Raw genomic sequence first — 133,272 nt, forward strand, 5'->3', positions numbered from 1 at the left:
CGAGAAGTCAGGCAAACGAAGAACAGGAGCTTGCTGCAAAGCGAGCTTCAGCGATCGAAAAGCGTATGCCTGTGTCGGACCCCATTCTCAAGTAGCTTGCTTCTTAGTCAGCTTACTCAAAGGTAGGGCGTGTCGCGCAAAGTCAGAGATAAAGCGACGATAGTAGCCAGCAAGACCGAGAAAACTCTGCAGCTCCTTCTTGTTCGTTGGATCCGGATATTGCTCGATAGCCCTGGTCTTCTTCGCATCTACGGATAACCCTTCTGCTGACACGGTGTGGCCGAGAAAGTTAACACTCGCTTGACCAATCGAACACTTCGATCGGTGGGCATAAAGCTTCTCATGGCGGAGCACTTCAAAGACCACTTCCAGATGCTCGAGATGCTCTTCTTTGGTCTTGTAAAAGATGCAGATAACGTCCAAATAGACCACGACGAAGTCGCACTTGTCAAACAGGACGCGCACCAGTCGTGACCAAACCCCAGGCATACCCGAAAGACCCATCGGAGCGACACACCACTGGTAAGTCTCCTTGTGAGTACGAAAAGCGGTGTACTGACGACTACGCGGCTTGACCCGCATCTGGTGGTAACCTTGGGCCAGGTCCAGAACCGTAAACACTGTGCAGCCGACCATCTTGTCAAAGATTGCCTCGATTAGCGGTAATGGAATCTTCGGGATCTTCGTCTGACTGTTGACATAGCGGAAGTCGATGACCCAACGAATCGGAATGGAACTATTCCCGGATCGCAGCCATTCTACCCGCTTCGGGATTTGACCAGTCGCAGGATCTTTCTTAGGAACACCGAAGATATTGGAGACCCAGGGTGAATTGGAGACTTCTATCCACCCTTTCTTCATGTTTTCCGCGACGAACTTTTCCAATGCTTCTTGCTCCGTTTTAGACAGTCGAAACGGTGCTCGGGTGCTAGAAGCGGCGTTAGGCTTCATCTCCATGTCGAACTCGACGATGCGCTCGGGAGGTAGGCCATCTGGCAACGTTTCTGGGAAGACATCACCAAACTTGTCCAGCAAATGTTCAATGTAGTCTGGTACATTGTCTAATTCCACTGCTACACAGACCTTGACGAAGAACAGCTCCGCAAACTTCCTGTCCTGCATACAACGACGAAACTTCTTCGTGGACCCAAAGACACCATTACGCCATGCCTCAGCCAAGGCGAGGTGTGACCGATGACGTGCGCGAACTGCTTCCTTTTCCGCTTTCTTTCGTTACTCTTCTGCCGACTCCGACTCTTCAATTTCGCTCGGGTCCATTGTGACGGCGCCTTTCTCACATTCTTTCTGATCTTCCATCTTGTTTGCGTTCTTGTCCGTCTTGGGCCGTGGTCTCTTTTCCATGCTCGGAAATGCTACTTCATGCGTTCGCCAGTTGATTGTTGGCTGATATTTGGCAAACCACGGCTTACCCAAGGTATCGTCATGTTCAATCGCCAGTGAACTCTCTGTTAGACGCATCCTCTCGAACGCATTGTCTTCCATGCTGATGTCCGCTTCCACTACCTTCACATCGCGATACTCCTTGATCTCACCTTTGAAGCCCTTCACCTGTACATCCTTTGTTCCTGTCACCTTCGACACCATTCCTGGCCGTACCAGATTTGCCGTAGCACCACAGTCAAGCAGTATCGTTACTGGGCGCCCTTCGATTCTCCCGGGTTTGCGAATGAGCTCATAATCCGGTCTAGCAACCATGTCATGCATGCTGACTTCCTCAAACGCATCCACAGTGTACTGATCGTACACGATTCTTTCTTCACCCTCGCTGACGTGTTGCTCCACAGCATTGACGTGCTGCGAGTCTCGTTGACGCTGATTCGGACCTATGTAGGGGCGCTGGTTCCGACGAGGAGCCTTGCAGTGGGCTGCAATGTGACCACCACGGAAGGAGTTGTAACATTTCCTCTGCCGACGGCACTCTTCTGTACTGAGCTCTTGCGCACTGTCGATCTCCATTGGCTCAGGACCATTTGATCTTGAAGTCGACTCGTTTCTGCGGAATCGTGGGTGATCACGGTCGCGACGTCCCGTGCGCGCCGGAGCACCGAAGTGCGAGCGCTCATAGTCCATCGCTACCGTAATGGAATCCGTAAGGGTTTCACAACGCTTGTACAGTTCTTCTTGACGTGTATTTGGCATCAACCCTTGCGAGAATTACACTCCGTCATGTCTTCCACTTGTAGTACAATGTTGCGAAACCGTGAAACGTAATCACCCAACGACTTGCAAGATTTCTGGCTCAGGTGTCGCAACTGCTCACGCAGCCGCAACTGAAGATCCGCCGGAACAAACGCGCGTGCCAACTCTCGGAGTAACTGCTCCGCAGAGTAGATCTCATGCTTCCGCGCCAGATACCACTGACCAGCCTGCCCCTTCAACGTGCTCCCGATAATGGCCAGTACCCTCGTCGCCCAACGCTCGTTCTTCCAGTCAATGTTGCGGGCCTCAAAGTACTGCGACAACTCTTCTTGATACAGGCGGAACGACTCAGACTCATGCCCCGTGTACTTGGGTAGTCTAATCCCATCCAACTTGAAGTCATTCGTTCCTCGTTGCTCGTTCATTACTCTCATCATCTCTTGTTGCTGCTGCATCAGCTGCAGTACTCCTTGCATGAGCTCCGAGACGTCCGCCATCTTGTTCGCCCTCCTTTCGCACGCGGAAGCCTTAACCCGAAAGTCTAACTAGTAACAAAGCTGATTCCCTCTAAAACGTTATACCCGCGAAGGTATTCGTTTTCACACACTACGATAAATTGCCGTAAAAAAGCGACTAAAACGTGTTTACTGCTCACTAGATGAGTTAATCAGCACCCTTACAGTAGCTGGTTACGCTGGCGGCGGGCTTCCTCTCGATCACGGAGACGGTTGTCGTGCTCGAGTTGCTGACGGGTGGTACGAGGGTCCAAAATCCTGGCTACACCGAGGTTGATGAGGCCGGTCACCTTGCCGAGTTTACGCTGGACGCGACAGAGCTGGTGGATGACCGCATTTTTCTGGTCTCTTTCCTCCGAAGTCAGTGGCTTAACCTCAGCAAGATCCGTTTGGTCGTTCGCACCGCGTGCCGGATTTGACGGTAGCAATCGGTGCGCAACTTGTCGATGCCGGTGGCGTCGATTACACCCAGCCTCTCAAAAGACCCGTCGGGAACAGCGTTGTGAACGCGACGACCCCTACGTCCAGCCATCCAATCAAAGAAGCGGCCCGGGCAACTCAGAGTGGACGGCACTACCCCTAACCGCCGAACTCGAAAGCCGGACTGGATCGGGTGCGCCGCTACAACTGGTGCCTCGTACTTATGCCGACGTTCCCTTGACAGATGTCAGGTGGGTCCGAATTACAGCCAATCACCGGTGCCCGTAGCCCTCTCCGAGGTTGGCGAAGCGCGGTCAAAAGCGAATCACCAGCCGGTGCCCGAAGACCTCCCTGAGGTTGAGCGAAGCGCGGTTGCGAGGGGACCAACAAGTGCTACCAAATGACAGGCTCCGATGCGGTGGGGCCTGCCGTAGCGAAAGTGCGTGGAGTTGTTGTGGTTGCTTGCTTGCTTTTGGGTAAAATACAAAGTGAGATTGATGCCTTTAAGTTTTGGGCTAGCTACGGGCTCTAGGTCTTCCTCTTGCTGTCGTTCTAGAAGCTGAGCTAACCTATACTAAATGCAAGTGTTTTTCCGTTTTCGTAATCCTATATATGCATGTTTGTATACTTGTGCAGGTAGAGTTCTGGATTCCGGGCGCCAGGCAGTCTTGCGCAAGCCTGGCGCCAGCCTTCAAGCGACGCTGCGCGCAAGCTACTTGTGGCGGAGGAGGAGGCGGAGGAGGAGGCGACGCCTGACTTCCTAGCCACCAGGTACGTCTTCCTTGAGCATGTCTGTTGCTGGCGTACCCGCTTGCGTGGGTGCCAGCAGCAGACATGCTGCATCATGACAACCCGTATCCGAACCGACAAATAGATAACCAAGAGACGGGAGGGCCTTCTCCAGGTTCGCTTCAAAGTTCGCGTCGATAAACTGCACCTTTGTCTTCTCGCCGAAGTTCGCCTCGCGCAGGCCGGTCCGTGCCTCTTCGGTCAACTGCTCCCACATGATGAGATCTTGAAGTGCGAGTATCTCCTCCGAGACCATCAGGTAGAGCAGGCGCTCGTCTCATACTTGCATCGCTTCGTAGGAGAGCTTGGCACTCGTGCCATCCAGAAAATCAGAAAAAGCAGCGGTGCACATCTCGCGGTGCCAAAGGTTATTCTGTAAGCACGTGGGCTCCACGTTTGCTCTCACACCATATCCGCTATCCGTTGAGCTTGCGTACGACCCGGCGAGAATCTTTGGCTCCTCCCCAGCAGGGTTGTCTTGGGAAAATACCACGCGTACATGATGGCCTAGAGATCATTGTGCCAAACGGCTCGGCCGTGCACTTGGGAGCCCAGACCTGAGCCCTTGCATCCAGAGTCGAGCCCCCCCCCCCGTGCCCCTTAAGGCCCCCACTCGTCTCACCCGCCACATTGACAGCGGGGTTCGGGTGGCAGCCGCTGACGATGTGGAGACTTGGCTTGTATTAATACTTGACAGCAGCCTTCTCTGAGACGGTGGTCGCCTCGGGCTGCGCGAACGGCTGCACCTTGTTATGATCGATGCTGACAGCTCCCGAGGAGGCAAGTGCAGTGGCTGCGATAGCAGCTGAAAGCAGTGAGCGCAGGTTCATGATCCGGTCGTGCCTAGGGGAGAAATTCGGAAGTGAGCTGGGGCTCGAAACATAAGTACCATTCTTGCTCCAGTACCGTATTGCGTCCGATCTAACGGAATCAGAACCCGCACCCAATGTGGTGGTGGATAGTTGGGTGAGCTGGAGACCCCGTGCATAAAAAATCCCATAGTGTAATGAGGGGTACGGAACTCGGTCCCCCCCGGGGGTCGGATAGCTACCAGCATCCTGCGCCATAGACGGCCCCAGTCATGGCGTACGGGTTCCGGTGGCTTAAATCTCTCTAACTGGATCAGTGGTACTTCCTGCTCTGTAGTCAACAGATCTAACGCAATCAAACCAGTTCTCCAGTTCTTCTGAGCACTGTCGTGAATAATAGCGGCGGAGTTGGGCCGGTACTATTGCGCTTACCGTTCCCTTTTCAACGTAGTACCCGCTGTTCATGCAATTGCGTGACCGCCATCCAGTTGATGCACGTCCTAAGCATTCGTCTTGCTAATTTAATTTAATGGAATGGAATCCAGTTTTCCAATTAAACGTAAGACGAGCTGCCTGCGCACTTGACAGAAAACGCGCTTTTAGAAATTGGCTGTCATAGAGTAAGCCTGGATACATGGCTTGCACCGAATCCTTAGTTCATTTAGAAGCCACAACCAGGGCTCGTAAATAAAAAAAATGTACTGAGAATGTAAGAAAAGCATATTAGTAAGGCACATTTAGTAAAACATGTCCGGCCAAAAGGGTCGCCTGTAGCCCCAGTGAATTCCATTTCCCCTAGATCGCACATGCATTATTTAATGTAGTATTCTGCATTGTATTTGCCCGTGTAGTCCTCCCGAGTTCATACGAGTAGTGGCCAGCGTATCATCACTCCTCGTGTCATATAGATGTAGATACTATCTTGTCCAGGGCATCCACAACTTGAAGGAACGTGTTGCTGCTACAGAAAGTGGCTGTAAATGATTGCGCACTCGGAGGACGGACGGCACGGCCCTCAAATCTCCAAAGAGAGACGTGAGGAAGGAAATGCGTCTCAAACTCTGAATAGCTCAGATCGAGGCAATGAAGAAATCGAAATGCTGGGGTTCCCTTGATTTGGCGGGTTGGATTTCACCCCTTCCCTGTAAACTTATCAAACCTGTCAAAAGGTCATCATGTGACAATACATCAAAACTGCACTAAAACACCAATAATGACGCGAAAACCCAGATTTAATTGGATACATGTATTAGTTGTTGTAGCAGTAGCACGGTCGCAACCTGAATCTAACACGTAGACTAAGGGTGACCGAGTAGCTGTAGGTAATTAGTTAGGAGTAACCTTGCTTAGACGGTAATGTGCCTGTTTCTAACAGGCTGCGAAACTAGGGCTCCGCGAAGGGTGGGGATAGGAGGCTTTTGGTATAAAACCCTTCTTTTTATTTTTATTAATACTTTTCTTATTAGCTACGGCCATCTCCTGCGCCTGCTTCGCAGCCGCAGCATCTGTCCGGAATTTTGCCGTAAAACTGTAGATATCAACTGGCAATGCTTTAGAAAATTAAAATTGCGAGATCTGTTTGCTAAATGCTTATCTCTAGTGCTATTTTACAGTCCTTACCTCACTTTGTCCATCAGCTCACGATATGTACTGATTCATACCAGTGTCGTCGGTAGCGCACTGGTTCGATCTGCCCACTGTTGGAGGGCCCAGTGCGGCACCGGTTTCATACAAGTGTGATGAGTATCCTACCGGTTCATTTTGCCACGCATATAAACCGCCCAGTGCGGCACCGGAATCGTACCGGTTTCAAGAAAATGCGCCAGTTAGATGTCCAGAGGTCATCGTTTGACTACGGATTTAATCCGATTTGGTCTGCGATAGCAGCACTAACGTTGCTTCCTATCCCAGTATAAGTACCTAATAAAAGGGGCTCTTGCCCCCCTGAATCTAACGCGTACATAGTTATCGCAAACGACCAAATCATCGATACCCACCCCACGACTACTGTACCTAAACGGTGGCTATCATTACTGTACACTAAACCATATTGTGCCGTCAACAGCTATGCGAGAGAGTCTAAGGCAATTTCAATAGAGGGTCATTTTTAAAAAAAAATGGGCATGTTTTCATGTTGAAGGGGGGGGGGTCTTTCGCTTCGCTCGGGGGCGCCGCTACCCCCCTTTCTCGAAGTCCTCGATTCGGCCAGGCGCGGTGTCTAGAAAAAAAATCGGGTTGTAGCGCTCGCTTGCGCAGACCAGCCCCGCCTAATGGGCGGGCGTTGGAACCAGTGAATGCACTGAGTGAGGCTCGCCCTCGCGCCCGTTCGCCCTCGCCTATTCCTCAACAGATCGTGATCAAATGCTTTTATGAAAATGGCCTTCCTTGGAAATGGCCCTCGTTAGCCAGTCTCCAGCTACTTAAGACACAGTCCGGGAAGGATTATCTATTTCCACTACGAAACAGCTAGCGGAAACGATTGCGTTAGATCGGACGCAATATTGGAGCAAGAATGGTACTTATGTTTCGAGCCCCAGCTCACTTCCGAATTTCTCCCCTAGGCACGACCGGATCATAAACCTGCGCTCACTGATTTCAGCTGCTATCGCAGCCACTGCACTTGCCTCCTCGGGAGCTGTCAGCATCGATCACGACAAGGTGCAGCCGTTCGCACAGCCCGAGGCGACCACCGTCTCCGAGAAGGCTGCTGTCAAGTGCAAGCCAAATCTCCGCGTCGTCAGCGGCTGCCATGTGGCGGGTGAGACGAGTGGGGGCCTCAAGGGGCACGGGGGGGCTCGACTCTGGATGCAAGGGCTCAGGTCTGGGCTCCCAAGTGTACGGCCGAGCCGTTTGGCACAATGATCTCTAGGCCATCATGTACGTGTGGAATTTCCCCAAGGAGAGGTATGACACGGCCTTCAGCGTGTCGGGCTATCGACACAAAAAGGGCTGAGCGCAGTGGTGTGGCTCGACAACCCTGCTGTGGCGGAGCCAAAGGTTCTCGCCGTATCGTATGCAAGTGCAGCCGATCAATTCACCGTGTGAGCGAACGCAGAGCCCAAGTAGTGCTTGTGGAATAACCTTCTCCGCCACCAGCGCCTTGAGGGAGTATCTGAATGGGACGAGTCCCAATTTGTATTAGCTTGCTATCCTAACAAGTGATGAGCACATGCTCTACCTTTGGGCTTCGAAGGAAACTGGTGAACTTCAGGACCTCATCATGTGGGAGCAATTGACCGAAGAGGCACCGGCCGGTCTGAGCAAGGCAGACTTCGGCGCGAAGACTGAGGTGCCATTCATCGACGCGAACTTTGAAGCGAACCTAGAGAAGGCCTTCTCGTCCCTTTAGCTTTACACGATGTTAATTCATTCTTAGCCCGGGTTTCCTTGTGGGCTGATACTCTTCCTTCATGCTGAGCTGCAGCCATCTCCCGACATGGCTACAGTTTTACGTGCCATACATATGAGTCGGTGAAGACTTTCGTGGTGATCATGGAGGGACGCGATCCGCTCAGCATAACGGATCTTGTCGACTTGAAGTGTGTACCATGCGAATCCCAAGACTGGCGCTTCTCGCTCTCGGCTTGCTCTGCGCAGTGAACGCCGCTAACTCCAACACCAAGAAGGAACTCGTGTCCGAGTACGTCCACGTGCCGACCTCCTGCGATACCGAGAACTGCGTGGCGGGCGGCTGCCTCTTCGAGAACTGCGCCTCTCCGCTGTCGTGCAAGGGCGGACTCTGCTACTTCCGGTACGTACTGTATACACTTGATGCGCGGTCCCTTGCTGTGCCTTTGTCAGTGCGGCGCAGAGCCACTTAATGCTCAAATCTGAAAGTGGCGCGACGTATTCCGTGTCTCGAGGCAGCAAGTGCAAGACGGCCGTGTGCGAAGGAGGCGCCTGCATCTTTGACGACACAGCAGATGCCTCGTGTCCAGGCGGTGGCTGCAGCTTCGTGAATGTACCGAATACGCTGGCAGACGGATACTGCGACGGCGGCGGCTGCACGCTGGAAGGAGACAGTCACCCATCCAGCTTATCCGGGTCGCTTGCCCAATGAGGCTTACGCGGTGGCTACTGCCCTTTGTTTTTGACAAAGTTGCCTCGACAGCTGCTGATAACTCCATCGTAGCTAAATGAAATTCATAACAAACCTTTCCAAAGCACGAATGCACTCGAAGTCGAGTTCTTCTATCTCGCCGCATCATTTGGCGTACAAAATGCTTGAAAACCCCTTCTTCAAGCGTTTTAATTCTGCTGGGCTTGGTTTTGATTTTGTTGCACTAGGGAAGAACCTTGTGTCCATGGGGCAATTAACCTGAGCATATCGCTCTGTTCGTTTAGTAGCAGACAGTTCCAAGAAAAACTAGATCGCTGGTGCTTCAAGGCTGTTCAGCTGTAGCAAAATTCTACTTGAAAATGCAAATGCCTATCTCTAAGTGCTATTGCCGCCCGCCTCAATTGTTCTCTTTACTTAAATTACCCTGCTCAATATATGTACTGATTCATACCAGTGACGTCGGTAGCACACCAGTTGTCTGAAAAATCAAAAGTGGGGTTCATCTTCATCTTTCGATCGAATGGTCGATTGAACTATACATCAAACTTTGGCAACGTTTTACGGTAGGGAATGCATTGCACGCGTATACACTACGAAGCAATCTATAAGTTAAGGTCAACGCTTTTTCGAAGCTCATGCCAAGTTTGTGAAACGCGCGACAAGACATTCATGACTCTCTGCTTGTATCACGGTTTTGATAAGCATATTAAGTACCTGTGTCACACACATTTCTAGGCTACACACAGGCTGTGTGTAGCCTAGAAATGGCAGTTAAGCTGGTAGATTTAAAAGTCTCCTACTATGCGGGCCCCAAGGCTACGATGATGGTTGGGAACTTGTTATACAAAAGCTCAAACACGTTGAAGTGTATCTCGTAAGGAAGCGTTTCGTAGCATGGTTGAAGACTGTGATGACCAATACTGCGCACACGCTCGTAAGGGTGCTGTAGAGTCCTTCTTCATCCTCACCACGGCCGTCAATATTGCCACCAATTTGGTGGCACCAAAAGATGAATTCCACAAACCGGGATTCATGTTGATTAAGCAACTGCAGATTTTTTATCGTGGTGGGCCAATCGCCACCGTATCCTCGACAGCGTCGTGGTCGTCGAGTGTCCGGCTGACTGCTCAGGCTCTACCCTCTTGCACCACGAGCTCCGCGTTGTCCAAGCCGCTGGTTAAGACCCGCAGCATGAAGTGCAACTGCACGAAGCGTCCTGCTTCCGTGTAGAAGGCTGGCATCTGTAGCTTCTCGACCTAACGCACGTAGTGGGTTGGGCGAAGGCTGTCTAAGGTGTGATCGAATAGTACAGCATATGAACCTGTAACTCAGTCGACATTTTTTGACATGTGAACGAAATAAAGCTGGTGGAGCCCTTCAGGCTACTACGTAGCCCCCCCCCCTCGTAAAGATCTGCATTAATTTGTCAAAATTAATGCTGGAGTCTTTGAAGCGGCAGGATGTTACTACATGTAGCTCATGTAGGTAGGTATTTAATTGCTCTTGCTCAGAGCGCATCGCTGGAACTTAGTTTGTAGCAGCTTCAGCCTCTGTAGATATGCCACGTTCGCTCTATCCATAGTCCTTTCACATAACGAATCCTCGCTTGTTTGTATCCGTATTGAAGACCATCCGTCGTATTCTTAGCAGAAGCCAGGACAGCACTACGCTGCAGAAGATGGTGCCCAGTGATTCAGTGCAGGCAGATAAGATGACGCCCTCTCTGAGAAGGGATTTCTCAGCCAACGTGATCTGCCACGGGCAGGGAGGAGTCCTCATTGAGGACACATACACGTATGTACCCGCAGGAGATCCCAACTCGTGCTTGCGGTCCTGGATTCAGCGGGCGCAATCGCTCACTACGATAAGGCGAGTTTACTCAACGATGAGAAAGCGTAAGATTTGAAGCGGCCAGGTGCTCACTTGTTGGTGATGCAATCCATCGTGCTCCCCATTCTGGAATTCACCGCCATCCCAGTACACCTCCGCCAAGAACTACCTCCGCTGCCATGGCTTCTGCTTCGACCGACAAACCTGCCTGCATGGCCTACCGCTTCCTGGGCAACTCCGGCCTCTTGGTGTCCAAGCTCGCTCTCGGCAGTTGGGTGGAAAGTACACGCCGGAAGCTTGGTACCAGGTGATGAAGCTCGCCTTCGAGCACGGCGTCAACCTCTTTGACAACGCCGAGACGTACGGCGACGGGCTGGCCGAGAAGAACATAGGCTTTGCCATTACGAAGGGCATCGCTGAAGGAGTCTGGACGCGCGAGAGCCTCGTGGTCACCACCAAGATCCAAGCGTTTTGACGCAGTCGGCCCGAACGATCGTGGCCTCAGTCGCAAGCACATCGTGGAGGGCACCAAGGCCTCACTCAAGAGACTGGAGCTGGACTACGTCGACGTCATCTTTTGCCACCAGCCCCACCCGTACACGCCCATGGAGGAGATCGTGCGAGCGATGAACTTCGTCATCGAGCAAGGTTGGGCCATCTACTGGGGCACGAGCTCCTGGGCTGTCGCTGACATCCGCGACGTCGCCGACCGCCTGGGCTTGATCCGCCCGATTGTGGGGCAACCCGAGTACAGTCTGCTGGAGCGCTCCAAGGTCGAGGTTGAGTACGCGGACCTGTACAAGAAGTACAAGCTGGGTCTGACGACGTGGTCTCCTCTGGCATTCGGGATTCTGACTGGCAAGTACAGCGCTGGTGCCCCGGAAGGTCTAGGCTGGAAAATCCGATGTACAAGTCGTTCGTGCCGGACTTCGCAGGCCGACTCGCGAAGGCCGACAAGCTGAAGCCTGTTGCCAAGGAGCTCGGCGTGACTATGGCGGAGCTTGCCCTCGCTTGGTGTGTCAGCAACGAGAACGTGTCCAGTGTGCTGGTCGGCGCCAAGACGATCGAACAGCTCAAGCAGAATCTGAAAAGGTGCTTGAGGTGCTGAACAAGGTCACGCCCGAGGTGAAGGCCAAGATCGACGCCCTGGCGCCGTTCGTGCCCGAGCTACCGAAGCCGGCGCGATCGGCAAAGCTGCGGGCTCAGTACCTCTAGCTTCTTAACCACCTGTAGTCGACTGACTGCTAACAATTCGAGCTGCCCAAGAACAATACACGTGCTTGTTCATCGTTCATTGACCTCATTGCCTGTGTCGCTAGTAGTGGATCAGCGGGTGCACGGGCCACACGCGCTCCGATTCGAGCTCGACTGCAACAGGGCTGTCGAAAACGTCTAGATACTCGTCCAGGGTCATGAGCTCGTCTCGACTCAGCAGCCATAGCACGAGGTCGTTAGACGGCAGAAACGTCTGGTCCGTATTCGACAGATTCGTCAGGCACTTGCGGATCTCGGCCGGCGGCATGGGGCCGATCTTCTTGAGGAACTTGATGAGGCTGAGGAAGGTCTCGACCACGCACTGCGGCGCTGAGTCGTCCGTCCACTCGCCGGCATCGCTGCGATTGAGCGTGATCTTCTTAAAGTAGAGCCCCTGGAGGATCCGCACGCCGTGGTCGTCGCAGCTGGCCAGCACCTTCATGGAGCTGGCCTCGATGATGCGTTGATGCTGCAGCTGCTTGAGGAGGATCAAGAAGTGCTCGGCCGTCGTCTCCAGGAAGATGACGACCGTCGCGTCGTGCAGCAGCACGAGCCCCGTGGCCTCGCACTGGATCCGGCTCAGCAGCTTGGCGAAGTACTCCTGCGTCTTGCACGCGTTGTCCGCGGACGGGTCGGCCAGCTTGCCGAGCACGGCCGATCTCGATAGCCGCAGGTCAAACTTGGCCGACGCGTCGGTCGTAGCGGCCAGCGAGCTGCTGCTGCTGCCGTGGTGCGACTGGTTGTCCTCGGCCGTGGACTCGCCGCCGTTGGTGGCGTCCTGCTGCGCCTCCTGCAGGCGGCGAGGCTGCGGCGGGTTCACGAACGTCAGCACCTCCGAGAGCGACGGACCCAGCAGCTCCAGCGCGTCGAACGACGGCTCCGACACTGCGGCGGCTACGACCTTCTCTGGGGTGTCTGGCCCGGGCGAGCTCGGCCGGTCGGCACCGTCCCTGGGCATCACCGACAGCCGCATCCTTGACCCGCTGGTGCCCAGCGACCGCGTCGACGGCGAGTGCCCCGGAAGCGCATTGCGCGTAGATCCCTGCCGAGCAGCTCTCGCAGCCTTCTCCATGACGGCTGGACGGTCTCAATCTGGCCGCGTCGGTTCACAGAAGTCTCTCGATATCTTTGTATCGGGGCCATCCGGCCGGAATCGTGACAGGAGCATGGAGCGCAGTAGTAGTAGGATGTAAGAAGTTATAAAGACGCAAGCTTCGTTGAAACACGCTGGCCGCAGCCATAGTAGCGCCGCGCTTCAACTCGTTAAACACAAGTCACATATTACGTCAACGTTGTTTCGACCAATCAGAGGACGTGCTGGACCACTCCTCGGATCCCAGCTCCGATGTCACAACGGAAAGAGGCGCCTTCAAGCTCAAGCCCAAGCTCCCGACTACCGCAGCGGAGCATCAATGGCGGCGCTGTCCAAGTCGCAGGCGGCGTCGGGCGCGGCCTCCATCGCGTCGCTCGTGGCGCTGGCCGTGGCCATCCGCGCGCACGGCCAGCAGAAGGCCAACGCGGCCGGGCGCCTGGACTCGGAGTTCATGACCAAGAAGCACGGCGGCCGCCACAAGGTGGCGGTGAACCGCGAGTTCGCGCGCCGCTTCCTGCGGCTGTTCAAGGTGATCGTTCCCGGGCCGTGCACGGCCGAGGTGGGCTTCGCCGCGCTCGTGGCCGCCATGCTCGTGGCCCGCACGTCCTTCGACATCGTGGTGCTGCACACGTTCACGGCCATCGAGCGCGCCATCATCTCGCGCTCGCAGGCGGACTTCGCGCGCCACCTGCGGCGCTTCGTGGCCATCATGCTGCCCATGTCGTGCGTCAACTCGCTGCTCAAGTACGGCCACACGGAGCTGAGCCTGCGCTTCCGCACGCGGCTCACCAAGCACCTCTACGCGCAGTACGTCAAGGGCTTCGTCTACTACAAGGTGTCCAACCTGGACAACCGCATCTCGAACGCCGACCAGCTGCTCACGGTGGACGTGGAGCGCTTCAGCAACTCGGTGGCCGACCTCTACTCCAACATGTCCAAGCCCCTGCTGGACATCGCCATCTACGCCGTCAAGCTGTCCAGCACGATTGGGGTCGAGGGCCCCGTGATCATGCTCAGCTACCTTGTGGCCTCGGGCTTCTTCCTCACGTGGCTCCGACAGCCCACGAGCCGCTTCACCATCGCCGAGCAGCAGATGGAGGGCAACTTCCGCTTCATGAACTCGAGGCTCATCACGCACAGCGAGGAGATCGCCTTCTACAACGGCAACGTGCGCGAGAAGCGCATCCTGGACCAGTCCTTCAGCCGCCTCATCGACCTCGTGCGCAGCTCGCAGCAGTTCCGCTTCTCCATGAGCGTCATCGACAACATCGTGGCCAAGTACTTGGCTACGGTCGTGGGCTACGCCGTGCTGTCCAAGCCCTTCCTGGACATGAACAACAAGCGGCTCGAGCACACCACGTACGCTGAACGCATGGAGGACTACTTCCGCTCGGGCAAGATGCTGCTCAAGATGTCGGAGGCCATGGGCCGCCTCGTGCTGTCCGGCCGCGAGCTCACGCGTCTCGCAGGCTTCACGGCCCGCGTGACGGAGATGATCGACGTGCTGACCGACCTGGACCAGGGCAAGTACCAGCGCACGATGCTCAAGGCCGAGGACGACGACCTGTCGGACGAACCCGAGGCGCAGTCCACGTCGGCGGAGTCGCTGGGCCTGTACCCGAACAAGGGCGAGCTCCAGTACCGCGACCACGTGATCCACTTCGAGGATGTCCCGCTCGTGACCCCCAATGGCGACGTGCTGGTGCCGTCGCTCAACATCAAGGTCAAGTCGGGCATGAACGTCGTTGTGGCAGGCCCCAACGGATGCGGCAAGAGCTCGCTGTTCCGAATCCTGGGCGAGCTCTGGCCCATGTTCGGCGGCAAGCTGACCAAGCCGGAGCGCAACGGCCTGTTCTACATTCCGCAGCGACCGTACCTGACGCTGGGCTCGCTTCGTGACCAGATTATCTACCCTCACTCGCTCAAGGAGATGCGGGCGTCGGGCCGGACGGATGAAGACTTGATGCACTTCCTGGAGAAGGTTCAGCTCGGCTACCTCGTGGACCGCGAAGGCGGGTGGGACGTCATTCACGACTGGGCCGATGTGCTGTCGGGCGGTGAGAAGCAGCGCGTGGCCATGGCCCGGTTGTTCTACCACAAGCCGCAGTTCGCCATCCTGGACGAGTGCACGTCTGCTGTCAGCGTCGACGTGGAGGGCGCCATGTACAGCTACTGCCGCGAGCAGAACATCACGCTCTTCACCGTGTCGCACCGCAAGTCGCTGTGGACGTACCACGAATACGTGCTTCGGGTGCGTGCTGTGTGCCAATATCTTGTGTATGGTGTCCCTGCTAACGTGTTGTTACTTGGTGATGTGGTTCTAGTTCGACGGCCGTGGCCACTACGAGTTCAAGAAAATAGACGAGGCCGACGAAGCTTTCGGCTCTTAAAGCGCAACAGTCAACTGAACTATACGGCTGCAGATCGCCCAGCCTGTGTATTTGTCCCCACTTTCCCGGTTAAAACCCGCAAACATGCTAATGCAACTTCCGCTCGTGTGTGTTGCAGTGTTGTCGGTGTCTATTTGGTGGTTATGGATTCAAAAGCGCGAGCTTCCAGTCGCAAATTCTATCTCTTATCTATCTAGCTAATGACATGCTCTTGTCGTATCCCAGCAGAAACAATGCGCGGGCCAGTTCGTGTTCACGGAGTCTCTGTCTTTCCTCTCCAAGCTCCTCACGCCAGGTCTCCATCTCGGCCAGCGTGGCGTCCATCCCAGCCGCGTCTTGCGACTTGAACAGCCGCGCGAAGAAGACTTTGGCCTGCTTCCTCACTGCATCGTCACGCACGGTGTCCAGCAAGTCGCAGAGCCAGCTCCAGTTGGCGTCGTTGAGCACTGTATCCGCTACACCCAAGTACTCCTGCTCCCCCTGCTGGTCGTCGTTGGACCCGCACGAGCTCGGAGGCGACGGAATTCGCACGGATTCTAGGTTGCTGATGGCGGAGTTTAGTGCTTCGGCAGTGAGGGACGGCGCCATGCTTCTGGTACTTGCTGGGGGGGGGGGGGCTGCTGCAGTGAGCTCTGCAGGCAGGAAGCAAGTTGGGGAGTGCCGTTGGCTGGGCTAAGCTTAGCTTGCAGGCGAAGGTCCGTCCGTTACTCGTTGTGCCTCTTCGCACTGGCTCTGACGCGATTATCAGGAGGAGTAACGCTTATGTAAGTGAAGTAGCACTAGTTCCGGATACTTGAAGTTTGTGTAGCCATCCTCTCACCCTGATCCTGAATGGAGCCTGAAGATGATACTGTTGCCGTAGTGTTCCAGCGTGAGGAACTTGGACTGGAGCAGAACTCGCTGCGACCACAGCACGAAGGCGAGTTGGTGGATGCCCGACACTCCGAGCCGTCGCGAGACGAGGCCCAGGAAGGTCAATTCCATGCTGCCGAGCAGGACCAAGTACCGTATCATACTCCCCACGGCGGTGGACGTGTTCATGGTGTTTATAGTGGCGAAGTATTTGCGGTTGGGCAGCCTGGAGACGATAAGAAGATAGATCCCTATGCCAGCAATATACACATTCCGTCACCAGCATCAAAACCAAACGTCCTGAGCGAACCTCAACGTACGAACCGTAGAGGATAATCCTGTAGATGATAATGCACGATCGCAATAAAATGACTTCGCTCTGATGCAAGCTTGACACTACATTGTGGAGAAAGGTTTCCCTCTGCTGGGCCCAAGCTGCGCCTAGCGGTATACACTCATCCTCGTGCTCACAAGCTGTAGAGCTGGGCAATACGCTCTGCCTTAGCACTAAGCGGACTCTCAGGAAACGGAAGCACTTGCGTTTAAGCCGTAGGCTTTGAAAGAGATTGCGCTCGGATCCTGCGGTCTATATGTTGCGATTTGGGGCACGAGTCGCACTCTTGGGGTGACGTGTTATCAAACGGAGCAGTGCTGCTTGAGGTGGAAAATGTCCGAGGCGGCAAACTCCGATGGAGAATCCCGAGTAGCGGGTCTTGCTGGGCTAAATTCAGCACCGCAGATACATTGTCGTCCGATACCACAGTCTTGAACGCTCGAAGCTCGGACTTGGCCCTGTGCATCCTTGAGAATGTCTCGGTAGTTGAGCAGCATTTGACACACGTTCACGACAATTCCCGCTGCCAGTGTTTCGAGCGACTTGGCGATCTGAAGGCACATGGCCGTGAAGAGCACGTGGTAAAGGTGTCCGACACGCCAGTGAAGACAGGATACACCACTACCGGGATCATGTTCGTTCTGATCCACAGGTTAAGCGGTTTAGTAAGAACCCAAAGGCGCCCATCGAGCCGACAGGGACGATCTGAGTGAATGGCACTGGAAAAACAGGCGCCCCACAAGCGATGGCGGCAATGTTTGCAATCCCCATCCTGACGTAACCTTGCTGTGTCCGAGGACAAACTTCCACGATATTGTCCGGATTTCTGGAATAAACGTGAGTTGCACGAACACTGGCATGGCGGTCGTAATCACGTACGTTCGTAGCTGGAAGTGGAGAGAATCTCGGTATCCTTTGGCGGGGTCAGCCAGCGGAATACTCTCGATGGTCAGGTTGACGAGGAAACACGGGATCGGAGTCAGAAGCAGGATGGACAGGACCCACGACGGTGTTGCTTCGGCCCGAAAGCGATCGAACGCGTCCAACTAAGCAATGGTGTCCACCCCAGGAAGTATACCAACAACACCTTGAAGTCTCCGTCCGACACCTTTTAAGACGCTAACCTTTATCCAGGCAGGGCGCAGAGCGAGGTGACCGTCGGGCGGCAAGGGCGATACAGCCGTCATTGGTAATTCTCTAATTAAGAGAGCTCAGCATCGGTGAATGTGAAGGCATCGTGCTTAGGAACTGGCAAAGCTATTTGGAGGTGCCTTTACTAAGTCGCGAATAACTAGATAGCGTGAGAAAACAATGGATGGAAACTACTTTCTAGCAAAATTCCGTCACCACGCAATAATTTTGAACCGCAAAGCATGGTCAATCGTATAAAGGCACCGAGGCAGCAGATGCGTATTTCATGTTTTTCTTTTATTGAAATCTGAAATTAATCTTTCGAATACCAAAAGAGCGTTTTTGTTTACAGGACGAGCTAGCAGGACACCCGAAAGCATGAGGTAATATCACTTTATTGAGCGATATTGGAGTAAACTCCCTGAACCTGAGTCCTTGAGAAGACTTTAATTAACCATTATGAAGATTGTAAATGGCCCCGTTCCCGTAGTGAGCGAGTGGGAAGCCGAGGATCATGAGTGACAGCGTCAGGAACTTGGCCTGGACCAGAATCCACTGGGAGCGGAGGACGAACGCGAGCTGGAACAGTCCCGAGACTCCCAGTCGACGCCGGATCAGAACGAGATAAACGCCTGCGTAGACGGTCTCAAGTACGCACAGAGACAGAAGCTGCCTTAAAGTCGTACCTATTTCAGCGATGGCTGTCAATGACACGAGCGTGGCGAAGTACGCGCGATTGGGCATCGCAAACGTGAACAACAGGTAGAATACTACGCAACGTCCAAAACAACGATTAGAACCAAATGTTTGGGAGAATATTAAGTACTCACGGCCTACTTACCGTAGAACGACGTCGTGACAATTGTGATATACGACCGCAGCAGGATGATCTCCGTCTGATGAAGAGCCGAGGTCACGTGGTTGATGTAAAGTTCCCGCAAATCCGGCGAAGTTTTGGCTTCCGCGACAACTTTCATCGAGGAAGCCTGCAGTTTGAACGCCTGCAGTTCTAACAGAGTTTGTTGGCGCAGGACGGACGTAGCTCTACCTCTACCTTTAACATTTCCGGGAATAATCTTAACGAATCCATTTGGCCCTTTCGTTGATGCTCGAGGTTGTACGATACAGTTCGATAAAGCCACACGCGACTCGAAGGCTTGGAACACGCCGCTGTAGCTTGCAATAGAGGCCTCATCGCTGTACCTGGGGTAGGTAGATAGCAGTCCCGAGGGGGAGTTCGAGTGCAAACTCATAGCGACAGAGTCAATCCGGGAAAACTTTAACGTGGCTGCGATTACGTCGTCGGTCATAAAGTCGAACCCTTCGCGACGGAGCTGCTGTTTCGTATCGTTGAGAGCTGCAGAGGTGGCCAGAATGTAGCGCCAGTTGAAGAGCTTTTGCAGCATGTTGAACGCTCCAATGAACATCAGAGTCTCTGTGGACTTTGCATTTTGGAGGATGACGCTGGTGAAGAGGATGTGGTGAAAGTGGCCGGCACAGCAGGTGATGACCCCCACGAGGTCTTGGTCGTCTCTTGAGACCAGCCAGAGCCATCGACGCAGCGCCAGTTTAATCACCGGGAGGAGCATGGAGAGCGCCAATTGCTGGTTGGGCGGGAGTGACATGAAGACGGCAGTGAATACAGGATAAACGACAATGGGGAGGAACTCCATGCCTTGGCGGTTGTCTACTTTGGTGCATTTCGCTCGGAAAGCGCCGTGTTCTGGCCCCCATCTCTGACGGTGGTAGCAGATCATCGACCCTACGATCGCCATGGGAATCACAGGTGTGAATAGCGAGAAAGGGACAGGATAAAGACTTGAAGATGCCGAGATCACGATGTTCGTGCTTATGCTGACGATGCCTTGGATTAAGCCAAAACCCATCAACGACGCCGAGGATCCAGGGAGAAACTCCGGTACGCAGTCCTTCTTTACCAGTCCAGAGATCGAATTCTGGATGCTGGTAGTGAGGAACTGGCGCACTTGAAAGGCGAACGAGCGTCGAAGCCCCTCCTTTGGGTCTGCGAGTGGAATCGCTTCGATCACCAGGTTCGTCATTAAACACGGGATTGGTGACAGGATAAGGATTGAAGCCACTTTCCAACGAGAAGTTTGGAGCTGGAAGCGCTGCAATGCGTCCAACTTCCCGATTGTGTAGTGGCCAGGGAGACGACCGACGAAAGCTTGTCTCCAACGCCAGATCTTCCGAAGAGAGCGACAGAAGCGAGAGCAGGGATACGATACCGATACGGGAGGCTTTGCACTTGTTGGGACCACTGCAACCATAATGTTAGGCGGTCCCAGTGACGAAAGCGCAACTGACGATCTGCGCGCTCTTTAGCGACAGAAATGTTGACAAGGGATCAGGAATTAAGGACGACTGCAACGAAGTTCTATTTGGAGAATTGGACTGAGACCTTATCCTGTATGCCATCAAAGAATTAGGAATTCAAGTTCGTGTCGTAGCATTCAACGACAATTTGGTTAAGAATAATGAAGCAGATTTTAATATTTTTTAAGTGGCAGGCTTACTGAGGCCGTAAATGAGCGTGTTTCCATAGTGAGCGAGGGGAAATCCGAAAATCATGACCGAGAACATGACAAACCTTGCCTGGACAAGGACCCACTGCGATCGTAGTACGAACGCAAGTTGATACAAACCGTGGACTCCTTGTAATGCCGGATTAAAACCAAATAGACACACAAGAAGCCAATCTCGAGAACGCAGACGAACACCAGGCGCATCAACGGTCGCTCGATCTCACTGAAAGTCGAAACAGACGCCAGAGTGATGAAGTACGAGTGAATAGGCAGGGCGAAAATGTACATGAAGTAGATTACTGTGGACGGAGGTAGACGCAGCCATTAGTAAAATATTAGTTATAAAAAACAATTTCCATGTAATTCTGAAGCTTACTTACCGTGTACTTAAGTAAAGTGGTCGCAAAAATGGTAATGTACGAGCGCAGCAAGATACTTTCAGTCTGGTGCAGAGCCACCGTGAGGCTTCGAACGTACTCTTCCCGAGACGCAGTCGACCGTGGCTTGACCATGGAATTTCTGGACGAAATCAAGTGGTTGCGAGATGGCAGCGCCTTCAGCGAGCGAGGTCTCGACATGACGTGAACGACTTGCCCTGGATGAGGATTCGCTGGGACCAGAGCACGAACGCGAGTTGCTGCAGCCCTGAGGAGCCCAATCGGTGGGAGATGAGGATCATGCACATGGCCAAGACCAAAAGCTCCAGAGTGCACAGCACCAGCATGTGGAAGATCATGCTGGCCACTGCGTCGAACGTGGCGGTGGTCGCCATAGTGACGAAGAATCGGCGGTTGGGCAGCGAGAAGATGAGTGCCTGGTACAGTCCTGCAGTAGAATCAGACACGTCAGGTAGTGTAGCCAACCAACCGCACAACAGAGCAAACCTCGCACTAACCGTAGAACGGCAACACGAAGATGGTGATGTAGGACCGAAGCAGGACGATTTCAGTCTGATGCAACGCCGACGTGACTTGCCGAACGTATAGCTCCTGCTGACGCGTGAGGTCGCTCTGGGACTCGTACACTTGTCGGCTGTGTATCCGCGAGATTTCACTGTGTTTCGCAAAGGAAGCTGTCAAATGCTCCGTCATAAATGATTCGTCGGATGGCTTCCGGCTCGACCGCTTCGAAGGGACAATATTCGTGAACGCTCGGGTGATAAAGGCTACGGATCCAGAAACTCTTGAATTTGTCGGGACATTCGGCACGCTGCTGTGTCGGAGGCTTCTGGAGGAGAAGCGTCGACCCCCACTTTGTAAAAGTTTCTGGTGTTTCGAGACGTAATCTTCGTGCTGGTAGCCTGGAAATAAGGAGAAGAACCGTGATAGTCGCTTGCGATGCAGCAGCTTGGACACGTTCTCCTGCTGCGCGATGGTTAATGCAGACGTGACCGCCTCATGACCAGGCAATTCCGGGAGTGCTTCAAAGGTTCTGCGGATTTCGTCCGCATTTTGGAGGATGCCTCGACAGTTGAGCAGCATCTGGAGCGTGTTGACCGCGATGACGATGGCGTACGCCTTCAAGGACTTTGCGCTCTGCAGACACATGACCGTGAATAAAATATGGTACAGGTGGCCGACGCTGCACGTGGCGGCGCCCACCAGGTCTGTGGCGGAGTTAGTGTGGTGTAGTGCCCAGGGAGGAAGCGGGCACGTCGGTGTCGGTGAACAAAGGCGCCGAAACGAATGCTGATGGATGCGGATGATGAACTCGACGCAGTTGATGAAACGCGACGCGATTGATGGGGGCGACGCGCGGCAGAGGTCGACGGAAAGTCGACGCGGGTGATGCGCCGCGAGACACAGCGACAGAGTCCAACTCGACGCGTAACCATCCGACGAGTCGACTAGCGCCCCGTCTCTGCAAAACGCGTCGACCCTAATCCCCGCCGACCAAAACCCGCCGAGCAAGACGCGCCAAGCAAAACGCGCCGACCAAAACGCGTCGAGGTAAGATCTTGATTACGCCACGCAAATCAGGTTGAATGACGGCAGTGCAAGCACGACAGAAGTAGGGATAGGCACAGGACGATAGGCTTAGCAAGCAGTAGTACGGAGTAGCCAGTAGCTAGGGCATAGGATAGGGTAAGGACTCAGTCCCGAAATTTCTCTGAACCACAAAGACCTCCCGTCTTCTCCGAGGTTCCAGGGGAACCACCAAGCGCCGGCAAGTAGAGCCGCCTCGATATCGCGGCCCCCCGTCGTTTGCTGGTTCGGGTGCTCACCCCCCACAGACCCATGCTGGATCAAAGGCACGTTAAACGTATACCGTTTAGGTGGGCGCCCGATAACGCGCTGCCTAGGCGAAGGACCGCACTGGCCTGATAACCACCGTGCACAAGACCCCCCTGTAGGCCCTATAACGCCACACAAGCCCCAGGAAACGCCGGTCCGATAACGCCGCACGCCCGACGGAAACGCTGAGGAAACGCCGGCCCGATAACGCCGCACGCCAAAGGCTCGACGCCCCACGACAAGGAACAAGCGTTAACACAAGAACCCCCAACTCCGAAGCCGGCGAAGACTTGGGCCTGTATGTCGAAGATACGCCACTCCAACAACCGGGAATAATTTGCTCGGCGCGACCGCTATCCAGACGGGCCGAGTTTGTGCGAGATCGCATTCGCGAGATTTCTGCGAGGGCGCTACTCCTCATTAGTCCGTTTCGCAACGGCAAGATCCATAGCGAAGGGTCTCCTGCCGCCAGCAGGCAGGAGACCTCACTTCGAGAAAATGCCGCTAAGCAACAAACAAGTTAAAATCTGCTGTCATCGACCCGGCTTGTCGCTCCGTCGAAGTCCGGCAAGCCGTCCAACTCCCGCTTCCTCAAGCTGCATCGTGCCACCGCACTATTTGGGGCTTTCTCTACTAGGTTGCGCATTCAGGGGAGAGGGCCACCATATTTGCAACATTGTAGCCTTCCACGAAGGTTATTATGATGGAAGCAGGCGACGTTGAAGACTACAACAGCGTGGGTGAGGAAGAAGAGCTCCGAGCCGATGAGATCGCGCAAGTGCGAGCTGTTTTGGGTAGTCTGGGAAGTCTGGAGAAGACAATCAACGATCTATAGCGAGACCAAGGTCTCATGCTCGACTCCGTCACGAAGTTGGCAAATCGCACCGAGCACCGGCAACAGGACAACTACAAGGAGATCAGGGCAAACCAGGAGCTGCTGCAGCAAGTGATCGAGCAGCTTCAAGAATATGCGCACCAAAATGAAACCCGACAAAGTACACAGGAAGCTGTTATCACGCATCTCCAGTCGGAGGTGGCTACCTTGCGGCAACAAGTGCACCTGCTATCGGCCAACACGACCAGCACGGGGCAGCAAGCAGCAAGTCCTGCAGTCACGATGCCAGCCGCAAGTTCTGCAACTCCTGTAGTCACGGGCATGGACGAGAATTCAGGTGCGGAGTGGGACGTCTTTGGGCGTATGCCTCCCAACACGCCGGTCTACGATAGAAAAGAGCTGGAGACACGACTAGCGACTTGCATCCGACTACATGAAGCTCCAATTTACAGCGGTGAAACAAGTGAGGATATTGAAGTCTATGTCCTCAATATGATCAAGTGGTACGCAGCGTTCGGCCTATATTTTCAACAGGAGCAGGTCGATTATCGCGTCGGAGAACTTATGATGAACCACACCCAAGGGAAAGCAAAGGACTGGTTTCTCCGGGAATATCACGGCGAACAGCGCTGGAGCCACATCATCCGCAAGATGAAGCAACGGTTCGTGACACGCTCCCACCAAGAAGATTTGGTGGCTCAATTATTTAGCTGCGCGCAAGGCAATCGTTCGTTGGACACGTACAACGATGAATTTCGCCGGCTAGCACGCACGGCAGGCGTCCCTGAGTACATCAAGATACTTCGATACAAACAGGGACTATCGTCTGTGCAACTGCTGCATCTTCTCAAGACGAAGTCGTTCGACACGCTAGACGAGCTAATTGAAGCCCCGCGCACGCTGAACCCACGCGAAGCCGCTCGATCGAATGATAAAAGCAGCAAAAGCAGCAAGTCCTTCCCTCCAAAGCAGGATAAGAACATGGACGCAGCAAAGTGCACGTCGTCGTGGTGCACGGAGAAGGGGCATACTAAAGAGCGCTGCTGGATGCTACACCCCGAGCTGAAGCCGAAATGGCTCAAAGACAACAACAAGAACAAGGGCAAAGGTGCTGCGGCTGTATCCAAAACAAGCGCTGCATGCGAGGAAAAGAAGCTGTGGTCTGTTCTCAGCATGATCCAGAGCGACATTGCGAAGCTCAAGGGGGATTTAAACTAGCTGGCCTTAGGGATGGCGTCCTAAGGCCAAACACAGCCACTATTAGCCGCGAGAATTGGGTCTTCGACCCTGGTACGGAGGCTAATTCGTTCTACTTCCAGCGGCGTACCGAGGAGAAGCCGCTACCAGCAACGTATTTGATAAAAAACGTTAGCTGCGTTCGTGAAGACGAGATTCAGATTGCGAAGACATTCTTTGACGAAGGTGCTGACTTTTGTGGAGTTTCAATGTAGTACAGTCAAACCTGTTTATATGAGGCCCTGTTGGTGACCATCTACTACAATCACTCATATAAAATGGACTCAGTTAAAACAATTATGTGGTGCACGTAAAGAAATCGTGCATAGTTTGCTGCCGCTTGCCTTCACCGTAGTCTCTCGAACCAAAGCGGTCACGGTCTGTAAAGATCTTCGTTCTCTATCAGTCTGCTCTCCGCATTGCAGCAGAAATGCAGCCAGCTCCATGCAGTGTCTCAGAGCAATGGCAGGTTGAACTGCGGGTTCCTGTTCCTCCTCTTCCTCCTGCTCGTCCTGCGAAACTGCATCACTTCCTGCCGCTTCGTCCACTAGCACATCTGGCTCGTGCACAGGAACGTCTTCGTCCACTGCCAGATACTCACTAGCGCTAACAGCGCCCTCCCACCTCGATAGCATCTCCGTTAACTCCTCCATCTCGTTGCCGGATACCTCCTCAATGTAATCCGTGTCAGCACGGGTCCTTCCTAGCATCTTTCCTCCCAAAATGCGAGTCTTGACCCAGCAATTTGTAATTGTCGTTGGCGTCACACCCGCCCAAGCATCAATGGAGAATTGGACAGCTTCCAGTACGTTGAGCTTGCGTGTAATGTTAGCTTCAAGTGCATCCAAACACCACCGCACAAAATACTTTCGGTACCGAGCCTTGAACGACCGGATAATACCTGAATAAAAAAACACCGTAATAGAGTTGGTTAGTTTAGGCTACACCACAATATAGATAAAATATTTACCTGCATCCAGCGGCTGTACGGCGGATGTCATGTTAGGAGGGAGGAAGTGAGCAGTCACATGAGTCAGGTTTCGTAGAATCTTGTGGCATGAAGCATTGTCGACTAGAAGTAGGACCTTGCGATTGGCGGCCGCCATTCTCATGTTGAAGAGGTGCAGCCATTCGTCAAAAATGACGGATGTCATCCAGGCGTTCTTGGAGGACTTGTACAATATACGTTTACCTTTAATCGCCGCTCCCTTTTTAAAGCACCTCGGGTTCTTGGCCGTACCGATGATTATTGGGTCGAGCTTGTCGGAGCCAGTCGCGTTGCAGCAGAAGGCCAAAGTCAAACGTTGCTTTTCCTTTTTCTTGCCCTTGCGAATAGTCGTAGCTAGCGTTCGATTAGGCGCTAAGCGATAGAAAAGCGCCGTTTCGTCGAAGTTGAACACATTTTCGGGTGTAAACTGCGCCACCAACTCTTGTAGCTCTAGCCTCGCATCTCGCACTTCATCAGCTTCTACAGCGCCACCTTCGCCGTGTAGCGTATGGGAGCGGATCTCATTGCGCTTCTTAAAGCTTTGAAGCCAGCCGTTGCTTAGCCGGAGCTGCGTGGCATTGATGCCTAAGCGCTCCGCCAGCTCATGCGCTTTCAGCAGGAGCACGTCGTCCGCCATCGCCGTTTTAGCTTCGTTCTGAAAGAAAAATTCCCTCAGTTCCCGCTCGAACTGAGGGAATTTTACTCGGCGCCGCTTGGTCGCACTCAGATCGACGTGGCTGAAGTAGGAAGAAGGCAGGTTGCGCAGTCGGGTGAGTGTGGCACGGCTGACCCGGGCCTTGAAAGTTGCGTAGATCCACTCGGCGAGCATGGGGTTGTTCATGCCAGGATTCTGCTTGAGCTTTAGGTGCACTTGGAGCTTTTGTTCTAGCGTCAGACAGGTGCGAGGAGACATGGCGAGCGAAGAAGGCTTGCGGTAGGCGTTGAGTGTTGAGCAGTGGTGCTTTGAAGAGTGTGTGGCCGTGAGCAGTGTGAATCAAATAAACAGGTGAGACCTAATTTGGTCCTCAAAAATGTGATTCATATACCTTGTATGCATATAAACAGAGATCATACAAAAACTAAGTGAAATATTTGGTAGCGACAAAGCCTGCATCAAATAAACGGCATGGCTCCAATAGAGAGGATCATATAAACAGGTTTGACTGTATGCGGAGAAAATGGACTGGGGTCAGTACGAAAAAAATGGGGTCGATGGAGCTGACCTACGCAAACGGCAAGACGGAATCGATTAGAAATCAAACGATCAAGCTGACAGTCTTGGTCGACAATATCCCAGGTTATACAGCGGACTTCCAGCTCTGTCACATTCCTAACCAGTGCGAATTGATGCTGGGCGTACCCTGGAAGCGCGCGCGGAATCCTGTTATCGACTGGGAGACAGATCGCGTGTATACAAAGGAGGAGTTCGTCAAAGAAGTCCTCAAGCAGTCATCACCGAAGAGCGAGCACGTGGGTAGAAGCTATCACTACTGCAGACGATTCGGGATGACGAAGGTAATTAATTTCAAGAAAGCTGACAAGCTCGTGCGGCAGAAAGACGTGGAGTTCATCGCACTCATCCCACCCGAGACAATTAACGCACTCTACCAGGAAGTCCTAAATGAGCAAGCTGGGAGTAGCGGGGCAGCTCACGGAGTCAGCAAGAAACAAACCGACAAAGCTCAGCGGCAGCAGACGACGGATATGGACAGCTTCAAAGATAATCCAGGCTATGGACTTCTAAAAGAGTTTGTTCCAACCATTTTCCGTGATGAACTTCCTGTCGGCCCGCCTCAGCATGGTGAGCACGAGATGGAGGTAATCGACCCGCAACGAGCGATTTATACTGCGCAATGGCGGCTGAGTCCTGATCAAGAACGTGGGCTGCGCGAGTGGACGAAAGTAATGCTGAGAGCAGAGCTGATTCGACCGAGCAAGTCTCCTCACGCGGCCCCAACGTTTTGCATCAAGAAACCGGTTGGGTGGCGCATAGTTCATGATTACAGGGCTATGAACGCGAGAACAGTCCGACAATCGACATCGATGCCGCGCAAGGACGTCATTCTCGACCGCATGAGTGGGGCGTACTGGTACAGTTGTTTCGATTTGCTCTCGGGGTATTATCAAATTCGGATGCGTCCGAAGGATATTCCGTTCACAGCATTTCAAACGCCTGACGGCCTGTTCGAGTATCTCGCAGTGCCCATGGGACTCAGTAATGCGCCTGCAACCTTTAACCGCATTGTCCAAGGGATCTTTGAGGACATGCGAGACTTCGTGGCCACGTATTTTGACGATTTGTACGTGTTTACCAAGGAGCCAGACCTGGCGTCACATCTCGCTGCAGTTCGAAAGGTGTTCGAGCGCTGTCGAGACAAGAAACTCTACCTCAAACTCGCGAAGTCGACGCTGTGCTCCGACGAAATACCGTGCCTCGGCGATTTTGTCGGTCGACGTGGAGTTAGGATTGACCCCGACAAAGTTCGCGTGATTCGGAGCTGGCCACGCCCAAAGACAGCCAAAGAATTGCAGTCTTTCCTGGGCACGACCGTGTATGTCCAGAGATTCTGCAAGGACTACTCGGAAATTAATGTTCCATTGTTTAACATGATCAAAAGCAAGGAGAAAAGACACCTTGTATGGTCGGCGGAGAGCGTGCGTCCGGGCATTTGAACAGCTCAAGGTTGCTCTCAGCGAAACACCAGTGCTCGCGTTGCCAGATTTTAGCAAGTCTTTCTACTTGAGGACGGATGCGTCGCGGTTCGCAGTGGGCGGAGTTCTATATCAAATGCAGAGAAGGGCTCCTGAAGAGAAGGAGGTCGAGCAGCCGATCGCGTTCTGCGGAAGAAAAATGAAGGCTGCAGAACTCAATTATCCCACTCACGAACAGGAAATGCTGGCCATTATCCACTGCCTAAACATTTGGAGAGTGTATCTCGTGGATGGAGGCTGCACCGTCGAAACGGATCACCACTCGCTTGAGCGGGTGCTGACCCAGAAAAAGATTAATCGACGGATATGCCGCTGGTACGATCTGCTAGCCGAGTTCAACTTACGTTTTAAGTATATCCCTGGATCGACCAATATCGTAGCGGACGCACTCAGTCGTCGTCCGGATTTCGAGGTCGACTTTGAGCAGCAGAAGCAGAAGCAGATGCATGCTGTATCACGTCTCAAGCCCCTCACGCTCTTAACGTTGATTCGGCGGTCGCAACGCCGAGCGGGGTGGACAGACGCAGCTCTCAACGAAATAAGCTCGGAGAAGTTGAGGTACGACCAGGAACAAATGCTGGTATATCACTACAAACCTGACGGATCTCGGCGAATTGCGATTCCAGCTGATGACATTGAAATGCGCAATACTATTCTCTGGGAGTACCACGATGTTGCTACGGCGGGACATCCTGGGGTAGAGAAAACGATCGCAGAGATCCACGCTAGATATTACTGGAAGCGGATGCACAAGACTGTACGTGCGTACATTGCAACCTGTGAGTCGTGCCAGCGCAACAAGCGGCGCCCCGGAAAATCTCCTGGGCTCTTGCATCCTCTAGAAATTCCAACGCGGAGATGGGCATCAATCGGCATGGACTTTATTACGGGGCTTCCAGCTACAATAACACAGCAAGACACTATTCTCGTTGTCGTCGATCGACTCACGAAAAGAGCGCATTTTATCCCGACAACATCAACAATTACGACTGAAGAGCTAGCTGCGTTGTTTGTGGAGCAGTACGTGCGATTACATGGGCTTCCTGTGGATATCGTATCTGACAGGGATCCAAAATTTACGTCTAAGTTCTGGAGTGCATGTGCCAAGATCCTGAGAAAAAAGCTGAAGATGGCGTCAGCTCACCATCAGCGGACGGATGGACAAGTTGAACGACTCAATGCTGTGCTAGCTACTTACCTGCGTCACTATGTGAGCGGCTTCCAGAACGACTGGGACAAGCACCTAGCTCTGGGAGAGTTCGCTTACAACAGTCAATATCATGCTACAATCCAGATGAGTCCATTCCGTGCTGACTTGGGCTATGAACCTCGCCTACCTGCTGATTTGCACCTGCCAGACAAGCTTCCAGCGACAGCGACCAAATTTGTGGCAGCCCAGCAAGAGATTCTGCGAGATTTACAAGCTAAAGCGCGGCGAGGGGCAGAAAAAATGAAATTGCTGTACGACAGAGGTCGACGGGAGCAGAAGTTTGAAGTCGGTGAAATGGTGCTGATCTCAACTCAAAATCTGACTCCTGCGAATATTGGGGCAGTCCGAAGAAAATGTGCGGCTCGGTGGATTGGACCATACGAGGTCATCGAAGTTCACCATGACGGATCGGCGTACAAGCTCAATTTGCCCAACGAATTGAGCTTGCACCCCGTGTTTCACACCATGGTCCTGAAAAAATTCCTGAAGGACAAATCCGGTGTCAGTCGCGACACGACCCTTCCACCTGTACGACTTAAGGATGGTTCCGAAGGCCATTTGATCGAGGCCATCATGGGCCATCGCATCTCGAAGAAAGGTGTCGAAGAGTATCAGTGCAAGTGGGTAGTCCGAGACGATGACATCACGTGGGAGCCGACAGAAAATCTGCTCTCGGTGCCAGGATTGATCAGAGAATTCCATCGAAGAGCCAACAATCTGCCAAGCCGAGCATCAGCAAGACTCAAGAACAAGAAACAACAACAAGTACAACATCAAGTGACATGCATTCAGAGTTACTTCAATTCAGCAGAACGTCCTCTCTGAGGGAGGTCGTGTGGCGGAGTTAGTCCGTTTCGCAACGGCAAGATCCATGGCGAAGGGTCTCCTGCCGCCAGCGGGAAGGAGACCTCACTTCGAGAAAATACCGCTAAGCAACAAACAAGTTAAAATCTGCTGTCATCGACCCGGCTTGTCGCTCCGTCGAAGTCCGGCAAGCCGTCCAACTCCCGCTTCCTCAAGCTGCATCGTGCCACCGCACTATTTGGGGCTTTCTCTACTAGGTCGCTCATTCAGGGGAGAGGGCCACCATATTTGCAACAAGGTCCATCTCCTCTCTCACCACCAGCCACAGCAGGTACCGCAGGAAGAGCTTCAATACTGGGAGAAGCAGTGACAACCGCAGTTGCTGAGTCGACTGAACGGCCATGAAGACGGCCGTGAAGATCGGGTAGATGAGGATCGGCGCCAGGTCCATCGCCAGCCACCGGTCCAGTCGCTGGAGACGCACGCGGTTCTCGGGTGTCTGCAAGAACCGATAGTTGATCAAGCGGCTGATGGCTGCCATGGGTCCGGTTGGAGCGAACTGCGTGAAGGGGACAGGGAAAATGTCTGCAATGACCGCGATAGCTGCGTTGGTCGCCAGGGCCACGCCTGCGAGAGCCAAGCTCGTACCCGAAATGAATCGCCACGATCGAGCTGTGAGATGGGACAAGCACGAGACTTTGGTCGTGATCAAGGTCAGCGTGACAGTCGTCGCATCAGGAAGTTGCGGATCTGGAAGTGCAGCGAGCCGAAGAAGCCCGTGGCGGGGTCTGCGAGCGGGATGCTCTCGATCACCACGTTGGCCACTAAGCAGCCGGTCGGCGTCAAGAGCAGAATTGCAGCCACGTGCCAGCACGACGTTTGCTGTCGGAAGCGGTGGAACGCGTCCAACTTGGCCACGGTGTACTCTCCAGGCAGGCGGCCGGCGAACACTCGGAGCCATTGAGCCACAGGCTTGAAGACTCGGAACACGGGGTGGATTGGTCGTAGAGAGGGCTGAATATCTGAGGGCGCTGGTGAGACAGCAACCATGACAGTGTGACTTGAGGTGAGGTCAATTGATGGTGCTGCAGGGTGTAGACACAAAATAAAAAGCTAGGTTTAACTAAGGCATGAGAACCCAAAGACGTTCTAAACATTAGTGTGTAGGATCAATTTCTTGTATTATACTGATCCTAAGCGATAGATGAGGCCGTTCCCGTAGTGAGCGAGTGGGAATCCGAGGATCACGAGACTGAGGATCACGAACTTTGCCTGGACGAGGACGCGCTGCGAGTGTAGCACGAACGCGAGTTGGTGCAGAGCAGAAATCCCCAGTCGACGTTGGATCAACGCCACGTAGAAGCTAAGAAACACGATCTCAATGCCGCACAGCAACAGTAGACGTTGCGAGGTCTTGCCAATGTCAGCGATACTCGAAATGGAGACGAGCGCGGCGAAGTACGGATGGTTTGGGAGCTCGAGGATGTACAGGAGATAGATAACTATATCGAGAATATACAACTTTGTCAATGAAATCCCACGAAAAACTACAAGAATTCGTGAAACTCACCATAGAACGAGGTCGCGAATATTGTGATGTAGGAGCGAAGGAGGATCATTTCGGTCTGGTGGAGCGTGGAAGCCACGCGCTGGACGTACACTTCTCGAGCGATAGTTGACTGCGGTTCACTCGAGGGGACATTCGTAGACTCCAATGTGTCGATGAATTGCACCAAAAGCTGGTTTTGGGGGCTAGAAGCATCCAACGAAATTGTATGCCGTTGACTTGATGTATTGTTGTCACTCGCTGGGAGAACCTGCACCAGTCCGCTGCCCTGTATGGACCACGAACCAGATAGTGTCTTTGAATCAGATCGGCTGCGGCCTCCGTCCTGCTGAATTCGCTTGAGAGACGTGATACTCAGCCTCTTGACGTGGGCCAGCGACGGCAAGCTGAGGGACGAGCTGCCGCGGACGCGTTTACTGTGTCTGTGTACGAACGCCTTGCCGTGGTATCCTGGATACGTCGACAGCAATGCGGACGGCTGGTGCGCGTGCAGTTTAGCGGCCACGTCGCTCTCATTAGCAAAGCGCATAGCGTTGTACGCGGTATTCTCCGTGAGACTATCAAGATATTCCCCTGTAAGTTGCTGCTTGACGTGCTCGATGGCTGCCGCGCCCTTCATAATATAGTAACATTTGGCCGACGTTGAAGAGTGCCACCACCGCTAAGGTTTGTATCGACTTGGCGTTCTGGAGGATGACGTCCGTGAAGAGGATGTGGTACAGGTGACCGGCACAGCAAGTGATGACGTGCACGAGGTCTCCGTCGCTCCTCGAGACCAGCCAGAACCAGCGTCTCAAGGCCAGATTAATCACCGGAAGCAGTAGCGATAACCAGAGCTGTTCTTCCGGGGGCAGACTCATAAACAAGGCCGTGAAAATCGGGTACACAAAGATTGGCAGCATTTCCATCCCGAGTCGATAGTCCACTTGGCTGCTTTTCGCTCGAAATTCGGGCAATTCGGGACCCCCATGGGGATGGAAGGCGTGAAGTGCGCGAATGGAACGGGGTGAACCCCCGTAGAGAGCGAAATGATGGCGTTCGTACTGATAGCGATAAGTCCTTGGATCACCCCAAAGGCGGCCACCAACTTCCACGAACCCGTGGAGAAGTCTGGGACGCAATCTTTCTTGACCAACGCGGGGAACATGGTCTGGATGACGCTCGCCAAGAAGTGGCGGATCTGGAACGCGATCGAGTGTCGGAAGCCCGTGGCTGGGTCAGCTAATGGGATGGATTCGAGCAGCAAATTGGCCAAAAGACACGGCGCCGGTGTGAGGATCAGGATAACAATCACCTTCCAGCGCGGAGTTTCGAGCCGAAATCGCTCGAACACGTCCAGTTTACTCGCCGTGTATTGGCCGGGAAGACGCGTCCAGAGGAAGCACAAACATCGAGCTGCTGAGCCGAGCCGCGTACCAAGCTGATTTAGTGGAGATTCATCGAGGGGTTTAGAGTCGGGGGAAGTTGTCGCGACGACAACCATGGCGAGATGCCAACCATACGCACAGAGTGGACTGGCCAATTCGTAGTAGCCCCTCGATTTAGAGCGAGCTATCCTCAAATGCGACTAAGTTGACAAGGGTTTTCGTTGTTCAAGACACGGACTTGACTATTATTTTAAAAATACTCTTATTTAGTGGTAATGCTGTTTACTCGAATGAACGAAAGCGGAGGATGATGTCGTTGCCGTTGTGCGTAAGTGGGAAGCCGAGGATCACGATGGTCACATATAATTTGGCTTGGACTGGAACTCTTTGTGACCACAGCACAAACGCGAGTTGGTAGATCCCCGATACTCCTAGTCGACGTCGAATCAGCGCAAGGTAGATGGCAAAAAAGACGCTCTCCATGGCGCAAGTAACAGAAGGCGGTGGATCGTTGTGTCCAAGGCTTCGGGGGTCGTCAAGTAGGCGAAAGTGGCGAAAAAGTGCCGATTCTTGAGGTGAAAGACCGCCTGCAAGTAGACCACTACATATAGATGGTACGTCAGAGTAAACGCAACAAAGGAAGGCATTGATACGTTCTTACCGTAGAATAGCGTCATGGAAATGCTGCCGTAGGAGCGGAGCAGAACCATCTCGGACTGGTGAAAAGTGGAGGCAACCGCATGAATTACAGCTTCTTTCCTCGCGGATTGCCCTTCTTCACGCCTCCAGGCGCTAGGATCGCTCTTGGATCGCGGGGGCTTCACGACAGAGGAGCGAGGCTTTAGGTGAATCACCCGGTCGGACTTTGGTCTGGTTGGCTTAATTCCATCGCCATTCCACGGCATAATTCGTGCCATTGACGCTCGTTGCACTGCGATAACTGTGGGAGCTCCAACGTTACTGCGAGGGCCTCGCTTTGTAGCATTCTTAGGCGCGTTGTAGACGTAGACCGCGTTATACATGGAGGCAGCTCGTAGCAGTTCTCTGTGTAACTCCATGAACTCAGCACCTCGATACCCGAGATACGTCGACAACAACTGCGAAGGAGTTCGCCAGTGCAAGTTCTGGGCGATACGCAGCTCCTGAGCGAAAGTTAACGCTGTCTGTAAGTTGTCCGTGTCAGCTTCCTCCTCCTCCTTCGCTATAATCCTCTCACTAGTTTCGTTAATTTTCTTGGCGTCAGCCAGGATGTATCTGCAGTTGAAGAGCATCTGCGCCGTGTTGAATAGTGCGACGACGGCCATCGTTTCGTACGACTTTGAGTTCTGCAGGATCATGGCCGTGAAGAGCACGTGGTACAAATGGCCCACACAGCACGTGATGACCCCAACGAGGTCGTCGTCGTTCTTGGCAACGGACCAACTGCGAGTTTGAGTACGGGGAGCAACAGAGAGACCCAGATCTGCTGCGAAGGCGTGAGTACCAGAGGTCGGAAAAAAATAGTGCAATACAATAAATAATCAGTTTTTCAATATTAATTTTTATTATTGGGCTAGAGTAGTCCCCGTACAATATTAAATTGGCCCAATTACTGACAATAAATTCCATAGAAGTGCCTTGGCTGGACTCCTATAGTTTTTGTACAAAGCTTCCTATTGATGGCGTCATCTCCAGCCTCCGATGACATCAAAAACAGCGTTAACCACACCGCATTTCGCCCAAGGCAAATGACTGGCTTGGAGACGTGCTCCAACCAACTCCGCAGCCTGCAAATACGGCTCCACTGGCAGTTCGTATCTCCATTTCCACAGGATAGCAATGGTCGCCAACAAGCAACTCGCCGCCTTCTTCTACACCTCGCGTGGCCAAGGCCTCTTCAGCTGCAACTTATGTAACAGCGTGCGCAAACAGTTGGCTGGGTCAGGTTACTCCAATCTGGTGGCACACCTGGCATCGAAGCACGCTGGCTACGAGGCAACGTACGCATCGCTCCAGGCCAGCTCGGACCGACCTCTTCAAGCGTTCGGCTTCGTCGCAGAGGAAGCCAGCCATCTCTTCCAATGGGTCCGTTGGATCATCGAACGCAACATGCGCGTCCACGAAGTCGAAGATGCACTAACTCGGGCCATTAGCAAGCTCCGACCTGTGACCGCCAAGGCCGTCAAGAAGTGCATGGAGGAGGTCGCAATTGAAGTCGGCGAGAAGCTGGGGAAAGAGATGGGAACGCTCTTCGCCCTGATGTTTGACGGCTGGACCCACGCTGGCATTCACTATGTTGCTCTCTACGCCGTCTACGAGACAGCTTGTAAGCTGCGCATACCGCTACTTGGTATGTCTCTCCTTGAAGATGGCGATCAGACGTCAGACGCCCACATCAAGCTGTTCAAGAACATCCTGGATGTGTACGACATGACCAGCGACATGGTGGGGTTTCTGGTGGGGGACGACTGCGCAACTAAGCAGTCCATTGTAACCAAGATGGGTATCCCCCTCGTCGGCTGCGCCAGTCATCGTTTCAACCTGGCTGTGAACAAGTTCACGGAGCCGTATGGCGACTTACTGGACGAAGTCAACAGCCTTATGGTGGAACTTCGTCATGAAAACAACCGTGCCGAGCTGAAGAAGTACACCGATCTCGTCCCTATCAAGCGGAACGTCACGCGTTGGTCCTCGACGTTTACAATGGTGGAGAGGTACATTCGTATTCGCGCAGAGATCAAGACGGTCAACGCCGTGGAGGAAATGGTCCCAACCGGCGGGAAGCACCGGAAGTTGGTCGCGCTATTTGAGCACCTCAAGAAGTTCGAGAGCGTCTGTAAGCGGCTTCAGCGCGAGGACACCGATATGGGAGAGGTACGCCTGATGTTCGACTCCCTCATCGCGGAGTACCCTGTCCTGTCAGATCATCTGAAGTCGACCGCCAAGATCGTCCATACGCCTGCATTCGAATCGGGTGTTGTCAAGGTCATCTCTAGCACGGCTCTATCGTCCGCGGAGACAGCGGCTTTGGGGCGGTTCGAGCAGGCACAACCCACAGGAAAGAAGCGCAAGGAGCGGGAAGAAGACTACGCGACTATGTTGCTCCTAGGCAAGGGAAAGAAGAGGAAACAAGCGCCAAGTACCACACGCTACATGCCGCTCGTGAAAATGGTTCCTCCGAGGTCAAACACAGTCGAGCGGCTTTTCTCTCAGTGCAAGCTGGTATTGACACCGCACCGTCGATCTATGCTTCCGGCCAACTTCGAGCAGCTGGCGTTTCTCCGGGTCAACCGCGGCATGTGGGACGTTTCCACAGTAGCCCGAGTTAGCAAGCAGCAGGGTAGCTAAACTAGCAGAGGCATTGATAGTGGGGAGCGTTCTAGCTACATAACTCAATAAGACCATCCCTAACATTGAAGTTTACACTCCTCATATATTTAGAATTTTTTGAAATTATGGCACGACACTAATGCTGTATTTTCAATCCAAGTCAAATCGTAGTTATGTAACCAATTATGTCCGCTTTTCAACGCAGGTATTCCCAGCCTCGACAGAGGCATATTGATGAAGAAGATGCATTTCATATCGAGCGTATGCCTATCTTGACCTGTATCCCCCTATAAAAAGATATGGTCGGCCCGAAATAAATAATTATAGATCAATTCTCGTTTATCTTCAACTTACCTTTGATGAGGGTAAAAATATACTGCTTGAAATACTTCTACAACAGCTAGCCAATTAGTACGCACTTCAACACACGTCTACCTTAGATTCTTGGCTTACTAGTAGCTAGCTATGCACTTGGGAAAAACAAAGATGCCGAAGAAGGGCAAGAGGCTCAAGCAAATTGCCGCTGTCGCGGCAGCTAAGCGGGCACGCGACCGGCAGGCACGCCACCAAGCTCTTCCAGCCCCTCTTGAAGTTCTCCGACAAGAATCGCTGTCGACGCCATGGTGCTGTCCACGTCCAGCCGTGGACGAGAGTGATACGACTTCGTTAGAAGACAACTCATCCGACTTCGGCGAAGGTCCCAATCTCTGCACAGTAGACGCGACCTACGCGAAAAAAACTAATCCAGCAGGTGCCGCTTATTATTTTGTTGGCTGGGTGGGCTATGCGGAGCTAACATGGCAGCCCGCAGTTGACCTGCCTCAAGCTCTCATCAGTGAGTTTGAACGTGCTGAGCTTGGTGTAAGCTGGCCGGTCGATTACCGAGCGGTGATTCCAATTGGGGTTCCTACCGGCATCAGTGGCAGGGGTAGACTTGCCAGGCGCACCATATAAATTGCAATATAAATTGCGGGAATTTTTATTATTGTTTGCTAAGAAATTGCAGTGTTTATTAGTGCTTCGTGTCAGGTGCAATCCAATATGATACTGTATTGGCGGACCTCTGGTGAGTACCGTGAAGACGGCAGTAAATACTGGATAAACAAGGATCGGGAGAGTCTCCATTCCGAGCCATTGGTTCACTTTATCGCTTAGAGCGTGGAATTCGGGGTTGTCAGGTACGAGGTGGAAGAAGATGAAGCGGCCGCTGATGGCCATGGGGAGAATGACTGTGAACTGGCTGAAAGGGACGGGAAATGCTCCAAAGGCGAGCGAAATGACGACATTGGTGCCCAAACAGATCACAGTCTGGAAGAGCGTGTACACTGCAATCGCTCGCATTGAAATCATGGGGAAATCGGGGACGCAGTTCAACTTGAGCAGCACTGGGGCGATACTACTGCAGACCGAGACCAATCCCATGCGCAACTGGAAGAAGCCCGACCTCCAAAACCCAGTGGACGGGTCATTTAAAGGGATGCACTCCAGTAGCAGATTTATGCTTAGCCATAGCACCGGAGCCAGGATAAGGATGGATAGTACGCGTACGAATGAGGTTTCTAGACGGAATCGCTCGAACGCGTCCAGCTTGCTGACGGAGGACTGGCCTGGTAATCGACCAGCAAAGTGGCCGATTTGCCGTAAAACGCTTGCACAACCGGCAGCAACACGCAGTCTTGTTAGCGGAGGATTCACGAGCGAAGGCGCTATTGCAGTCATGCGCTTCCGTGTCGACTGGTACAGTATAATTTGATGAGGCTACGATACGAGAGAGTGAAAAAATAGCCTGGATCAGTCTTGAGGTTGATCGTTAAGTACATTGTCTCGCTATTTGTAGTTGTTGTTGTAGGTTCACTTAGCAGGATGCGAGGGGAGAATGATGCCGTTGCCTGTGTGAACCAGTGGGTAGGTCAAAATGTCGACCGTCAGCTGGAGAGTTTTAGCTGGATCGAGTTCTCTTTGCGGTCTGAGAACGAAGGCGAGCTGATAAATAGCTGACACCCCTAGATGGCGGGTGGCAATAACAAGCTGGATGCCCAAGAAGACGATCTCCATCCCACATAGCAGTAAAAACCTCGTAACGGAGATCCGAACGACCTCAACGGAGGCAATAGCAGCTTGAGTGGCGTTCTCGAAATGTGTTATGTGAATTCTTAGCGAATTGTAAAATGATTCATGCTTGGGTAAAGTTAGGGTTGATACTTTCTTGAAGGAGCTTCATGCCGTTAGCGCACAATGTTTAGTGACAACAATGTACCTCACTGAAAACTTGCGCGCTTGATGCGTGTCCTGTTCTTCATTACCCACTTACTTCAAAAGTTATCCGTTAATCCGTCTTTTGACTCCAAAACATGAAGGTGAAAATGAACGGGTTTTGCCGCATCTAATAACTGTTCATCGAAGACTATGTAAGCGTCTGCCGACGGGGCCGCCGATTATTTTTTCGGTGCTCTTTAGAATTTGCTGTAGAATGGGTTATTTACTCTTCAAGCGGGACCTAGTGTCCAGGTCCATCATATCGTAGCTGTTTGCCGCACCTCGCATCTCCACTCTCATTTCAATCGGTGCCGGGCCGCCAGTGACGCCTCCTTGTCGCTTTTCTTCAGGTATGGTATCTCGTCGCCCCACCATCGTTACGAAGGAGTAGTTGCTTAAGTGACCATAATGCCCCTCAATAAAAAAAATCGTTACGAAGGATGCAACGAAGTCAGTGATCAAAGCATTATTTCACCGTATTTCCAGATTTGTTGCGGCATGGGTCTCTTGTCCAGTAATCGTCACATTCTTACACGCGAACACAAATCGTCGTAGTAAATACTGAGAGCATCTCCACCGGTGCTGAGTAAAACTAAAAGCAAATTGCCCTCAGATCCGTGCCTACGGCACAACCGTGCTAAAGACAGTGCGCAGCCCCACCGGCCATTGAGACTCGCAGCGAGCGCGTTAAAGCTCTTTCGGCGCCAGCAATGGGGACGGCGAGTCCTAGCTGTATAGCCCTATAAAGATGAAAACGGTCCCGGCAGCCCATTGAGGAAGACCCAGGGATGACGTAGCAAGGGCGACACTGCGGTCTGTGACCCTTGCGCTGCTTAGAACCCTTGACTTGGACCTACTACTGGCTGGTCGACATTTACTCAACCTTTTACTCAAAGCCTCCTCCGTTGGCAAACTTGTGCAAAAATTTGATCTGCGTAAAAATGGAGCAATTTGCTCAGCACTTACTCAAACCGGTGGAGCTGCACAAAACTAAAACTATTATCAAATATTGACAGAAAAGGGGTAAAATTTAGTTTTACTCACGACCGGTGGAGATGCTCTGAATACTACGTTCACTAACAGTATTGCCAATAAAGTTGTCGGCGGAGGTGAGAAAGATAGCTCTATAGCCTACTACGAGTATGTAGTTTGCACGGATAACAGAAGCCCGCATCGAGGGTAGCCCCTGCACGTAACCTTCAATAAGTCTGTGTAATACCACCAACGTGGTAAATAAAGTTGTTGTACTGGTGTGTGCTGGCTGCTGCAATTTGGTCGGCAAAATCTCAAGCCCAAGGAAAAGTTATGGCGGCGCTATATGCTGGGTCCACAAAGCTTCACGAAGGCGAGGGTGCTTACACAGTGGGGTTGAGCGAGTGGTGCTGGCGCAGGTACTGCACTGCGTACAGCTTCCAGGTCTGCCACAAGTCGCTCTCCCGGGAGAGACTGGGGTACTTCTTCAGGTTGTTAGCAACAACGGTCGGGTTCATCTTAGCCTGCTTCCAGAGGTCGATTGTTACTGTCGGGTTCGACTTAGCCTGCTTCCAGAGGTCGATTGTTACTTTGGCGCTCGGTAGGCTGTTGATCTCCTTCCAGATCGCAGAATCGATCTTGCTCAGTTTGGCCACCGTTTGAGCCTTAGCGGCCGCCGGGTTCGCCAGAAGGTCATCAATCTTCTGCAATTGAGGTCCTCGCTCTTCGTGCGCTTCTTGCTTCCTCAGGAATCTGGGAGTATCGCCGACCACGCCAGGGGAGGTCATCGTCGAGCGCGTGGTCTGCTCCGACGTTGATGCCGCATCGCAGCTAGCGAGGAGACTGGCCATGGCCGCGAGGATGACGAAGCTCAGGCGCATAGTGAAGCCTGGGTAGTTGGTTGGTGGCTTGAGGCTTGGAGCGCGAGTTGTAAAGTGAGAGTCGATGGGGGCTGAGCGCACTGAAGCTCCCTTCTCCTGTGGAGAGACGGCTGCGCAGGGCGAGAGGCAGAGTCACATCCTCAAGCCATCTCCTACACGATACGATGACCCCAACCCCAAGGATTAATCGCTGGCTCTAATAGGTATCCCAATTCTCATAGCCTGATTATTTTCTGCTCGAAAGAAGAGCAGGCCAAGTCGTGGAAAGTACGCAAGCAGAAAACAAACGATGCCCGCACTACACTTAACAGGTACTGACAGGGAAAAAGTGCTGGAGCCGATCGCAAGTAACCAAAGCCGTGTCTCGAGTAGTTAGTTTGTAGTACGTGCGCCCCGACTCCGTTCATACGACGAAGTAGTTTCTCCTCATGATCCCAAGTCAAACCGAAGACTCCTCCTATACGTACAGTACAGTAATATCAGAGAATAACCATCATCATGGTTCCACCATCGTTGAACGCACGATTACTGTACTTAAGTGTCTCGAGATTTGAATTCATCGTGTTCCCAGCTGGAGATGACCTCTCATCAACTCTATTTCTTGTCTTTTGATTGGTCAAAATAGTTTAGTTCACAACGTGACAACTGGAGAATTACCCCGTCTCCTCCTCCAGCTGCCAGAGCTGGAGGAGGAGCTGCCAGAGCTGGAGAAGGAGAAAGTAGCTGGAGATTGAGGCAGTTCAGCCGCACACACAATGAACGAAGAGGAAGCTGTACTGGTTGCTACATGCTCAGCTGCCGCACAGCTAAGGAACAGATTCGTACCGTGACCTCACTGCACTTTGAGCCCATGCTACAGTCAGCCGCGTATGCAAGTTGGTTTGAAGACAATCTTCGCTGCACCAAGCCAACTTTCCTACGTATTGCCGGTTTACTACGAGATCAAGGTGTTCTGTTTGCTGCTGCCAAAGTACGGCAGCATAGCTTTGAAAAGAAAGTTGCAGCCGTGTCAAAACGAGCCCGCAGCAGGGCATCAGCTGCTGCAGTCGTCCACGCAAAGGAGGGTTGCTTCGTAGCGATAGACGTTTCACCAGTATTGGCCTTCTTCTTCTGATTCCCAACGCGGCGATGTGAGTCTTGGTTGCGGGCTGACGCAGCTACAACTCCGAGCGCAAAAAGCTGGCTGGGTGTCTCTGAATGCGGCAGCGCCAGCGAGGAAGTGCGGGCATCCAGCTCCGTTTGAGTAGTGGCCGGTGTCGCATACACAGTCTGGGCAAGAGCAACATCAGAGGCAGGTATGTCCAAACTGGTAGCAGCCAGCACGAGGTCGCCACTGGCTGACGGGAACGGAGGCGCAGCTCTCGGAGCGTCATCGGCAGCTTGGTCCATCTTGCCACGCGTCCGGTGTCTCTGGCACAGTGTTCCCGGCCGACGAAGAACAGCAAAGTAAGGAGAAGGAGAGCGAGTCGCACTGTGATTGGCTAATTTTACCTAGATGCGCTCTGTTGTAGCGAACAAGCTGGAGATGGAGATGCACCAACTCCCTGCAGATATCCATCTCCAGCCGTACATAGGCTTAATGCTGTATTACACATTGGTGTCCAGGCTGGCTACCGCATCGCCCCTGTCCCAAGCGAAGTTTTGTCCTAAGCGAATTTCTGTATTGACCAATGAGAGAGTCATATTATCGACATATGTTTGATGCAAAACTGCTGTGCCAAGCACGCTAATCATAGACGGATAGCGAGCACATTGACCGAAGAACATGTCATGATTCGCATCAACGCACCACAAGGTATTCAAATATACAAGGAAGCTCGAGCATAAGGCAAATGACTTTTATTGCACAATATATGCAGACGGGCGCGTCGCCGAGCACATATTTTGAGTCGGATGATCTAGTCTATTTACTAAATTTTAGAATCTAATCATTTGGCCATGAAGCTAACCCTAACGATTAGAACGTACATTGAGGTTCGCTTAGGACAGGGGCGATGCGTATGTGAAGCCACATCGGGTAGTATGGAGCACCTGTACTGAGCACGATTGGTACTCGAGTTGCGTAGTTGAATACTACTGGTAGTAGTACTTGGAAATCATACACCGGTAAAAAGAAGGGTGCGCGTATTGAGAGGGGCTGTAGTGGGAGGGTTGTAGCCTACAGCAGCACATCTCGTGGGCCACATCCAGTGCATGCATCTTGGGGTGTCGCAGGCTGTGCAACGCAAAGTCGAGCCGGTAAGATGGCATTTGGGCTGTGCATTGTAATTTAACTGAACTGTTATTAAAATTTACTGTACAGTAGTTACGATACGAAAACGCTCAACCAAAATAACTAGACAAGTGTGTATCCCCAGGCCGTGGACCACGGTTATTTATGCTTCACCAACAGGGTAGTCGAATTTGGACTCCGCGACCATAACCAAGCATACAACCAAGTTGTCCAAGCAGATATTACTACACTCCACGACAAAAAGATATGGACACCACCAAAAGTGGCTGTAACTTCGTCATTTTTTATCGTTTTAAGGTGCGGTTTGGACTAGAGTTGCAGAACACGCTGATAAAAATCTGCACGCTGCTAACACGCGCGCTTTTGCGCTTCTTCAGGTAGCTCACATACAAATCACTGGTTCTGCCCAGATGACAAAACTTATGGACAGCTAATCCCCATACAAAATCCTATATTAACCAAAACCCCTTACAAATGATACGACTTGGACTTTGTATGGGGCGACAAAGGAACCAGCCTCACGGCGATACTCGCGACGTTAGACAAAGATCTGATGGCATTATCGTGTACTAGAAGGTGTGTTTAGTAACCAGTAATAAATACATCGACCATCGCACAAAACTGAGCAAGTAGTAAGCGACTGAAATTTCGAGTGGTGGCTACCATGTATTATCTGATGATTTGCGAGGCACGTTCAGTTGCATCCTAGTTAGTGCCAATTTGTAGCTCTGTATGCTGTTATCTCTTCGAGATACGATTGTCTTCTCCATTCTAAACTGTTGGTCGATGATATATGGCTCAGTACTAAGGTAGAGTGGATAAATCATGGGTTCCTTTGTCGCCCCATACCGTCAAAATTCCAACGGGGTTGGACTGCTTCCAACCAAAACCGGTCTAGCAACGGTACTAGGTTTTTTGTTCAGCTGATATTTAACCTCACGACCACCGATTGGATTCTCGGCCAACAGTCCAGAAGCTTCCAGGTTAGTGCTGCGAGTCGTGCAACACTGCTTGTGCTACCTGTGCTGACTGTGCTGCTGTTGTCTCTGCGTGTACACAGGCGCTGCTGGCCGCTGGGCCGTGTGTGCTGCTGGGCCGCTTGCTGCTGGGCAGTCTGCGCTGCTGGGCTGCGTGTGCTGCTGGGCCGTGTGTGTGCTGCTGGGCCGCTTGCTGCTGGGCAGTCTGCGCTGCTGGGCTGCGTGTGCTGCTGGGCCGTGTGTGTGCTGCTGGGCCGTGTGTTGGGTTGCGCCGGTGGGCTCTCGTGGCGTGTGGCTCAAGTGACCGAGGGTTTGGACGAGTATGGTGCTGTTGATGGATGCGACTTACCCGCACCCATGGAGCTCGTGAGGTAGAGCTCCAGGCCTTCGGGCCTGGAGGATCGGGTTCAAACCCCGACATGGGCATCGAGTATTATGTGTTTTTGCTTTCTTTTTGGACAGGTCGGCTAAGAGAGTGCGTGCTACTCCTGTTGTACGTATTGTGTATCTTATTGACTGGTTAGTGTGCTGCGTGTGCATTTAGGTGAAGCGCAGGAATGACGGAAGGGCAGAATTGGGTGTCGGGTCGACGACTTCGCCTTCATAGTAGCGCTCGCGAAACTGGTCAAGGAGGACGGAAAGGTGGCCTGCTTTGTGAAGCGCACGCATGACTTTGACGACCGAGCCAACGGCTACAGCCTGTGAGCCTTGTGCAGCCAAGTAGTCAAGGGTCTTCTTCTCGGCTTCGACTCCAACAGCGTGGACCTCCGCCTTGTACGCTGGCGAGGCCGGATCCAGCTTGAACCCAGAAGATAAGCAGAGCATCATGAATGCAACTACGTGTCATGACTCGTGAAGGATGGCTTTGCTAACTGTTGTTGATTCGTACGTGCGTGGTACAGCAGTGAACCATTCGAACCACACTGTCGATAGCGCTTTGGAGGCACGTTTGCGCGCGCGCTTTGGCTGCGACTGCTCAACGTCTTCGTGCTGCTGCTCGGTAGTGTTTGTTTTCTTGTCAATGGATTCTGCGTTCGCCCCCAAAACAGCCAGCCTTTCCTCTACGCGTGTTTGGCAGAGCAATAGCTCGTCAAGCTGCTGCGACAGCTTTTCGAGAACACGGATCATGTTTTGAGAGGACTCGGCCGCTGTTTCTTGTTTCTCTTCTGCAGGTGGATTGAACGCAGCTCGGGGGGTGATCGACCATGCCAACAGCTCGGAGGCCTGTATGTTGAGGACACCAAGGGCTTCATGAATGCGACGGACGTACGGGCTATCCAAGCGATGGCGTTCCATCTCGGGGAAGTGAATGATCAAGGTCGCCATCAACACTTCGAGCACCTGAGGATCCAAGTTCCAAGACACTGTCGGGAAACCAGTGACAGCAGCGAAGAGGAGATCCTGCAGCTTCTCCACGCGCGCTCGGACGGCTCCGTCCAGGGCGGTAAGGTCTGGAAGTCGGGCGCCCGCTTGCGGGTTCCACCCGCTCAATTGGCGCGCAACTTGTTGATCTTCGTGTGTTGTGTTCAGCATGTAGGAAAACACCTTGCTCACGCGCGACATATTCGAGCCCCCGCGTTCAACAACCCAGTTCGGGCTAATGCGACTGTCGGCGTTGGCGTGCATGGCCCCACCTCTTCTGAAGGAGTGCGAGGTAAGTCCCTTCGTGAGTCCACTCTCCTTTGCTGCTGGCAGTCCACTAACCGTGACTAATAGTCTATTGATATAAGCTTGGGCACCAGGGGCCGAGTTGGCTCGACGTGGCTGTGGAGTCTTGCATGTAGGTGCTTCCGCAAGCTCGCGGTCTAGCTGCGCAATCAGCCCCAGCTCGCCATCGTCGTTTTGGTTGTTGGACGCGGACAGCGCAAGTACGGCAGCAAATTGCGGGAAGATGCGAGTTCCTGGAGCGGGTTGAAGGGCGAGAGCGACAGCTAGCACGTGTAACGGGCACGTGAAGGGATCGTTAGGATCCTTAAACGGGGAGATTCCCAGTTGCGAAGCAGTCTTCACACGCTTAAAGCGGAGAAATATCATACCGCCTAGCATATACGCACAGAATTGTCAGCATAATTCGTGGGGTTAATTAATACAAAAATTCAAAATCCTGCACGATTCGTACCGGGGTATACACACAGCTGCGCTTTCTCCAATTGCTCAGCCTCAGAACCACGACCGTAGAGGTACCACATCAACGCCACTAGCGCCGCATCCAGGTAGTCGGAGTTGGCGGAAGCGTGCATGTAGAGAGCCGAGATGATAGTCTTTATATCTTTCTTAGTACATGGTGGCGCTTGTTTCGTGACACCTTGCTCCGGCCTCTTTTCACAGTACCGATCTAGAGTTGATAGCATCTTTTGCAGCTTCTTAGCTACACATTGGCCCTGTTGCGGGTACAGATCCGCCAGCCAGTTCTTAACATTGCCAAAATAAGATAGCACAGTGTTCTTGGACAGAGCTACTCCTTGTCTTCCTACTTTTTTCACTAAGAACCACCCATACTTATCCAGAATGACAAACAAACTCTTACCTGTGCTGTCCTTAGAAATACGATCATGCACTTATGTGAGCGTCACCTCCTTCTTCGCAAGGAAGTCTTCGAAGGACTTCACAGCCGTCGCTCTGCGTCTCTGGCTGTTCGCAGGAACTAGCGATACCACCGACATGCCTGTGTGCGTCGGAACGCAGAATGGAGTCGGAGATGAGCTGGCAGGGGTTGGAAATCTATAAATAATTATTCTATTTGTAGTTCACTTGATATTTGTATGGCATACTCGATATCAAATCGCGTTTCCAACCAGATATTGTTGGAATGTTCGGATCAGCGGTTGGCAGTCATTCCCTCGATTTAATTGGTCGGAATTTTAAGCAACGGTAGTGTCTATTGGTTGTAAATGCTATGAATCGCAGATGACACACTCCTATTGGCCGGAAGCACCATACAAACTTTAAGGTATTTTTCAGGGGTTAGAATCGCAGCGATATGCTACCATACAAAGTCCAAGTCGTATCATTTCTAAGGGGTTTTGGTTAATATAGGATTTTGTATGGACATTAGCTGTCCATAAGTTTTGTCCCCTGGGCAGAACCAGTGATTTGTATGTGAGCTACCTGAAGAAGCGCAAAAGCGCGCGTGTTAGCAGCGTGCAGATTTTTATCAGCGTGTTCTGCAACTCTAGTCCAAACCGCACCTTAAAACGATAAAAAATGACGAAGTTACAGCCACTTTTGGTGGTGTCCATATCTTTTTGTCGTGGAGTGTATATTTGGGGTTTTCAAAGTAGCGATTTTTTGGACAGATCTTTTGCAATGGATTTGGAAAAGATCAGACCAAAAATCAGACAAACGATGAGCCTCCGGAGGCTCATCATTCGTCTGATTTTTTGCCGAGCTTATTTTTTGGTGACGGCCAAAAGTCATCCATAGAGCGACACCAAGACGCCGCTTGAAGCCGACGCAGAGCAGCAGGCCGGGCGCCGCGCACACCAACATGATGCCAAAGACGCCGTGTTGGCGCGCAGTGCCTTGGTCAGCTGCTAGCTGCTGCTCGGTTTACGAGCGGAGGCTTCAAGCTGTTGCTCCGGTTGCGAGCATTGGTCTCCAGCTTGAAGGACCAAGAGCAAATCCTTAGGTCATAGCAAAACCGAACAACAACGTCGCGATACGACGCTGGGATGGTCAAAACATCTGACCCATCCTTTGCAAAAGATCTGTTCAAAAAATCGCTCCTTTGAAACCCCCTATTGGTTATAACCAACCGTATTAATAGCTAGCAAAACGGCATGTCCTCTAATCAGTTCATTAACTACTTTTTCTCGGCGCCATGGTGTCCTCTACAGTAGTTGTCGTCATCTTGTAGTGAAGGCAAATCACTGCAATTTTGTGAGACCGGGGTGCCAACAAACACCTTTTAGGGTGAAAACGAAACGAGATGCGGCGCCAGCAAAATCAAACGGGCTCCAGCAAAGAGAAACCGCGGTTTTGGGGCGCCAGCAAACAGATTTGCGGGCGCCGGCAAAATGGATTTGATTTTGATACAAAGCCAGGGGTCGATCCCTGGACTTTAACCATACAGAAAAGGCGGCCCGTTCACAGGTCCATGATACACTGTAACTATCTCCGAGCCCCAGTGAATTACGGCGATTCCATAATACATATATTGTGCCTTGCACGCTTTCTGTCCAAACAACGACGTAATTCGTTGTTTTAGCAAATCACGGTGATTAGCCCATCATTGAGTTAGGAGGCTAACTCGTCGATTTAAGATAGAATAGCTGCTAAGACAACGAGTTAACGTTGAGTTATGCTCACTTTCGTTGAATGGCTGGAGTAAATCCGACAATACTACGGCCCTGACATTCTAATTCTAACTCGCTCACTTTGTCTGATTGCTTTCTAGTCGATGATTGACATGCGTTGGCGATCTATCGTACTAAACTACGTCTACAATATTGAAGAACATCCCTGTTTTTATATCGAAGAGCTGCAAGCAGCTTTAAAGTCAGCGTTTCCTGCACATCCAAACATTTCTAGTAGAAGTTTTCTACTGCTACTATATGCCGTGCTCTGAAATTCGAGCTTGGTTTAACGCGAGGCCAGCGAAGAAGAAAACGTCCCCGCCGAAATCGGTGCTTACTTTTATGCAAGGAGTTACCACCATTCTATCGGGGACCATATCAGTTTGTTTTCTTGCAGCGACAGCCGATTTATTCTTGCAGTGGCAACCGCTCCGTTCTTGCCCTGCGTTGTGTTTGGTACTGGCGGTTGATTAGCTTAACTTTAACTTAGAGTTAGGCTGCGAGATATGATCACCGGGAAGGATTTGCTCGTTGGTTTAGAGCCCTTAATCGCATGCCAAAGTTCGTGCAAAGCACAATAACACCCGTGTTAATATGAATCAAAGCATACTGTGTTTTACGTGTACATGTACATCGGTGCCTCCAGTAACGAAAAGACTCCACCTGTTGGCACCACGCTCTTGCTTCAGAATCTAGTAGTTCAGGTCGGCATAAATAACTATATCTATTATAAACATTATTGTTGTAGTGGAGCAGGTTCCTCAAAAACCGTTCTGCGGTCTTCTCAGTGTAATCTCACACTCACAAACGCAACGTCACGCTCTTGATGAGTAGACGTCGCGTAATTCCCCGGGACTTCGCTAACGTAATTCCGAGGACGGTCTGCACCGGTTGTAGCCGTAGGTGACGATCATGTCACTGAGGTCTTGTTGTTCGTTGTTGTTGTTGTTGACGGGCGAGGGGATGGGCTTCTCACGCCGCCTCGTTGTCTTCTTATCGCTCCTTCTCCCGGTCTTCGCAGGACCTATCGCTTGTCTCCGCGGTTTCCGTTCTCGGTTCCTCCGTCCCGTTCTTCGCCGTCCGTTCGTTCGGTCCGTTCTTCACGTTCCGTTCGTCCGTTCCCTTGTAGCCTGGATGAAGTCTCTTCTTCTTGTTCACACTTCGGCCCTATCGCTTGCCTCCGTGCTCCCTCCGTTCCGCGCCGGGAAATGCGTCCGCGCGGTCCGTCCTTCGGTCGTACTCCGGTCATTTCACTTGCGTTCGCACGCCTCCTCTCCGTCGGTAACTCGGCCCTTTCGCGTACTCCGCCCCGACGTGACTAATTGAGAGTGCCCTCCTCTTGGACACTTGGTGTTGGGTTGAGTACACGTGGCCTTCTAGTCGTAGCGCCTCGTGCAACGTGGTCTGCACGGCCGGGGTCGGTTCTTCTACGCGTTGAGGTCTTGGACAGGAAAGCGGGCAAGTTGCGGGCAACAAAGGTGTATTCACGCCTTATCGGTCGGCTACTGCTTGTACTTGGACTTGTGGGCTTGGGCGCCAATTGCGGACTAGCAATCTACTGTCTTTTGGCTCCTCCCTACCGTGCTGTCTTATCTGGGTGTCCATGCCCTTCATCGAGGATCTTCTCCATTCATCTCCTTGTTCTGGCAGCGCAGCTGTTGACTTTGCACCTGGACATGCCGTCATACTGGTCTTGACTATACACTGAGGGGCCAGGGGAGCGCTAGAGCCCGAAAACGGTTCAAAAACAAACCGGTATGAAACTGGTTACAACCGGTACTAACCGGTATGGCCTGATCAGCTTGGTGGTGTAGCCGGTTCCAACCGGTAATAAACCGGCATTTCCCCCGAATTCCGATTTTCCCTGTTTTCCACCCCCTTTTTGCCGATATCTTCCACGTGTCCAACGATGACTGCATCAGTTCCGCAAAATCTTCGAGTCGCTCTTCCACATTGTTATAACAACACGATAACTCGCGCCGACATAAAGTGAGTTCACCCAGATTCGTATAAAGTCGGCGCGAGTTAATGTGAAGCCACCCAGATTCGCATTAACTCGCGCCGGCTTAAAGTGAGTCCACCCAGATGTCCGTAGGTGACTTCTGCCAGAAATAGCCGTGGGGTGGAAGGCGTGCTGCAATCAACGTCAAGGTCCTTACAGCGTTATTTTCTCGTTGCGACTAGAAACGTACCTGTAAGCACAAGTAAGTAGAACTACAACTCAACGTATAAAGTGTTTTAATTAGTGTGTTCTAGACTACCGCGTGACGGCCGCGGAGTTGGCTTACAGCTCGCCCGGCAACAGTAGCTATAGCGTGACCTCATAGTTCAAAATCGCGACGAACGCGCCGCGTCCCTCGGAGAATCACAATAGCTTACAAGATTACTTATGATTTCTGTACAACTCACTAACAATTGAGTCAACCTGTAGAATTATTTACAGTTGATGAAACCGCTGGCACGCTCAACCCACCCGCACAAAGCTATTATTACTCGTAGTGTGGACGTATTGGCTCTGGTTATGATGGAGCTGGAGGGCATATCCTTTGTCTACGGACTAAATCATGTATTTACTCACCTTTCGGCTCTATACGATAATATTTTTTAAATGTAACTTAAAAGTAAACAACACGCGTTGGTGCGTGCGCTTTGACGAGCAAGACTGTAGATGCCATGGGTTACCCAATGTATCTATGCGTAGATGTTATCATTGCTACGCGTCAACCGTTATAAGACGTTGCGATGGCAATTGAAATGGCTTCCATCCAAATATTCATAACCATTTCTAACATCCAACATCGCTGCTTCACCTGATCTACTACACTAGCCGACATTGTCTCGAATACATTTTATCAATGTTTCAAGACTAATGTCTAGATTAAGCACATTTCTAAGATTTTAGCTGATACTTTGATATAGTACATCATAGCTCGTTAGTGCGTCACATCAAAGAGTTATTCCACTACGTACCAAATGCCTTATCGCATGCTGGTTCAGCCACGTGACCATGTTTGCCTAGATTAAATCGTATGTGCAGTATGTCCCAACGCGGTGAAGTAGTCACGTAGGCGTTTGTACGTACTTCTAGGGTGGACCGCTCACGGATAGACCTAACCGGGACGAGTTTCCGTGTTCAACAAGTACGTGTGGGCATGTAAAACGTGCTAAAGTTGCCTAGTTCGGTTCTTGTTCAATAAGTTCAGCATTTCGAGGGTCAAGGAACCTCTGGTAATAGCAGGTAGCTCTAGCAACTAGCAGCGGTGCGCAGTATCAAGTGTTGATAGCCGACTAACTCGCAACAAACTCCAATTCAAAGACAAATCTAGCAACTAGACATTGCTACTTTATTTTTGTACTCGTACACTGCAATGCTTTCTTCTAGGGCAACTTGAAGCGAATACATCCGACAGTTCATCGCCACAATTGGGAAATAGTCGACGCCCAGGTAATTACTTCTATGAGTTAAAAGCTCGTCCCCTCCGTAGGCGACAATATAATGCATTAAGTCCCCGTAAAAGAAACTCCTAGCCTTATCGAATTGTGTATCTTGATTCAAGCTACCAAACTCGATATCACGCATTTTCGTTGACGCTATCGCGTGTTTCCAAGAGCAGCACTTACACGCGAGGGTTTGTATATTTGTATCGTCCCTACTTCATATTTTAATGCGATGTTGTCATGACCACAGATTCACATGAGCTTGCGCCGATTAAATATGAATTCCGTCGGATTCACGCTAGCTCGTACTCAGTTACTTAAATATGCGTTTTTCGATACTAATTATTTCATTGCAGCAGCGTCATATGCCTTGATGTCCCGGAATTCAACTTTTAACTCGAGCGGCCGACTTAAAAGTCGACCGCTTGAGTTATTGTGAGTCTGGATTCAAGTTAGCTCGAGCGGATTCAGGTTAACTCGAGTGCTCGAGTTATTGTGAATCTTTTCCTGTGGATTCAACATAACTCGAGCGCTCGAGTTGGTGCGTGAATCTGGTCAAGTTAATATGAATACACTCGAGCTAAATTGAATCCCGGATGCACTCGAAAGTGACTACCAAGCAGTTGATTTAATTTGCGTTCTAAATGCAAGTTTACTTTGCAACCTATGCTGCATTGAATGCGTGTAGATAATTAATACTGGTACTGATGTACATGGGCGTTAGTGTCAGATGCATTACGGGAGGCTGTTGCTGTAAGAGAGGATGCGCCGTCTACGTATTTTGCTCGCGCCCTGTTTTGCGTTTTGCTGGATTTTGTTGGCGCACTTTTCACCAAATTTGTCTACAGCTGCACAGAAAGAAGGCGCGATTTCCCCTCGAGTTGACATTGAAGATACAGTAACACGTTTTATGACGAGCGATTGATTTGACGAGCCTCTCCAGGCCCCGGTGTGGCCCATGTTGGTTGGCCAGACGCGGCATCGATACGGCGCGGGCCCGCAAAGCATTCGTCAAGTCTCACCGAATGCCAGCTGCCACTCTTTCCATTGGCATCGATGAATCTCTCCATAACTTGAAGTAAGGCTATTGTGCCTTTCCCAAACCTTAGTCAATCTGACCTCAAAAACTTACTCAAATCAGCACGATGAATTTCTCCTCAGATAATTCGTATTGTGCTCCTCTATGTGCCAGATATAATATTTTACCCTCCACTCGGAATTAAGCAGCACATGTGCGAATTAAGCAGCACATGTGTGTGCGGGGATCACTGGGTGTGGTCGATCCGATAACAACTTGAACCTAACACGTGAAATACGGCATTTCGCTCTACCTGATGTTTTTCTCTGAGTTGGGCTCCGATATTAAGAAGTAAGGTAGCTTTCATTCATAAATAATGCCTCTAAGTCAGATTTGTGGTTCCACTAGAACCTGGGGCTCATACAGAGAGGGTCATATTATTTTATATACAGGTTTGACTGGATTCGTTTGTAACTCGATGAAGTTAGAATACGAGAGAGCATCATAACATAACTTTGAAATCGATCATCTTAGTACTTTTTCTCGCTATTCGAAGTATTTAATTGGCATTTACCTAGCAGGGTGCAAAGGAAGAATGATGTCGTTGCCTGTGTGAACCAGCGGGAAGGCCAAAATGTCGACCGTCAGCTGGAGCGTTTTAGCTTGGACGAGCACTCGTTGCGACCACAGAACAAAGGCGAGCTGATAAATAGCTGGCACCCCGATACGGCGAGTGATCAGAAAGAGTTGGATGCCCAAGAAGACGATCTCCATCCCACAGAGTAGTAGAAGCCTCGTAACGGAGACCCCAACGGCCTTAAAGAAGGTCATGGCAGCTTGTGTGGCGTAGAATTGGCGGTTCGAGAGCCAGAAGACGGCCACCAAATAAATCGCTGGACAAGACACCATAACAAAAAAATTATTTAGCACTGGGTTAGGAAAAAAAAATAAAACGCGGTGTAGTTCTTACTGTAAAACGACGTCGTCCAGATAATCACGTACGACCTCAGCAGAATGATCTCGCTTTAGATGCATCGACGACGCGACCGAGGTGACAAAGTCCGTTCGATTCACACTGGGACTGATCTCCCGAGCTGCGAACGCCCACGTGTTAGGAGCGCTTTTGGACCGAGCAGCGCTCAGAAGTGAATGGAGGGAGACTGCGCGATGGGACTGTACTGACGCCTGTCGAATTGGTGTTCGCATTTCATGCCAGGGAAATATTCTCGATAGCTTTCACCACAGATCCGACTTAATCCTCTGATCTGAACGAAGAACTTCTTCGTATCGAGCCAAGAAATCACTTTGACGATACCCAGGGTAAGTTGAGAGCAACAAAGAGGGCGTCTTCTTATGCAGGAAGCTCGCGACGCGCGGTTCCTGGGCCATTTTCAGTGCGAGATGGAAATTATCTTCACTGTGTTGTTCAGCATCTTCCAGCTTTTCCTTCGCTTTCTGTATTTTGTAGCAGTCATCCAGGATATAGCGACAGTTTAACAGCGTCCGGAGAACCCCCAAAGCGGCGATAGCGCCCATAGTGCTGAGCGACTTGGAGTTCTGCAGTGCCAACGCGATGAAGAGCACGTGGTACAGCTGCCCCACGCAGCCAGTCATGACATTGATCAGGTCGTAGTCGTCTTTTGTGATCCACCACAAAACCCGACGAATAATATTTTGAAGTAGTGGGAGCAGGAGGGAGACCCAGAACTGCTGGGTCGACGTCAAAGCCATGAACCAGACGGTGAACGCTGGATACACGAACAACGGGATCATCTCAATCGTGACCCACAGATTCACTTTGTTGCTTTGAGCGTGGAATTGTGGGTCTTTCGGCAGACGGCGGTAGAACATGAGTCTTCCCGCTACTGCCATGGGGATAATTGCTGTGAACAGACTCAACGGTACTGGAAAAACACCCGAAGCGAGAGAGATTAGGGCATTCGTGAGCAGGAAAATGGCGGCTTGAGACACAGCAAAGAGCAGCAGCATGAATGGGGAGCTCACGGGGGATTTGGGGACACAGTCGAGTTTGATCAGAGACGGCATCAACGCACTGATCATGCCAGTGAAGAACATCCGCAGTTGGTACAACCCAGAGCCCGCAAGGCCCGTCGCCGGGTCACTTAGAGGGATGCACTCAAGAAGCAAGTTGATGATTAAACAGGGCATCGGGGTGAGGAGAAGGATCGCGGCCACGGATTTCGGAGACGTTTATCGGCGAAAAATTTCAAGCGCGTCCAGTTTGCTCACTGTGCATTGCCCCGGCAGGCGATCGAGAAGTTTGTAGATCCACTGGCCCATAGTCACGAGACACCGGAAGACGGATCGACCGAGTCGCATTACGAGGCCATTTCGGCTTGGGGACGGTGTCACTGCTACCACCTTGAAATTTGACCCGGTACGCTGGACATCGACACGTCTGACACTACGAGCCCAACGCGTGGACACATCTCGAGGCATTGCAGCCACTTCAGTTTTGATAGTGGAGAGGGCTATTTTCGAAATCTGTCCTCGCCAAAACCGATTTTTTTTTGCTGAAATGCGCCAATCCGGGACTAGATGCGTTTAGGCGAACATTTGCAAAGTCGCCTACAGTATTGTAATAATATGTGAATGTTGTTTTGTTGTTCACTTCTGCGTTGCTCTAGCAACCTTATGCTTAGGGGCTCGGCGCGAAAAGCATGAGGACGCTTCTTGTTTTCGTTGACGCGGTCCACACTTATCCGTGTTAGGTCGGGGGGTATAGTGTCATCTCCGCGCATGATAGCTGCAGCTATTATGGGCCTTGTCAATTATAGGTAAATTTGTACTTCTAAAGACTAAAGACAGCAAAGGCATTCTGGTGCTTCACATGGGCGATGACATCTGTATCGCCCACAACTTCGGGCGTCCAGCTCTCTCTTCGTCCTGTCAGCAGGGGTGTTCTGTATTTCAAAGCTATCAGACGATGGCTTCGACGTGTTGCGGGGCGTCTTCCTGGGGGCTACACCATTGCCAAGTTGGACACATTCGATGGATTTCGAGCAGAAGTCACACCATCACGGGTTTTATCTATTTTACTCCTAACTCCGGCCCCGTGTTTCCTGCTCAACATCAGCATCGAAAGCATCCCGTTGGCTGATCCAGCCACAGGATTCCGAGGGTCTCTCAACTTCCAGATCCGAAGCTACCTGTCGTTGATGTTTATGACCGGAATGCCCATGTTCATGAAAATTACTTCTATCCCCGAAATGTCAACGGCCTCCTGGAAGTTCGTCCTTGCCTACGGGATGATTACAGCAGCGGTGGCAATTGTGCACAACTCTGTCGTATCGGTCGTCGCAGGCATTTTCCCCTTGCCATTTGCCCAATTTGCGCCTGCCGGTCCGATCGTAATCGTTGGATTTTTGCTTAGTCGCCTCCTCCCGCACGCCCAAGACCCAGAGATTAAACAGCGCGTTCAAACGATCGATCTGTGGCTGAGCTTCGACATGCTCCCGGTCTTCGTGTACCCCATCTTCACTGCCGTCTTCATGTCGCTCAAGCCGACGCAGCAATTTTGGTTGTCACTGCTGCTCCCAGTGATGAAGCGTTTGCTGCGTCATGCCTTTTGGTTACTGCTACGGCAAGACCCAGATATCTCTGGAGCAATCACGTGCAGTGTCGGCCACCTCTATCACGTCCTCTTCACGGCCATGTGTCTGCAGAATGCCAAGTCGCTGGAAACTCTAGCGGCCGTGGTGGTCGTGAACGTGTTCCACATGCTGCTCAACTGTCGGGATATTCTCAAGGACGCGAATAAAGTGCAAAAGGCTAAGCACGAGCTCCGTGCTTTCGACGTAGCAGTAGCAGATGATATCGTCTCGGCGGCGTTGACTCTAGCTCAACAGGAGCCACTACCGGAGCTGTTGCACCGGAAGTCACCGTCCCGAATGTTTTCAAACTTCCCGGAGTTTCAAGGTGTTGACTTTGTGAAAAGGCATCGCGAAGTATTGCAACGCAAACGATCACTAACCAAAGTTGGTGGCCCGACGGTTCTGAACATCACTATGCTGGGGCGGAGCCTTCATCACGCTTTTTCCAAATCGGCTCCAAGAGGTACCGATCAGCGCACGGGGGGCTGTTCACGGGTGCACTCAATTCGGTCGAAAGGGGATCAGACCCGTCGACGCGCAGTGTACGTTCGCAACGTCACGTACACTTTGCACCAGACCGAGATCATCCTCTTGCGATCGTACATCTCCGTTAATGTGCTGATACTCTACGGTTCGTAGGCTGTGCAGTACGAATCTTCGATGCTCTTTCCGCTTTTGCACTGAGATACTGTTGCTTTTGTAGGTGTCTACCTCCTCATCGTCTTCTGGCTGCCCAACCGCAAATACTTCGCCACAATGACCACAATGACGACGTTCTTCGCAGTCGTGAAAATGATACGCCACTTGCTCCTGCTCGGCATCATGGAAGTAGTTTTCCTGGGTCTGTACCTGCTCTTGATCTCGCGTCGACTTGGAGTGTCGGGCGTGCTTCAACTCGCGTTCGTGCTCTGGTCGCAGCGCAAGCTGCTTCAGTCGAAATTCTTGTGCTTGTCCGTTATTATCCTGGGCTTCCCACTAGAGCACTATGGCAACAGCATCATTTTTAATCTCAGAACTGGTTAGCGTGTAAGGACTTGTGATATCGATGCGTGCACATGTACACCGGCAGATACTCACGTTGGTAGGATCCAAAGAGTTGCCAGCATTTTCCAACAGAAACGGTCGACATTTCCCGAATGTGTGGAGCTTTGGCGGAACTCGCACCCGCAGTTTCACTTGTCATGCATATTTTTGACGGAGATGTATTTCGCAGCAACCAGAATAGCAAGCTGCAGTACTCTCGAATCTGGGTGACCGCGGGAAGCTTGTGGGCTGTTCATCCTTCCCCCCTTCGTGGACAATGAGGGTGCTACCCCTTGCTGTGCTTATGTATCTTGCAAGCGCACAACCCCCAACTGAAGACGACATGATGAGTGACCGAACTCCAGCTGCCACGCCACTCGAGATTGGCATGGGACCACAAGCCGCTGCTCTAATCGACTGCAGCAAAACTCTCGACTGCGAGCTGGTCCCTTACGATCCCGTATGCGGGTCCGATGGCGTCACGTACGCCAACGACTGCGCGTTTGCTGCAGCGTTTTGCTCAGGCGAAAGTCACACGGACACGCTCTTCATCCAGGACGTCGGCGAGTGTCCTCCTGTTACCGACGACGTCGAAGATCAAGAGGGCACGCCGATCATGCCGCTCGCTGAGGTACAGAAGGGGGATGTTGACCACGCTGAAGTCGCGGTCAAGGCGAACACTGAGGCGAACACCGACGTGGACTTGATGACGATATTCTGCTCTCTCACGTGCAAGTTGACGCCTGATGAGGTCTGTGGCACGGACGGAGTCACGTACATCAACGACTGCCACCTGCTGGCGTCAAAATGTGAACACCCCGAGCTGGAAAAGGCCTCCCATGGCGAGTGTCCAACCCTTGAGTTCAACGCCTTGGAGGTGAGTGAGAGCACCATTATCAACGTCGCAACCCAAGCACCGGAGAAATGCAACCCAATGTGCGAGCGCGTGTACGACCCAATTTGCGGCTCGGACGGCGTAACATACGCGAACCCGTGTCTTCTTGAATACGCCGGGTGTCGTAACCCCAGTATACAGCCCTTCGGAGCAGGGAAGTGTCCACCAAACATGCAGGCTGCGCGCAGTGAAAGCCTCCCTGCCAGCACCAACAACGGAGGTGAGTCCTGCATCCCTGGGCCGTGTCCGTACACTTACGCGCCCGTGTGTGGCTCGGACGGCCAAACCCACGACAATCTTTGTCTCTTTGCCAACGCGAGATGCCAACACCCGCACAACGCTCTTGCAGTCGTCCACGACGGCGAGTGTGACGCTGACACGAAGCTCACTTGCGAAACAATGACGTGCCCCACCTTCACCGAGTGTCGTGAACAAATTGAACCCGACGGCGCCATCGTGGCCTATTGTGCAGATGTTTGTTCGCCTGATCGCTGTAGCGAACGCGAGGACTGCGAGCTGGTGGACTCCGACTGCTACACGGCGCCGTGCTCCCCCATCGCCATGTGTATCCCCAAAGTCCTGGACGGGTAACGGAGCTATTAGGTAGATCACTTCGACACAGATTTATTCTTCGGTCAAATCGATCATATCCACGGTGCAGCTGCTCTTTCGGAGTTTCTCGACACCAAGAATATTTTGTGACCTCCTTCCCTCCCATGAGTCACCTTCCTCCGTATCCTCAAAGTGATTCTCGTTTGCATCGTTTGCGTAGTCTAGCTCTCTGTCCTCTTCAAACCAGCCATCCGAATTGTACTCCGCAGCAAGATTATTGTTGGAAGATGCAGCATCAATGCTGACCGCATCCCCTCGATCTTCCCTCTCTCTTTCCTTCGCAGAAACTTCAGGGGCGGCGTTTGACTTTTCAGGACGTGTCGATCGTATCTCGTCGGATTCAGTCGGTGTAGCAGTCGCAACTCGAGCTTTCTTCTTCCCTCGCTTTCTTCTACCAGCACCTTTTCGCTTCCTGCTTGCTTTCTCTGTTCCACGATGCTGCGTCAGGAGAGACCACTCCAAAAGTTGCTGACACGCCGGGCACTCTCCCCTCATGTCGACCGCAGCAGCCTCCTCCTCTTCATTCTCTTGGTCTTTCAGTGACCGGAAATGGTCCATCAAACACGACGAATGGCAGCACATCTCGCATCCACGATGGTAGCAGCCCACCACTTCTCCAAGGCTCTCACCCTCTCCAGTCTCCGATTCCGTCTCCTGATCAGGAGACAATTCGTACTCGCAAATAAAGCACGTGGCTGCAGTCATAGCATTCTCCCGTTCAACGCCTGCAAACGTCTCCAATGCTCTGAACTCGAACTTTGCAGCAGAGCATCTGGGCCCCAGCCCTCGAGCGACCTGGTGCATCTCCTCGCTCGTGAAGGTCACGGTGAGATTCAAATCCTTGAACGGCTCCAGGTTGACCATCTCCAGCATCTCCAGCATCTTCCTCTTGACGGACCGAGGGGCCCCCAGGCCTTTGGACCCGCGCAGAAACTTCAACTGCTCCCTGGTGATTTTGCTCACGAGCGGATGCTGCCACACCCACTCAACTAGGAGGCATCAACCAAGTAACCCAGTTAGAACTATTGGGGTTTCTACCAGTACAGACACTATTTCATTGCACTCACACTGCATAGCTCGAAACTTGCTCGGAAAGCCGTGCACGACGGCGATCATCTCCCTGCACGAAAGAGCACTGATTGTTAGTCACCCATTATAGTACCTTTAGAACTGACATAACCTATTGTAGTACTTTACCAAGGTCGGAATTTCCGCGTCCGCTTGGCTCCATTCGCGAGCTCTCCGTTGTGCTGGCGTATACGCCGTGTTGGGTCCACAGTGAAGCCCACGTACGTGCAGCGGAGGCGCTGCGGGGCCTGCACGGGCGTCAGCAGGTAGCAGGCGAAGAAGCCCATGGCATTGAGCTCTCTCGGTCTTGCGATTCGTCCAAATCCGTCGCTTCGTTTTTGTCGAATCACACGCGAGCTCACTTTTAGCCTCCCCACAAATCCAAGTCACTTCATTTCACTATGGCCACCGTCATCGCCGAGTACGAGCGCGCCGTGAAGGCCAAGGCGGAGATCGAGGCGGAAATCGAGGCCGTGGGCGCCGAATTAACCTCGGGCAACAACCCCGGCCTGCATGGGCCGCTGGTGGACGCCGAGGGCTTCCCGCGCGCGGACATCGACGTGTACCGCGTGCGGCAGCTGCGGCACGCGCTCGCGATCAAGCGGACGGATCACCAGCAAGTTATGAGGAAGATCGAGGAGCTCTTGCCACAGTGAGTCGGCGGTCTTTTGTGTGTTTAACCTTGGAATGAGTGGAGTTAACCTCCGTTTTACCTCACTACCACCAGGGTTTTCGCGGCCCGCAGCGGCCCTAAGGCGGAGGAGACGCCCACGACGCCGCCCAAGGCCAAGCAAGTGGACGCGACGCTGCAGAAGCTCGAGGCCGAGTGGAAGCAAAAGCTGGCGGTCGTGTCGGACGAGGAGAGACGGCTGCAGCCCTTCGCAGTGGTGGAGAGCGTCCAGCCAGAGTCGCCCGCCCAAGCCGCGGGGCTGCAGGCGCAGGACCAGGTGCTGCGCTTCGGCTCGGCGGACGCGAGCAACCACCGGCAGCTGGCGGCCGTGCGGGACATCGTGCAGCGCAACATTGGCAGCGGCATCCGCGTGCTGGTGCGGCGTCAGGCAGAGCAAGAACTTGAGCAGGTGCTGGCGCTGGCGCTCACGCCGCAGACGTGGGCGGGCGCTGGAGTGCTGGGCTGTCTCCTGCAGTTAATGTAACCTGTCAGCAATGGTTGGCGCGACAATGAATACGACTACCAATTCACACAAGACAGGGACAATAACAAAAGCGTTTCCGAGTCAGCAGGCGTGGTTCCATTACAGACATGTGGTTAGTCTATCTAGCCAGCAGTAAGCAGCGGCGCCAGCAGAACTCGGAGCCCGCGGTGGAGACTGCAGCGGGGCGCCGCCTGCACTTCCCAGCCCAGAAGCGGACGCCCCAGCCGTCCACCAGCAAGCGAGCAAGTCTTGAGAACGAGTCCACCATCCGAAGACAGTGCGCCCTGGTCGACTCCGTCTGTCTAAAGACGGCGACCACGGCGACCACCCTTTCGGCGGGTGCTGTCCGTCGGGATGGGGGTGACGTCCTCAATACGTCCGATCTTCAGGCCATTGCGAGCAAGCGCACGAAGGGCCGACTGCGCGCCGGGGCCCGGGGTCTTGGTCCGGTTGCCGCCCGTAGCGCGGATCTTGATGTGCAGAGCGGTGACGCCGACCTCCTTGCACTTGGCGGCCACGTCCTGGGCGGCAAGCATGGCGGCGTAGGGCGAGGCCTCATCACGGTCAGCCTTCACCTTCATTCCGCCCGTCACACGCACGATCGTCTCGCGGCCCGACAGGTCGGTCACGTGCACGAACGTGTCGTTGAACGAGGCGAAGATGTGGGCCACACCGAACACCTGCTCGCCCTCCTTGAGCGTGGGGCCAACGCGCACCACCTCCTCTACTTCCTTCGTCGCGGTTTTCTTCGACTGCATTAGCGAGGCACAAGGTAGAGCAAGAGGTTAGTAACCACGACGGATTGATACATGCACGGATTGCTCGACGCCAGGGCGAGTTCGAGGCGGCTGCAGGCGCGACCGGGGTGACAACAGAGCTCAGACGCTGCGCTATGAGGTCACGCCGCTGGAGCCTGTTCGCCTGCATGCCTGCTCTCGCCCCAGACGCCGAAGAAGAGCGGCAGCGCTACGCACCATGATGGATTCGGACTTGAAACTGGGAATGACTCGGCCGAGCTGCGGGGCGGCAGAGCTCCGCTGGCCGCCAGTCAAAACGGAGGCCGCGCGATTGGCGGATAATATGGTGATGGTGAATTGGTGGATAATCGGGAAAGTAATTAGCCAATTGTGAGACGTGTAGCCATATAGGAATGGATACAGAAAAGGCAACTACATGCAAAGGTCTTGCGTTTGTATTGAGTACACCGACTAGCCGAGCGCCGCCGCTACGCGGCGGTGAATTTTTTGTTAGTTGGCGCTTCGCTCGCAATGCTCGCTGCGCTATTGGAGCAGACTGCCTACGCTTCGCTACGGCAGTGGCGGACCCGTTCCGCTCGCCTCGTCGGCTCGCTGCACTACTCTATGTTAGATTAGTACTACAGAGGCCCCGCAATATCGTATTGGGGGGTCGCCTTCGCTTCGCTCGGCAGCCTAGGTACGATTATGTGGACCACCTTATTATGTTGTCACGGGCTTCACACGGACGGACACACTGGACGGTCTCTCTCGTAGATGGTTAGCAGTCTTCTCATTGCATTGCCTCCGTCTTGCGCTCAGTCCTACCAGCCAGCCCCAGGAACTTGAGATAGTACGGATAGTCGGGTTCAGCTCGGACTTGACTGGGGTGCAGACGTACCAGTTGGGTCTCTGCGCGTCGGCCCACACTTGGGCCTTGGCCAAGCGCTCTGCCCGAGAGCCCTCGAGGTAGATCGGCGGCTGGTCCAACGTGCCTTTAGTGCGCCACATCTCGTCGTTGAACATCTTGGCGTAGCGCATGTACGTCTCGAACGTATCGGAGCTGTGGCCATCGAGTAGCCCCAAGTTTATCCACGCGCGGTATGTGGACGTGTCGTCTTTCAGCCACTTCTTCAGGGTCTTCTCCACGAACTTCTGGTAGTACTTGTAGCTCGAGTGGGCTTCTAGAGTGGCTCCAGATAGCCGCTCCATCCCCAGCGCCGCCTTGACGTTATCGACTGACTCCCCAGCGTTGACCCACTGCTTAATTTGCGCCTTCATGGGGTTCTTAGAGAATAACCCTCTATCTTCTACCGGCGGTTCGGCTGCGTCAGAGTCGATAGCTTTGGCGGTTCGCAACAGCCTTGCGCGGTAAATTGGAGCATCAGGTGACGAGATCTCGGCTGCGGTGGCTAGCAAGCAAGTGAAGAGGATGAATATCGCCACCACACTTAGTTGAAGGTGACGAGTACCCATGACGGAGTGAGTTGAATGCTGTGAAGTGCCCAATAGAACGCAATTTGACCTGTGTTGGGTGGTGAGGAAACCAAGGTTGAAGGGGCTTTGGCGCTAGATTACTGGCCTATTACGCGTGTAGGAGCCCTCAAGATTAGATAACAATTACAGTGTAGATGTGACTCAGGTACAGTGAAATTGACTATGCCAAGTAGGTTATCTAGTTACTAGATTATAGTAGCCGTATCCGCTACTCTCGCCTACGCACGCTGTCGCTAGATCGAGAGTACTAAGTAATTACCGTCACCATGAGCACCAACGTGCTCCCCCTGGCCTTCGTAGCCGCGAGCACCTCGTGCTCCCCCTGAGCTTGAGTCTCCTTCCTCCATCGACCTCCGTCGATCAGTCGTCATCGCACACACCATCACCTCCGTCGCGCATCGGCACTCGGTCGCCCCTTTCGCGGGCGTCCTGACCAACGCCGCGCCAATCCACCGGGAAGACCAGCACCATCTCTCTCATCGACACTCTTGACTTGTACACCACGCCCTCGCATCCGGGCGGGCTCTCCGTCGTCGTTGCGAGTCAGCACCAGCACTTGCCCTCGATCGTGCGCCTCTCGTCGATCGCGCCGAGCCGTTTGGGCTCATAACCTGTAGGAAGTACTGGTAATTTGCAAGCGGGGTAGCAAAATTGGGAGGTGGAAGCAGTCGAAAAATGTTAAGCATGCTATTGAAGCAGTAAACTTTGCGCATGGCACACTAGTAGATTGCCTGCTATTACGTAGTAGTTGTTGGCGATCACTTTGCCTGTGGGGCAATTAGTCTCTATATTTTTGCCGGTATGTTTACCACATACTTCATTACTTAATACTCTCCAGATGACGAACTGACGTGCCGATTCTCTTAGACCAGTCGCTTAGATGAGGCTGTATGCTACACCGAACGCTGTAGGTACATGCAATGATACCAACATCGTTTCCTTTTTTTCTACCGTAATTCCAGTTCGTCTTAATGATTTTATTTTTGTTTGAAAGCCCACGCAACACTACCCCACGAGCAGGTAGTTCTTCTTCATGTTAGTTCGAGCGAGCGCAACTCACGTACTTGGCTAAGTAATAATGTATGAAACAGAATACATATACCTACAGTAGGTATTGTGTTTCAGACATTTCCCCGTTCAAGCGCCAGCTACTTCGTGTTCGTGTTCAGAGGTCCTCTATTTACGTTTGTTTTAGCAAACGTAGTTTAACAACTACCAGTATACTGTAGAGTCCTCCAGCTACAAACAAACTTTTGTCAGCTCCCTCCCTCAGTGTAAAGTGAGGCTATCGCTACTTAAATTGTGTATTGTGAACGTTAGTGCGCCTTACGCTCAGGGAATAAGTGATCTACACTCTCCCGCTACTTTAAGTACACGGGAAATGCGTACTCTCAGAGGTGTCAGCGCCGCCGACTCGGCGGTACGAATGCCAAACTCCAGAACAATCAATACATGTAGCACCATATGAAACGATTGAGCCAGTTTACACAGCTTTACTCCTATCTGATGATCGGGTTTCGTGAGACAGTATAGGATATGGTACAACCCTTTATCGGCAAAAGGTTCAAGATTAAACGCACTCGCTATGCAATCTAACAGCGCGCAGTGCATCTTCATCGTGAATCGTTCATGGACGACGGCCATCCGCATCTCCACCAGTTCGCAGTCCGCTTCATTTCACCCAAGTGCCCGGGAACTATTAGATATCGGTACAGTATGCTGTCTTCTCGGTGGCTAACAACGCTTCTCATGCTGATGGCGGTCTCCGTCCTCATTACCTCCGGCGTTAATGCAACGGAGTTGAGCCAAGACCAAGTTCCACTGCCGGTGTCTGGAAGCCGCAGGATGCTGCTACGTGGCGCTACAGAGGCCGACGCTGACAACGAAGACCGAGGGGGTTTCTCGTGGCTGAGGCAGCAGTACTGGCTTGAGACCGAGAAATCCAAGAGCTACGTCAAGCAGGCCTTGGGTTTGGACGGGCTGGAGGGAGCCGCGCTGAAGGCTGCCCCGAATTTCGTTCACTACGACGATTTCGTGTACGCGCGTCAAGGGAATATTTTGAAGAACTGGTTGGACGAGGGTCTCACCACACCGCAACTCGCGAAGCACTACAAGCTAAATGACATCCCAGCGATCGAACTGAAAAAAGACACCAACAAGTACAAAAAACTCGTGCGATTCGCCAAGATGGAGGACGAGAAGATATTTAACTTGAGGAACAGCGACGTGGACGTCAAGATGGTGAATGGAGGCAGCCCAGCGGAGATGGAAGCAAAACTGGAGGCCTGGGTGTCGGCAAGGCGCCCCAGATACTACGTGAGAAAGATGCTCAATCTGGACAATAGGTCTCGGAAGACTCTCCTGGGGAGTAAATACTACTCGTACTACGGTAGATTTTTGGGGCTGACCGGACAAAAACCAACGCTTCCGCAAAAGCCCGCGGTAGAGGCTTAGCAAGCGACGAGAATTTCATTTTGATGAGGGGTTGCCTTCCGAGAAATTGATAAGTACTGACGTTGCCAAGCACTATGTACTTGGCAACGTCAGTAGTGTATTTTCGCCCCTTTCTGATCAGAACGGTCGCATCATTTCTGGTTCCATTCCATTTCGCGAGTTGATATCTGCGTTCAGGTGAAGTTTCGAGTTCACTCATTTTTCGCGCTTGTTTCTTCACGCTCGCTGAGCGGAGCTCACCTTGGTTAAGTATTTTACCCAACTAGCCAGCGACAGAACCAAACTTGAGTGAAAATCCTTAGGGTCTGGTGAGCTCTTAAGCGGCGTTGCCAACTCATTTGAAGAAGAGGGAGGGGCCGAGACAGAACGATGAATCAGCGGGGCATTTTGAATTCAAGCCTACTGTATCGGACACATGTAACAACTGCAGTGCTGTAATTACACAGTGGCTCGAAGACAAAGCTAAGTTGTAGGCGCAGCTTATCGAAGATATTAACGGAAATTACCGAATAATACCCCGGGCACTATTTATTAGCACCCTCCCATTTTCAAAACAAATATGCTAAATTATGGATATTACACAGTATAAACATGATTTCGACAATAAATCCATAAATATATACTTGATCTTTGTATGGAAGTAACATTGTAACCCTGGGATACACATTGGGTTACGTTTTAGAGGGTACTATACGGGTAAGGGGTATTATTCGGGAATTTACGTTATCTCACGCCATGTAAAGCAAATCTACAGTATACTTTCACGCCATCAAGCAGCGAGGTACTATGAACAGTTCGAAATGGCAGATGCCCTGTACATCTCATCCGCTTCATGTATGACGATATTATATTGTGCTTTGCAGACTTTTTGGCACTTCGGACTGTAACTCGTACGACTTATCAGCACGACTTAGTGATAAATCGTACTCGAGTACGAATTGCTGTAAGTCGTGGATGGTCAATCAGCACTATGTAGTGCGCATACCATCTCCTGCATGATTTAGCACATTCAGTACGGATTAGCATCCTTTTGGCACTTTTAGAATGTGCCATTCCTGAGCCATATCGGTTTCGAAACAAGATTCGAGCAGCTCGCATTCAAGGCCACTATGATTTACCGCTAAGTTCGAACACTAAGTAGTGCACTAAATAGGAGGGCAAACTGGATGCAAAGCACAATACATGCATGGCAACTGGAGGAAGAAAGTATCACAATCACCAAGTGCACACAACTCGCGCTATTCGACATCAGTTCTCATTTTGCTCACAAGATCTCAAGCCCCCCCCCCCCCCTGTCGACGCACTCAGCTATGCATTGGTACTGCGTCTGGCTCGTGGCGATGCTCGTTGCTTGCGATTTACTCGTCACGGGTGCTCAAGCAGAATTCCCTTCGGTGGCTTCGCTCGATCATGCTCCTCTGGCGCGCAAGCGTGTCAGCGTCGACGGCGGGAGACAGCTGAGATCTGTCCCCGACTCGAGCGAGACGGAAGAGAACGGTGTGTGGTCGTGGATCGTGAAACACTACCAAATGAAGGCGTGGGTCGCCAACGGAACGCCCCCCAAGCAGGTCATGAAGGAGCTGGGACTATTAGGATTGCGAGGAAACGCCCTCACAACCCATCCGAACTACGAGCGCTATCTCCAGTTTGAGCGCAAGGTGATGAAGGATGCGATTTATGAAGGCGTTGATACGATAACGCTCTGGACGAAGTGGAATTTGGGGCAGATGTCGGAGGCTGAACGACAGACATTCGCACTCTACAAGGAGTACGCGACGCTGTACGACAAGCTCTATTACGCGAATAGAAACTCCTTTGTGGACGAGCTCCCGATCTTAACCAGATCAACCCCAGGCGAGATGGAGGTGAAGTTGGACATTTGGGCCGAGTTGATTAGATCCAACAAGTACGTGCACGAAATGTTGGGATTGACAGGCAAGCCAGAAAAGGTCGTGATGGCCAACCCGTACTACAAACGCTTTTTTGAGCTGACCAGCAGCAAACAGTAGCTCATGGACACTGGACACGTGAATAATTGAGCCTGTAGTGACGTATCACAAGCGAATAACATTGCTATTCACCGTTTAAATTCGAGACGTGTATTCACCGTTTGAAGACGATATATATACAGTAGTTTTTTGCTGTGGTAGATATAGTAAAGCAGCTTAAGATATTACGCGCAGAACGATTGAATCTCACTCGTGCCGGTAGATGACGGTAAAAGAGTTCAATGTGCCTGAGTAGTAGCGTCCTCCAATTCAGTAATATGTTGACTTGATAAACTATTCACATTATGGTGATGTCCATCAGACATAAAATATTGGTAAAAACATTTTAGATTTTAGCGCGCCTCGGGCGTAGTCGCCATAACCGCAACAAATACAAATACAAATTAGATTTCATGGATCTGACTGTGTTTTTGTATGCCTTGAGTCAATAACATAACCGATATGGCTCTGGCCACAAATACATATTGAATTGACTTGAGAAAACGTAAGTCCCTGCCACCGACGCTTTAATGGATCGCTCTGATTGGTTAAAATGACATGACTAGCCCTTGGCAGTCCGAATGAGGGGCACGTCGGGTACACTGCACTTGCGGGTCACTTATTAAGTCCCTCGGAAATGCGGTGTATATCTACTAGACATACTATCTAGGTGAAGCATTTAGTAGCATACGCATTACAGATAAAGTAGGTGGTTGGGCCGTGACAACCGAAACAACATGGAAGCTGAGGGGCCCGTGCCCTGTACGTGCCGAACCTCGTGGGTGGCGATATCGATCACCTGTCCTCTCTGATGTCGCGCTTTGGATTTTCATCGGACTCTCCGCAATCGGAGAGCCACAGCGTTTCTAGCACGAGTGGGCCCAGGTTGCTTTGTCGTAAGTTGTTGGTAGACAGGAGTAGTAAGCAACTAGTAACTAAGTGACAGTACAGTCTCCAAGAAAAGAAAAGAAAAACATGAAAGCTGAAGCCGTACTACTACTACGAAGCTTGGCGCATCCGGAAAAGGGTGGCGTTATGATTTGAGTTAACACGAACGTAGTTCGAACAAACAGCGCCGGCCATCGCGTGCTGCTTGACCACTATCGCGCAGCGCGCTTCGTTTCAGTGGCGCGCGCACCGTTCGCTGTGTACTCCTGCCGATGAGACTCCACCAAGTAGTGGAGCCCCTTCACTCAGGGACTGCATAGGTTTGGCCGTGAGTGCCACCCACTCTAAGCCGACGTCTGCTGGCGTCGCCTCGGCCGAGACGATGGAGACGGTGACGGGCAAGGAGGTGATCGCGGCGAACGACAAGGGCTGCGCGGCGACATCCGGCTGGACGAGCGGCGCGGACACAACCCAGGAGTCTACGGAGGCCACCGAAAAACGGAGACAACTTGTTGTAGAACATACTTACGCAAACTCTTAATCCTGCGACACTGTATTTAAAATTCTGCTGGTTTTAGTGGACACATAGCAGGAGGCATAGATTTGTGCTCGAGGTCTCCGGAAAGTAGTTGTTTAACTACACTGGAACCTGGAGGCGAATCAGGACTGTGCACTTAGGTAGAAATATTTTGACCAATAGGAGTCTCCGCTAATCGTCGGCTACCGCCGCTTACGCTTTCCCGGAAGGATGCGATCCTAATGTCCAATAGTGGACCTCAGTCAATGTGTCGTACTCCAAGGTGGGAATACACCAATTCCGGAAATTATAAGCCAATCCGCCTACGTTTTGGCGGAAAATCCCATATGTAACTTACGTAAATATGAGAATGTCAATTCCGTTGAAATTTTCCAAATCGGGCCGATTGCGAGATTCGCCCAACACAAACTCATAATGGAGGTCCTATAGCCAATCCAAATGACCGGGGCGATTGGCGGGCGATTTGGCTCGGGCGATTGCAATCGGCCGGATCGCAAATTTCGTCTAGAACACCAAACATCTCTTCATGTTTACTGACAATATTCATATTGACGTTTTATTCGTACCGTTCTGCCTGGTCAGAATTCGCTCATACGCACAACAAACACACGGAATGAATTTTGGAGATAGATCCGTTGATCAAATGACTTGATTTCGACTCCAGATTTATTAATACAAGTAGTCTTATAAAACTACTCGGCGAAAAGCGGTCAGTCGTTCATGCGGTCATCCAATCCACAAAGCCGTCGCATGACAACAGCGGCCTGCTGGGCGAGGGTTCTCCCCCATGTAACGATGATATCCTTACGCTGGTTACGGTGTGGTGTGTTCGTGGAATATGAGCTCTACAAGCGGTAACAGCTCACTTGAGTAGCCCCTAAACCGATAGAGCAGCAAACGTACAAAAGCGTTTGCATTTGCACAGAGTTGATGTTTTGTGAAAATCACCAACATGTTTGTGGAGTAGACTAGATGGAGCGCTATCGAGAAAAGCACTTCTGTACTCGGTCACACAACCGGCGTTGCCTTTTTATAAGCAAAGACTAGCGAGAAAACACATTCGCGCTTGAGCTGCGAGGTTCTAGCCGTCGCGTCCTCCGTCCAACGTGCAGTCCTTCCGAGCCACAGTATCTTTGAGCTGTGTAGATGTCGGCAAGCATACCGCTTAACGCCCTACCATCTTTCACCACCACCGTGGAGAGTGCTTCGCGCACAATACTTCGGGTGCAGAAGCAGCAACTACAGTACTTCTTCAACAACTGTGGTGCCGGGAAAGTTGAGTGAAGCTCACGGCAAGGCCCGCGGCGTTCGGCGTCAACTCAACTGGCGGATCGAGGCACATCGCCATTTGTTCGATGGTGTTCGACGTCCGCTGATTGGCCAGTCTGGACAGATGACGATGATTCGTCGACACTCAAGCTCAAGCCGTGGTGTGTCTACACAACACCGGGACTTCAAGGACGACCCGAACCTACGGCGAACTTTGGCCTGAGTTCCGCACCTAAGGCGACTCTTCGAGTCATCGGGAGGCCGTCCGAGCCTTCAAGAGAGCTCGGAAGAGTCGGGTGGTTACCTGGAAGATCCAAAACGGACACGTCTAGACTAGATATTTGTATTGAACCATAGGAAAGAGAAGATAGAGCAGATAAGTCATTTGAGCAACAATAACAGAACAGCTTTTCCTCCCAACCACTCAAGGAAGACGTCCGGGCTATCGGTGAGTTCCCGTAGCAATTGGATAAACCTGTTGGTAGGATTATGACTGTCGGTGGACGCGCCTGCTAGTATCGTAGCGTGCGTTTACCCGTGGTCAGGCCAAGAGAAGAGAAGAGGTGGCCGTGTATACGAAGGGCGAGTCATCGCCGTGTAGTGGAGGAGCGAGAGCGCACTCCATTTATCCTTCCCGTCGGAGTATAGCTCCGGCACCCTCGTATCAAGCCGTGACTGGCTGGGATCCTTCCTTCCTGAGGGCCTGCGAGGTTTATATTGTGTGTGAGAGCATGCCAGCCTTCGCTCGTGGCTGGTGACGCTGGTTTTCCGTCAGTTGACTAAGCGGAAACACGGTGCACAGAGGAAACATCAACCCGGCGCAAGGGAAAGTTCCTGGGCCTTCAGGTTCTAACCCTAACAAGCCCATTGAGGCATCGGGACTTGGTGGGTGTTGTTGGTGGCTAAAGTGTGCTATTATATGATGTAGTGCGTGTTCCTACACGACACAACCCTCTCTCGTCGCGATAAGAAAAAAATCGCTGTGCCCTCGATATCATCATTCATGTTTTTTTAATCGTAAGCACTTTTCTGCTAAAGGGGTTAAGAAAGAAGTTCTAAAATGGAGTTCCAGAATCTAGGATAGAGCTCTAGATCTGAGTTCCAGCTCCACGCACGAAGGGTTGGGTGATGCCGGATGCGGATGCCGGAGTAAACTCACCAACGCAGCGCGTGGCACGCGCTCACCGAAGCAGTCATGCTTGCCTAACTGCCACTGCCGGCTCCATCCCACTGTACAGGCGCGTGACGAAGAGCGTTTCCTACGACGGAAACGCCGCCGACGATGGTCGCTTTCTCGGCATGTTTCAATGATAAATGATAAATAAATATCCCTACAGACTGAGACTGAGCGACAGGAGTCGCCAGTCGTGGGGCTTCCTCGGCTGTCCTTTGCTACGTATCTTCTCAAAGCTGCGGAACAGCGTCGCGAGTGGGAGCAGGTTCATTTGGAGCTGCTGCTCGACCGTGTCCAGCTGGGCGAGCGACACCCGCTGCAGCCTCGCCGGGTTCATGAGCAGCAGCGAGCGCAGCTTCTCCAGCGTCCGCACGGTGCGCATGAGCTTGTGCTCGATCGACGGGTCCGCGGGTGGCTCGGGGCAGAAGGAGAACGCGGTCTGCAGCCCCTGGATGACCATGTCGATGACCTCGAGGTACTTGCGCCGCAGCTCCGCCAGCTTGCGCGCGTTGTTGACGCCGGCGCCGGCTTGACCGCCGGCTTGTCCTGCACTGCCGTTGTCTTCTCCAGGGCCACTGCGTCAAGTTCTTCTTCAGCAAAACCCATTGCCGTCCTAACTCTGAGGTATCGGAGTATGGCTTGCTCTCTTATCTCTCGCCTGATCCGAAGCTCATTGTTCTGCCTTCGGGCTTCTGCAACGCGTAACGTTTCGTCCAAGAGGACTCGTTGGGGAGGGGAGACGCCATGCAGTCTCGCATCGACGGCGTCTTGCACATCTTGTTGTAGCTGGACCACCTCATCTTGTACATCCTAGAAGCGATAGATTGGCGACCAAGGTTTGAGCTTGTCCAGATCTCGTTCTAGGTTAGCCGCTGTCGTCTGTAGAGCTTGGAAGGGTCCAGTGGGGCTTCGGGGGGTTGGCTCTGTGTCGGTCCAGGCATTGAGGAGGCCGTGGGCGTCCAGATCCCGTATGGGAGGCCGCTCTGCCGCTAGAACAACTGCGTTCTGACCGCAGAGCATAGCGAGCTCGCGTTCCTGCTCGCACTGAACAAGTAACGAGCCATCCGTCTGTAGTTAGAGCAGCCGTCGACCCACTCCTGCAGTCCCAGCTTCCCAGCCTCCCCCTCGACGAACTTGAGCTCCTTGTCCGACACGACGATGGTGACGTCTCCAGCTTCACTGCCGACCGGATTTCGGGCGACCAAATTGACCAAGTCGTCCAATGTTGCAGTGATGCCTCTCGACCACAGCCAGTACAACAACTTATATGCCTCGTACCCTATAAATGTGAAAATCACAACAAGTTAGTTGCGATATCGAAATTGCTACAAACAAAAACGAAAACTTACCACAAGGTCCCTCCGTGCTGACCAAAAGCTCGTCGTTGTGGAGTCACGCTGCGATTGTCAGGTTAGTCGATCCAGGCCAAGTAATTACTGCAGTCTTTGTAATGATTGCCGTGAGCTTGTAGTGTAGCATGCACAGCCGGTGCCTGCAAGAATAAACCGCTTCACACACCGGACGGCAGCCTTACAGGTAAGGGTTCACATCTTGTCAAACAGCACGTAAACCTTCACGCCCTTCCCGACGAGCCACACAAGGACATCTACGAACCCACAGTCGGTGACAGCGTAATACGCCATCCACACCTCTGTCACGTCGTCACGACAAAGCTGCTGCAACATCTCAATCCGCACGCTCCGGTTGGCAGCCTTGAAATGGACCGTAGTCGCCTCTGCGAGCTCCTGCTCGATGGAAACGCGCAGTCGTGCCAGTGTGCTTGGTGCCACGCTCGTGTACCTTGCCTTTTGCCTCCCGCTCAAGTTCGGCGGCAGCGAGCGCAAGCACTGCGCCAGGACGGCAGGGTCGTGAATGGGCACGCGACCGCTGCCGATCCTTGGCTTCCGATCGATAATCTTTCGGATAGTAGCGGGGCAGCGATCGTAGAGGTCTGCAATGTAGGTGACGTCGACCTGGCCGGCCTTCTTCTTGTCGTCAGGAGGATACACGAAGACCTGGGCGGCGACCAGCACACCTTGGACCTCCTCGTCGGTCATGTGGGGCCGGAGCACCACCCCACTGGCCTTCTCCTCCTGCTCCTGCTCTTCCTCCACCTCCTTGGTCGTCGCTGTGCTCGCGCGCGCTTTTCCTTTAGACGGCATCTTGTTTTGTGGCGCGCCTCCAGCAATGCAGTTGTCGATACCAGGGGGGGCGAAGTTGAAGTGCTCCGTTCCAAATTGTTATGTGCAATCCAAAGCTGCCTATCGAAATTATCGTGCTAGCGTTTTCGAGTGGTAGCATAACCATTTTCGAGAGGGTTTCTTCACAGTATACTTAACTCAATATGATTTCTAAACCCTTCCAAAAGTGGTTATGTCACCTCGCAAATTTGCTATTGTGAATTCCGGCCAAATTTGCCGAATCGGGTCGATTTTGGGGCCCCTGTCCAACCGATACAAACATCAAGTCATTTGCCGAATCGCCAGCCAACAAACATACGCATGTCAAGCCCAATCCGTACTTAGTTGGGAATCAAGGGGGGCATAGCCGGGCGACCATAGTCAACCCAAGTGCATTGGCGATTCGCCGGCGGTTTGCCACGGTCGATTCAATCCGCCCCGATCGGAAAATTAGAGTAGAACTCACAATAACACTACAACAGAAAATGGCTCGATAAAAAATTCAGGCGGGTCGGATGATGGGTTTCAACACTATTTCCGGGACGGATAGTGGGTGCCACTCTGATCATATCATATTATTAAAACAAGTCATAGTCATATGCTATGACGCTTCATAAGTCGTATGATGCAGCTCTCACCACCTGCGAGCATTTACAACACGGTGGCGGGCTGGAATTCCAAATGTGTTCCTACATTTGGACGCAAAGCCGGCGGCGGTGCTGGTGCTCGCAGGCAGTGTGTCGCCCATGGGAGTCGCCAGTACGCCGACGGCTGGATCACGAACCAAGGGCAAGCGACGGAAGATATGCATGGCTGAAGGCTGCCAGAACTTGTCGCGCTCGCGAGGACTGTGCAAGGCTCACGGTGGAGGTGTTCGCTGCCGTGTGGAGGGATGCTCCAAGAGCTCGCAGGGCGACGGCTTCTGCCGCTCGCACGGCGGTGGTCGTCGCTGTGGCCACCCCAGTGGCTGCTCCAAGTGGGCGCAGCGCAGCGGCATGTGCATGGCGCACAGCGAAGGTAAGTACGGCAACAGCTACCGTGGTCGGCAGCACCGGATGGAGCAGCAGGAAGCCGTGGTCCAGCAGACCCGAGTGTGAGCGCGAGGGCAAAGCGCACACTGTTTACCACGATCGAGGAGCCAGGAGGTTTTTGTCAGCGAATCGACTGGGGCGCATGAGCCAGCAGTACCAAACGAGGAGTCTCCCCTCGCACTATTGAGGGAGCAAGCATCAAGCCCACGAATGAAGTGGGCGGTCTGCTTGATTAACTGGGCGAATGACCGACGACGCATTGTTCACTTGTCCTACTGGTAGTGCTTCGGTTACGAAGTATGGACAGCCCAACCAGGATTAATTCGATGCACCTGATATGTGGCGCACATGAAGTAAAAGTATACTGAAATCAAGTAAAGTCAGTTAATAATTTCAGATATCGCATGAAATTCACGGAAAAGTAGAGGTTTTTTCGGTGGAGTGCCCAACTAGTTGAGTAGGATATTCGTTTCCAGAGATTAAGGGTAAACGTTAAGTACGCCGGTGCCAGCTCTGGGATGAAGGAGGACTCCTCCGAGAGGGTCTTTGCCGATAGCAGAATGCTCGGTGTTCTAGTTGGTATGCAAGTGGCTTGTGCAGCGATATTTGATCTATCTACTAAAGCGCGGAGCGTGTTCGGCGCGCTGCTACCAAGATAGAATTATGCTAAAGTCTAATACAAATTCAGCACTGTGCGCCTACGATAGCATGAGCGATGGCGAGATGATGAAGCGAGGCTCGGTAGGTAGCGCGGCGATGTGCAGGTGGTGATAGTTCCGATGCGGTGCGAGTCCAGCTAGTTCGGCGCCACAGCAGCGGAGTTTTTTACCGTGAGCACGGGGGGGGGGGGCTGCTGCGGCGACCGAAAAAGCTGAACTGAGGACGAACTCAGCTCTTTTAGATTGTGGTCGTTTTGCTTCTTTGTCTTCAAGGAAGGATCCGTTGTCTAGATCAATCACAGAAATTTTCTGCGGATCATCGTACCTAGTCCAAATCACTCAGTGCGAAGGAAAGGTCCGTAGTCTTAATCGCTCACCATTTCCCGAAAATGTTTTGGAACCATCTATTGTAGTCAAAATCACTCGATATGAACTGACACAAAGTAAGTTTTCGGACTGTATGAGGAAATATATCGATTTTTTTATCTGAAAGGTTATGCCGCTTCGTCCAAGTCAACTGAATCAACAACCCGTTCGCCTGTTCAAGTACACGGCAAGTTTGACAGCTCGGTGGAGACCAACGACGGCGGTCTGGTGGTGAACAGGGAGGTGATCCACGTGTTCGCGGCGCGCAGCCCGTCGCCCGTGGGACAACGTCGGCGCCATGTATGTGTGCGAGTCGACGGGCGCGTTCGCGACGACGGACAAGGCCCACGCCCACTTCGAGGGCGGCTGCTAGAAGGCGGTGAACTCGGAGCCGCCCAAGAACTCCACGCCTATGTACATGATGGGCGTGAACCACAAGGAGTACGATGGATCGGCGCCCGTGGTGTGGAACGCGTCGTGTACGAGGTGATCAACGACCAGTTAGGCTCGAAGCGGATGCTTCTCGTGGTGCTGTTGGTGCTGGTGCCACCGTTGGTGCTGGGGGCTTCGGAGGTGGCGCTGGCGGTCTTGGCCGAGCGGGCGGTCTCAGTGGTGTCGACTTTCGAAGCCGGCCAGTCAAGAGTGCCAGCATCGTGAAAAACCACTGCGCCAGCCGCGCTTCTCGAAAGCGTCCCTGTGGTGCGCATCATGAACATGACGATCAGCATGGCTGGTGGTCGCTGCTGCCAGTCGCAGATGCTGCGTATAGTATCGATAGTGTGTCTATAATGCGTAGTCGGCGTTTTGTATTCTCAGTTTATTTAATTCACAAGTGACTTAGTGCGCTGCATTGCAAAGTGCCAGTCACTACGGCAAGCTCTCAACCACGTTGAACGCGGATGCGTGCAAGTATACTCCAAATAATACTTTCAAATACTTTCAGCACTTTGAGTCGTCGTTGTGAGCGTGCCGACCTCTATTGAAGTGCATTCGCGGGCTTGAAATATGCACTACCAGCCCAAACCTCTAGTGTGCTAGGGCTTCGCGGGGGCTGAGATAGCGAAAATAAAACAGAACAGATATACGCACAACTACCAGATAAGCAGCTTCTGAGTGCAATAACCCACTTGCGATAATATCAATTTACTTTCTTACATCCGCGCTGTTAATAATCAAATACAAGCAAGCTATTAGCTGCAACAACGCCCTGCCAAGCACTTACCTTCGTGCTGTAACTTCGTCCTGGTGTTGCGTCTTCGGGTCGGGCGTGAGAATGCGAAATGGTTCGAATGAAACTTGATGATGCGATTGATGCTTCCTCACCAATAGAGACCGACTAGATAATTATTTAGATGACCTATTAAGTTTACTTTCATAACATTTCAATATACTTAAACAGGTGCGATACACGCACGGCTTCATGCGACATCGATTTAATCCTGTGCCGGCTGCGTAGCAGCATACCATATCGCTGACTACGCGCTGCTATAGCTAACTATGCGCTGCTATGGCTTACAATGTGCTTATGTTTAACCAAGTTCGCAGAATTAAAATTATACTATGTAGTAGGGCAAGCCCAGCTATCGCTGCCACTATGCACTACTCGCAGTGCTATTATATGTTTAAGCGGACTCTGCTATCGCTGCTACTATGCGGTGGGCCCATTTTAATTAATAGCAGGTGTTCCGAAAAGTATTATATTAGGCCAAGCGTCACGGCGGGGGTGACGTAACCGCCCCCGTTCCGCTCGCCTCGTCGGCTCGCTGCACTACTCACCGTGTTATTAGTACATAGTTGTAGCCCTGCGGCCCACTAGAACGCACGCGGTGCCGCCTTCGCTGCAGCAAATCGGAATTAGTGGGGTGGCGTTTTAGCCAATAGAAATTCACGTGATCTACGGACAACGACACTCGGATTGATTCTTAGGATACGTCGGCAGGTATGTCGGCGGCTCATACCCCTACCCCTAACGTTGATGATTGGATAAAATACCATCTATCGCCCTTCTCATTCGATAATAATCGGTCATCGCCATTTGATTGGACCATGGCCACCATACAGTGGCTAAGTATAAAATCATATGTGTCGGCACCGTCACGATATTTATCCTTACGGTACACATGCTAACGTTATCTCAGTATTATTATGCAGTTACTCATTATTATGTAGTTACTCCACGCGCGACATTCGCGCGACACACAATTTTGAATGGAGCTCCTGGCCCAAGGCGCGCGTGCGGTAACTGCCTTCATCACTTCAGATTTAGCCCTCTAGCGCGCACTCCGCTCTTCCAGGCTGAGCCCCTTTCATTGTCTCTTGTATCTGTACACGTACCCCGGTGGTCCACGTGAAGATTATCAAACAACACCATCTTTCGACCGAGGGCTCCAACCCTGTGGCGACAATTCCTCTCACCAGATCTGATGGACCCCACCACCTCCAATGCATTCCTTCATACGTATAAGTGTAGCTGAGAAGCCGCAGCTCAAGGCAGATAGAGAGAGCGCCATGTGTATGTGTTGACGGGCGGCACCCGCCAGATGCCCCCGACCAGAACACCCCACACCCCACTCACCTCTACATGCGGTGTCGATCACGTGGGGACCGGGTCGCTTGGTCTCGCACTTGCCTCTCTGGTTATAGCTACCGGGACTGTGAATGCCCATGGCCGACGCCGCCGCGCCGCTGCCGAGGCGTACGCTGAGCCGCGAGTCTGCAGCCGTGCTGGCCCGCAGGACGAGCGCGCGCGAGACCGCCAGCTCCTTCGCGGACTTCCTCTCCGACGGCAGCAGCGACGATGAAGCGGACGTGGAGGACGCGGACGACGCCGACTCGCGCGCGCTCCTGCGCATGCAGCAGCAGGCCGACGACGGCGCCTACAGCGACGCGCCCTTCAAGCTGGCGGAGAGCGCGAGCAGCTTCCGGCTCACGCTGCAGAACCCGCGGGACTTGCCGGACGCGCAGGACGCCGGGCCCCGGAAGCTCGTGGCTCCCCAGCCGGAGCGTGAGACCGCAGGGGTCGAGGTCGCGGCCGCGTCCGTGGACGACGTCCTGGACCTCGTGTCCAAGGTGGAGCATCACCTGAGCCTGGGCGCCAGCGCTGAAGCGACCATGAACGCCCCCGCCCCCGTCTCCCGGGCCAGCTCGGCCAAGTCGCTCCGGCGCAAGACGAGCGTGCGCGAGTCCGAGAGCGCGTTCGCCGACTTCCTCTCGGACGGCAGCAACAGCAGCGACGAGGAGGCCGAGGACGACGCGCACACGCGCGCGCTGCTGAGGATGCAGCAGCAGGCGGACGACCGCGCGTACCTCGACACGTCGCTCAAGATGGACCGGCCTCCGGTTGATCTACCGGACAGCGGCATGAGCGAGGGCGAGACAAGCAACCGCAGCTTCCGCCTGACGCTGGCCAAGCCCGGCGTCTTCGCCACGCGCGAGGACGACGGACTGCTGAGCGGCCCGAGGAAGCTCGTGGCGGCACCCATGACGCGCGAGTCCGTCGTGACCGGCTCCGAGTACAACAAGAGCGACGACGAGAGCGACGGCCGCCCGAGCATCACCGACGAGAACAGCTTCGCAGAGCCCGAGGCTGCAGCTGATGCTGATGTGGCCATGCGCGCTAACGACCTCCACGAGAGTCTGGCGTCCAGGCCGCCGAGCTTTGACGAGGAGGACTACGGCGACAGCTTCTTCGACGAAGGCAGGCCCAGCTTCTCGGACGAACCGAGCTTCTCTGGTGGTGGCGACAGCAGCTTCACGGCGGCAGACAACAGCTTCGTGTACAGACCCAGTCTGCCAGACGACGAAGATAAAGCAGCTCCGAGTCAAGCGCCACCTCCCGTTAACGCGACGAGCAACAACAGCTTCGTAGATACCAGCTTCGTGTACCGACCGAGTGTGCCGACCACCGATAACAAGGCTGTAGAGCCCCAGACGCAGCCGACGAGTACGAGCAGCTTTGTGGACAACAGCTTCGTGTACCGACCGACGCTGCCGGAACGCGAGAAACCCATTGAGACTGCGAAGAGCAGTATCCCCGCGACCGAAGACACCAGCTTCGTGTACAGACCGACGCTGCCGGACAACGACAACGGAGACAAGAGCTTCGTGTATCGACCGACTCTGCCGGATGACAGCACTCAGGCAGTGAGTGCGGAGACAGAAGACCGAAGGTTCGTGTACCGACCAACTCTAACGCTGCCAGGTGCAGGTGAAGGAGACCGAACTGTAGGCCACAATATCGCTATGAACAGCAGCAGAGATGCGATAGTGGAGAACGGGGGCAAGGCGTTGAGTGGCCACGGCCTTGACTACGAGGAGGAGGAGGAAGACCAGCCTTCGTTCTTGGGGCAGAGCACCTCCAACTTCATCAGGTCCAGTGATGCAGTCGACTTCGGCTTTGGTGGCATCGACTCGTCCTTCAGGCTGCACGACGCAGACGCTGCGACAATCGCTGCGAAGTATGCAAGCCTCGACAGCGAACTGACAGACATTGCGATGCCTCCAAAGGCACGCAATAACGAGTGTGAAGTTGTCGCGATGCCGTCAGTGGTGAAGTCAACCCTTCTGGCCATGGACAACACAGTCCCCGCGTCGCCAAAAGCAGCAGCCAGTCTCGCAAGTGAAGGCATCGTAAAAGACCTCGATCACGACCACGACTCGAAGCCCAGCGCCTACCCTAGCATCCCCATTCAGCCGTCTTTGTCTCGACATTCCAGTGTCTCGTCGACGGTGTCGGGTCATGACGTCTACATGCGGCAGCGTCGGATGACCAGCGGCGGGTCCTGGCGAGTCGACTTCCGAGAGAGCAAGCACGCCTTCGACGAAGAGCTCGCGCCGTTGGCCACTCAGGTGCTGTCGCCTCAAGCTGCTGCTCTGAAACCTGAGCAGCCAAGCCATCGCCTGAGTACGTTCGAGGAGCGCTCCTCGGCGGCGTCTTCGTCCTTCTCACAGGCCGATTTCTTCGTCGATGACGTCCAGCAGACCTTCTCGAACGAGAGCTCGCTGTCGCTGGACTCGCGGTCTTCGGGCGACGACTCGTTCACGAACGTCGCCATCCTCGGGGAGAACGTCGGTGATCAGAACGAGCGACGCAGCAGCGACCTCATCCCGCAGACTAGCAACGAACCCCAGTCAAGAGCCACCACCAAGGCCCCAGACGCGTTCGCCCACAGCTACAGCAAGCTCTTGGCCGTCAACGTGGGCGTGGACCAGAGCTTCAGCGCGTTGGTGGACCGCGACGGACTCAAGCCTGACGGAGACTATGGCAGCGTGAGTGCAAGTGCCGCTGGGACGAGCTTGGGGAGTTCCTTGGCGTCGTCGGCAATCTCCCGGTCCTCGACTGCAAGTGACGACCTCCCGTTCGTCTCTTTCAGTGCGGCCAGGGCCGTCTTCGAGGGCCAAATACCTCCCAAACAAAAGAAGCAGCGCACGTTGGTCGCAGCGGCGGCGGCAACAGCAACCAGTCGAGAGGAGCCGAACCTCAGTAATGTGTCGGCATCCGAGGCTGCGGTGCTTCCTCCTCCTCCTGCCAGTGACGCCAAAGAGCCGAAGCCAACCAGTTCCCCCTCTGTGGCGCCTCGAACGCTCGGTGCCAAAAAATTTTCGTCGGCCGCGCTTCTGGCCGCTATCAAGACGCGCGATACACGCGCAGACACTCGCTCAGAGGAGACGGAGGCGGGCGACGTGGCCCCCGGTGCGTTGCCTCCTCTAGCTCCTCCGCTCAAGATCAACCTTGGGCCTCGTGGTCGAGGCTCTCTCTCGTCCTCTCTGTTATCCTCAAAGAGCGGCTCTCAGTCTTCCTCGGTCTCAGGTTCGCCCTTGAACATGTCGTTCATTGCTCGTTCCTCCGTTGCCTCGTCGACCAGTTCTGCAGATGATATCGGCACTGCAGATCGACTCGACTTCACGGGCGTGTACCGTGGCTCGGTGAACAGCCTCGACGCCTCGCGGAAGAATGGCGTTCCTTCCAAGTCCGCTCAGGCCCGAGCGGAGCTGAAGCAGTTGAACCAAGGACCTCGTGACGAAGACAAGAAAGCGACGAGCAAGGCCGCGCTCTTGGCCGTGAAGCTGGAGCGATCCAAGAGCGACAGTCGCGCGATGCACCTCGCAGCTCAGCGCAAGGTGGAGGACTTCTTCCGGCGGACGGGCGAGGACGACATCGACGAGCGCGAGGTGCACCGCTTGACCACTCGGAAGACTCGGGCGCGCACGACCGTGATGGAGTGTAGGGATGATGCCAAGGCGGCCAAGATCATCGACCTCAAGAATCTGCGGAATGGCGGCAAGCGGCCTGGCTGGCACCTGGAGAATGATGCTTCGACAACGCGCCAACAAGAGGAAGAGGCTTCAAGACAGGGTACTATGGGGATGACGAGTAGAACGACAAGTACAGGCACGACAGCGACGCGGTCGATCCCGTCCGAGCCGCACAACTACGTGCTGAGTCCGGAGGCAGTTGGCAACCAGGCACAACTGGAAGAAAAGGCAAGGGCGCGTGCACCGAAGGCTAAAGCTTCTACTGGAAGGCGCGCGGACAACCTGTCACTGACGCCGACACTCGCGAGGCTCTCGGCGAACGAGTCCCCCAGTCTCTCTGCGTCGCCGTTCGTGTTTTCTCACGCGTATGGAGCTGCTGGCAGGTCGCCAGGGAAGTCTCCGGTGGGCTATGGAGCTGCCAGCGGCTTCCTCTGGAAGACGGGAAGCGGATTTAAAGGTATGGAGCGGTCGGTCGCTGAGGATTCGCTGGATGCTTCCCACGTGACGTTCTCCCAGCGACCGACACTAACTGAGCGCGTTCAGAGTTTGTCGGCTTCGTTGGCCAGCACGCTGCGCCGCTTCTTACCGAATAGGAATGCCCGGCAGTACAGTGGAGAGATCACCTCGCCTCAGTCGCAGTGTACAGCACCCGCAGTGCTGCCGCGCGCGTATGACAACGACGGGTTCTACGAGACGCCGTTCAAGGTGCCAGGCCTGAATAAACCGTTGCTGCGGCGACGGAAGAAGACGGTGGTGGTGGAGAGCAATGGCGCCTGGGCTCGCCAGTGGCTGATTCTAGCGGTCTGTGCGGTGTTGGGGCTGACGCTGGGCGCGATCCTCGTGAGCGTCGTGGCGTTCGACTCGAGCGTCTTCAACTTGTCCGCTGACGATGTACGCGGACTCCGAGACAGCAACGGGGAGCTGGTGCTCGCTGCTGCGGTGCGCTGGATGTTATTACCTGGACAGTTATTCGTGCGCGTGTGGAGCGCGGTGACCACTCCGTTGTTGATGTGCTACATGGTCACGGCCATGGCGGATCTCGTGGGCTGCGCCGATAAAACGACGCTGGTGCTGAGCTTCCGCTCGATTGGGTATGCACTGCTGCTGGCGGTGATGGCTGCTGCTGAAGGAGTCGTGGCCATGTGGATGACACACAAGTTCGGGTGGTTCCGAGGCAGCAGCAGCACTGCCATCCCTGAGGCGTTGACGCTTTCTGCCGCTCTTGGTGTGACTCCACTGCCTCGAGGAGCCGTCGGACTGCTATGTGTCAATGATGGCGAGTATCTGCAGCGCGCTGGCGGTGGCGTGTTCACGTGTTCGAACTCTTCGTTGACGTTGCCATTGTACGGAGAGGTCAGCACCAACTCCACGGGCGTCGCCGGCAGTGGTCCAGCCGTGTTCGCGCTGCAAGAAGTGTCCGACGTGTTTGCCACTTCGCAGTCAGCACCATACTACCCGGCATCAATGGGTTCAGGGGGCAACATGACCACGTCACTGTTGTCGGCGCTGACGCCCGACAACTTGGCGTCACACTTCACGTATGTAGCGGATGATGAGATGGCGTCCATGTGTGGACTGGTCGTGTTCTCCATGCTACTGGGCTACGTCTGTGGGAAGCGGATCCTGCGACTGCGACGCGATGGTCAAGCCGCGATGTTCGAGTCGGCGAGAAGAGCAGAGGATCCACACCAGGCTCGTCACTACATCATGAGCATTGCGATGGAGCTGCAGTTCGCGTTGGAAGGACTGGTGCGCGTCATGGAACGGTACTTGGCCCCACTTGGCTTCTTCTCGCTGATGTTAGGGAATGTTGTGCTGCATCATCGCGAGTGGCGCGCGCTCACGTCCCCCATGACGTCGCTGATTATCGGCGCGCTGATTGTGCTCGTCCTGCATGGCGTGCTCGTCCTCCCCGTGGTGCTTCGACTATTCTCCAGCCGCCAAGTTCCTGCACTAACGACGGCGAGGGCGTTCGTACCAACCTTCCTGTTCGCGTTTACGACGAACAACTTGCCGCTGTCTGCGCCGGTCTCGATGCAATGCTACGCGCGCGTGCTGACGGTGACTCGCTCCGCTGCGCAGTTGGTCACAACTGCGGCTGCGACGCTCACACAGAACGCGCGTGCATTGTACCTGCCGATGCTGCTCCTGTGGCTGCTGGAGACATCGACGCCTCTGGAGATTCACTTGACTGGGTCAGACTATTTCTCGGTGGGGCTGATGGCACTGCTCAGCAGCTTCTTTGGCGGCAGCACTCGCGTGACGCTGGCGATGGGACGTACGCTGTGGGCTCTCGCTGTGAGTAAGCAGATGCCTAGCGCTGCGGGCTTGCTGCCTCCGACGATGCCGTTGCTAGTCATCTGTGACGTGGTGCTCTCGAGAGCGGCCAGCATGGTGACTGTGGCCGACCACCTCGTGCTCACGCACCTGGCAGCGCAGCATTGGGCGGAAACCGTGGTGGATGGGCCCAGTACTAGCAGCAGCGACGCAATCGGCAGCAGTGATGGCAGATACCACGAGGAGTTCATCCCCCCAAGCCCGAGCGCGTTAGACGACAGCCAAGCGCCTCGCCCTTCGTCCAGTGCCATGCTGTCCTCTGTTCATCTGTAGTAGTGCGTGTCCTTGTTCTCGAAGTCCATTTACTAAGTCAATTCAGTGATCATTTGCCAGAGGACGGAATTTTGATCTTAGCGGGCATTGAAGTCAAAGCGTTCTGCACTTTGAGCCAGTTTTCGCCACTTAAAACTGCAAATACCGTACGAATGGAAACTCCAGGAGCGACCAAAGTGATATCCACCGCTGTTTCCTCGAGCCCGACATCACGAAACGCGTTGTGGCCTCCTGGCTTCATATCGTATGGCTCCACTGACTTGCTGCCCCAAAGCTCCTCAAAACCTTTGCGACTTACTTCGACGATTTTCGACACAGCCCCAGGAGCGTCCAGGACGTCATGTGCTTCTTCCACGTCGAAGTGCTCATGGCGGTAGCTCTCCTCACGATCACAACAGCTGCGGATTCCACTCCAGCGAAGACCTCAACGGGGGTAGCCCTACGTGACGACAGAACTAACAGCGGAAGAATACTACGCACTGTCGATCGCAACTCGGAAGAACGGGGCATCGCCTCGTCAGTCGCGATGTGGGCCAAAGTGAAGTACTGGGCCCACGCCGGCAAGTCGGACGAGTATGTCAAGCAAAGGGTCGGGATGGCTGGACTAACGGGGAAAGCGCTGGAGTTTGACCCCAACTACAAGTACCTGGAGAGGTTCTGGCACAGGCTTGAAGGCCGCACATTGGACAAGTGGGTGAGGAACGGGTTACGCCACACGGAGCCTGGGTGGGCTTGAGGCTCGATGGCGTCTCGGAGACGAATTCCGACGCGCTGAGGCTCTACAAGCGCTATGCCAAACGGTGGGACGACAGGACCTTCGACCACTACAACAGCGTGTTCCAGCCTCGTGTTGAGTATGGAGGCTCCAAAGCGGAGGTTAACGCGAAAGTGGAGATTTGGGCTGCGGCTATGAGGCCAAGGTGATACGTTAAGGACATGCTGAACCTGCACGGGTCTGACCAACAACTCTTAGACAATCCCTACTACACAAGGTTTCTGGAGCTGAGGAGATCGAACAAATGAAGAAAACGGCTCGATTACGACAAAAAATCTCTTCTTGATTCACTTTGATTTCTTCGAGAAGAGAGTAACGACTTACGCCGAGATTTTCTTGTGCTTGTGAGTTCCTCATGGCGTGAAGCTCTTATTTTATTTTATTTTTCGCGGTTAACGCCGATGGCACTGAGGGTGAGCTCTTGGCCTTGAAAAATGGGGGGGGCATGCCCCCCCCATTTTGACTGAAGATCCGCCCCTAGCTCTGCTTTAACCCCGCATACCGTGTATCTCAGTCATCCATAGAGTGAAGGTAGCTTAACTATTTCGAAGTATTGAAGAGTTAATATCGATAGAGGCCTGGGCATGCTTGGATTACGAAAGTAAAAAATACTTGGATGGAGACTGCCTCGCTGCACCGAAAAAAAAATGATTTCTTTGTCACTTCAAATTGTTGGCACGTGAAAGCGCCCAACAAGGGCGCATTCGGTATCGATGAGCATAGCTAACCGACACTAGTTCGAATTAGTGGTCCTTGAAGGTACATACTTTCCAGAAAAAAATGACCCAAGCTTTTAGAAACTTGCGCCTTACCAAATAAGTGAATAAGAGTTGAGTTCATCTCGACTTCTTTCTTAAAAAGTGAATGTAGCCACTCCAGTTGTCAAGCTGGAGTTTGCCGCCTCAGCACCTCAACTGGAGGGGAAAACCTGCAGATGGGGACGGCGTTCAAGAAGAGTCCCAAGTACGATCAAAAATACTTGTGCAAGGCGCAGGGGTGGAGCTCAAAGGCTGGTTTTGTCGCAACAATCAAAGCTAGATGAAATGATGCCCGCTCGGCGACGCGTTCCGGGCCTACGAGTGGTACGCGCTCAAGTTCGGCAACAGCGTCTCATGTTCAAGCGCCCGATCTCCGTTGGCGAAGACGACGCTGAGATGACGGTGACGATCTAGCTCTAGGTCTAGAAAAAGACCTCTCCAAACACCAGCATCGTCATTTTATGCGTTTGCTCTGCCGTGTATACATGCACTCACTCAAATCAAGTCCGGCGTGGACGCGTCAGCAAAGCGCACGCCTGCGAGGATTACCATCGATTGGACTCGTGAGCCTGGGGCAGATTGCATCACCAAGAAGGCTGCTACGTGTAATGTTACAGTATAACCAGACCGCTCTACATGTTCTCGGAGCTTCCCAACGCTCTTCAGATAGTGAGTGATCTTTAGCGAATGAGCTGCTGTGCGCTCCTATGGATTGGGGTTGGGCTTTTCACTGGTTGGAGTAAGCATACCCCTGCAAGACTGGGTTACAATCTACATCGCGCTGTTCAATGGGCCAACGTTTCGAACCGTCTTGGGGCGAATGCACAGGAGCATCGCTGTTGCAATATTGCTCACGCTAGTTGCTTACGGTCTGGAGTCGATTTAAGCCAGAGCTACTGTACTTTGTTGAAGTCTACGTATTTTATAACCTTTTTTTTTTCGGATTACTTTCGAGTAAATCAACACACATTAGCTTCTCGAGTGCTCTATCACTTTATGAATTAGTCTCCCCCCCTCTTCCTCACTACAGTACACCCTGCTGTAAGAAGTTCTCACGTCGTGCTAGTGGCGGTCTCCCTCCTACTCAGTCTACTCGATACTTCCGCAGCCATCGCCACGTTGACCCAGACCAAGAGCTCATCCTTGCGTTTGTCCAACATTGAGCACGAGGACACCAACGGGGAAAGATTGCTGCGAGCCGTCAGAGCTGCTGATGGCAATACGCTTGTCTCCGAGCGTATTGCCATCAGCAGCTCCTCGAAAGGGGCGTCTTGTCGCCGGTCAAACCTCTCGCGTCGAACGTCAAAACTTCGGTGAAAAGTTCGCTTTGGGCCAACGCCGGGAAGACCGACGACCAAGTGAGGGAGAAGCTCGGACTGGTGGGACTCACGGGCCAAGCGCTCAAGGAGAGCCCCCAAGTACAAAGCCTATCAAAAGTATTTGTACAAGGCGGAGGGAGCGAAGCTTGACGACTGGCTGAGCTACAACACTCAGTCGGAAAGACGTGTGGAAGTATCCAAAACTAGGCAAGGCCCCCAGCTCAACGCGAAAATTGTGACGCGCTCCGAATTTACAAAAGGTATGAGCTCAGGTTCGACAACAAAGTGTTCCACAACATGGACAGTCTGTGGACTATTGCAGCTAGTTCCCTTTAACAAAAATTCCGACGACGAGTAAGCGGTGAATGATTTTTTCAGGTCTTTTCGATAAAGTACTTCCACTATCCAAGTACAAGCACTGCGTAGTGTTTCTCGGTAACGTCAGATTCTACTGTAGTATCAGCTCAAATGCTAACGGTAGGTTTCCCTGAACTTGGCCGTGTAGGTTTCGAGAAGTTTCGCCCTGGTAACCTTCGCCACTCCTCCTGCAGTTAGAACCTCGGAGACAACCGGCTGAGCAGCGCCGTCTCCAGATCCGTGGCCATCTTGTCGCCGAAGCTATTTCTCAAGACTTGGATCATCGACGCTTGTTCCTTTACTGGCTTGTTGGCATTGAATGCTTGCAAGTAGGTGGCCCACGTGTTCAGTACCGGGTTGGTGAGAACGGTATCCACGTCGTCCAGAAAGAGCACGTCCTTAAAGAGCTTCTCAGGCGTCATGTCCTTGTTTTTCAGCCAGTACTTGATCTGTTCGGCCTGCATCGTGGTGGCGATTTTCTCCGTGCTCGGGACCTTCTTCGCCGCGATGAGAGTCGCTGCCAGGGCCTCGTCACCCATTCCAACCGACATCGCCGAGACCACCATAGCGTCTTTCTCGCGCATCCCTTCAGTGACACGAGCCATGAACTTGGTAAAGTAGGCGAACAGCGGGGCCTCGAACACCTTTTCCCCTGCTTCGTCAAGCTTTAGGCCCCGGAAAGCATCACTTGGCGAACCCGTTAACATCCAGCCCCTGAACAGCTTATCTTCCGTCCACTGGGCGATCTTTTGCGTGCTTGGGTTCTTCTCTGCGGCCAGAATCATCTTGACCAAAGCGTCCTCGCTGTAGTAATAGCGCATCGTCTTGAAGACAACGGAGAGCTTGTCGCTGTTCTTGAACAAGTCGTCCGTGTACTTGATCCAAGTGCTGAAGTATGGGCTCACCAATAGCTTGTCGTCCAACTTGTCAAGCTTGAACGCCTTGAACACATCTGTTGGCGACTTCTTGATGCTTAGCCAGTACTGGAGCTGCTCGCTCTGCAGCCTCGTGGCGATTGCTTCTGAGCCCGGCGCCTTCTTAGCGGCCGCCAGCAGACCAACCACACCTTTGTCGCTGTAGTGCGTCGTCATCGTCGCGATCAAGCTCACCTTCTTGTCCGGGTTCGCCTCGTTAAAGGCAGCCGCGTACTTGCCCCAGGCGTTCAACTGCAGGCTGTCGAACATGTTCTCGGCCGCCTTGTCGAGCTTCAGCGCCGTGAACACGTCATCTGGCTCCATCTTCATCCAGCGCTGCAGCTGCACGGACTCGAGTCTCTTGGCGTCTCTGGATGTACCCCGGACCTTCTTGGCGGCTTCGAGCATGTTGACCACGACGTCGTCGCCGAAGGTCTTGGCCATGGTTGCGACCAACGTCGTCTGCTCCGTAGGGTTCTGCTTGTTGAAGACGTTAAGGTAGGATTTCCACGTGGTCAACTCCGGATTGGAGAGGAGTTTGTCCCCAGCCTTGTTGAGCTCGTACAGCTTGAAGACGTCGTCCGGAGACTTGCCGATCGAGGCCCAGTACTGGAACTGCTGCGTCTGGAGCTTGGTGGCCATGTCCTTTGTCTTTGCGACCGTCTTGGCCGCGTCGATCATCTTGATCAGCGCTTCGTCGCCGTACTTTACAGTGAGGGATGTCATGAGAGACAACGCCATGCGGGACCGTCTCGGGTCCTCCACGAACTGGAGCCAAGTGACGAAGTGCGGGTTCTCGAACAGGTTCTCGCCGGGCTTGATTTTGGTTAAAATGTTGCGCACGTCTCCGGACTTGAGCATCGCTGCGGCTCCATCGTCGCCGTAGTGCGCCGCCAGTGTGGCGGCCAGAGACGCTCGGTTGTTGGGGTTCTTCTGCTTCTGGTTGAAGGCGTTCATGTACTTTGTCCACGTAACCAGCAACGGGTTGCTAAACAACGTGTCCCCAGCCTTGTCGAGCTTCAACAGCGTAAAAACGGCGTCTGTGGACTCGCGATTCGCCAGCCAAAGCTGCACCAGCTCCGTGTCGAGCTTCTGCGCGGTGGGTGCAGTCTCCGGCACTTTCATCGCCGCTTGGAGGATCTTGGCCACCTTGTCGTCGCCGTAGCTCTTGACCAGAGTCGCGATCATCGTCGTCTCCTTGTCTGCGTTCTTACTGTTGAAGACCTTAAGGTACTTGGTCAACGTGGTGAACTGCGGAGTAGAGAGGAAGTCGTCCCCGGCCTTGCTGAGCTTGAACAGCGCGAACGCCTCGTCCGGAGTTTTCCCCTTGGTCGCCCAAGCGTAGAGTTGCTCCAGTTCCAGCTTGGAGGCCAACTTCTTCACGTCGGCATTCTCCGATACCTTGGCTGCAGCGATCATCCGAGCGAGGGCTTCGTCGCCGTACTGAGCCGTGAGCGTCGGGATCATCGTCGGCGCCTTGGCGGGCGCTTTTTTGCCCAAGTCGTCCACGTATCTGGCCCAGGAAAATAACTGCGGAGTCTGGAACAGCTTTGCGCCCGCTACCTTCTTCAGGCCCATGCGCACGAAGACCTCGTCGACAGACTTCCCCTTGTTGAGCCACTTGGTGAGTTTCTTAGCCGAGGCGGAAGGCAGCAACGCCGCTTTCGCCTTCTCGATAATGGAGACGGAGACTCCCGCTCGCTCTTCATCGTCGTTAATCCTCCGAAATCTGGTGGAGTGGACGTCGGAGTTGAGTGAAACCTTCTTCGAGTCGGTGACGAAGTATGCTTCGGCGCTGGCGAGGAGTGCAGCAACCGCCAGCAGCACAACCCAGCGGACTCGAGTCATTGTCCGCCACGCACTAAAAATGCGAAATGAGCGTATCTGCAGGCAGTTATACCAAGTAAGTACATGGATAGAACGCCGCATGGTTGGGGGAGAGAAAGAGAGAAGCGGCTCTTCTCTCTTCTGAAGAGCTGCGCCAACCGTACACAAGTTCAGTACATACCAATGTTGATTATCAGGCATCAATAAACTAGGATATTGTGTCTAATGCCCATTTGGACTTGAAATCGGCACTTTGGAAATCTTGAATTAGGCACCATACAAAGATCTATATATTAGTATGGCAAGTGAAGCATATGATTTAGAGACAAGTCGCTATCAACAGTGTTGTGTTCCTGGCAAGAGATATATTCATGGGGCCGAGTGTGAATCGTTCTCACACCAGGACTAATTCACGGGTAGTCCCGACACTGCGTCGATCAAGAATTTCAGTCTGTGTGGTGGTGATGCCAGGTCCACCAAGCTAGAGAACTGTTGTTACCCATAATATTTGATAAATTCCATGATGCGCAACAGAGCGCAGGTACAGTGTAGCTGCTCCTTGCTCGTTCTGTGGTATCCACAAGCCAATGTAATGTACCGAAGATTTGATAATAAGTCGATTGCCAGGTTACATGTAGTTAGTTTATTATTTAAAATACTTACTTTGGTATATTGGTCTGTTACGATTGCCTGGTCAATTTGGCAGGTACGGCTGCCGCGGAATGCGCTGTCATGTATGAAAGCTTCATTGGCGTGCCAAATGCACAGAGCAGAGGGAGGTCGAGCTAGCACGAATTATATTGGCGCGAAGCTTGAAGGCATAGTGACGAAAGTAACGGGAGGAGGGTGCACCATAATCAATGATTATGGTGTCACCTGTAATAGGCACCGCACCGGATATAATTCAGTAGCAGCTACTGTTTAGATTCTAAACCCAATGCTCAGATGACTTTACCTACAATATCGTGTAAAGTACAGTTTATTGACTGACACCTCGAAAGCACATCAGCTTTTGCATCATTTTCGTCTTGTTGTTGTTGCTCCTTGTATCCGTACGGGATGCAATAGAGGATGTTAGCAACTTCGTAAATAACGACTCAAATATACGGTCAACATTTTTATGTGTTTAGTTAAAACGAAATCGTCGACAGTGTTAGCATTCTCGTATCCGTCCATTTACGAAATCCAACTGACTCCTAGCGATAGAGGCCGCTCTGCTGACACGAGATCCCTGCATCCGATGCCATGCTGCTTCGCGCTCTGAGCGCCCCGAGTGACTGATCATCCCAGGCGTTCGAGGCTCAACGAACACAGCGATGCGTACTGCAAGAGGTACTTCCGCTTCACCGAGGATGCAATATTCGCCTCACCCCCAGACAATAACCGCCTCACCCGTACCACTATTTTGGTACACTAATTCAATTGGAGCTACGAATTTCTATCTCGACTAGCCGAGCGCCGCCGCTACGCGGCGGTAAGTTTAGGTTAGTCGTAGTAGTGGGGGCCACCCACCCCCACTTCGCTCCGGTGGGCTGTTTTCCAGTCAAATGTCAATCTCCAATTATAGTATCGCCAGTATAGACAAATTAAAGCCCCCGTAACCTGGACATCTTACGTTTTCAATCAACAAATTTTGATCTCTCCAATTTCCAGCCAGCAATGGCTGTAGCCTCCGTCAAGAGATTTGAACACGAATGCGTATCGCGTGCTCGTTACACCTATTTACCCACTCTGATTGGTTTAAAATGCGTCTGTCATTGGCCTCCTCCTTCACTGGCCCTCACAATTTGACTCCCTCAACCGCAGCTGACGATGACAAGCAACCTGTGCCTCCCTGCTACTGCTGGACCTGTATTACAGACTCCGTCCCGTGGTCGCCTCGATGGAGACCAAGTTCGAAGTGCCTGCACTGCCTTTTGAGCAGCACATGAAGACGCGACCGGCGCTGAACCATCTCCCGGATCTACTGCTGGACGGATTTGCTAAGCTACTGGACGCGAAATGCGTGAGTCGCTCGACGATCCGTGTACTGCTAGAGGAGGCTGGACTATGGCAGGCGCAGCAGCGCATTCAGCAAGAGGCAGCCCAATCAAGTTCAACCAGCATCGTTTATCACTGGCAATCAGATGGGCGCTTTCATCGGATGCCGCAGAATTTTGCTTTTCCACAGCTAGATGCGCTAAGTGTGTGGCGTATTTGGTGGCTTGGCCACCCTGCTGCCGGATACCCGCCTTTTCGGGCGCTGCAGCCATCTGACTTCACGAAGACCAACCGCAAGATGTTTTCGGAATGGACGGTGCTGGTCCGACATATCGTCGCTGGTGTGGAGGCAAGTACAGGGGCGAGAATGCAGCGACCAACTTCACAACGTGTAGCCGACGATCTCTACCAACTCGGCATAGCTCATGTGCCGATGAAGCCACCTACACATGCGGCGAAGCAACGGCCCGAGCGAGCAGTAACCACACTGCGACGAATCCGGCAGGCAATCCACGAGTCGAATCCGGAGGCGAGGCGTGTGCTGTTTCGTCACAGGAAGCGCACTAGAAGCACCAAATAGAGGTTAACAGCATTAACAAGGCGTTAGTCGTGATGACGCAGCACATTAGCTCGTTCGATAGATGCTTGTTCGTCTTACCTCGCCACCGTTCCCGTCGAAGATGCACGACAATGGGATCTGGCGCCCCGCAGAGTGAGTACTGCCCTTTAGTGATGAGAATATTAGCTAATCAGACGACGTTCGTTATGCGTGTCACGACCCGGTTACGGGATCTCGACACAAGTCATTAATTTGGATTGTATGCACGTAATAAGGTGTTTGTATGTTGGGAGTACTCTTAGTATGGTTAAAAGTGGCTGGTATCAGCTTCATCACGTCAGTGTTACTATAAGTAGATGCACTTGCAAGATAATATATTTTCTATCGCACGGTACTGTGTTGTAAACCATGTCCAAATCGTCGCAGGTATTCAACCCCAACTACAAAGTATCTGCATTTAGAACAGCTCGTGTTTAGTGTTCTCTCATAAGTCTGTATACGTGTTATTTTACCAAGTGTATCACTCTGGCATGGTTTCTGTTAGGTGGTCCAAGAGTATAGCCTTTACATTCTGTATCAAGGCTATAAGCCTAAATAACAATTCACGCTTCGCAATACCTCTCCTTAGCATATCGTTAGTGCTTCGTTCTTATTAAAACATCGTGAACATATTCATATCGGGATCGTTTCGGCATTTATATGATCCATAAATGTATTCAACTTCGGGCTGCGATAATGTGGCCTCATCAAAACTTATTTTTATTTAAGTATTAGTCTAAGCGGAGTACATAAGCACATTAGCGCACCACCTGCACCACAGCCGCTAAGACATTGAAAGTAACAACTTTGCATTTCGTATCTATGAAGTACACGTTGCACTATGCAAGTTCCGTTTCCAGCGTTTAGCATACAGGTAGAGCGCGTCTATCATAGAACTCCAGCTCATTGAATGTCAGCGTCTACTATTCAGATCTCATTATACTACATACCGACACATAACATAAGCTATCGATGCATGAACCACTTTTAGCCTTTAGCCTGTATCCCGATCTCCAATGCTATACAGAGAACGGAAGGGAGTTCAGGTTCAGCATGGCGCGGTAGGAATAATAAATACCAGCGTAGTGTAAGTAACCTAAATACACCTTATTCACACACATATGAACCCCTTTTTAGCAATAGCAGATACTTCGAAGGATGTTTATCGCGTTGAGAGCCAAGTACGCGGTAGTTGTAGTTAATTTGTCCCTGTAGTTTTACTATAGTGAAATAAGCTCGGCTTCTTGTTAATACTTATCCACCTTCAGCTCACCTGGCGCTACATGTACTCGCACTGCTACCACTTACAACGTTGCTGCTATCACTTACTACGTGCTCCTATCACTTTCTGCGTGCTGCTATCGCTAACTATACGTACATGCCGCTCACTACGTGCTGCTAGCGCTTAACTATGCGCTCCTATCGCTGACTACGTGCTGCTATGGCTAATGTGGTATAGCAGTACACACAAAATCGTCAGTTGTGGTAACTTGGCTACAAACACAACAATAGCCGAGCTGGTCGGCTTTGTTGGCCTGCGCCGGGTTGCCCCCGAGCGGTTCGGCCCAACCGGGACAGCGGGTGTCTCGCCTTTCGTCTAGACCTGCCAACCAAGATCACCCCTCCGGAGAACCGCCGAGTTCGACGGTCTCCGTTCACTCAACCCTGTGCCCTCCACCAAAGGATGGACGACGGCGCACGGAGCGCTTTTACAGGTCGCCGAGAGCAAAGGCTTCTCGACTCAGCAATCAGTGCCCGGGACGTACGGGAGCACCTGCTCGCAGCGGTGGCGAGACTTTTCCTTCGCGCTTGGCGAGTCACGCGCCCAACCCGGGCCGACCTTAATCTCTTGGCGCTGCCAACCGAGTACCCTACGAGCTATGCCTCTCGGGTACCGGCAGCAGACATAATCCGGCCCCGTGCAGGGACTTACTGGAAGCGCGTGCACGTGTTGTGGACCTAGAAAATTCTGCTCTGTTGTTTGTTATCACTGTCGGGCGCCCTGAAGGGGCGCCTCCACTATTCCTAAGCTCCTATACAAATACCAAATGAAAGTGGGCGGTTTTGGATCTCGGCCGACTCTTCGCTGAGCTCGGCGTCGCTTGAACTCGGCTGGTCCGGATAAGCTATCCGGATAATTCTTCGAACTCGGCTGAGCCGGATAAGGTGTCCGGATAAGCTGGTGAACTCGGCTGAGCTCGACTACCGCTACAGTGTACCACTCCAGCCGAGTTGGTCGCGCGAAATCTTGTGTTTCCTACACCACAACTGTCCCGGTCATGTTCCGAGCCGAGTTGGTGAGGGACCTGACCATCACTCCTTGAGTCGAGTCCAATCTCGGCCAAAACTCCAACGGCAGCGAACAAGTCTCCGCGCCATGTCGTCGTCCGGCGCTCCTGCCGCTCCTCCGGTACGTTCTTCGCCTCCGACGGCTCCATCCATTCTGCTGCTGACCCTTCTTCTACTGATCTTCACAGACTTCAGTTGCGTCGTCTTTGCAGTCTTCACATCCTCCCGCGCGAGATGAGGGGGAGTTCGCTGAGTTGGTCGACTCGGCGTCCCGGGCTCGCGGGGTCAGCGATGGGCAGGAGCACCCTGTCATCGATCTGACAACTTCCCGTGGGTTCGACCGGGAGTCCGAGCCGGCATCTCGCACTTCTCCTCGCAGCTCACCGAGTCCGCGTGGCGACACCACTTCGGACGCCGCCGACCTTGGTCAGTCGGACTCGGCTGGGCCGGTGAGTCTCGACTCTCTCGCTGCGCTGATCCATGCGCAGTCCGAGCAACGCCGCATCGAGAACGCGGACTTGGCTCGGCTGTTGTCGTTCGTGATCACTCGTCCCGCGCCGGCGGCTGATAGAGAGGTCCGCCGAGCTGCCCTCGAGGCGACGTCCGTCAGCGAACTCGTGAGCCTCCTTCGCGGTCAGCACCGACCTTCAAGTCAAGCTAGTGACGTCGCTGCACTGAGGGTCGAGCTGGAGTCTGCTCGGACTATTAACGCTGACTTGACTCGGCTGCTGGATTCACAGGCGGCTGTGAAGGCCGACCTCGAGGAACGGTTGAAGACTGTCGAGGAGGAGCGTGACCGATGGAAAGCCGAGTCGAAGAAGTCGTCCCCCCTCCTGACCAGCTTCCAGAAGGCGATGGCCGAGTCTGAAGCTTCCTTGAAGTCGGCCCGTAAGTCTCAGGATGATAAAGTGAAGTCAGCTCTCGCTCACGCTAAGGATCTCGGCAAGCAGCTCAGGGAACGCGACTCGGAGATTGGGCGTTTGACTCAGCTTCTTTCGGCTCGTGACGCCGAGTACGCTGTGCTCCAGGGGATCTCGACCAAGCACTTCGAGCAACTGCAGGAGTCGGCTCGGCTACTCATTTCTGGAGACGCCCAGCCTCTCCGTGATGCCAAGGCTACCATCAAACACCAGCGTGAGGTCATCCTCCGGCAGAAGCGTGTCATTTCTCGCATGGGTCTTTTACCCATGCACGATCCTCACATGGCTGCTGCAGCTGCAGCCGGGTTGGACGCGCCTGGGTTGAGCCCTGCTGACTTGCAGCGTAATGCTCGGTTATACCGGATTCTGGCCCAACGTTTCCCGGAGGTGATGGACATTCCGGCTGGAGAGACTCGTCAAGTCGAGTTGACCATCCACCCGCGAGCGGACGGCGCCGCTACTACTCTGCCAGCGCCCGTGAGCTCAGCTGGTTCTTTCCTTCGACAATCAACTCGGCTGACTGGGTCTGAGGCTCCGGCCCCTCCAAGCGAGTCTCCCGCATCATCTGCCGCCAATCCTGTGTCGGCTGGTGCGGTTTCTACGCCCGTGTCCACTTCTGCTTCGCGCCGTCGCCGCAGCAAGTCGGTCGACCAGGTTCACCGAGCTCGGCTGGATACTCTGACACCCGCCGAAAAACTACTTCGCTACTCAAACCCGAAGTCAGCGACGGCGGCTGGTTCTCAGCGCAAGCCCTAGAAGCCACTCGAGCAGCCGTACGCGTGTCCACTTCCTGGTGAAGTCGGCCATGAGGACGCGTTGGTCCAGCTTGAAAAGGCTGCCCAAGAGACTGACGCCGCATGCGACCTATCGCTCCGGTCGAGCTTGAACTTAGCCGGGTTGACTGTCGACGAAGTGAATGCGGAGGCCGGCGACGAGGTACACTCGCTGGAAGAGGGCCTCTCGTTCGAGTTCACCGAAGTGCCTGGTTCCGCCGAGCTTCCGAGGGGGCCCTCCGGCCCGCCCGTGAGTGTGCCGCCCGTGCAACTCGTGCCTTACTCTTCCTCCCCGGTGCAGACGCCTTCAAGCGGAGTGGCTGTTGTATCGTTGCCTGGATCTGCTGACCTTGCTGCAACTCCGTCCGCTTTGTCGCTTCCTGCCTCGGTTCCGTTCCCGACTCGTGTCCGGTGGGTTCCTCCCTCGACCAGCGTGCCGAGCGCGGCTGTGGTGACATCGACTGCCGGCGCCGGAGGACAACCGGGTTCCTCTGCTCCCGATCCGGCGCTTGCTACAACGCATGCTGTGATTGCGCCGAGCTCAACGGCTGGAGTCTCGGCTGCGGGTACAATCAACAGCTCCGCTGCGATTCCGCCTCGGGTTTCGCAGTCTTCTCCGGGTTGGCCGCTCACCGGCTCTTGGCATGTACTCGTTCCCGGTTTGCCAATCAAGCCCAGAGTCGTCGTGGCCCGTCAGGGGTGGCGTCGACTGTAGTCACCCCAATACCGAGCACTACGTCGGTGGCCTCGACCCGGCCAGCGATTCCTCCGAGCTCAGCTGGGATGACTTCTCCATCGGGTCGCCCTTTACGCTCCACTGCGGCTACTGCCCGAGTGTTGAGCGCTCACTGCTTGGATCTGTTAGAGACTCCTGACTATCTCGTCCTCCGGTCCGCTCGGCGTAGCTCCTCCTCTGGCTCGTCGGGCTCGGCTCTTGGATTAAATGCTCCTGGAACCTCAGCACATCCGCTGTCTGTGTCCGAGAGTTCTGAGTCTGAGGCTGACGACCCTGGATCTGCTGACGAGCTCAGTTCGGCCGACGCTGACGCATCTCGCCGGGATTCGTTAGCTTCTGCGCTCCCACCTCCGCACGGGAAGCTCCAGAGCTACATGGCTGCTCCTCGTTCCGTCCAGCGAGTCAGGTGGCTCAGACTCGCCGCCGAGTTCCATGAAGCAGAGCGGTAAGGGCAAGCGCAAGCGGAGGCGCAAGCACAAGCACAAGCACAAGCACAAACACAAACACAAGTCGAAGTCCAAGTCCAAGTCAGCAGGGTCAAAGAAGTCGAAGAGGTCTGCGTCTCCGGACTCGGCTAAGGACCCCCGCCCGTCCAAGCGTCAGAGAGGTTCGACTGGGGACTCGGCCGGCGGCCCAGCCGGGGTTTCAGTCGCTTCCAGCTCAACCAGCAACTCGGCTGGAAGCGCTGGTATCCCATCGAGCTCAGATGTTTCGCCGTCGCCTATTTCTGCTGGTCCAGCTTCAACCCTGTCGGTGCCTATCGTGACCGCTCACGGCGCTGGCGCCCACGTTCTCCCTCAGTTGCCTGCAGCTTTACGCTATTCGCTCGCTCAGCTGCGCACTCGAGCACGCCAGGCGGTCGGCCGAGATGCCCGGATCACTCCCCAGCTAGCTCAGCTGCGTGACATCCGCTTCGTTCATTACGGGTCTCGGCGGTGCTGGGAGGCTATCCTCAGCCATCAAACAGCCCAAGTTACTGTGGATGACGCGTCGGGAAAGGGCAGCGTGCCGGTTACGCTCTGTTCCCTTACTGGGATTAAAGCGTTCGCGGACGTCTACCATCCGGACCACCCGGCTCAGCGGCTTCTTCGTTTGCTTCCCAAGACTCCAATCTTCTTCTCCCCTCAAGTCCTCGACGATGCCAAGCGCCGATTGGCGAACTCGGTGAAGTCGATGACCTTGATGGAGCGTCTCGCAGAAGTGTTCGTGAAGATCCGTGGGGGGGGGGGGGCTCCGGACTCGGTTTGTGACAAAGAGGGTCCCACCAAGTTCTTCGTAGCACTGTTAGAGCGGTGTCACTGGATGGTCGAGTCGAGCGTGCTGATGGGGCTCCATCCGGCTTTTCACACAGGGCTCCCGTATCACGTGATAGCCGAGATGTATGACACGTGGGTGTTGTACAAGTTGGCTCGCAAGCGTCGGGGTGATGCCCTCCGAAGTCTCATGGCTATCCTGCCGGACGACCTGTTCACTGCAGTGATGAAACTTCTCGGCGGGCTTGCTGCCCCGGAAATCGATGCGGAGCTCTTCTTCGAGCCGTCGGTCCCGTTGTATCCGCTGGTCAATCTCGCTTAGATTCCCGCGGGCAGAGACTGGTGTGCTGAAGCCGAGTGCATAGATGACTCTGATCCTTGGAGAGCTTGGTGGCTGACTGACCCGGCGACCCATCCGCACAACACGTGCTTCCGGACTCGCAACTTGGAGTTCATGGTTTTCGCTCCTGCTGGGGTCGACCCGCGTATCGTCGAGGATGCTATCGAGGAGGACGTGGATCTCGACGAGCCAGCTCCACTCCAGATTTCGTCGAGTGCTCCAGTCCCAGCCAACCGAGCTGGGTTTCACATCTTTCAAGGTTGTGAAGTCGGCGAACTCGGCTGGGCTGCTGGTGATGTGGATTCGATGGCTCCGCTGATCGGGTCGCCCAACCTGTGCGACCCTTCTCCGACAGCGTCCCTCTTTGGTCCGGCGTCGCCTAGGTCTCCAGCTGAGTCGAGTGCAGGATCGCGTGTCCCTCTGGCTAGTGACTCGGCTATTCCGACCTCAAGCTCAGCGGACTCGGCTGCGCAGACCGCAGAAGCAGCGAATAGCTCGACCGGCTCGGCTACGAGCACTGGAGGTTCGATTGGTCTTTTCGCAGCGGCTGCTGCTACCGTCGTGTCTTCTGCCGCGCATTCACAGGGTTCTTCGTCTCCGTAACTTGCGGCTCAGCCGCCGAGCTCTTCTTCCTTTCCCATCCTTCTTCGGCGTAATTCATGTAATGTATGCAATTTGACGCAGTAGCTTCCTTCGCCTCAACTCAGCCTGCTGTCTTCACGGAGTTGGCGGGTTCATCATTTTGGTGCAATAGCTTTAATCCTCGTCTGCAACTCGCACCATTTGCAGACGGTTTTCACGCTTCTTCTGCCGTAAGTAGTCGAACAATAATCCACCACACGACAAATTCGACAGCGGCTCCCAGGTTGGCTCATCATAGCCGACCCACTTGACCTTGAACTTCCGCTGAGTTCTGGAGGTGCTCGTAGAGAGCGGCAACTCGTCGTCCAGGATGGCTTCGACTTCGTATTCGTTCATCACTTCATCAGGCTCCCAGCTATCTTCAGGAAGGAGTTCCTCGTCAAAGTCGAGACGATCCGACTCGGCTAAATCGGCTACTACCCTAGTTGTCGGTCGCTCGCCGAGTCCCGTGACTGCCTTCAGACGTGACACATGTACCACAGGGTAGAAACGGTATCCGCTCTTGTCCGGATGTTCGAGCTCGTAAGCAAACTCCTCCACCTTCTTCTTCACTCGGAATGGTCCATGCCATCGATGTGCCAACTTCTTGGTCAAGCCAGGTCTGACTCGTTCCATGAACAGCCAGACTTGGTCACCTTCCTTGAATAGCGACTTCCTCGACTCGGCTATCTCGTCACCTACCTCAGTCGACTCGGCTGCTCCCTCGGGTGAGTTCGCTGGGGTGTCCGTCCCTTCCTCTCCGGTTGGACAGCTCTCTGCTCGACTCGGCTGAGTCCGTCATTGTGTTCCTTCGCTCTCCGTTACTTCTCCTTCAACTGGAACTCGGCCGCAAGCTTCAAAGCCACCTCTCTCTGTCGGTTTGCTTCCCTGCGCCATTCGGCTGCCCCCGTTGAGTCAGCTGAGTTGCCCCTGCCGAGCCTGACTGACTCGGTCATCGCCTTGAGTGTAGACCGAGCGTCCCATCCGTGTACCAGGTAGACCGTGGTCTCCCGCCTAGTCGAGTCTCTAGAATTGTTGATGGCATGGACGAGCTTCTCGGCTACATCATCCCAGTCGGCTTGGAGAGGGTCTTCCACGTACACACGCACAGTCTGGATCATGGTCTTCACTGAGTGTTCTTGCTGACCGTTGGCTTGTGGTCGGTAACTCAGCGTCGCTCTCGACTTGGACTGCATCATCTCCGAGAACTTCTGGAACACTTCACTCATGAACCGGGGCTCTCTGTCGTGGCGTACCAGTGATGGAGCTCCAAACCTCCGGAACACGTTCTCTTCGAAGGCCTTCGCTACCTCAAGTGCCCCAGTCTCACTCATCGTCTTAGCAATCACGAACCCGGTGAAGTGGTCTTGAAACAACAGGAGTGCAGTATTGCCCCGCCGAGTCTTCGGCAGTGGTATGACAAAGTCCATCGATACCACGTGGAACGGTCGCTCGGGCACCACGTTGCCGGGTGAATAGCCCTTCAGGTGCGGTTTGCTCTTACTGGTACTGCAGTCTTCGCACGCTTGGACATGTTTGACCACGTCTGCGTACAACCCAATCCAGTAGTAGTCGGCTCTGACCCTGTGGTATGTCCGCACGATCCCTTGGTTGCCTCCCTCGATGCAGTTGCGGCAGTTCTGCAGGATCTTGTCTATCATGGTCGTCGGAACCACCACTCGAAGGGATAAGCCCAGTTCGCCGAGTTCGCCAGGTGGTCTGGCCTTGCCTTGTCGGTACAGTAGCCCGTCTTCGCTGAGGACAAACTCATCGACAACTTTCCCAGCGTTGTGAGCTCGGCGATGTGTGAACTGCGCATAATCCCCTCTCAGGTAGGTCTTCAGGTCGGCCCATCGTTGTTCCTCGTCCTGGGCTCTTGCTATTCGTAGGCGGCGCTCAGCTTGGACCACTACCGGATCGATGTCCATGGCGTTGGGCTCCCGGGCTTCTCCGAGCTTGGCTACCAGCTCAGCTGGGTTCGCTGGTGGTGCTGCGCTACCGAACTCGGCTTCTCCCGTCACCCGCTGTCTAGCGGGCGGAGGTCGGCTATCTCGTTCAAAGTGATTACGTTCAGCCTCCTCATTCGTAGCTGGGTTCGGGACTGAGTGTTTTGCTGCTTCGTCTTCGAAACGGACTCGGCGAACTTGACTCCTTGTCATGGCAGCCATCTTAACACCCTCAGCCGAGGTTGCTGCCGAGTCCGTGTCCATGTGTGGTGTGGTAATTCCACTAAAATCCTCCTCTACCAAAAGGTATTAGAGACACCAACAACACGCTAACCCGCAAAGGTAAGCGCTTATTGGATCAACACCTGAAGACCAGGAACGATCCCTTACACCGGGTCGGTTGCAAGCGCCTCTGTGCACCTTAGGTTGTCTTCGGTCAACCCAAAAACCTGTACCACTAGCCACGAGCTAAGGCTAGGATACTATGTAGCGCTTTCGGGCAACTCCACTGCAGTCCCTCAGAAAGGAAGGGTACCGGCGTGTTAGGCCTTATACAGGGGGACCAAGGCAAAACCTCGGTAGGTAGACTAATACACTCAGGGATACTCTAATCCCACAAATATATACCGAACGATACTCTAATACCGTTCCTGCCTCTCCGGCCACGCCAACTCTTGGCGCTGCCAAGGAAACTCTCGGTCAATGTACGATAAGCTCCCCGACAGGCATCCACACGCAGCCGAGCGTGTCCAGGCACAACAATAAGCTAGCTACCCTTACCGAAGTCGGACTTGACCCTTGTTGGCTTTGGGGGAAGACTGTCTTTTTATTACTGAGTTGTCTGAGGCCCTGGGGGCCTCGTTCTGGTCATCCTATGATGAGTCCTATGTCCCTATACAAATATCTAGTGTGAACGATCGCAATAAGGCGATTCCGGACACATCAAATGACGACCGCGGCTACACTAATAAGTGCGGCCGAAGTACGTAACTAAATGCATCTGTACCTAAAAGTGGGTACCATGAAGCCTCGATCGGGGTTCTATTAGGACCCGACGAGGCTTCGGCCACTGCCTGTCACTCTACCGAGGATAATGTCATCATCCAATCAGAAGCAGCCATCTCCGTCTCTCGCTTGACCTCGCCTTGATCGCCCCTTGATTGAACTTGATTGTCGGGCTGGCGGGTCAACAGCGTTGGAAACTGCCACTTTCCAATACCACAACTGCCCCCGCCTCGTCACGAGCCTCCCACGCTGGTGAGCGTCTAGGCGTCCTCAGTTCATCGACTCCATGGCTCCTCCGTCGCGTGCATTCGCCGACGCGGCTGCCGCTGCTCTTCGGGCTCTCCAGTGCTCCGGACCGGTACGTTCGTCGCTCCCGCTGCTCCTCACTGTCATTCGGATCCTCGTTGTTGACTCCATCTCATTCTTGATCATCTCAGGGAGCTGTTGATGTCGCCACCGACACTTCGGGTCGTCGTCCGGCGCGCCAGGCTCGTTCGGCGGGTGCCCCCGCCCCTATCGCCGCTGGTGCTGTGCCCCCAGCCCCGGCCGCGCCTGCAGGTGACCCTACGCTCATTCCTGCCGCCTCCGGGACCTCGGTCGACCCTCCACCGGCTCCTCCAAGTAGTCCTGAGTCTGCTGCTGGGGCGACCGAGACTCCCTCGCCGGCAGTTCCCAGTGAAGAGGCTCCCGACTCGCCGCCGACACCGCCGCCAAGCGCCAGCGCTCCACCGTCGCCAACTCCCGCGCCTTCGGTCATGTTGGCAACTCGCGGGGCGTCGGTGGGGGGCGAGGCAGCTGTAGGGGGTCGCGCCGGAGCTGGTGCTGGCCCGGCCGAGGTTCCTCCGACAGCGGTCGTCTTGGGCGAGCAACAGATGCTGGAACTCGCTCGTCTCGTCGTGGGTGTTGTCCCTTCACCTCCAGCTCGAGTCAACGCTGCTCTCGACCACAGCCTGCAAGCTGCTACTAACGTCGGTGAGGTGCTGGCTGCTGCCGGTGCTCCTCCGCGTCTCCCTCTTGCGGAGGCTGATGAACTGGTGGCCCTCCGCCGCGAGAAGGCAGGCAGAGCTCTCCAACGCCAAAGATAAACTCGCTGAAGAGATGAACCTGCGGACCAAGTCGGACTACTTCCTCGTCTCGGCCAACTCCGAGTGCGACCAAGCTCTGGACCTCGACCAGGACATGCGCGTCCAGCTCAGCAACGCCAGCGCTCTGTTGATGCAAGCGAACGCGACCATCGCTCACCGCTGACGTCACTCAGTCGTTGGAGAAGCAGACGCTCGTTGCTGAGGCCGATTCGGCCGCTGCTGTACGTCGGAACACCCAGCTCCACGAGCGTATAAGTGCAAGCCTCGTTACCTACAACACTCAGTTAGAGAGGCTTCGGAAGCAGTTGGCCGACCGCGACCGAGCAAACGTCATCCCTGCACGCATTCAAGCGTTGACGGACGAGAACAACAGCTTGCGGCGAGCGAATTCTATCCTTCGTCGGCACTCGGCAGCACACGGACTCGACGTCGACACCTTGGTCCTGGCCTCAGCCGGCATCTCCGCCGCAGAGATTGATTGGAATCTTCTCGGGCTATCCCCACCGACAGTCACTGTCGAGAGTCCACGCCATGACGAACCCTCGTCAGAGGAGGGAGAGGAGTCCAAGACGACCGACGTGCCGATGGCTGAGTCCACCGAGGCTACGTCCGCTCCCGCTGCTTCGGTGGGCGCTTCTGCTGGTTCCCCGGTCTCCACCGAGTCGTCATCGCGCAAGCGGGGTCGGCAAACCGAGTCTGCTTCCGTCGGGAATACGGCATCCCAGCCTCCTCCTCACAAACGCTTCGACAGACCGTCAGTCGACCTGAGGGCCAGGGCTGCAGCGGCCGCCGCACCATCTAGTCCTCGTTCTGCATCAGGAGAGATTTCCCCGCCTCCTCGGTCGATGGTGCGTCCTCCAACGACGGCTCGCTCAAGCTGGTTGAAGTCTCAGCCTCTCCCGTACGAACACTCAGACGTCCCCTTGTATCCGCGGCTGGCCAGTCGCGCCTCGCCTCCCTCGCCAGCCCCAGCCCAGCAGCAGGAATCGTCTGACGTGGAGTTTGGAGGGGGTATGAGTCCTAGCGACACTTCACAAGATGACCTTGAGCCCGGCGAGATTCCGGGGGTGTCGGCCAGCGCTCAGGGTGTTCAAGGTTCTGCTACCGAGCCTTCCGGTACTGTCATCGAGGTTCCATCCGAGGTTTCGCCTTCGGCGGCGACTTCCGTTCCTTCACCAGTCCCGTCTGGTACAGCCGTCGTTGGCCGTGCCCCTCGAGAATCGGCTGCTGGGGTCACCGAGGGCTCTGGCGGCCCGCCAGACCGTTCACCTAGCGGTGAGTCGCCTCATGAGTCCGAGACTTCCGAGGACCGCGCAGCGTTGTTCCTGGCGATGTTCGGCCCCGACGAAAGAGAGGAAACCTCGGTGGCGCAACCTGTCGCTCCATCGGAGGCTCCTTCTCCTCTGGTTGCCGCGACCGGGGTTCCTGTAGCTTCACAAGCGGCCACCGTGCCACTCCCGAGTCGACTCCACACTCGGTCGGCCTCTGTTTACGCTCGGGCGATGGTAACAGCAACGGTGACAGCTTCACAGTGGGCTGGACCTGCGTCGATTGCCCCAGCAGTGGTTGACGCTTCCGACGTAGCTCCTGGATTGCGGAAGCTCAGTGGTCTTGCTACCCTGTTCTTGGAGCCGGGTTTCACGGCACCCGGAGCGTCGGAATGCTGGCATCTCATCCAAAACGCCAGTGTCCCCCTCGTCTTCGAGGACGACTTGGTCGCCCCCAGTTCAGTGGATGGAATCGTGGAGTTTGGCTTGTGGACGGATCCTGCTCACCCCTTCCAAGTGTTGCGCCAGCTTTTCCCAGACGAGCTTTATTTGATCGATACGACGGGTTTTCCATCCTCGGTGGCTATATCCCGTCGTGCAACTGGTCGGGCCCTTCTCGTTCGCCTATGGCGGCAGGGGTACTCCTACCACTCCACCGAGAGGGGCGACCTTGGTTTCGCCTTGTGGGAGCGTCGCCACTGGATTAGGGGTAAAGCTGTCAAGGCGTATATCGACAACCTCGTCAGCACCCTCGGTCAGCGCAACGTGCAAGTCCTAGCGCTTCGACAAGCGTGGTCCAAGTACCACGGAGAGCGCAGTTATCGTGCAGATCGCTTGCGAGACCAGATGCTCCACAAGGTGTGGAATGGGGCCATTACGTACGACGGACAACCTCCACAGCGCCGCACCGAGGATTTGCTGGAGCCGTCGTACCTGCAATACTCGTTCGAGGTGATGGAGTGGGTCCCCACTACCGACGACTGGGCCTCCGAGGTGGCGGACGTGGATGCCCGCGAGCCGTGGCGTAACTGTTGGTTTCAAGCGCCGGCAGACCACCCCTACAACACGGCTTTCGCCCCTTGCAACGACGTCCCGTTGTTTGTCCCCAACGGATCGACTCGGGAAACCGTGGCGTCATCGGTCGTGGTCGAATCTTCTCTGCGGACTTCGATGGTGGTCGCTCCATGGGTGGCCGAGTTCGCAAACGCTCGTCGTTCTCGCTCTCCAAGCCCCGATGAGGAGACGAAGGAGTTGGGTGAAGCTTCTTCTGCCGCCGGGTCAAGTCTGGGCGTGTTGGCTCAGGCTGTGATGGAGATTTAGCCTCATTAGGCCCCCCGCCAGCTTCACGGTTTCGTTCACGTTCTTTTCCAATGTCGACCGAGGTCCGTGGCGCTTTAGGCGACGCTGCATGTGCTATCCCAATCCAAAATAACGTCATGTTGTTCGTTCCATTTCATAATCTTTTCTCGCGTCAACGCACATCGCATTCAATACTCGGTCGCGGTTCCCAGAGCTTCTTCTCTGCCCTCGACCGCTGTGGCTGCCTCAAACGAGGCTTGGTTCGTAGCTGCGGCAGCCGGGCTTCGTCTTGTCTCCCTGCAAGAAGATCGGGCTTATGCTCGTTGAAGACCGGACTTAATTCGCGGGAGACCTGGCGTACTTACGCTAGCTCCGTTGCGTGTATGTTTTCGCATGACAGCCCAATTTTGACAACTGTACACCCGGTCTGCTGCGGGTATCCGGTGTCGACAGCTTGCATACCCATTTCATCATCAACTCCATACTCAACCACGAAGTCGAGTGCACTTGTTCGTGCTACTTCCATGGCAATCACTGCGTCCGAAGCCTCGGTCGCCCTCCCATTTGCTTCATCATCACTTGTTTCGCCTGTTGAGGGTTTGACCGAGGCTTGCTTGCGTCTTCCGTTGTCCCTGGCTCCATTCCGATATCTCCATTCCATCGTGACTCGTTCGCTTAACACGTAACATGCAGATTCCAGTAACTTTCTTCGTCTGTCACTGCGAGCTGGATAGCCCTCGCAGGCAGTTCAATCATCATCTCCAGTAGCCTCGTTCGTCTGACATCGCGGGCTGGATTGCCCCCGCGAGCAGTTCAATCCTCGTTGGGGCGCAGAATTACTCCTCGTCGGCCACTTGGACCATTTGCAAACGTCGGTCGCTTCGCTTCCGGCGTAGGTAATCGTACAGGAGGCCACCGCACGAGAGATTGGACGCTGGTTCCCATGTCGGCTCGTCATAGCCGACCCCCTTCACCTTGAACTCTCGGAGGGCCCGGTGAGTTCTCGTTGACAACGGTGTCCGGTCATCGAGGATAGCCTCGACTTCATACTCGCCGTCCAGGCGGTCCGGCTCAAAACTGTCTTCAGGCAGTAATTCCTCGTCGAAGTCAAGACGAGTGTCTTCGGTGACCTCACGAGCCAAACGAACCCTCGGTCGGCCTTCGAACTCGTCCACTGACTTGAGCCGTGAAACATGCACCACCGGGTAGAACCGGTATCCACTTCGGTCGGGTAATTCCAACTCACACGCAAATTCGTCGACCTTCTTCTTCACGCGGAACGGTCCGTGCCACCGATGGGCTAGTTTCTTGGTCAGTCCTGGTCGGACCTGCTCTATGTACAGCCACACTCTTCTCCCGGGCTGCAAAGAAAACCTCGTTCTCGTCACTGCAGCTCTACTATGGTCAGGGGAACTCGGTGCCCGGTCGACCGACGTTCTATTCTCGTTGACGCCTGCCATGACTTCCTTCTCCTTCCTGCCAAGCGACGCATTGTGCTCTTCAGCTCTCCGAGCCTTTTCCGCGGCTTGGTACTCCTTGGCCATCCTCAGGGCGATTTCCTGCTGTCGGTTGACCTCTCAGCGCCATGCTAGCGCGTCAGTGTGGCTACCGAAGCCTCGTTTGAGTGACGAGACATTGCCTTGAGTGTCGACTGTGCATCCCACCCATGAACGAGGTAAAACGGAGTTTCCTTCCTCGTCGTATCACGGAGCTATTGATGGCGAAGATCAGTCTTTCGGCGATCTCGTCCCAATCCTGCTGCAGTGAGTCTTCAGCGTATACGCGGACTGACTGCATGATCGTCTTCACCGATCTCTCCTGCTGGCCGTTGGCCTGCGGGCGGTAGCTCAGGGTCGCTCTCGACCGAGACTGCATCATTTCCGCGAAGGCTTGGAAGACCTCGCTCATAAATCGAGGATCTCGGTCATGACGGATCAAGGACGGTGCTCCAAAACGTCGGTAGACACACTCCTCGAAAGCTTGCGCAACGAGTAAGGCGGTAGTGTCAGACATGGCTTTGCCCATCACGAATCCCGTGAACGAGCATTGGAATAGCAGGAGAGCCGTGTTGCCACGGCGACTCTTCGGTAGCGGTATCACGAAGTCCATAGAGACTAGTTGGAAGGGTCTCTCGGCTAGGATGTTCCCTGGCGAGTACCCGCGGAACTGAGGTCGGCTCTTACTTGAACTGCAGTCAGGGCACGACTTAACGTGTTTCTCCACATCGGCATACTGGCCGATCCAGTAATTGTCTCTCGCCGCTCGATGTAGCGTACGGGTAATAACTTGATGACCGCCTTCAAGTGAGTCATGACAGCTTTGCAGGACCTCTTGGATCATCGTTGTGGGCACCCCAAGTCTCATCTTCAACTCGGCTTGCTCGCCGTCACTTGAGCGACGGCTCGTTCTTGTGTAATATAGCACATCGTCCTCGCTCAACACAAATTGGTCCGCCATTTTCCATGCATCTCGTGCTGCTCTGTATCCAATCTTCGCATCAACTCCCCGAAGCACTGCCTTCAGATTCGACTACCGTAACTCTTCATCTTGAGCGGAGGCGATTCTCCTTCGGTGTTCTTCCTGTACTACCAGCGGGTCAATGTCTTCTGCGTTCGGTGGGCCTGGTGACGTGTCGGCACGCAGCGGTGAAGCTTCTGCTTCATTCTGAGACTCGTTCGGCACACCATTGGCTTCTACTCGGTGAGATGCGTCTCCCTGATCGGTGACCGAGACTTCATATGCAAACCGGACGTGTTTCTCCTTTGCTCTCGTTTGACGTCTGGTCATCACAGCTACGTGTCCGGGTTCAGTCTCGTTCTGCCGTCTGCGGTCGGTTTCTCTTCGCACAAAATCGAAAAAAAGCTTGCTACGAGGTTTGGCAGAAGCTACCACGGCCCATACTGTGTTGGCCGAGGGTATGTCCTCGACGACGCAACCGTCAGCAGCCTCGTAGATGACTTCAGCGATACGGTTCAGCTTCATCAGCTCTAATACTCGGTTGTCCGACGATACCATCGTAGACTCCTTGCACTCGAGAGTCCCGCTTGCCAGAGAATCGGCCGCAGCGTTAAACTCTCTAACCACATGCAGGTACTTCACCGACCGAAGCTTGGCCGTGAGTTCTTGGTGGTGCTGAGTTGTTGCAGCAATGACTCCTTCCGACAGGCTATCACACCTAGGGCTTGCTGGATCGCGAGCCTCGAGTCGCCAACGACAACTAGATCGTCGGCTCCATGCTGTAATGCAGCAGCGACGCCGTTGTTCATCCCGGTGTACTCAGCGAGGTTGACCGTGGTGTTCTCGAGGTAAGCGCTCGCAGCAAGCACTACTGTCCACTCTGGTAGCTTCCATAGTATCCACGAGCAACTGCCGTATCCACCATTCTTCTCGGTTTTCGCAGACCCGTTAAACGACATAACGAAGCCTCGGTAGGACCGCGGTAGGCGTGCGTAGAGCAGATGCGGGTCCAAACGAGCAGTTGGTGACCCTCGTGTCCGGGGTGTGACGAACGCCAGTGACTTATCCAAGTCAACGAAGATCGTCAAGCCGGCTTGAAGTAGCTGAGCAAACGAACAGTCGGTTTCTTTGACTCGTTCGACCAACAGGTGCCACGGCGACAGCAAGACGGCGAACTGGGTAGCCCGACCGAATAATGTCTTGGACTTGCGGACCCAGTCGAGTGTCGAAAACCGAGTGTAGACCCGGATTCGCTGTCCAACGAGTTGAGTATAACACACCTTCAGTATCAGCAGAAGCGCGAGGACCTCGTTCTCGGCCGGGTGATAATTCATCTCAGCATCCTTCAAAACACGTCCGCAGAAGCGAACGGGGTGTAGTTTGCCCTCGTGCTCTTGCATCAACGTGGAACTTAGAGCCCACTCGTTGGCGAACAACATGACATGCACTTTCTTCTTCTGGTCGAAGTGTCGTAGTATCGGTGCTGTCGAAACCTTCTGTTGGAGCATCGCGAAGCTGTGCTTGGCCGCGGTGAGGTCACCCCCGGGCTGGAAGTCCTCGTCCTTAAGCTGGTACAGCGCTGCTCCATAGACCGCGAAGTCTTGGATGAAGCGACTGTTATAGTTGAGTCCATGGAAGGACTGCATTCCTTTCCTCGATGACGGGAACGGAAGCTCGGCCACCCCAGCCAGCTTCTTAGCGTCCGGTCGGATACCTTCTGCCGAGACTTCGTGGGACAGGAAGTCTACCTTGGACTGCACAAAGATGCTCTTCGAGAAGCTGATACTAATACGGCACTCTTCAAACCGTACCAGCAATCACTCTAGCGTCGCCAAGCACGACTCGAAAGTCTCGGCACCGAAACAGATATCATCCACAAATGACCGGCGACTGAATACTGGTGTCAACGAGGAGTCATCGGGCTCCCCGTTGGCGAACATGTCGGCGATAGGGCTGTTGACCAGTTCTGCTATAGCTCCCTTACCAAGCGAGTTGTCTCGGTCGGCCTCGAACTTGGTCCGGAATGGCTTTGCCGTGCTAGTCGAAGCCTCGTTCACCCCAGCATGAGCTTCCTTGTCATGTTCTTCAGCTAGACGCATGCGCTCCGAGAATTTAAACCATCCTCCCGTCGGTTGGACGAAGCCCCAAAGCGCGTTGTCAATCATGCGTTGATAGATCATCGGTGCGTTCTTCAGGCCGAAAGGCATACGCAACCATTCGAAGTGCCCCAGTGCGCAGACGAAAGCAGAGATCTTCCGAGCTCGTTCGGTCATCATAATCGCCCAGAAGCCGCTAGCGGCGTCAAGCGAGCAAAACCACAAGTACGCCTCCATGTCCGTCAGCAACTCATTCACCAGGGGCATGGCATACTCCATAATCTCGGTGATCGCATTAACGAGTTTGTAGTCGATACACAGGCGGATATCCACCCCATTCTTCTTCACGACGATGACGATTGGCGACGCCCATGGGCTGTCCGAGAAGGAGATAAGCCCGACCTTCAGCAAACCCTTCAGCAATTCGTACAGCTTACCGAGGAAGCGAAGCGGGGTCCGCCGAGCCTTCTGCTTGATTGGCGCGTGCCCCTGCACATTGATGTCACACACGACCCCGTAGGCTGGAGGCGGGAGGGCGTTACCGCTCGCAATCATGATCTTCTCGTGGCTCTTCAGCACATCGACCAGGGCCGTCTGCTGCTTCACGCTGAGTTCATCACTCTGGACGTTTTGCCCCGAGTAGTCCAGCGTCGTCTCCGACGCTTCGGTTAGGTCCGACAAGAACGCCAGCTCTTGTGCGTAGTCGGTAGGCTCAATCTCGTTCGAGACGTGCTCCGAAACGGCGTTCACGGTGTCATCACCTTCGCCAGACCCTTCTGCAACGATGGCATGCATGACCGAGATATAGGTCGCCTCCAGTAGCTGCTCGGGGTTGTCGATCGCACTTAGATCCGAATCATGGAATTCAGTGTCGGCGTCAGCGGTGGAGGTTCCGGCTTCAGTAGGAACGTCGTTAGGCCCTGGGTCGTGTTCACCCCAGTCGACTTCGCTACTACACACCGCAGCCGACGTTTCGTCTGGCTCCAGGCTGGACGCAGCGGTCCCTGTTGGCAGGACATCACATGGAGTTGTCTCGGCCACTGCTACCACGTCGCGGTCATCCTCCGAACCATCGTTCGTCACGCTGTCACCATCACTCAGCTCATCACTCAGCTCATCACTGGCTTCCGATGCCTCAACCGAGGCGTATGTCGCTCCCTGGCCGGTGGAGTCAGCACCACTGTTCGGATTCACGGGCAGGCAACCCGCTCGGCTTGGCGGCGAGTCTCCGGGTACGTCCGAGTCATACGACGCGCTGGCCTCGTCGTCCGAACCATCGTTCGACCCACCAGCACGATCCACATCGGTTGTATCAACTCGAGCGACATCGACCGAGCCTTCACTGACCCTGGGGTCGTCGTCGTAGCCATGTACATCAGGTGACGAGTACTCATCATCCAACGGAGCTTGTTGACGGCCTTCTGGCCATGGCGGCGCATCCGGTGGCCTCGGCAGGATCTTTCGCGGCGTCGGGTAAGTTGGGCGCTCAACCGCAGCCGGCTGTTCAGCCAACCATTGCTCGTAGAGACGACGTTCTCGTCCTTGCAGAGTCTCAACACGACTCGTTGAATAGGCCAACACCTGCCACTCTTTGTACTTGATAGAGTCCAACCTCGCGTAGCCGGTCTCTCGCGGTAGTTCACCATGCGGTACCCACAGCACCATGGAGTCATACTTGGCGCACTATGCCGCTGTGGTCGTAATATTGGTGAGCCGTATCCACGTCGCCTGCCCCCGTCGAAACCTCGTTACGGTCGGCACGAGCTTGCCCGCGCGTCGTACCCACACATCGTACTCCGAACGAGGTAGCCGCTGGCGCGGCAGTCGAAACTCTCGCCACTCGCGACCGGGTACGTATAAATCCTCGATCGGCCCACACGAAGGTTGCGTGCCGTAAGGTTCGCCATCTTCAGCACTCTGCGACTTTAGCTGTGGTACCATGACCTCGTCCGGAAGGCGTGCGGTGCCATGAAATAGATCCAGCCGGATTCCAGCCGGGATCATGAAGTCCATCCCAAGGACCACATCCACCCCGGCACTGTGATCCATTATCCACATTTCAAATTCGTAGACCTGCTCCCACCCGAGGGTGGTCTTGACGAGCGCCCGTCGCCGGGTCTCCATCACCCCTGGGTTGATGCCGCGGACTTCGAGACTTCGTCCGTGGTCCCGGAATTCTCGCATACGTAGCCGCTTGGCGAAGCTGGCAGAAATCACGCTAACATTCGCTCCAGTGTCAAGGAGTATCCTCGTTCGCGCGTCGTCCACTGCGCCATTGACCAAAGCCCTCATTCACTTCCTCTTGTCGTATCGTTGGGACGACCACCACCCCAGTCTCTCACCGGGCAGTAATTTCACCGCCCGACCGAGGTTCCGAGGTGGCCCCCTTATCTGGGCTAGACTTGTGATCAAAGCCTCGGTCGGGTGTCCATCACGTTCATCATCATCATCTTCATCAATACCAATCGCAACGAGACTTGCGTCCCGGTTCTCTCCATTTTCCGTCGGTTTCACACGTTCATTGTTCTTCAGGTCGTCAGGCCGTTTGCTTTCGCCCGTGAACGCGAACAGATAGTCCGCATCAACAGCAGGCTCAGCTAACTGTGGCAGCCCGATTGGGACCACCCCAGTTTCAATTGGCGGCCTGCCTAGTTTAAATGGCTTCCATACACCAGGCTTTGCAGCTCTGGCGACAGATCCTTCTTGTCGACCCTGGACTTCAGGAGCTTGGTGAGCTCATGGAGTGCTTCACACTTCCCAGCGTCGTGCACCTGTTTGCACAGTTTGCACCGCCGGTAGCAGAAGTGCACCGAGTGGGACGGGCTTCCGCACGCGGCACACGGTCCATACTGGCGTCAACCATCTCGTTCACGGTTGGACGGGCCTCCTCCGTTCCTGAAGCCTCGGTTATCAGACCGAGCGAACGTTCCTTTGGCTGCGGCCCTGCCCTCAGCATCGTTAGCAGCAGCGACTTGTCCGGTAGACCCATCCGAGTCGTAATCAGCGTCTGAATCCTCGTTCGAGCGTTGGTCGGCCGAGTATTGGCGCTCATCCTCGAAGTAATCCTCGTTCGCCTCAGCATCACGTCGGGGGGCGTATGGAGCCTCGTTGCGTGCACCGACCGAGCCTCCGACGTTCCATTCCGCCATCACATCGGCCAGCGCGTCAACCAAAGTGACTCGGGACTGGTACGGCGATCCATCGCGTCGGTCACGGCGACGGTCGTCTTCACTGCGGTCGTTGCGGCGGTCGTTGTCACGGCGACGTCGTTCGCGACGGTCTTCGTCGTGGTAGCGTCGTTCGCGGCGGTAGCCACCACGAGAATCCTCGTTCGACCTCGCATCGCATCGACGTCCATCATCTTGACTCCGAGAGCGGCGGAACGACGATTCTCGGTTCGATTTGCGGTCACGGTGACGCAGGATGTCGTTGATCATGTCTTCGAGGTCATGGATGCTCTTGACCCGGACGTGGCACAGACGGTATTCTAAGTTTCGGTCGTCACACGTGACCAAGACGTGGTCCACGTGGTCCTTCGCGTCACGACCACCGTTTTCAAATTGCACACCGGCGTTGCGAGCGTAGCCGTTGAGCCGGTTGAGGTAGTCACAAACGTGTTCCTTGTCTTCCCGCTTGGCCGAGTAGTACCGAGCCTTCGCAGACTGGGAAAACTTCGAGCAATAGTACTTGATGAACGCCTCGCTCAGCAACTTCCACGTGCGTCTTGTCTTGCGTGGGAGCTGGCGACACCAGTGCAGGGCTCAATCCCTGAGCTTAAGTTCGAACGCCATACACCACTCGTTGGGTGGTGCATGCGTTCCCTTCATCTCATAGATGAACGTTCGGAGCCATGCTCGCTCTTGTCGCGCGTTCCGTAGAACGGCTTGATGTTGGCGAGAGGCAAATCGTGGCGATCTCGAGCTTTGGGGTTGAGCTCTGGTTGTCGGTCGCGCTTAGCTCGCGCACCTGACGTGTCCATTCGCTCGGTAGGTCCCCTTCGTAGTAGTCGGGTCCGAGGTCGTCGTCGCTGTCCGACGAATCATCTTGGAGGTCGTAACGTCGGCCGGACCGACGACCGGTCGCTCCGCGCGTGCCAGGCGTGGCGAATGAAGCCTCGTTCTCCCTAGCCAGACGTTCACTACGATCCGTAGATCGTGGAGTTACCATGTGCGAGTCTTGCATGTACGGCGAGGCTTCGCCCTTGGTTGCAAAGACACCGTCATCATCCCTTCCGAGGGGTCGCTGGTAGCGGGACCGTCGACAGGTCTACTGCCTCCGAGGTCGAACGAAGCATCGTTGGGCCTCGCGAACTGACGTCCTCCACTCCAAAGGCATTACGCAGCTTCTTCCTCCACTTGGTTAACGCCGTGGCAGCGGCGGTCGGCGTCCAACTCGCGAGCGCAGCCTCCGTGGGGTGGATCTGGGGTTCGCACCCCACAGCTCGCAGGAGGTCCACAGTATTCTGCGCAATGTGCCGAGTGCTCGTTGAGTTGATCGGCGTAGCCAACACCCCTCCGAGGTCCATCCAGATGGCCTGGCGGACTTGCTTCGGGGAGAACAACTGCATCCATTCGCTCTTGGTCTTCATCAGGTCTAGGCACCGGCCTAAGATCTTGTTGGCCGCCGGAGTATCCCCGTTGAGGGGAGGACGAGTGCCAACCGGCTTGGAGGTTGCCCTCCTACCGTCACCGAGGGTTTGAAGACCTCGAAGGCGCCGTCATCCGCGTCGTAGGCGGACTCGAGGCCCGGCATGTCCTTGAACGTGTCGGAGAGGTCGCGGGTAATCGACCTTGATCCTCCACTGCGACCTGCGGACACAACCGCAGCTTCCGAAGTCTCGGACATCGCTGTCCGGACATCCCAGTCATCATCGTCGTCATCTTCTTTGGCGTCCGAGGAATCAATCACCGTGTCGTAGCTCACCGAACGCTCGTCAATCGACTCCATCGGATCCGTCGTTGGGGTCGAGAATGAGCTTCCGGAGCGCACCGAAGTCTCGTTGCGCGTTCCACTCGACTTGGCCGGCGTTGCTGGTACCGCTGACTTGACTCCCTTCGCCATCTTCTCTCTTCTTCTTCTTCTTCTTCGCTTCTCTTCTTCTTCTCTTCTTCTCTTCTTCTCTTCTTCTCTTCTTCTCTTCTTCTTCTCCTCTTTGCTCGTTGGGGTAAGACCTACAACAATCCAGACACACAGAAGGTCGCACCAATCCCGGGTCGCGGCACCAGTTGCGGTGTGGTAATTCCAATAAAATCCTCCTCTACCAAAGGTATTAGAGACACCAACAACACGCTAACCCGCAAAGGTAAGCGCTTATTGGATCAACACCTGAAGACCAGGAACGATCCCTTACACCGGGTCGGTTGCAAGCGCCTCTGTGCACCTTAGGTTGTCTTCGGTCAACCCAAAAACCTGTACCACTAGCCACGAGCTAAGGCTAGGATACTATGTAGCGCTTTCGGGCAACTCCACTGCAGTCCCTCAGAAAGGAAGGGTACCGGCGTGTTAGGCCTTATACAGGGGGACCAAGGCAAAACCTCGGTAGGTAGACTAATACACTCAGGGATACTCTAATCCCACAAATATATACCGAACGATACTCTAATACCGTTCCTGCCTCTCCGGCCACGCCAACTCTTGGCGCTGCCAAGGAAACTCTCGGTCAATGTACGATAAGCTCCCCGACAGGCATCCACACGCAGCCGAGCGTGTCCAGGCACAACAATAAGCTAGCTACACTTACCGAAGTCGGACTTGACCCTTGTTGGCTTTGGGGGAAGACTGTCTTTTTATTACTGAGTTGTCTGAGGCCCTGGGGGCCTCGTTCTGGTCATCCTATGATGAGTCCTATGTCCCTATACAAATATCTAGTGTGAACGATCGCAATAAGGCGATTCCGGACACATCAAATGACGACCGCGGCTACACTAATAAGTGCGGCCGAAGTACGTAACTAAATGCATCTGTACCTAAAAGTGGGTACCATGAAGCCTCGTTCGGGGTTCTATTAGGACCCGACGAGGCTTCGGCCACTGCCTGTCACTCTACCGAGGATAATGTCATCATCCAATCAGAAGCAGCCATCTCCGTCTCTCGCTTGACCTCGCCTTGATCGCCCCTTGATTGAACTTGATTGTCGGGCTGGCGGGTCAACAGCGTTGGAAACTGCCACTTTCCAATACCACACATGTACAGGACCTTAGAGATCCTGTTTAGGGTCTTCAACTCGGCTTTCCGTCCGGCGCTTAGCACGACCTTTCCTGCTTTGGTTTCCAGTGCTTCGGTCGCTAAAGAGTCAGCCGCCGAGTTGTAGAGACGCACTACATGGAGGTAGCGAACTGAATTCAGCTTGCTGACCAATTTCTTGTGGCGTGCCAACTCGACTTACAATGTCTCCTTACACGCGATCACCCCCATTGATTGCTGGATCGCAAACCGAGAATCGCCCACGATGATCAAATCCGTCACCCCGCGCTCAATGGCCGAGGTCACCCCATTGTTCATGCCGGTGTACTCGGCTATATTCACCGTGGTCGATGGGAGGTGCGCGCTCGCAGCGATCTCAATGCTCCAGTCTGGCAAACGCCATAGGATCCAAGAACAACTCCCAAACCCGCCGTGTTTAGCGGTCTTCGCCGACCCGTCAAACGACAGGACGTGCCCCTTGAAGTCTCGGGGCACATGCGCATACAGCAACTCTGGGTCCATGCGGACCGCAGCCGAGTTCTTGGACGGTGGAGCGACATGCGTTAGCAGCTCGTCCAACCCCGCTGCTGGCGTGATGGACGCTTGCAGCAACTGGGCGAAATCCGTGTCTCGTTCACGGACCCGCTTGACCTTGAGGTGGAACGGTGATAGCAGCAAAGCTGACCGCTCTGCCGTAAAGCGACTTCGACTGGAACACCCATTCGAGAGTCGAGTAGCGGGTGTAAACATGGATGGTCTTCCCGGCGAGCAACGTGTGGCACACCTTGATGAGCTGTAGCAAGGCGAGAACTTCTTTCTCGGCGGGATGGTAGCCGAGTTCATTATCCTTGAGAACTCGGCCACAGAACCGCACTGGATGGAGCTTCCCGTCGTGGAGCTGCATCAGCGTGCTACTCAGAGCCCACTCATTGGCGAATAGCATAACGTGGACGTCTCTAGCCGAGTTGAAGTGGCGGAGTATGGGTGCGTCGACTACCTTCTGTTTTAACTCGGCGAACGCCGCTTTTGCGGCCGTCAGATTACCGCCGGGTCCAAAGTCGTCGTCCTTCAGCTGATAGAGGACCGCCCCATATACAGCCAGGTTCTGGATGAACCGGCCGTAGTAGTTCAGCGCTCCTAAGAATGCTTGCATCTCCTTCTTCGTCGTCGAGAACGGCGGCCCGGCTATCACCAGCATCTTTTTCTGGTCGGTTTGGATTCCAGCCGAGGTGACCCCATGTGACAGGAAGTCGACTTTAGGCTGGACGAAGATGCTTTTCGAGAAGCTGACGCTGATGCGGCATTCAGTAAAGCGTTGCAGCAATCGGTCAAGCGTCCCCAAGCAATCGTCGAATATCCCCCCACCGAAGCAGATATCGTCCACAAACGATCTTCGGTCGAAAACCGGTGGAAGGCACGATTCATCAGGTTCACCCGTCCTGAACATGTCGGCTTCTGGGCTGTTAATGAATTCTTCCAACGGGTCAAACTCAGCTTGAGCTCGGCGGTCGGCTTCAAACTTGGTTTGGCCACTGGCTTCAAAGTCGATGTCGGCTGCGAGTCGTTTCCGCTGAGCTTCTGAGGCGGCTTCCGCTTGTAGGATGCGCTTGGCGAACACCTTCCAGCCGCCCTAGGGTTGTACGTAACCCCACAGAGCGTTATCAATAAGGCGTTGGTAGATCATCGGTGCATTCTTTAATCCGAAGGGCACTCGCAGCCACTCGAAGTGACCAAGCGCACATACAAAAGCCGAGATCCAGCGCACCCGTCGAGTCATCATGACCGCCCAGAAACCGCTAGCAGCATCCAAAGAGCAGAACCATAGGTACGCTTCCAACTCCGTGAGGAGATCGTCCACTAGCGGCATTGCGTACTCCATGAGCAACGCAATCGCGTTTACCAACTTGTAGTCGATACACAACCGAATGTCGACCCCATTCTTCTTTAGAACAATCACGATGGGCGATGCCCATGGGCTGTTCGAGAAGGCGATTAGCCGAGCTCGTAACAGCGCCTTGAGCAGCTCGTACAACTTGCCGAGATGCTTCAGCGGAACTCGGCGGGCCCGTTGGCGGATTGGCGGATGTCCCTATACGTCGATGTCGCACACTACGCCATATGCTGGTGCAGGTAGGGCATTACCACTGGAGGTCATGATCTTTTCATGGCTCTTCAACACCTCCACCAGCCGAGTAGACTGTGGCCAAGTGTGCGCCGAGCTCCGAACGTTTGGTGCTTCATAGTCGAGTTGCGTCGACACTGCTTCAGTCAAATCGGGCAGGAACGCCAACTCGCGAGCATAGTCTTCGAGCTCCAAGTTCGTTGCTTGGTGCTGGAACTCGGCTGAGTCGCCTGCCGAGCCGCCTCGGCCATATGTCTCTTCCTCGTACTTGGCTGCCAGAAGGTAACGTAAGCGCAGGTCTTCCTCCGGGTCCGACGACATGGGCTCGTCGCTCACATCAATCTCATCTCGAGCCTCGGACTCGGCGGCTTGGGCCCGGGGTCATCGATGATCGTCCAGTCAGACAAATCGCTCGATTGCTCACTTCCACACTCATCTGCTGCACTGGGCGCTTCTTGACCAGCCGTCACTGTGATCTCTGCTCAACTAGGCGGGTCATTGACCAAGTCAGTAGTAGGCTCCGCGCTCAATGTTACTTCCTCAGGCGCTAGGGTAGCGATAGCCGGGTTCGCTGGTTCTGTCAGAGTCAAGGGTGGACTATCGACTGCTTCTGCCTCGGCTCGCTCCTCCGACTCGGCCAACCTCTCCCATTGCTGGGCGCAAGTCAGTGTCGAATCCCGCTTCTTGGTAGACGGCCACGTAGTCACCCCTTTCGGTTCAGGGTATTCTACGGTCCACAGCTGACGGCTGTCGAGCCAGCCACTCGGCGTACAGCCGTTGTTCCTTTTGCAGTAGATCCTTGTCCATAGCCGCTTCGTAGGCCATGACTTGCCAATCTTTGTACTTCGCCGAGAGCAGCCTGACATAACCATCGGGCGGTAACACCCCATGCGGCGCCCAGGCACCGACTGGGAAATGTGTTGGGCATCACGTCCAAGTCGGCTTAAGGTTGGTCAGGCGAACTCGAGCCACTCGGTTACGCCGGTCGAATACCACGGTCGGTAGCCAGTCTTTAGTCCGGCGTACCCAGAAGTCATGTGTTTCATCACTCGGTTGATTCCTCATCAGCCTGAACTCGGTGGGAACTCGGCTCTCGAGATTCACCGGTTCGGTCGGGCCGTCTGTGATGTAGAGGCTGCCTTTCGGTTCATCCACCGAGTTATGGGAAGGACAACTTCATCTGGTAACTTCGCCACCGAGTTGTACAGATCCAGGCGGATCCCAGCCGGAATCATGAAGTCCGTACCGAGAATCAGCTTGACTCCCGCGTGGTGATCGAGGATCCATACTTCAAATTCATACGTGACCTCCCAGCCGAGTGTCACCTTCACCATCGCTCGTGACATCGTCGCCACTTTGCCTTTCCCAATACCTTGAACGCCAATCTGTTGATCCTGGCGTGTGAACCGCTTGAACCGCAGCCTCTTCGCGAATCCTTCGCTTACTGCCGACACATTCGCGCCGGTGTCAAGCAATATCTTCGTACGCTGGTCGTTCACCGCTCCCATTATGAGAGCTCTCATCCGAACTCGGCGGTCAAACTTTTGTGACGACCACAAGCTGAGTCGCTCCCCAGGGGGCAGCTTCATAACTCTGGTGGCTGTGGTCACATCCGTCGATCGCTGAGTCGCAACTGCACTGCACAATCTTGCTCGGCTTTCTTCTCCACTCTCGCCGAGCTCACCATCGAGCCCATCGCTTTCACAATCCAATACGTCGTCTTCTCCTCGGTCCTCGGGCCTTCCTGCCTCACCACAAAGGCAAACACAAAGTTCGCCTCTACTCCTGGCTCAGCTGACTGTGGCAGCCCGGTATCAGCCAACCCAGTCAGTGTTGACGGGCCGCCGATTTTAAATCACTCGGCGTGTAGAGGTCCTGGAGGTCTTCAGGTAACTTGGACTTGTCGACATTGGACTTGACAAATGCGGCGAGCTTCTCATAGCGCTGGAACAGCTCGCATTGACCGACATCGTGCAATTGCTTGCAGAACTTGCAGCGACGGCGGCAGTAGTGAACGGAGGGGTTCGCACCACCGCAGGCAGAACAAGGTCCATACGAAGGGCGTTCACGGGAGTCACTGCGCCGCCCAGTCCGGTCACGCCGATCGTATCCTCGAGTGGCGCGGTCAGCCGAGCTCGGCTGACCCCTTCGGTGATCACTCCTTGGTGTCCCAGCTGAGTTCCCTCGGTCCCCCGAACTACGGTCGCGGTCGCTGGTGAGCCCGGTGTCGATGTAATCGTCTTCCGAGTCTACAGCCGAGTCGGAGTAGCTCGGCTGGCTGCCGTCGCTCTGATCGCTGTCCGAGTCGTAGAGGTTGGATTGCCGATTGGATTGACGTCTCTCAGCCAACACATACGGGTCGTCCTCCAGCAGCGCTGTCGCTAGTCGGCGGTCTCGACCATCGTCGCGTCGGCTTCGTCGGTCATCTCGGCGGTCATCTCTACGTCGTTCCCGGCGGTCGTTTCGGCGGTCATCTCGGCGCGGCTCACTCCGCTGAGCTCCCGAGTGCCTTGACGAATCGGTGCGCTTGGCGTCTCGGCTGCGGCTTCCGATGAGACGGTCGCGCTGTTTCTTCCGGCGCTCCCCCATGATCTTCTAGTTGATGATCTTCTCGACCTTCTTGATGTCGGTGAGCTGTTGCGGATAGAGCAGATCCATGACGTCATCATCTCTGCAATGCAACAGGAAGTGTTCCACATGGTCAGCAGCATCCGCTCCACCGGCTTCGTACTGGATTTTCGCCGACTTCGCATATCCGTTGAGACGAACGAGGAAGTCACACACCAGCTCGTTGTCTTTGCGCTGAGCCGAGTAATAGCGAGCTCGTGCCGACTGGTCAAACTCCGAACAGTAGTAGTCGGCGAATGCCTCACTCAGCAGACTCCACTTCCGTTGCGTCTTCTTCGGAAGTTGGCGATACCAGCTCTTCGCACCTCGCTCCAGCTTCAGCGAGAATGGCTCGTACCAGAGGTCTTGTGCCAGCCGAGTTCCTTTCATCTCGTAGATGAACCGCTTAAGCCACTGGAGAGAGTCATCCGGTCGGTAACGTTTGCCTTCGAACATAGGGATCTTGTCGAGGGACGCATGGGTGCGAACCTCCAAGTATTGCGTCCGATCACTTTCAGCGTCATCGAAGCTAAGGTGCTTGATGACGTCCTTCACCGACTCTTCAGCCAAGTCCAGGTACTCGCGCCCATCCTCGCTGTCGCTGAGCTCGGCTGCGTCTGCAGCGTCAAACAACTCAGCGTAGCGTCCACTTGGCTGCTTGCCACGCGTTGGCATCTTCATATGCGAATCTTCGAAATACTGCGTACCCTCAGTAGAGCGGAACATCTCGGCTCTATTGCGTTCGGGAGTCTTCGGCAGGGGAATCCTGCTGGGGTCTTCGACGGTCTTCGGAGTATCAGCCACTCGTTTCGCAATAGTCTGCCGAGTTCCGACGGCCCCCCGCTCGAGACCAAACGAGACTCTCAACCGACGCTTCCACTTGAGGATTTCGCGTGAAGCTCGGCTGGGGTCCCAATCGCCGAGTAGCAGGCTGTTGGGTCGGCTCGTGCACCGGAACCCCATCGCCTTGAGTAGCAGCACCCTGTCTTCGACCAGTTGGTTGATGTCGGTGCTGTTCACCGGCTGAGTCAGCTCGGGAACTAGCACCAGCCATCTCGCCTGAGCCATCGCCACTGGGGCAAACATCATCATCCACTCGCTCTGAGCTCGCATCTCCTCTCCGAGCCTGCCCAGAACCTTGTTCGCACTTGGCGTATCCGCATTCCTCGTCGCTCGCGGGATCAGGGGCGGACGTTCCCCTTGAGCGGCGGCTTGATCTTCGTCGTCCGTATCATTGCCGAGCTCGGCGGCCAGGTTGCGCACAACTGGACGTGGGGTACCCAAGCGACAACTCGTCGACTTCGTCGAGTAGCTCGGCTTTCTCCTCATACTCATCCTCAACATCTTCCTCACTTTCTTGGTCTTGGGCATCCTCCTCATCGAACTGGACGGTGCTCGCCTCGTCCGCCGTCGCGTCCGTGATCATCGCATTCGCCGAGTCCGCCGAGTTGGTCAGTCCAGCCGAGTTACTTCCAACCGTCGCTGGACTCGGCGTAACAATTCCCTTGACCATCTTCACACTCTCTTCTCTTCTCCTCAAACCTTGGTTAGCTGGTACCTACGAAACACAAGCACACCCCTGTTCCCGGGTCGCGACACCAGTTGTGGTATAGCAGTACACACAAAATCGTCAGTTGTGGTAACTTGGCTACAAACACAACAATAGCCGAGCTGGTCGGCTTTGTTGGCCTGCGCCGGGTTGCCCCCGAGCGGTTCGGCCCAACCGGGACAGCGGGTGTCTCGCCTCTCGCCGAGACCTGCCAACCAAGATCACCCCTCCGGAGAACCGCCGAGTTCGACGGTCTCCGTTCACTCAACCCTGTGCCCTCCACCAAAGGATGGACGACGGCGCACGGAGCGCTTTTACAGGTCGCCGAGAGCAAAGGCTTCTCGACTCAGCAATCAGTGCCCGGGACGTACGGGAGCACCTGCTCGCAGCGGTGGCGAGACTTTTCCTTCGCGCTTGGCGAGTCACGCGCCCAACCCGGGCCGACCTTAATCTCTTGGCGCTGCCAGCCGAGTACCCTACAAGCTATGCCTCTCGGGTACCGGCAGCAGACATAATCCGGCCCCGTGCAGGGACTTACTGGAAGCGCGTGCACGTGTTGTGGACCTAGAAAATTCTGCTCTGTTGTTTGTTATCACTGTCGGGCGCCCTGAAGGGGCGCCTCCACTATTCCTAAGCTCCTATACAAATACCAAATGAAAGTGGGCGGTTTTGAGCTCGGCTGGTCCGGATAAGCTATCCGGATAATTCTTCGAACTCGGCTGAGCCCGATAAGGTGTCCGGATAAGCTGGTGAACTCGGCTGAGCTCGACTACCGCTACAGTGTACCACTCCAGCCGAGTTGCTCGCGCGAAATCTGGTGTTTCCTACACCACACTTGGGAGCAACGTACTGTAGTATTTTTTGAAAAGACAACAATACTTGGTGCGATGAAATCGGTTTATGCGTTACTGTACAAGAGGGATACCTTTGGCTCACTAATGAGCTTCCGGATGGTATCGCCACATGCAGCGAAGTAATACTTTAAAGCATGTGTTTCTTGCATGACCTAACATGACCTGACCTGTCAATGACCTGTTTCGCGCTCTTCCGATGCGCGTCGTATACACCCAACGTTTTGTCATTTTAATTGGCCATATTCAAAGCAAGGCCAAGGCTGGGCCCCAGCCCCAGCCGCTAGGGGTCATGCCTTCATCATGAATGGCGCCCACGGCTTCACCAGGGCGTCGCCATCGCGCTCCTCTAAGTGCACCGTGCCGGAGACGCGCTGGTCACTGCCCCAAAGACACTCTAATCCGATAGTAGCAACGGGACATGCGCCCTCTTGCCGGAAGAAAGGTGCTGCACCACCAGTAGCAGCGCTGAATGGCCTATGGCCGCTCCAGTAGTTCAGCGATAGAGTGGAGTGTGCTCGATGCCAGGTCGGCTCTCTACTCTAAACTCGTTTTGGGAGGACCAATCACAGTGACAGATTTTTGGAGTTGGGGGGCTACCGATACCATTGCCCTTAACCTGCCCCGGAATGATCATCCCCTATTGAAACCATGTCCGGTAAAAAGTTAGGATTATGGTTTTGTCCGACTAAGTACGATAGCCCTAACCTGACATCGGTAAAAACTGAACGCAAGTTACTCTCTGATATTTGTCCTAGAATCAAGGACAAAACAGAAACGCGATATGTTATTAATGACACTTTGTTTATAGTCTTTTAGGCATGATGGACGATGGTGGACAGTTTGCGAGAGACACACACTTGAAAGTGGTAATCTAGGGCTTTCTTCCATAGGAATTAGATAGTGTATCTCATAGAACTCCGGTCAAGGTTAGCTTCAAGTTTTTGGTCACTTATTTTGTCCTTGATTTGGAGGCTGTGGGGGGGTAAGGAATTGCTCCGAAACCTCTCTGATGAATGCAAGTGCGGGGAGTACCGGTGGAGGTTTCAAGTCCAAGGTAGGCCACCCTGAGGCGCTGCTCCATGACTTTCCTTCAAATGCGGCATAGTATTAATACATGTATAGACGGTCTATCCTGAAGTGCACACCTCAATCCCAGTTCTATTCACCATCATCGAGTGCCACTTCGAGTTTTACGCGCCAGCCCTTATTATCCAGCTCGCTCAGCCATGCGTTTCGACCGCCTACTACGTTTATTCGCCACGACATTCGTTCTTCTCGTTGCCAGAGCTGCCCACACACCAGAGGCCAGGACGAGTGAAACAGGAATCTTCGCTGCGAACCCGCCCCTCGTCAGCGGTGGTCGACTTTTGCGGGTTAGTAGCGCGGCAAACGACGCAACTCCCAGCACGGAGAAGAGAGGCATCCTTTCGTCCATCAAAATGTGGGTGAAGACCCAGTATTGGTCTCTAATCGAGAAATCCGACGACTACGTCAAAGCCAAGTTGGGCCTAGCAGGAATTGAAGACTCAGTGATGAAGGCAAAACCCAACTACAAGTACTTGCAGAGGTTTCGGTACAAGGTCGAAGGATGCATGCTAGACAAATGGCTGTATGACAAAGGATACTCGACACAGACGATTACAACTTGGAGGGCAAATCAACTCGCGACCAATGGCTATGCCAAAAAGTACGATAACGCCATCTACCGGGTACTACCACAAGAACAGCATTTTCGAGCCACCGATCCACTTTGACGGTTCGCCGGGGGAGCTCAACGTGAAGGTGCGGATGTGGGCGGAAAAGGGAAGACCCAGGTGGTACGTCAAGGAGATGCTTGGGCTTGACGAGGTACCAAAAAGCGCGCTAATGGCCGATCCGCACTACAAGAAATTCTTGGAGCTAAAAGATGAGAAGTAAGAAAAGCGCAATGCAATACAACATAACTCTCTAAAACCGTATTTTATACGCGAGAAAATAACATCAGCTACTCGGTGAAAAAACTTTCGCACCAAAAGACGAGCGGGAAGGCAATAGCAGTGCCGGACATGGCACCCAACTGAGTAGCCAAACCGTTCCATTGGTACACACGCCGAGCAAAACTTGTCGAGTGCTTGAGATCTGGACCAAAACAATTGAGCAATTTTAGTTATTAATAGGTAGCAAGATGCAAAAACAGCCATATTCAACCTACCTCCAGCGCGTTTTAGCGTGAGATACAGCATTGTCTGAGTGTAGGCACATCCTATCAGGTAGAGGATGTGAATAAGGAGAGCTACACCATTACAAAGACAGCAGACCTTTGGTAAGCAAAACACCACGGCCGTCAGACCCAACGCATGGTAACGGATGGCTCACGAAGTAAATATCCGTGCTTTTCGTTGCTGAGTACTGGCGCCGACGTCAGCGAGAACGACAGCAGAACCGACTAAGAAGTCGCCAATACACATCGAAATTTCAGTCAGAGTCCACTACCGGCCCGAACTACTGTTGACTTACCGCAAGTACTACCAGCGCGAGCGTCATACTCCGAACGTAATACAGCCGCAACCACCTTCTCCCAGACAAACACACAAACATTAGCAGATAAATTTCTGATCAGCAGAACCCTTCAGAATAGCACTTACGTCGTAACCACACTAGCGAGCGGGGAGAGGACTAGCGCCGCAATGCTGGCAGTGGTCTGGAAACGTGCCGTTGCTGCCTCTGCGTCTTCTGTTGGCTACAGCACCAAAACGCAGTTAGCAGAAGTAAACTAACGGGTATGAGGCGGATGCGAAACGCACCGCAAATTTCTTGTACACGTAGGGCATGGTAGAAGGCAGCCAGCCGAATGAGAAGGCCGCCAACACCCACTGGCAAGCCAGCAGCGGCCACACCTGCCGAAACACCGCAGCACCAGACATTGTTTCAGCGCTCTGTGGCGACGTGGGCGAAGCAAACGTCATAGTACTTGCACTTGTCGAGCTGGGGCAGCTACCACACGAGCTCTGTGACAGCAGCGAGTTTTCCTCTGCCTCTCGATCAGCTCGCTCCTCAAGCTCCAAGTCTCGCTGCTGTCGCGGCTTCGGGTCTTGTAACGAGTTTGTACTTGCCACCGCCTTCTCCTCTGACGCCTTCACTTCTTCAGCCCATGGATGACACTGCAGAAAGGCGAACGCTGCCAGGGAGAAGCACATGATTGCACCACAAATGAGGTAGAACGCCGAGACGGAGAAGCGTAGAGCGCCTCCCGGGTCTTGCACAATGCCCAACAGAGCTGCTAGCGACCCACTGAGCCCTTCCCCCGTCGCCAGAGCACTCGTAAACAGCGGCGGGAAGCTGGCCACGAAAGGGTAGAACACCACGCTGGACGTCGTGCTCACCATGCCCCCAAAGTGGGTCAGCAACAACATCGCTATAGCGATTTTACAAACAAATAATAACAGCAACAGTCAGTTCACACTCTACCGGTTCAGCCAGCAGTAGAACGAGCCTACCGAGGCTGTGTCTTTCCCCGAAGACGGAGGCCGTCTGCCCCCAGAGCAGACTCATGAGCACAGCCACCACCACGCCCTGCACCAAGATCCACCAGATCACGCTGGACTGGCTCAGCAGCTGCTGCTGGGCGTTGAACAGCATGTAGAGCATCGGGTAGATGTTGGCGGACTCGAGGGCGAGAATCTACGTGCACACACAATGTGACCATAAAGAGTTAAGGAACATGTAGGGTATTCTACCGTGTCATTCTACCGTTCTACATTATTTTGACAAAACGTGTATGTTATTCTGCGTTGTATTACCGAGTACGCGTAGATCCGGTAGTGCTCCGGCAGCTCTCGCAGGAACAGGCCCAGCTCCACGTACGTAACGTTGGTGAGCAGCCACGAGGCCAGCCCTAGGCCCACGAAGGCCGTGAACGTGGCCGCGCGCTGTTGCTGTTGACGCGGCCGCGAGATGCCCGAGCTGCCGAGCCCGGGTCGCAGCTCAGCCGCCGCCTTGAGCGGTAGCTGCTCGCTCGGCTCGTCCAGCGACATCATCCTCAAAGTGACAAAACCCGTGTGGTGTGAAAATAGAAACGCATCCTGTGACATGGGAACACTCGTTGTTTGTATGTGAACATAGTGTACCCCTGGAGGGGTGCAGTTCTATTTCCCTGGGGGCGTCCGTGAGAACCCCAGACTGGGTCTTAGGGCCTGTTTTTGTGAGGTCAAGTCAATCACTTGTGTCAAGCATTCGTAAGACAGTTTGACGACAAATCAAATCTAGTGATTTGATTGGCGAATAGTACGAGTTGCCAATTCTGTTGGCACTGCCAGGCGCAGAGGCTCTGCTAGGAAGGCCCGCGTTCCTCTTCGCTACTCTTTTTGATGCATTTCGTTGCACTTCGTATCCTGACTAATATCGGGCGCAGCATAGTAGTGGTAGTAATGATTGGCGGTTCGATAGAACTGTGCGGAGGAGCGCTGCGACACCAACAAACTCCCTCTACATATTTAAAACACCACGGCGAGCTTAGATCGTTTAGATTTCCTAGTACTCCAGTAGCAGGCCGAGCAAACTGGTAAGCGCCTTCAGCCGGGCTGATCAATTACATTTATTCCCGAGAAGTTTCGCCGCTCATTTGACTCTTAGAGGCCCTCACGTCGTTTTGTAGTTATTTGTTTGCGACACCACCAACAGCTTGCCTACACGTGGCCGCGGGTGAGGTCGGTGGTGTCCTTTCTTTGTAGTGAGTCTCCGAAACCACTTTGCAGAAGGCGATCGAAAAGTAGCTCAGCAGTGGAGACTTCTAAACTCAGTGCTTGGGTGAGCTTTCAATACCGTTTACAGACCCACACCTTGTTGGGTTGTACCGAAAGCACATCAATATTTGCATCATTTTCGTCTTGTTGTTGTTGTTGTTATCTTTATCCGGATGTCGCCATATGCAACTGGAGAAGGGAAATGTACAGTAATCTAATCTAGTACTACTCTCACTTATTGTACGTATTTTGGCGGGTGAGCTGTTAATTCAGGCGGAATTAGAGTCATAAAAGGGCGATCAACGCTTATTTAGTGCTAATTCTGCCTAAGATTGTCAGCGCTTCCCCTAACTTCCGCGAACAGCATTTGAGAGCCAATCGACGGAGATACGAGCAGAATGGCATGGATTGGCGGGTAGGAAACCGCCAAGCGCTCTGGTTCCGCCTAACGCAGGCTGGATTAGCTTACCGGTATTCCGCCTTAACTCGGCCTCACCATCGCCGCTCCTAATTCGGCCACGAAGGGACGACCCGGAATTAATATGGGAATTAGCTAACTCGGGGCGTAATTAAGGTCGATAAGGGATTAGAGTTATACCAGAATTATCACGGCAGAATAAGTGAGAGGCACAATACTACATAATACATGTAATAGGAAATGTATTTTGTCCGTCAAAACGTAAGACAGTTTGTCGGACAACAATTTGCACCATGCGATTGGCCAAAACTTTCTGCACGAAAGAGGGTAGTGTCGTTGCGTGCGTTCCTTCGTTGAGCATGTAGGAACCCGAGGACAACCGCTTTGCCGTTTTTGAATTGCTCGTGCCACCTACAGTCGAGCCGACGAAATAAGGCGCTCATAAGCACGAACATGTAGTCGGTAGTGCGGCCCTACTGCCGACTACAATGTACACGCTTGTTTGAGAATGGTTAAGAAATAAATGCACCCGAACCATTAGCCCAGCTTGACAAACAAAACGTTCATGGCTTTATAGTGAATTCTAGTTAATACACAGCCCCTCTTCCTCCGGTAGTGCGGCCCACGAACCCTGTTGTGTCCTCTGAGGACGCCTCCGAGTGAAACAGTCACGACGACCGCGCACACATGCTCCGCACCGAGGCGTTGTCGGAGGACGCGAGGGAGTAAACATTCAATACATTATGGGATCTTACCAAAGCCATGAAATGAACTGTTTTGTAGTAGCAACAAGGCAGCGTCAGCCAGTCTTGGTATTTGTATTTGTATTTGTTGCGGTTTGCTTGGCTACCTTACTCCCGGAGGCGCACACTGCGGCAGCTCCACCTACGTCGGTAGTACTATGCGGTACACAGACTGGGTCTTAGTGAAGTCGGGGTGTCCTTGCCAACGACTTCTTGTATTCTTTTACAATACATTGGAAATAGGAACTATTTTAACGCCTAATCCAGTACATTCAAATGGACTAACAGGACTAATCGTACCGGTTGTGTGATCAATGCTGAGCAGAGCCTGTTTTTTTCGTACCGGTAGTGTGATCAATGCTGAGCAGGGCCTGTTTTTGTGAGGTCAAGTCAATCCCAGTTGTAATACTGGAAGTAAGCTTACTTAAAATTACTGTAGTATTATGATAATCGTCGGCTGTACGGTTCCCATACCGCCCCTACGTAGGCAATGGTCGGAAACCATGACGGCGCTTTCATTATACATTTGTACTGGCAGAGCGTGAGAGAACATGGCCCGAGTCCGCTGGGTCCTGCTGCTTGCGGTCGCTGCTGTCCTCACCAACGCTAGTGCATACTTCGTCACGGAGTCGAAGCTTTCGCTCAATTCCGAGCCGTCCGACATCCACTTCAATCGCCTCCTGAGGGTGGTCGACGGTGAAGAGCGAGGGCGCCTCGGAGGGGTGGCCGTCCCGTTCCTCGAAAAGGCCAAAACGGTGTTGCTGCCCGCCGTCTCGACTGCGAAACTCTCGCAGTGGGTCACAAAGGGGAAACCTGTCAACGAGGTCTTCGTGCGCCTGGGCCTGAAGAAGGTCGTACTCGAGAAGCTGTTTGAGACCCCGCAGTTTTTCTCGTGGGCCAAGTACGTGGACGATCTAGGCAAGCAAGCGCCCGCAAAGGCGCCAACGATGATTCCGACCCTGGTGACTCAGTACGGCGACGACGCTCTCGCAACAAGTCTCGAAGTTAGCCTCCACGGAGCAACTCGACCAATTCTTCACCTGGGTGACTAAGGGGAAAACTCCGGACGAGGCGTTTAGCCTGTTCAAGCTCGACAAGGCAGGGAGTAAACTCGTCTCCAGTCCAGAGCTGGACGCGGTGAGAAGCTACATCACGGTCTTCAACAAGCAGAAGCATACGGAGCAGACGACGCTGATCGCAACCGTGCTCAGGAGCTACGGCGACGACGTCGTGGTCAACATGCTCGAGGCGGCCAAGAAGGTCCCGGGTACGGCCAAGGACGCCAGAGTCTCGAGTCCGAGCTCATGAAGCGCTGGATGCAAATGGAGCCGGACGACGAGTTCACGGCGCTGAAGCTCAACACGGCAGGGGAGAAGATGTTCAACTCTGCGCAGCTCAACGCGTGGGGGAATATTGTGGACGAATTCAACACCCTCAACCCCGACAAGAAGACGAATTTAATCGCGGCCATAACCAAGAACTACGGTGACGCAGGCGCGGTCACATTGCTTGAAGCGGCTAAGAAGGTGCCGGCCTCGGCCGTGACCGCCACGAGGCTGCAGCGCGAGCAGCTCAAGTACTGGCTGAGCATCAGGAAAAAACCAAGTGAAGTGTTCAGAGCGTTCAAGCTCAACAAGGCGGGAGACAAGCTCTTGGAGAGCCCTCAGTTCAGCGTGTGGATGAAGTACACGACGACTTCTTCGGGCGAGAGGGCGACCTGGATTCCGCGGCCTTCAAGGCGCTGCGCACGTACAGCGACGAAGAATTGGCCAAGATGATCCTCGCCGCTGAGAACAACCCAAGCTTGAAAAAGGCTGTCGAATGGACGGAGAAAAAGCTGTTCCGGGGCTGGTTGGTAAATGAGTCGCCTTCAATGGTTTTCCAGGGCCTTTGGCTTGAACGAGCAGGGGAAAAGGTGTTCGAGACCCCAATGATCGCCTACTTTACCAAGTACATGGCTCGTGCCACTGAAGGGATGAAAGACAGGGACGCATTGATGCTCACGGCGTTGACGGCTGGAATGGGTGACGAGGCCCTGGCAGCGACTCTCATCGCGGTGAAGAAGGTCCCAAGCACGGAGAAATTAGCCACCACGATGCAGACCGAACAGCTCAAGTATTGGCTGAGCCAAAAGGAGATGACGCCCGAGAAGCTCTTCAAGAAGGTGCTCTTCCTGGACGAAGCAGATGTTTTCACTAACCCGGTACTGAACACGTGGGCCACCTACTTGCAAGCATTCAATGCCAACAAGCCAGTAAAGGAACAAGCGTCGATGATCCAAGTCTTGAGAAATAGCTTCGGCGACGATGACCTGGCAAAGATGCTCACTGTAGCAAAGGAGGCCCCCGAGACGAAGAAGATGGCCACGGATCTGGAGACGGCGCTGCTCAGCCGGTGGGTTCTTCACAAGATGTCTCCGACGGCTGTCTCCGAGGTTCTAACTGCAGGAGGAGTGGCGAAGGTTACCAGGGCGAAACTTCTCGAAACCTACACGGCCAAGTTCAGGGAAACCTACCCTTAGCATTTGAGCTGATACTACAGTAGAATCTGACGTTACCGAGAAACACTACGCAGTGCTTGTACTTGGATAGTGGAAGTACTTTATCGAAAAGACCTGAAAAAATCATTCACCGCTTACTCGTCGTCGGAATTTTTGTTAAAGGGAACTAGCTGCAATAGTCCACAGACTGTCCATGTTGTGGAACACTTTGTTGTCGAACCTGAGCTCATACCTTTTGTAAATTCGGAGCGCGTCACAAATTTCGCGTTGAGCTGGGGGCCTTGCCTAGTTTTGGATACTTCCACACGTCTTTCCGACTGAGTGTTGTAGCTCAGCCAGTCCTCGAGCTACGCCCTCCGCCTTGGGCAAATATTATTTTCTGATGGGTTTTGTCTCCCACCAGACCGAACTTCTCCCTCAGTTGGCCACTATGAACTT

General features: G+C 53.8%; 46 protein-coding genes and 1 pseudogene across 47 annotated transcripts; 23 read left to right on the forward strand and 24 right to left on the reverse strand.

Annotated features, from left to right (window-relative positions):
* Positions 1-588: 588 nt before the first annotated feature.
* Positions 589-951, reverse strand: PHYSODRAFT_508286 (hypothetical protein; the record flags this gene model as incomplete). Its single annotated transcript, XM_009530662.1, has 2 exons — positions 589-758; positions 807-951. Coding segments are annotated over 2 exons (315 nt in total), but the record flags the coding sequence as incomplete, so codon positions are not given.
* A 1,340-nt stretch (positions 952-2,291) lies between these two features.
* Positions 2,292-2,615, reverse strand: PHYSODRAFT_409389 (hypothetical protein; the record flags this gene model as incomplete). The annotated part of the gene is made up of 1 exon (XM_009530663.1): positions 2,292-2,615. A coding segment is annotated over one exon (324 nt), but the record flags the coding sequence as incomplete, so codon positions are not given.
* Positions 2,616-3,855: 1,240 nt separating this feature from the next.
* Positions 3,856-4,714, reverse strand: PHYSODRAFT_333483 (hypothetical protein; the record flags this gene model as incomplete). Its single annotated transcript, XM_009530664.1, has 2 exons — positions 3,856-4,155; positions 4,580-4,714. 2 exons carry the CDS (start codon positions 4,712-4,714, stop codon positions 3,856-3,858), a joined length of 435 nt encoding a protein of 144 aa, XP_009528959.1.
* Positions 4,715-7,255: 2,541 nt separating this feature from the next.
* Positions 7,256-8,042, forward strand: PHYSODRAFT_260072 (hypothetical protein; the record flags this gene model as incomplete). Its single annotated transcript, XM_009530665.1, has 3 exons — positions 7,256-7,512; positions 7,790-7,828; positions 7,853-8,042. Coding segments are annotated over 3 exons (486 nt in total), but the record flags the coding sequence as incomplete, so codon positions are not given.
* A 199-nt stretch (positions 8,043-8,241) lies between these two features.
* PHYSODRAFT_507351 (hypothetical protein) lies at positions 8,242-8,753 on the forward strand (the record flags this gene model as incomplete). The annotated part of the gene is made up of 2 exons (XM_009530666.1): positions 8,242-8,444; positions 8,531-8,753. The coding sequence occupies 2 exons, from the start codon at positions 8,242-8,244 to the stop codon at positions 8,751-8,753; spliced, it is 426 nt and encodes a 141-aa protein (XP_009528961.1).
* A 2,009-nt stretch (positions 8,754-10,762) lies between these two features.
* PHYSODRAFT_333485 (hypothetical protein) lies at positions 10,763-11,798 on the forward strand (the record flags this gene model as incomplete). The annotated part of the gene is made up of 5 exons (XM_009530667.1): positions 10,763-10,858; positions 10,891-11,051; positions 11,089-11,468; positions 11,519-11,631; positions 11,697-11,798. 5 exons carry the CDS (start codon positions 10,763-10,765, stop codon positions 11,796-11,798), a joined length of 852 nt encoding a protein of 283 aa, XP_009528962.1.
* A 100-nt stretch (positions 11,799-11,898) lies between these two features.
* PHYSODRAFT_508340 (hypothetical protein) lies at positions 11,899-12,795 on the reverse strand (the record flags this gene model as incomplete). The annotated part of the gene is made up of 1 exon (XM_009530668.1): positions 11,899-12,795. One exon carries the CDS (start codon positions 12,793-12,795, stop codon positions 11,899-11,901), a length of 897 nt encoding a protein of 298 aa, XP_009528963.1.
* A 407-nt stretch (positions 12,796-13,202) lies between these two features.
* On the forward strand, positions 13,203-15,425 carry PHYSODRAFT_561133 (long chain acyl-CoA transporter ABC transporter). Its single transcript, XM_009530669.1, has 2 exons — positions 13,203-15,181; positions 15,255-15,425. Exons 1-2 carry the CDS (start codon positions 13,250-13,252, stop codon positions 15,318-15,320), a joined length of 1,998 nt encoding a protein of 665 aa, XP_009528964.1. The 5' UTR covers positions 13,203-13,249; the 3' UTR covers positions 15,321-15,425.
* An 84-nt stretch (positions 15,426-15,509) lies between these two features.
* PHYSODRAFT_315662 (hypothetical protein) lies at positions 15,510-15,908 on the reverse strand (the record flags this gene model as incomplete). The annotated part of the gene is made up of 1 exon (XM_009530670.1): positions 15,510-15,908. One exon carries the CDS (start codon positions 15,906-15,908, stop codon positions 15,510-15,512), a length of 399 nt encoding a protein of 132 aa, XP_009528965.1.
* A 900-nt stretch (positions 15,909-16,808) lies between these two features.
* Positions 16,809-17,693, reverse strand: PHYSODRAFT_301838 (hypothetical protein; the record flags this gene model as incomplete). Its single annotated transcript, XM_009530671.1, has 4 exons — positions 16,809-17,127; positions 17,180-17,332; positions 17,386-17,552; positions 17,631-17,693. 4 exons carry the CDS (start codon positions 17,691-17,693, stop codon positions 16,809-16,811), a joined length of 702 nt encoding a protein of 233 aa, XP_009528966.1.
* A 394-nt stretch (positions 17,694-18,087) lies between these two features.
* On the reverse strand, positions 18,088-18,402 carry PHYSODRAFT_507572 (hypothetical protein; the record flags this gene model as incomplete). The annotated part of the gene is made up of 1 exon (XM_009530672.1): positions 18,088-18,402. A coding segment is annotated over one exon (315 nt), but the record flags the coding sequence as incomplete, so codon positions are not given.
* Positions 18,403-19,376: 974 nt separating this feature from the next.
* Positions 19,377-19,925, reverse strand: PHYSODRAFT_506118 (hypothetical protein; the record flags this gene model as incomplete). Its single annotated transcript, XM_009530673.1, has 1 exon — positions 19,377-19,925. A coding segment is annotated over one exon (549 nt), but the record flags the coding sequence as incomplete, so codon positions are not given.
* Positions 19,926-20,736: 811 nt separating this feature from the next.
* On the reverse strand, positions 20,737-22,419 carry PHYSODRAFT_259988 (hypothetical protein; the record flags this gene model as incomplete). Its single annotated transcript, XM_009530674.1, has 4 exons — positions 20,737-21,005; positions 21,076-21,212; positions 21,501-21,786; positions 22,305-22,419. 4 exons carry the CDS (start codon positions 22,417-22,419, stop codon positions 20,737-20,739), a joined length of 807 nt encoding a protein of 268 aa, XP_009528969.1.
* Positions 22,420-23,264: 845 nt separating this feature from the next.
* On the forward strand, positions 23,265-23,729 carry PHYSODRAFT_407397 (hypothetical protein; the record flags this gene model as incomplete). The annotated part of the gene is made up of 1 exon (XM_009530675.1): positions 23,265-23,729. A coding segment is annotated over one exon (465 nt), but the record flags the coding sequence as incomplete, so codon positions are not given.
* A 1,040-nt stretch (positions 23,730-24,769) lies between these two features.
* On the reverse strand, positions 24,770-26,110 carry PHYSODRAFT_507059 (hypothetical protein; the record flags this gene model as incomplete). Its single annotated transcript, XM_009531887.1, has 2 exons — positions 24,770-25,386; positions 25,456-26,110. The coding sequence occupies 2 exons, from the start codon at positions 26,108-26,110 to the stop codon at positions 24,770-24,772; spliced, it is 1,272 nt and encodes a 423-aa protein (XP_009530182.1).
* Positions 26,111-31,381: 5,271 nt separating this feature from the next.
* Positions 31,382-31,696, reverse strand: PHYSODRAFT_509024 (hypothetical protein; the record flags this gene model as incomplete). Its single annotated transcript, XM_009530676.1, has 1 exon — positions 31,382-31,696. A coding segment is annotated over one exon (315 nt), but the record flags the coding sequence as incomplete, so codon positions are not given.
* A 926-nt stretch (positions 31,697-32,622) lies between these two features.
* PHYSODRAFT_507373 (hypothetical protein) lies at positions 32,623-33,249 on the reverse strand (the record flags this gene model as incomplete). The annotated part of the gene is made up of 1 exon (XM_009530677.1): positions 32,623-33,249. One exon carries the CDS (start codon positions 33,247-33,249, stop codon positions 32,623-32,625), a length of 627 nt encoding a protein of 208 aa, XP_009528972.1.
* Positions 33,250-34,951: 1,702 nt separating this feature from the next.
* Positions 34,952-35,254, forward strand: PHYSODRAFT_506342 (hypothetical protein; the record flags this gene model as incomplete). The annotated part of the gene is made up of 1 exon (XM_009530678.1): positions 34,952-35,254. A coding segment is annotated over one exon (303 nt), but the record flags the coding sequence as incomplete, so codon positions are not given.
* Positions 35,255-35,464: 210 nt separating this feature from the next.
* Positions 35,465-36,460, forward strand: PHYSODRAFT_505306 (hypothetical protein; the record flags this gene model as incomplete). The annotated part of the gene is made up of 2 exons (XM_009530679.1): positions 35,465-36,097; positions 36,233-36,460. The coding sequence occupies 2 exons, from the start codon at positions 35,465-35,467 to the stop codon at positions 36,458-36,460; spliced, it is 861 nt and encodes a 286-aa protein (XP_009528974.1).
* Positions 36,461-37,581: 1,121 nt separating this feature from the next.
* PHYSODRAFT_315664 (hypothetical protein) lies at positions 37,582-38,262 on the reverse strand (the record flags this gene model as incomplete). Its single annotated transcript, XM_009530680.1, has 3 exons — positions 37,582-37,584; positions 37,625-38,033; positions 38,210-38,262. The coding sequence occupies 3 exons, from the start codon at positions 38,260-38,262 to the stop codon at positions 37,582-37,584; spliced, it is 465 nt and encodes a 154-aa protein (XP_009528975.1).
* A 1,791-nt stretch (positions 38,263-40,053) lies between these two features.
* Avh1b-113 (Avr1b-1 avirulence-like protein) lies at positions 40,054-40,551 on the reverse strand (the record flags this gene model as incomplete). The annotated part of the gene is made up of 1 exon (XM_009530681.1): positions 40,054-40,551. One exon carries the CDS (start codon positions 40,549-40,551, stop codon positions 40,054-40,056), a length of 498 nt encoding a protein of 165 aa, XP_009528976.1.
* Positions 40,552-41,338: 787 nt separating this feature from the next.
* PHYSODRAFT_505518 (hypothetical protein) lies at positions 41,339-41,665 on the forward strand (the record flags this gene model as incomplete). The annotated part of the gene is made up of 1 exon (XM_009530682.1): positions 41,339-41,665. The coding sequence occupies one exon, from the start codon at positions 41,339-41,341 to the stop codon at positions 41,663-41,665; it is 327 nt and encodes a 108-aa protein (XP_009528977.1).
* A 2,449-nt stretch (positions 41,666-44,114) lies between these two features.
* PHYSODRAFT_t836 lies at positions 44,115-44,187 on the forward strand (annotated as a pseudogene). The gene has a single exon. The product of its transcript is annotated as a tRNA-OTHER (tRNA).
* A 114-nt stretch (positions 44,188-44,301) lies between these two features.
* PHYSODRAFT_333498 (hypothetical protein) lies at positions 44,302-46,424 on the reverse strand (the record flags this gene model as incomplete). The annotated part of the gene is made up of 4 exons (XM_009530683.1): positions 44,302-44,559; positions 44,635-45,800; positions 45,881-46,172; positions 46,335-46,424. 4 exons carry the CDS (start codon positions 46,422-46,424, stop codon positions 44,302-44,304), a joined length of 1,806 nt encoding a protein of 601 aa, XP_009528978.1.
* Positions 46,425-54,348: 7,924 nt separating this feature from the next.
* On the reverse strand, positions 54,349-54,723 carry PHYSODRAFT_441608 (hypothetical protein; the record flags this gene model as incomplete). Its single annotated transcript, XM_009530684.1, has 1 exon — positions 54,349-54,723. A coding segment is annotated over one exon (375 nt), but the record flags the coding sequence as incomplete, so codon positions are not given.
* Positions 54,724-55,370: 647 nt separating this feature from the next.
* PHYSODRAFT_507766 (hypothetical protein) lies at positions 55,371-55,916 on the forward strand (the record flags this gene model as incomplete). The annotated part of the gene is made up of 1 exon (XM_009530685.1): positions 55,371-55,916. A coding segment is annotated over one exon (546 nt), but the record flags the coding sequence as incomplete, so codon positions are not given.
* A 66-nt stretch (positions 55,917-55,982) lies between these two features.
* PHYSODRAFT_286272 (Kazal-like serine protease inhibitor domain and phox-like domain-containing protein) lies at positions 55,983-58,635 on the forward strand (the record flags this gene model as incomplete). Its single annotated transcript, XM_009530686.1, has 5 exons — positions 55,983-56,451; positions 56,830-57,144; positions 57,515-57,780; positions 57,886-58,026; positions 58,222-58,635. 5 exons carry the CDS (start codon positions 55,983-55,985, stop codon positions 58,633-58,635), a joined length of 1,605 nt encoding a protein of 534 aa, XP_009528981.1.
* Positions 58,636-59,213: 578 nt separating this feature from the next.
* Positions 59,214-60,011, reverse strand: PHYSODRAFT_509109 (hypothetical protein; the record flags this gene model as incomplete). Its single annotated transcript, XM_009530687.1, has 4 exons — positions 59,214-59,267; positions 59,380-59,645; positions 59,724-59,776; positions 59,854-60,011. The coding sequence occupies 4 exons, from the start codon at positions 60,009-60,011 to the stop codon at positions 59,214-59,216; spliced, it is 531 nt and encodes a 176-aa protein (XP_009528982.1).
* A 114-nt stretch (positions 60,012-60,125) lies between these two features.
* Positions 60,126-60,878, forward strand: PHYSODRAFT_260005 (hypothetical protein; the record flags this gene model as incomplete). The annotated part of the gene is made up of 2 exons (XM_009530688.1): positions 60,126-60,376; positions 60,452-60,878. The coding sequence occupies 2 exons, from the start codon at positions 60,126-60,128 to the stop codon at positions 60,876-60,878; spliced, it is 678 nt and encodes a 225-aa protein (XP_009528983.1).
* A 73-nt stretch (positions 60,879-60,951) lies between these two features.
* Positions 60,952-61,865, reverse strand: PHYSODRAFT_354758 (hypothetical protein). Its single transcript, XM_009530689.1, has 2 exons — positions 61,853-61,865; positions 60,952-61,630 (listed from the first exon to the last, which is right to left on the reverse strand). Exons 1-2 carry the CDS (start codon positions 61,853-61,855, stop codon positions 61,181-61,183), a joined length of 453 nt encoding a protein of 150 aa, XP_009528984.1. The 5' UTR covers positions 61,856-61,865; the 3' UTR covers positions 60,952-61,180.
* Positions 61,866-62,335: 470 nt separating this feature from the next.
* PHYSODRAFT_286274 (hypothetical protein) lies at positions 62,336-63,088 on the reverse strand (the record flags this gene model as incomplete). The annotated part of the gene is made up of 1 exon (XM_009530690.1): positions 62,336-63,088. The coding sequence occupies one exon, from the start codon at positions 63,086-63,088 to the stop codon at positions 62,336-62,338; it is 753 nt and encodes a 250-aa protein (XP_009528985.1).
* A 1,737-nt stretch (positions 63,089-64,825) lies between these two features.
* Positions 64,826-65,563, forward strand: PHYSODRAFT_286275 (hypothetical protein; the record flags this gene model as incomplete). The annotated part of the gene is made up of 1 exon (XM_009530691.1): positions 64,826-65,563. The coding sequence occupies one exon, from the start codon at positions 64,826-64,828 to the stop codon at positions 65,561-65,563; it is 738 nt and encodes a 245-aa protein (XP_009528986.1).
* Positions 65,564-66,873: 1,310 nt separating this feature from the next.
* Positions 66,874-67,572, forward strand: PHYSODRAFT_286276 (hypothetical protein; the record flags this gene model as incomplete). Its single annotated transcript, XM_009530692.1, has 1 exon — positions 66,874-67,572. The coding sequence occupies one exon, from the start codon at positions 66,874-66,876 to the stop codon at positions 67,570-67,572; it is 699 nt and encodes a 232-aa protein (XP_009528987.1).
* A 4,005-nt stretch (positions 67,573-71,577) lies between these two features.
* PHYSODRAFT_333507 (hypothetical protein) lies at positions 71,578-73,582 on the reverse strand (the record flags this gene model as incomplete). Its single annotated transcript, XM_009530693.1, has 4 exons — positions 71,578-71,995; positions 72,253-72,464; positions 72,512-72,659; positions 72,969-73,582. 4 exons carry the CDS (start codon positions 73,580-73,582, stop codon positions 71,578-71,580), a joined length of 1,392 nt encoding a protein of 463 aa, XP_009528988.1.
* A 764-nt stretch (positions 73,583-74,346) lies between these two features.
* Positions 74,347-74,697, forward strand: PHYSODRAFT_260013 (hypothetical protein; the record flags this gene model as incomplete). The annotated part of the gene is made up of 1 exon (XM_009530694.1): positions 74,347-74,697. One exon carries the CDS (start codon positions 74,347-74,349, stop codon positions 74,695-74,697), a length of 351 nt encoding a protein of 116 aa, XP_009528989.1.
* A 642-nt stretch (positions 74,698-75,339) lies between these two features.
* Positions 75,340-76,313, forward strand: PHYSODRAFT_333509 (hypothetical protein; the record flags this gene model as incomplete). Its single annotated transcript, XM_009530695.1, has 4 exons — positions 75,340-75,372; positions 75,849-75,956; positions 76,030-76,135; positions 76,162-76,313. The coding sequence occupies 4 exons, from the start codon at positions 75,340-75,342 to the stop codon at positions 76,311-76,313; spliced, it is 399 nt and encodes a 132-aa protein (XP_009528990.1).
* A 5,439-nt stretch (positions 76,314-81,752) lies between these two features.
* PHYSODRAFT_509236 (hypothetical protein) lies at positions 81,753-84,521 on the forward strand (the record flags this gene model as incomplete). Its single annotated transcript, XM_009530696.1, has 1 exon — positions 81,753-84,521. The coding sequence occupies one exon, from the start codon at positions 81,753-81,755 to the stop codon at positions 84,519-84,521; it is 2,769 nt and encodes a 922-aa protein (XP_009528991.1).
* Positions 84,522-84,861: 340 nt separating this feature from the next.
* PHYSODRAFT_265238 (hypothetical protein) lies at positions 84,862-85,257 on the forward strand (the record flags this gene model as incomplete). The annotated part of the gene is made up of 1 exon (XM_009530697.1): positions 84,862-85,257. One exon carries the CDS (start codon positions 84,862-84,864, stop codon positions 85,255-85,257), a length of 396 nt encoding a protein of 131 aa, XP_009528992.1.
* Positions 85,258-87,767: 2,510 nt separating this feature from the next.
* PHYSODRAFT_354760 (hypothetical protein) lies at positions 87,768-90,492 on the reverse strand (the record flags this gene model as incomplete). The annotated part of the gene is made up of 1 exon (XM_009530698.1): positions 87,768-90,492. One exon carries the CDS (start codon positions 90,490-90,492, stop codon positions 87,925-87,927), a length of 2,568 nt encoding a protein of 855 aa, XP_009528993.1. The 3' UTR covers positions 87,768-87,924.
* Positions 90,493-92,385: 1,893 nt separating this feature from the next.
* On the forward strand, positions 92,386-92,967 carry PHYSODRAFT_286285 (hypothetical protein; the record flags this gene model as incomplete). The annotated part of the gene is made up of 2 exons (XM_009530699.1): positions 92,386-92,578; positions 92,646-92,967. Coding segments are annotated over exons 1-2 (428 nt in total), but the record flags the coding sequence as incomplete, so codon positions are not given.
* A 2,781-nt stretch (positions 92,968-95,748) lies between these two features.
* Positions 95,749-97,014, forward strand: PHYSODRAFT_507449 (hypothetical protein; the record flags this gene model as incomplete). The annotated part of the gene is made up of 1 exon (XM_009530700.1): positions 95,749-97,014. A coding segment is annotated over one exon (1,266 nt), but the record flags the coding sequence as incomplete, so codon positions are not given.
* Positions 97,015-103,218: 6,204 nt separating this feature from the next.
* PHYSODRAFT_333515 (hypothetical protein) lies at positions 103,219-106,605 on the forward strand (the record flags this gene model as incomplete). Its single annotated transcript, XM_009530701.1, has 4 exons — positions 103,219-103,290; positions 103,370-103,909; positions 103,992-104,117; positions 104,191-106,605. 4 exons carry the CDS (start codon positions 103,219-103,221, stop codon positions 106,603-106,605), a joined length of 3,153 nt encoding a protein of 1,050 aa, XP_009528996.1.
* Positions 106,606-113,992: 7,387 nt separating this feature from the next.
* On the reverse strand, positions 113,993-116,198 carry PHYSODRAFT_260053 (hypothetical protein; the record flags this gene model as incomplete). Its single annotated transcript, XM_009530702.1, has 4 exons — positions 113,993-114,877; positions 115,104-115,379; positions 115,453-115,800; positions 115,821-116,198. 4 exons carry the CDS (start codon positions 116,196-116,198, stop codon positions 113,993-113,995), a joined length of 1,887 nt encoding a protein of 628 aa, XP_009528997.1.
* A 5,839-nt stretch (positions 116,199-122,037) lies between these two features.
* On the reverse strand, positions 122,038-123,562 carry PHYSODRAFT_260030 (hypothetical protein; the record flags this gene model as incomplete). The annotated part of the gene is made up of 2 exons (XM_009530703.1): positions 122,038-123,314; positions 123,403-123,562. 2 exons carry the CDS (start codon positions 123,560-123,562, stop codon positions 122,038-122,040), a joined length of 1,437 nt encoding a protein of 478 aa, XP_009528998.1.
* A 2,116-nt stretch (positions 123,563-125,678) lies between these two features.
* PHYSODRAFT_286289 (hypothetical protein) lies at positions 125,679-126,206 on the forward strand (the record flags this gene model as incomplete). Its single annotated transcript, XM_009530704.1, has 1 exon — positions 125,679-126,206. The coding sequence occupies one exon, from the start codon at positions 125,679-125,681 to the stop codon at positions 126,204-126,206; it is 528 nt and encodes a 175-aa protein (XP_009528999.1).
* An 866-nt stretch (positions 126,207-127,072) lies between these two features.
* PHYSODRAFT_508634 (hypothetical protein) lies at positions 127,073-128,070 on the reverse strand (the record flags this gene model as incomplete). Its single annotated transcript, XM_009530705.1, has 4 exons — positions 127,073-127,164; positions 127,232-127,477; positions 127,541-127,846; positions 127,929-128,070. 4 exons carry the CDS (start codon positions 128,068-128,070, stop codon positions 127,073-127,075), a joined length of 786 nt encoding a protein of 261 aa, XP_009529000.1.
* A 2,815-nt stretch (positions 128,071-130,885) lies between these two features.
* PHYSODRAFT_286290 (hypothetical protein) lies at positions 130,886-131,386 on the forward strand (the record flags this gene model as incomplete). The annotated part of the gene is made up of 1 exon (XM_009530706.1): positions 130,886-131,386. The coding sequence occupies one exon, from the start codon at positions 130,886-130,888 to the stop codon at positions 131,384-131,386; it is 501 nt and encodes a 166-aa protein (XP_009529001.1).
* Between the last annotated feature and the right edge of the window lie 1,886 nt (positions 131,387-133,272).

This window comes from Phytophthora sojae (genome assembly GCF_000149755.1).
Source record: "Phytophthora sojae unplaced genomic scaffold PHYSOscaffold_5, whole genome shotgun sequence".
In the NCBI taxonomy this organism is placed as follows: domain Eukaryota; phylum Oomycota; class Peronosporomycetes; order Peronosporales; family Peronosporaceae; genus Phytophthora; species Phytophthora sojae.

Excerpts from the sequence above, each read along its gene's own strand:
- PHYSODRAFT_561133 (XM_009530669.1), top strand. The coding sequence starts at position 13,250 with ATGGCGGCGCTGTCCAAGTCGCAGGCGGCGTCGGGCGCGGCCTCCATC. Across the intron at positions 15,182-15,254 it reads ACCACGAATACGTGCTTCGG|TTCGACGGCCGTGGCCACTA; the intron begins GTGCGTGCTGTG and ends ATGTGGTTCTAG.